Source organism: Opisthocomus hoazin, chromosome Z (assembly GCF_030867145.1).
Source record: "Opisthocomus hoazin isolate bOpiHoa1 chromosome Z, bOpiHoa1.hap1, whole genome shotgun sequence".
Taxonomy (NCBI): domain Eukaryota; kingdom Metazoa; phylum Chordata; class Aves; order Opisthocomiformes; family Opisthocomidae; genus Opisthocomus; species Opisthocomus hoazin.
In genome coordinates this window covers 33,615,369-33,722,855 of record NC_134454.1, presented here as the reverse complement: position 1 = coordinate 33,722,855, position 107,487 = coordinate 33,615,369, and the positions used below count along the sequence as shown (strand labels likewise).

Below are 107,487 nucleotides of genomic sequence, written 5' to 3'. Positions count from 1 at the left end.
CAAAGAGTTTACAGTCCCTGCTGTTGCTTTCACCAAGTTTTGCTTTGATACTTTTAAATGGAGCATTTGAAAAGAGAGTAGAAGGCATTAAATCTTTTTTTGACTGCAGAGATTTATTTCAGGGTTTTGCAAAGATCCCCTCTCCACCTCACACCCTGAGTGACCCTGTTCTCAGCTGCCCCCTGCTTGAACCCTCTGACCCTGAGCTTCCCCAGAAACCCTGGGACTGCAGCAGATGCCCAGCTCACGGACGTACAGCAGAGCTGCACATGCCACCCTTCTCCTCTACTTCTCCTCCTCCAAGCCTTGTCTCCATCGCTTGTAGTTGCTAGGAATTTCCTGCTCTGTACAGGGAGCATACTTACTCCAAGAGCAAATCTGCTATTTCTTCTACCTGGAGTTGTCTTGTACTTCCAGCAATGTAATGCCAATAAATCTTTGGCATAACAAAGCCTAAGCTCCTGACTCAGTAGGAAGCAGAATAGGGAAGTCCTGCTGCCTTTTATTCTTAAACTTCATCCCAGGGAGCATGGGTATTTGTTCTGCTGAATGAGCAGCATGAGGAGGGCTGCAATTTGAGGAGGAGCACTGCGCGCAATCCCTGCTTGACTGACTGACCAGAAGGGCATCTGGAAACCACTTGCCCCGAGTCACAAGTTGTGCATTGCTCCAGGCTTCCCGGGAATGTGCGAAAATCCGAAGGTGCATTCCTGTTTTGAAGATGAGCGAATTTTTGTGTCACACAGCTGTCTAGCACTAATGGGAGTCACAGGCCGAGCTACCTAGGTGTACAGGCAGTGGTGTGAACCACTTCATGTAAAGCTCTTGAACTTATGTTAGCCCTTTCCTAACACTGAGAACTTGATTTTGACCTCAACAATTAAGTCATCATTGCCTACAGGACCTGTGTATTTTGGGGGAGTAACTTGTTTCTGGAGTTCACAAAAGTTACGTGTGTTACTGTGTGAATGACTTTATGGACGTCTTCTTGTTAGGTATTAGGTCTCTGCAAAATATAGTCTTTCACTTACTGCAATAAATAAAAGCTTGGCTGAATCACACTAGGGATGAAGAACAGCTCACTGTTCAAAAGACAAAAGGATCATTAGTGTCCAGAAGTGTTTGGCTGAGAATGTTTCCTTTAATGCAACAAATATAAGAGCTATACTAGCAAAGTTCATGAAGGTGTAATAAATCATGGTATTTTAAAGTCTTTCTTGGCACATTCTACAGACTATTATTCAAAATTAAGAGACTATGGATGATACCAGTCTTTTACATTTTCTAAGCATTTTGCCTGAGGATTTTTCAGATTTCTCACACAATAGCTAGCTTCACTTACTCAGTGCTTATGGGACCGCGTAAACTCACCTTATGTGAGCTGCAAGAAGATTTGCTGCCATGCACCTATGTTTACCCTCAGCTGGGAAGAACTCAAGGTGAGGAGTGGATTTCACTTCGCTCATCCATCTGTTCATAATCCTCAAATGTGCCTTGAATAAGAAAGATTGATTCTTGGCATTCACATAAAGGTAATCCCTCTTTCTTGTCCTTGCAACCTGGTATTTCCAAACACATACATTTTTTACTGTGTGGTAGAAAGTAGAATGCACTGCTGGAATGATGGATCTCTGACCATAAAGCAGGTGGCTCAAAATGGTACCCAGAAGATTTTGTCTGAAAAGGAGGTGGATTTCTGGTCTTTTTCAGACTATGAATCTTCTCCTGTAGATGCCAGCTGAATGGAAAGAGGCATGGAGACACTTCTGTTTCCAGTGATTCAAGCACTGCACCACCTGAGTCAGGAGTCATTTCTATGACCAAGAGGTTATGTCAAACCCCTGGCTTAAGACGTTCTTCCCAACTAGCAACAGCTCCATGGCTTTCAGCAGAAAACAGTCTGGACAGGCCAGATTTTTAAAACCCCTACTTTAAGTAGTTTCAGTATGTGGCAGCAAGCGAGTGCAATTCAGCAGTAAGGCTTCCAGTATATGAAGTTGAACAGCCTTGTACCCTGACCTACTTCTTGCTGCTCAACCTCAAGGTTTTACAACTTCATGACAGTTTTTCCTGAGAAGGAAAAAAACAAATAGTTTCAATGTATCCAAGTAGGCTGTAGGTGCTAAAGACCAAACTTCTTTTTGAGTATTTTAATAATATGATTTTTCTAACTCCACCTTCCTGTAGGGCAAATGCTTCTGCAGCTCCTGTTAACCTTTACAGGGTGTGTGGACCTACCTGAAAGAAAGAAAAAGTCTTTGTTTTCAGCCTTCATGCACAGCTGGTGAGAGACTGAATTTTGGCTCAAGGTCTTCTATGACGAGGTTCCAGGACAATTTGAATAAATCAGTCTCAGGATGTATGCTTACAGTTTTCCTATTGCCTTTTATTCTTTGAAATATTTGAATGGTGTATGTTCCTCTTCATTACCTATACTAAATAATAATTTAAAAAATCACATTTTTTAAAAATTACCATCATTCAACTGCTTTTAAGCTCAAACACTCAGTTGCAGGTCAGTTTCCTAACTCCTACGGGGAAAAAATTAGTGCCTATTTTAATCACTCACTGTTAAATTTCCAATTGTTAATTCAATCCCCAAAACAGTGGATACCTTCCTCTCTTCTACTGTTGAATAGTAGTAGTAGGCAAAACCATATAGCACAGCCTGTTTCTAATTACAGTCTCACGTTTCCTCCTAATGAACAAAAAATCTCCATTTTGTGCATTGCCTGTTAACCTCTGGAAAGGTCAGTGCCTTACTCCTGTAATGCAGCTAACTTTTTTTCCCCCCCATTTAACACAGTTATAGCTTTCTGGAAGGCAAGGTGCTTCTTGCCCAGGCTGATGCAGAATCAGACTGGCCCTTTTCATTCAACTTGTATATTTGAAGGCTCAGAGAAAACTAATTAAGTCTGACCTTAAGTGTAATAGCTGCCACAGATGCTGCCTTGGCTACTCAGCCTTTGAGGGCAAAACTGATAACTGATAAAAACATGTTTTCCATAAAAACATCTACATACTCTTGGCTTGAAGATTTTAAGTCATGGTAGGGCAAGGACTTAAATCCAGGTATTGATAGCCCTGAAAAACCTAACATCCGTTACTTCCATCAACAAGATCATGGGAATCAGCAACCCATATTCTTCTGGCTGCCAGGCAGCTTCTTTCTGTCATGGGCCAAAAAACCCAGTTTTGTGTCAAGAAATTTCAACCAATTTATTTCATTGCCAATTAATGAGCTTCTAGTTATTGATTCTAGTATCAAGAAATAAAAACAAGTAAAGAAAAACTTAGAGAAACATCTCAGCTTTGCTCCTGACACCTCTCATCCTCGTTTTTTGCTCTCTTTGCCACACTCACTCACCCCCTTCAGTGACGCAGTGGGTGGCACAGGGCACTGGGGACTGGGGTGATGCATTGTCGTTCCTTTACTTTTGCTCTTTTCATTTCTCCTTCCACTGCCCCAGCATGGTGTCCTCCACAGGCCGGTGTCCCCTCAGAGCTGTATGCCCTCGCAAGCCTGATCCCTGCTCCTGCTCAGGTGGCTCTTTGCTCTGGCCTGCCTGGGAGGACTTTTGCTCCTGAAAGCAGAGAACAAAAACCGAAATCTGATGTGGCCCCACACTTGTTTTATGGCACAGCTCAATAGTCAGAACTAGCTCTACTTCTGGTTCCTCTCAGCGCTGAGGAGGTCACCATCAGGGCGAGCACGTCTCCAAAGAGTTGCCATGGAAATTACCAGACCTCCCTCTGCACTTTTGACACCTTCTTCGTACTAAAAGAAGTAAGAACTGGGCATCCAGAAATCTTTGAAAACCACAGTCCGAGTCAGCCGACTTCTACCAGTTGCTCAAAAAAGCAGATGCGACATCATGGAAGATGTGCTCATCTGTTAAAAATACAGGGTTAGACTTCTATCAGGTTTAAAGCAGCTTTAGTTCATGAGGTCAAGGGGTCTGTTCCCCCACTTCACTGCCATTAAACTAATAGCTTTCTACTTGTTTTTCTTTGCAGCCCTTACTCTGCCCGCCCTGTGAAGGCAGCACAAACGAACTACAAAAACATTTGCAAACAAATGCTGCAAATATTATGCATGGGTTTGTAAACACAAGCAGGGATTCAAGCCTAAATGGCAACAGATAGCAGCAGGCAACCAGGCCTTCAATTATTAACTAACGAGGCTGAGCTGACCCCAAGCCTTTCCTCCGTGCTTGTGTGAGGCAGAGAGGGGGCATTTCACCCAGGGTACGGCATCACCTCCAGGAAAGCAATGCTGTGGGAGCCAGCCAGCAGAGCACTTGCAAGGGCACAGCCGCTGGGTTTCTGAATTACTTGCGCTTTGCTCCCGTGGAGGTGGGCAAAGCCTTGAGACATCTCCATCACCCTGGCTCTCCTCACTCTCCCTCTGTGAGGAACTGGATCCAAACCTACACGTCTGTTCCCATCTGAGATGCCCTGGAGTGTCCTCTTACCATATTCCAGAAAGACACAGAAGGGTTTCCCACAGCTCCACTGTGTACCCAATGCCTGTGGGCTGGGTCTCAGATACCCCACATTGCCCCAGGTGGATCGAGGAACGAGATGGTGGGGTGAATCCCATCCTTACGGCCTGGTTTCCAGGCTGGAGGTGAGCCCCTGCCTTTAGCATCCCTGAGACAATGCTGAAGTTCAGGAGAAGCAAACTACACAGACCACCCCAGCAAAAAACCGTGTTCCGCTGAGGGAAAAGGGGTGCCTAGAAAAAAGAGGAGCCAGCTCTGCTACCTGGTATCCCTGCCTCTTCCCATCCCAGCTTGCGTTTGCACTCCTGCATTCATGCTAAGGAGGGTGGACACCAAAATCTCCCTCTACCACATGACCTCTGCTTCTTTCTCAGTGTGGCCCTGCCCCAAAAAGCTGTATCAGAGATAACTAATCCCTATCAGCATCAGGGGAGGTTTGTGGGAACTAGGTGAAAGAGGGGGCACAGAGGCCCTGGGGATCAGAAGAAAGCAGAGCCTGTCTCCAAAGGTCTTGTGAGAAGTCTGCATCCAGACTCCTCTACATTCCTTCTTTTTCCCTGTTTTCTTTATTTTATTTTACTTTATTTTTAGCTTACTTCATACGTACAAACTTAAACTGAAATGGAAGTAACAGAAGAAACAAGAGACCTGGCTTCACTTCTGGCACTAGGGATTGGAGGCCCTCCAGCATCTCGAAGGTAGGTGTACAACAGAAGGCTAGCTTTGATAGGAAGGTTTTGCTTGCTGCAAACCTAACATTTAGGATTTTTTTTATTTTATTTTTTTCCCAGGCTCCCTGTCCATAAGTTCTGTTCAGACATGGGGATCAGAGACAAGCCACAGAGGAAAGAGATATGTTTGTCACCTGACTACATCAGGTCTGTCTGTGACAAAGGGTGGCTGCAGAGCCACAGTGGAGATGCAGCCAGTGTTGGAGTTGAGTGTTGGAGCGGAGAGCAAGTTTACAGAGGAGGTGTGTAAGCCAGAAAAATGAATGTGCCTGTGGTAACACACACAAGAAGTGGATTCCTAGACTGCTTATTAATTAAACCTAGAGACTGGGAAGATTATTGTAACAGGAACTACGTTTAATGAGGGAGATGAGTGCTCTGGGGCAAGAGCATATCACCCAGTGCCTAACACTGTTCCTCTATTTTCACATGTCTGGAATGAATTTCTTCCTATATACACACAACTATGATTTTTTTTGTCCTGCACATTCATCACTGGACAACCCCACTGACTTTAATGGAGTGTCACCTGAAATGAATTTGCCTGTCCGTTAGAAGAATGTATTGTGCGTGGGTCCTGCATACATTATTCAAATGGAAGCACTAAGAAAACAGCATGAAATATATTCATCAGCTTGACTGCTGGAGGTGTTGCACACCTGCAGGTCCCATTTAAGGCCAGTGGAAAGCGGAGGCTGAGAGGCATTTCCTCTTTTGCATTCTGAGGACTGAATAATTTATCGGGAGGTTACTGAAGGTCTTTCACGGTGCAATCAAATCATTATAAGCAAAAAGCTACAAAATCAAATTCAGAACAATGAAAGCATCAGTTCATTAATGGAACAGTTCCAGCCATCTGGCATTCATATGTTCTGCACTGGGGCTGTTATTGCACAGACATAAATGACCCAAGCTTACCTTCAAGCAAGAGCTTTCATTAACTAAATATATCCAAATTCTTTACTGTTCAGCTAATATTACAGGTCCTATCCTGTGTTTTGGAAGTGGCTTTTTTTCAGTTTTGTTCGGTGAATGCTTCTGTCCCACACCACTTCTCCTTTGGGGACATGCATGTTCCCCATCCCACTGCAGACACAGCACCTCTTGGAAAAGCTTCAGCGGTTCGTGGTGTCAAAGCTCTGGAAGAAAGAGAGGGGGCAAACTATATTTCAGAGAAAATAACAACCCATAGACACCAACGATAGATGCAATTCTAAGGCAGGACTGAGTTTTTCACTTGTCAGTATTTAATGTTTTCAACTGATAGATCCAGCAACTCTTCAAGGATCTGACATTTAAACAGACCAAACAGATGTGCAAAGTTATATACATACAGTACAAAGGCATCCATCAGACTTTTTCCAAGAGTTTTTTTTTGTTTTAATCCTGTAAAGGAGTATGGCATTCATTTCATTGGTGGAAAAATATCATTCAGTTCCAGGTGAAAGGTCACAGGTAGGATAAATCGTGCGTTTTATACGTTGTCCGTCAGCTAACTCTGTTGGGGCGGGATTTTACATTCGCTGGACCCGGCAGCAAGAGCCCAAGGGGAGGGTGCTGAAGAGGTGTGTCAGAGCAGTGCACCCATCAGCTGCCACTGTGCTTGCTGGGGTTAAAACTCTTTCTTGCCTCCCTGCATCCTCATGAGAAGGGGGACTTCGGTCCTTTCATGGCAGACTGCAGCTCTATGCTTGATGAAGAGACAAATCAGCACAGCACTCACCGCCCAGTCTTCCCTCAACACCCTACAAAAAAATGCTGTATCTCAGAGAACTTGAAAAACAAATGCTGACCGAGTAGCAGTGTCCCAGCAGCTACTTGGGCTTTTAGGCATCTTGTGCAAGTGCACAGCTTCCCCGAAACAGCGTCGGTGACCCAGCCCCAGGCTTCAGCCCAGGAGCACGTCGGAGCCAAAGGACAGATGAACGTGGAGGCTGGTCAACACTGCCACTCTCCCACAGGAGACACACATCCCCAGCCTCCTCTCGCTGCTTTCCCTGTGTGGAACCTCCAGCCATCCCTGTCCCTGTCCTTACCCCAAAACTCATAGCTCGCCCTCGCTGCCTCCCCTCCCCAGGGGTGGTGAAGCTGTGACAGTCATCTTCCCAGCCTCCCCCCTAAAAGGCAGGCTCCTGCCCCCATGCCCCCCTGAAACAAGCACTGCATGCTTCACACAGCCACCAGATCTTGTGTGCTCCAGTGCCTGGTGCTACGTGGGTCATAGAGTTAACAGTAAAGCTGAGGCTTTTAGTCCTGCATGAGTTATTACTGGATTTGCCAGTGATCCATTGAACTCCCTTGCATCTCTGACAATAACTTGCCTGAAGCATCTTACAAACCCTGGTGCAACCGTCTCAAGGCAACCTGGTCAGTGCAAGTGCCAGGACAAACCCAAAGCCCCTTTCACAAAGAGCCGAAGCGCTATAGTCCCTTGGACAGGTGCTGCTCTCCTTTCTGGCATTAGGCTACTCTGAACAGCCTGACCTGAGCCAGATCTCGCCACGGAGGCTACAGGGAGCAACCATCTCCTCTGCTTTTGTGGGTACATCCCCAACCCTTGTAATGCTCAGGCACCCGTGGGCAGCCACTTCTCCTTCAATCACGGCCTTGCAGTTCTGCTGTTGGGGGCTGGGCAAGGGTAGAAATCCGTGAAAAGCCAAAGTCTGGCTTACAGGAGCGCTACAGTCCTGTCAGCTTTTCAGCAGCCAGCTACACTGCAGAAAGATTAGGACAAGCTCAGGTCCGAGCAGCACGGGGCTGAGCCAGGGACAGAGAGACTCTGCGTGGAAAAAGCTGCCTTCTGCCTTGGGAGCTTTCCAGGTTTCTGAGGAGTTCGTGATTTGTAGGACGTCTCGCGCTGCTGCTGTACATACATAGCAGGAGGCCGGAGGAGACTGAACGAGGGCACAGGCATTGCAACGGAACAAAGATGTCGTGGCTTTACAGATGGGGCTGCTTTCTTTCTGTGGGACTTCTGGTGTGTCTGAGGTTGCTCTGGAGAACAGCATGTTTTCCGACTGTGGGTAATGTTGTTATTTGCTCGGATTCCTCTGCATCCTGTTCATAGCAGATCCCCTATGTGTGAGCACGGGGTTTCAGATAGTTCGTATGCAGCAAGCAAGCAAAAAGTCAAACTCCAGAGAGTACTTAATTCTGCAAGAATTGCTAGAGCTGTTGTTCATAACACAACATGTGCTTTAGCCACGCAGTACGGAGGTGGTATTTTAGGAAACTGGAACATGCTTAAAAGCTGATCATTAAAAAGTGTACACTTAAAATATTTTTCAAGCTCTCTAATTATTCTTATCTCAGATAAAGCCAAAGCTTACGCTTCTTTTTCCCCACTAAGATACTATTAATTGTGGTCTTGTCTAACGCTTCTTTCAAAGCATCCACTGCACTGAAAGACACCACATTTCCAATCAGAAATGAAATTATGCCATGTTAAAAAAACAGCACAGTATGCTGCATAGAGAAGTGGCAGGGTGAAGAGACATCTTAACTGTAAATTCCCTGAATTTTTACTTTTTAATTAAAAACACAAAAGGTACTTTCCAGGCCCAGACTGAAGAGGAATTAGATGTCTAACTTTTCTGGGTCTGTATGACTAATCTTGCAGACACTCAGCTGAAACTGTATGAACACTGAGAATTAAACATAAATGTATAGATGTGTGTACATGTTAAGCATACTTATTTTAATCGATTCACAAAATTGAGCACATGGAACTGATGCGGTTTGTTCTGGAAACAGACTTTTTTCCAGACTGAAGGATGTGAAGACTACTTCCCTATCTAATGCGATTCAGTACATCTGTGTGTGATTACATAAACACGTTTCAGACCGCGGAGCAGCACAGCCAAGTCTCATAGAAGTTACATTCATTAAACTTTGCTGGACCACGTGATCTCCCCTGGACCTTCAATATCTGCCTGTTTCTAAGATTTACTGAAGGTTTCCTATATTTTCTAGTTAGAGCAAGTGGGGAGGACTGAGAATTAATTATATCAGCCTTGAATAAACGACAAGTCACTGTTTTAGGACTGAGCAAGCATGTCTGAAGTCACTAACAGAAATGAAAGTGACTGAAAAAACATTGGTGCTGTAACTACGTCACTTCACTGAAGGTGGACTCAGAAATATTTCTTTTTTTCATGTGTCATCATTTCACCTTCATATAATTCCATCTCATGTGCAGATCAGCCTTTCCCCCTGAGCTAGAGGACTGCTATTTTGCTTCAAGCGTCAGTAGCTAGAGTCACTACTGAGAAGGTCCTAACCAGAAAGTCTGAGTAACCATAGCAGATGAGACGTTTTTACGGGGGCTGGGCAGTGGTAATTCCCAATTCGCAGATGCAGTAGCTCTTCCCACCAAGCGTCCTCATACCTGCACCTTCCCACTGAAACACATTCCTGCATGCTTGGGGTGGTAAGTCTCACCATGGAGATGTAAGTCCTGTCAGCTCATCCTTTGCTTGAAGCTTTAATTATTTTTAAGTTAATTTTGGTTGTCACAGTGGTATCTGGGCAACCGGCTGAGCATGGGACAGGAATTGTGGACATGTGCAGACAGTTCCTGCTGCAAAAAGCTGAGTAAAATCCAGTTCGTAGTGAACAGGATATGTGCAGTTTGAGCACACTCTTTCAAGCCTGCAGTTGTTGTCCACGCTGGATGCAGCCTGTGCATAAATGGGAAACCATTAAGGCCTGTCACAGTACTTAGTGTATGAGTGCTAAACCAGTTACTAGAGCTTTCAGCGTAACATGCCTCTTGGTCACCCCTTGCAAACATTTGGTAGCTTGCTTTGAAAATAGCTAGAAGGTAAAATCAAACAATTTCCAAAGTTAATGGCCTGCTGGATACTTCACAAGAGTTTTCAGCACGTTAAAGCATAGTCTCTGTGCTAAATCACAGTGCTGAGTACAGAAACAAAGTCCAGTGTTGCGTGGGGACAAAACATCCGTGTTCTTGGAATGCATGTACACACATAAACATTTTCTGTACACATGCAAAAAAAGCATTTGACAGCTTCCCAAAAGGAAAGAGCCCCTAACCAGCCATGACAGCAAGAGGTCTGCTCATGCTGAGGCCGAAATCCTTTCTAATAATGATGCCTGGTGATACAGCAGACACCGTCAGCAGCTGTGGAACCTGGTGTCATCACTGTGTTGATGGTACATGTGCAAAGATTTGAGTTGGTGAGAACGATCTCCGCTGCTTTCTGGTTCCTCGGGAAACACGAGGACTACGCTAGATGGGCTTGGTCTTTCATTACGGGCTGTTGTGCTGCTGGCGGCGTCGCTGGCTTGCGTAGCTGTAAGCAATCTTTCTGGATATCTCTCTACAGGGGTGTAGGAACACCGAGACGGTTCAGCCACCGAACTCCAAGCGCTGCGCAGCGCCCGCCGTCTTTTCACTCGACGCAGGCGAAAGCGGCCTCTAGATGCTACTGCAATCCAACTAAATCGGACTATTTCACAGTGCAAACCGACCGGGGGAAGAAGAAGTAATCTGAACCTGTTTTTTTATAATGAAGTAACCCTCCCCTACGCCTGGAGAAGCACCCGTTGTGCAGCCCTGCCCTGTTCCGACCGTCAGGGCTGGGTGAAGCCACAGACTGACCCTTCCCGCAGCTGGGGGTCCCCACCGCGGCTCCGAACACTCTTTCTCAGGCGGGGAAATTCGGTCTCTCCACAAACACCCGAGCGACCCCCGGCCCCGAGACCCCGCGACCCCGGGTATCCCCCCCTTCCCCACCGAGCGCCGCACCCGGGAGCCAAGCGGGGGGAGCCGGCGGGGCGGGGCGGGACGGGGCGGGACGGGGCGCACCTGGGCCCCGTCCCGGCGGAGGCGGGCGGAATGGGGGCGGAGGGACCCTGTCCCTCCCTCCCTCCCTCTCCCTCCCTCCATTCCCCCCCCCTCCGCCTCTCCCCTCCCTCCCGCCCTCCGTGCGCGCCGCCGCCGGCGCCGCGCTCCCTCCAGCCGCGCAGCAGGTAAGCGGAGTGGGGGGGGAGGCAGCAGCCCCGCCGTCTATCCCGCCCCCGGAGAAGGTGCCCGCTTCCCGCTCCCCGGGGGGGTCTTCGCGTCCGCGGTGCCTTTCCCCCCCCCCGTGTGTTCTGGGTGTTTCCCGCGGGGCTCCCGAAGCCGGCGCTGGCTTTGGCGGGCGGTGCGAGGGGGTGCGGGCGGGGGGCTCGTCGGGGGTGGGCTTTGCCGGGCTGCTGTTTCTGCTGAACTAACACCTCCGGGGCTGGCCTGGGAGAAGTAATGGACACTTGTTTGATTAAGGGACGCTAACAGTGCTGCCATTGTTCGCTTACTGTCCTGATTTTTTTCTTTCTTTTTCCTTTTTTTTTTTTAATTTTTCCGTGAAGTCTCTTTGGATTTATTTATACCAAATTAAGGCAGTGGAAAAAGTCCTAGCAACTAAAAAAAAAAAAAAAAAAAAAATGGTTGCCACCTCTCTCTCCTGACTTCCTCAGTCCTTCGGACGAAGAGCCTGCTGAAGTCAGTCGGATGGGAGCCGTGCCCGTGTTGCGTGGTCTTCACAAAGGTAAAGGAGAGGGAGAGGATGGATGGCAAGCAGAAGGGTACCGACTGGCAGGGAAGGACCGGGCGGGTGGGGAGTAGGAGGGAAGCTTTAGGACAAAAGCCGTTAGCAAGCTGAAGTGAGGAGAGGTGGAACCAGAGGGACCAGGTTTCTTTCTCTCCCTCCTTTCTGCATGCTCTTTTTAAATAGCTCCACTACGGGATACCCCCTTCTTCTCCCCCCTCCCCATGCTTCTTCCTATGGAAACGTCTGCGAAAAGTTTTCTGCATAACCCTTTATCAGAAGAATGTTGGAATGTCTAAACTTTTTTTTCCTGCTGGATTTCTCTGTGAAACAAGCTTGCACTTTTCTGATTTCGATTGTTTGTGAATAGACTAGAAGCTGCTCAAATCCATTCTTTCTTGGGTTTGTTTTTTTTTTTCCTTCTTTGCTGCAGTTTTTTTGAAGATTAAAGGCAAAATAGCTTGCGGGAGGCTCTGTAGGCAACCTGTGTTCCCAGAGCATTGGGGAATTGCAGTAGCTGCAGCTTTTTACAACTACTAAAACCGCTGTAACTCTTATCTTTTCAAAGAAAGTCTCTTGCATGCTGGGTCAGGTTTGGTGTGTTGTGCCATTTGGTCCAAAATGAGTCACTCTCAGGTCCGAGAGTCATGTTTCAATTTGGCAGCCAGGACTGCGTGCCATGCAGCCTCTTGCTCTTGTACGAGGATGGGGTACACTGTAGCAGTAAAATAACGTGTTCTGGCGATTTCAGCTGCAGACCGAAGCGGTACTCTGGGCTCACAGGCGTAAGTGAAGTTCTGCCCTACAGCTCTCTAGTACTGGCTGTAGGCGTGCCGGACGTTTCTGCTTAACTGATATGTGCTCAGACTTACAAAGCAGCTTGATAGGCCTGTGGTTTACTGTTGGTTTTATTAAATATTAACTACTCAAAATCAAATGCTGTCTTTCTCCGGAAAAGATTGACACTGCCTCATCCTGTGCGGTTGGACGTGAACCACGATTCTTCTGGCTTTTCAGCTGTGAATAACTAAGGAAATGCTATTTTGGAATATTGGGAAACACTGTTGCATGCTAGATATGGCCTTGTCCTTATCACTCCCTATTACAGGTTGCACTAATGAGACCCATGGCTGCTATAAACCTTGTTCTGAGAAGTTAACCAGAAACGATACTGGTTGGAGAGAGGAAAATACTGACTGGTGTCTGCTTTCTTTTCCTCTTCAAAAAAAATGTTGAGGGTGGGAAGGTTAAGCAGCTTTTGAGACAAAACACGTGGGAAATGCAAAACTGAAGTAAAGCCACACTGTATACCCAGCTTTAATATGTGAACTTCACGTGTGACTAGAAGACAGTCTTACCACTGGATGCAAAGATACTTATGGCTGCATGGTTTTCATTAGTAAATCTGGAAAACTGTAACTAAAATATAATTCCTCCTCTCCTAAGAAATGGGAGACAATAAAAATCTGTCTTTAACTTGGGCTTGTAGCAAGTGTCCCACAGTGAAGCCATGTGGGGAATCCAGGAGCGTGTGTTGAAGAAAGTGTTTTGCTCTGGAGCTGAAACTTGGGTAGGACTTACACAACGTTGGCTTTTACATTTCTGTGACAAGCCATTAATAACACCTTCGTGAACAGCTAGTCATTTGTCAGTAGCCTCTCCATATTGAGCTTGCTTTGTGCAATTTTCAGAGATTTAAACCGAAAGGCAAGCATTTCTTCTGAGTCGCTTTTGTCTTTGGGAGACCACCACCATCTCACCTTGGGGTACCCGGCAGTTTTCTGCATTAGCTCTGGGAGGTGAGCTGCCTTCTCCAGACGTCTGAAGAGCTGGCTTTGAGCTCCTCTACGTGGTGACCTGCCAGCACTTGCTGAGCACTGTTACCGTGCCGTTTGCTGTGTATGTGGCTCCTTTATTGTATGGGCGCAGGGGAAAACCGTGCGCAGCTCTGTCGCCAACATGGCTGGATGGGGACCTCGCACTGATGTTGCTCATTGTCCAAGGACACCTAGAAGAATTTGAGAGTGGGAGCAGGTTGCACTGTGAGGCCGTTGTCCTTTTCGTTATCATTTCCCCCCTTTCATAAAGAAAAGTGCATGTGATTTAAAGGGCACCTAAATTCATCTAAATGAGTTATTTGAACTGCAACTGCTACAGGTAATGCTAGGGAAAAGAAGCATACAATTGTTTTACTGAAAGGAGGATAGAGTAAAGAATATTGGATCCCTTCAGCACCTTTAGTTTGTGGATAAGTTCTTTATATGTAGTGTATTTCACTGCTTCTTCCTTCACAATTGGTTATATATATTTTTTTAAGAGTTTAGTAATATGAAAAGAAAAGGAAACAAACTTTTAAAAAAGTAAAGAGTGTGGTTGTAAAAAAAAAGATTAACAAACCCACAGGAGTTATCAAAAGGCAATGCTAATAGCTGAAAAAAATTATTTGCACTCTTTTTTTTTTTTTTTTTTTTTTCCTCCTTCCTCTGTCCTTTTCTTTAAGGTTGCTTTCCCTGCAGGTGAGGTCCCCATTTGAAGTCTTAAGATTTAGTGATAACTTAAAGCACTGCCTACTGTTCTACAGAAAGATCTGATCATGAGGGACTTGAGGTGGTAATGGCTTGAACTGGTAGTGATTATGTAGCATCCCTAGTGTGGTTTTGACTTTGCTTTTCCGTGCATCGCGAGGTGATACTGTAGAAATGTGATGCTTCTCCATGGTGCAGCGTTAGGACTGAACTTACGCATTTCATGTTTTCCATGAGTTGCCCTCAGAGCTAACTCAGAAGCTTAAGTCTTCATCCATGGCCCATAGATGTCAATCGTAAAATCTATATCGGCATTTAACGGATTCGGATGAGGCACAAGGCTGATATGTTGCTTTGACAGAAATACAAAATTATTCCCAGGGCAGAGAAAAGTTCTTTCAAGGGAATAAGAGCTGCTGTTCTGCTTACATTTCAGGGGACTTGAATTTTGGTTTTCTTCATTTATCTTTCAAGCTTAGTTGCTTGAAAACAAGTAGAAGCATTGGCTGTGCATTCTTGCACCTGCATTGCCGTACTGAAGCAAATGACAGTGAATGTGTGAAACAGGTCTGATGCCTTGTTTTGATTTTTAATGAAGCTAGAGGAGAATTCAAAGTGCCTGCCTTTGTATATCCGGATCATTCCTTGTCTCATCCGTTGCTGTTTCTTTTCTGCCGGACACTCTTCCCTCACACCCTGCACACCTGGCTTGCAAAGTCTTGGTCACTGTTTGGCTGAAGGTTGCACTCTAGGATCAATTTTCATTTTTTAATGGCTGTTGCCTCTTATTCTTGAGAGTGTAGTTTCTATTTGTGCAATATTTAGCACCCTTTAGTGCCAGTTTGGGTAGTATACATGTGATGCTGTCCCCGATGGCAACTCCACGATCAGTACATTTCCCTAATGAGCTCTTGAGAAAGACCTTTTCAGCTGGTTAAGGCATTGAATTTCTGTATAGAGGAACAATAGCCTTGCTAGGTTCGATGCAAAGCCTCCAGAACTTCCTGACAGGCACAGCCTGGAGTAGTTTGTTAAACACATTTTTTTTCACTCCTGCATCTACTTCCTACTGGATCTGGCTCCTTCTTGACCCACATAATGTAGGCGGTTACGTTAGCACATAGAAATGGGTGAGCGCTGGTACATTTACCCCAGGGTAAAGAAGCATTTCTTCTTGAAAAGAAGGCAAACCTTCTTCCTCTGCTTCCGGCAGACAAAAACAGCCACAGACTTGTGTGGCTGCCGTGGTCCAAGGAGTCTGGGCAAGGCACGCGTGCCCCTGCCAGGAGCACTGCCGGGGGGGCAAAACCGCAGCCCTTCTTCTCCAGCCACTCCTGGGGTGAGCAGCCTGAGTGGTGTCCTGCGCTGGGGCGTGTGGAGAGTGTTTTGCTTTCCAAATGCCTCGAAGATTATTGCTGGTGGAGCTGGATGATGACCTGGCTGTTGTTCCTGCTGGTGAATAGGGAGGTTGCCCTCAGCTGCGGATTGCAAGGTGGTCTGATGCTGAGGTGGTGTTAAATAGCGTGGATTGGTGGCACGAGAAATGCTTCCAGTTGCAAAAGTGGGAAGGCTGCATCTCTTTTACAAGGAAACATGATTGGGAGGCACAGGTACTGTATTGATGAGAAATGTATTAGACTTTTGTGCCAACTGGATTATTTTTATTTTAAATTACTTTAACTTGAGAGGTATTGAAACTGCTTATTTTTTTTGGCTTCCATGTGGCATACTCTAGATAAAATTGGACATGCTTTCACCTTCTGTTTAAAAATACAAAGGTGCCAAGTATGTGAGCCTAATATTATCTTTCTGCTTTCGCTTCTGACTGTGAATAACAGGCAAACATCTCCTGAAGTGGATTTTTGAAACTGCTGGAAAAAGTGCTGATGAGTTTGATAGTTGTATATGATGAACTTCAACTCTCTGTAATATGCCAGCGTGAGGCCTACACACCATTTAGCCTTTTCTTTAGGAATTTACATGCCACAGTGACCTTCTGAATAGGGTGAATTTCACAGGCACTCTCTAGACAGTAATCCATTTCTTTGCCAGCTAGAAAATGTATTACATACTGCAGTGCTTGCAGGAGCAAGCAAAAAAGCATTGGATTGACATCAAAGGCAAGATCTTTCTGTACAAAATGCTGGAGATTTTTAAGAGTGGTAAAAGTCTGGCAAAGGAAATGCATACTGTTTTTCACTGTAAGCCCCTTTCCCTCCCTCCTCCCCCTCTTCTTAGGCTTTGTATGTCAAATACGAAATGGTGCCAGTACATTATTTATGGTAGCAGTTTGCAGAGACTTTTCTTAGAAGTTCTTTGGCCATTTGGGGATGATTGTTTTCAGCCTGGATAGAAAAAATTATGTATAACTAGAGCAGCATCCTTTTTTTTTATTGTGAAGAACTTAGCTGCAGCTTTGTTTAAACAAAAAAGTATAAAGTGTTGGATGAGTCTTGAGTGCTTACTGCATGGAGAAATTTGTACCTTTTCTGGATGTGTGGGTGATTATTTAAGAGCACTGAGCTTAACATGAACTCTGGCAAAGACTTACTGGTATCTGAAAACACAAGGGAAATGCTGTACAGTTCACGTCTATTTGTTAGGTGGTTATACTTCAGGTTGGTGTTTACAGGAAAGCAGAAAGACTGCTAACCTCTCCGGAGGAAATAGCTCCATACCTTGCAAGCATTGTTATTGCTGTTCTGTCTGCTGTAGTAGAGCATTGGTAAAGGGTTCATAGCCACTGGATTTCACTAAATGTTTAGTCATAGATAGCACAACCTGCTTTTAACACGTTGCGGACATCAGACCTGTAGGACGGTGTCCTGAAGCCTTTGAGCTGCCACTGGTGCAGGGGCGATGGAACTGGGGCAGCATTACATAGCTGCAGTGCATGAAAGGCAGTGTGCCTTCTCCTTCCCCTTCCCCATCCAGGCTGTGGGTATCACCGGAGTGCTGGTGCAGCAGAAAGCTGAAGTTTGCTTGCTGCTCATTTCGGAACCAGCTTTGCTGGCAGCGAGCAAGGTGGAAGGGCTGATTGTGGCCCCGGGGTTGGTGCCGGTCGGTTGGTCACTGTCCCTTCAGCTCGCAGCACAGCAGCCCGGCGGGTAGTGAGCACCCACGCTCTCCTACTGCTTTGAGGCAAGGAGAAGCAAAGTGTCGAGTAGCCGTGCCAACTACAGCTGCTGGACCTTGACTGGCTGTCTGAAGGCAGGAAACCTCGGTGGAGGACTGCTAGTTAACATCTCAAGTCAACAGCTGTGTTGGGAGGAGGTAACTTTGTCCCTAGAAGAAGTTGCATTGCCCTGGGAGGGACTGTGAAGGTAGTTATTGTGGTCAAAACACAATATTCCTTCGGTTCCTGTGCCTGCATCAGGTGCTTACTGACTTTCTTGGTGGGATTTGTTTTCTTGTGGTAAGCATGTTTTTTTCTGATCCCTTACTGTGCAGCTGTGATGTAACTTCTTGGGTCCTAACACCTTTAAGATTTTCTTGTTATTTTACTGACCATTTTCACAGTTACTTGTAACCAACTATAAAATGGCGGTGGGGGTGAGGCGGAAGCACTGTGTGTGTTTGCTTTTCTATCCAGACATTTCTGAGCACCTTCATTGACACTCTCTCTAGAAGAGGTAAATTACACACTTCTTGCGTAGGTGCTGCTGTTCCCGTGCACATTGTGACAGGTATCACAGAATCACAGAATAGTAGGGGTTGGAAGGCACCTCTGTGGGTCATCAAGTCCAACCCTCCTGCCGAAGCAGGGTCACGTACAGCAGGCTGCATAGGACCTTGTCCAGGCGGGTCTTGAATATCTCCAGAGAAGGAGACTCCACAACCTCCCTGGGCAGCCCGTTCCAGTGCTCCGTCACCCTCAGAGGGAAGAAATTCTTCCTCATGTTCAGCTGGAACTTCCTGTGCTTCAGTTTGTGCCCATTGCCCCTTGTCCTATCACTGGGCACTGCTGAAAAGAGCTTGGCCCCATCCTCCTGACACCCACCCTTCAGATATCTGTAAGTATATATTAGGTCCCCTCTCAGCCTTCTCTTCTTCAGGCTGAACAAGCCCAGCTCCCTCAGCCTCTCCTCATAGGAGAGGTGTTCCAGTCCCCTCACCATCTTTGTAGCCATCCGCTGGACTCTCTCCAGTAGCTCTTCATCTTTCTTCAGCTGGGGAGCCCAGAACTGGACACAGTACTCCAGCTGAGGCCTCACTAGGGCAGTGTAGAGGGGGAGGAGAACCTCCCTCGACCTGCTGGCCACACTCCTCCTAATGCACCCCAGAATGCCATTGGCCTTCTTGGCAGCCAGGGCACACTGCTGGCTCATGGTTAACCTGTCATCCACCAGGACACCCAGGTCCCTCTCCGCAAAGCTGCTCTCCAGCAGGTTCGCCCCAAGCCTGTACTGATGCATGGGGTTGTTCCTCCCCAGGTGCAGGACCCTGCATTTGCCTTTGTTGAACCTCATCAGGTTCCTCTCTACCCAACTTTCCAGCCTATCCAGGTCACGCTGAATGGCAGCACAGCCTTCCGGTGTATCTACCCACACCTCCCAGTTTGGTGTCATCAGCAAACTTGCTGAGGGTACATTCTAACTTTTCATCCAGGTCGATGATGAAGAAGTTAAACAAGGCTGGGCCCAGTACTGACCCCTAGGGACCAGCCTCCAACTAGACTCAGCACCGCTGATGACAACCCTCTGAGTTCTGCCATTCAGCCAGTTCTCAATCCACCTCACCGACCACTCATCCAGCCCACACTTCCTCAGCTTCCCTAGGAGGATATCATGGGAGACTGTGTCGGAAGCCTTGCTGAAGTCAAGGTAGACAACATCCACGGCTCTCCCTTCGTCTACCCAGCCAGTCATGTCATCGTAGAAAGCTATCAGATTGGTCAGGCATGATTTCCCCTTGGTGAATCCATGCTGACTACTCCTGATAACCTTCTTTTCCTTCACTTGCTTGCTGATGACCTCCACTTGCCTGTTGATGGTATGTCTTCATTGACTCCCTGTAGAAATTGGGTCAGTAGTTTTACAAGGTATGTACGGTCCTGAGGTGACCTACAGTGGAAAGGTGTTGCTGTGATGTGGTAATGAAGCTGTAGTGTAGGATGTAAAGGAGCAATTGGGCTACTTTGCCTCAGGTTGTGCTTATAGGATTAAACTTTGTAGTACATTTCTATAGTTACCTGATAGTTTTGAACATATAAAACCAATTATTGAAGCACAAAAACTTTTGGGAAATTGGTAGGGGAACATGTGATAGACCAGAATAGATTCAGACTGATGACAATAAGCCTGTAAATCCTGATGGAGAGTGCTGCACAGTAAGTTCTGTAATAATACTGTGTTGCATGTCGTTGACTATTGCGCTTGGAAGATGTCTTTGCAAATGTGTACACAGCTCTGCAGAAGCATCCGATTTGTAAATTATCGGTACAGGAGAATAACTTGAATGTTCCTTGGGTCCGCACCAAGAATGTCCCTGGTCACTGCTGTCTTGTCAGGAGGAACCAGCCAAGGTATTAAGAGCATGTTGTCCTATATGCTGCGGTAACACCTAGGACCTACAAGGAGTCACATTTAAGCATGTGTTTACCATCCACATAATCATTAGATTCAGCTGAGGAGCAAAGCCTTGGCTTTTGGTGAAGGGTTCTTTTGGGGCGTTCAGCTGTTTCTGTCCACATGTCCCCCCACTTACTGCTGCCGTCTTGAAGACACAAAGCCAGTGCTACAACAGAGTCACTACTCTCTTATTCCTTTTGTCAAGGAAATGGGATGAACCAATTGTTTCCTGAGATGTTGCGGTGGGGTAACCAACTTCGTGCAAATTGATGTCTGGATAGGTATCCAGTGTTCAAGGAATGACGTCTTGAATGTGACATGTTGTACTTGAAAGACATCATTATAAATGCCTGTTGAGTTTAGTGGTCTTTCCTTTTGCTTGCTGTCCCTCCCAAAATGTGGCAGACATGGAGAACAATGCTGTGGAGATAAGCCAGCGTACCTCTGACCTTCCCCGAGCACAGTTTCTGTGCAGGGCTTTGAGAGCTGTCCTGATGTGGCTGGCAACGCATCAGGTTCATTTTGCTCCTCCTAAAGCTTTTCACAGAACTGATGAAAACTTCACCTCAGAGCAGTGCATGTCTTCATATGGAAACCTTGCAAACTGGAGAAGAATTTTCTGAATTCACCTGTTCGCTCCCCTAGTCTTTCAGCTGTTTGTTTACAGCAGTTGCAGTGTCTGATTTCAAATACCTCACACAAGTGAGACTGGAAGGTGATTGAGACTTCAGGATATTACTGTGATCAAAGCAATTCTGGTAATTAGTGAATAGACTTTAAAAAGGTCTCTAGAATTATACCAATTTTGCAAACAGTTGATAGGAATGGCATAGCTTGGTGCCTGGTTCTCCAGGAGGTACAGTACGTTTCTGTTCCCTGTCTTGTGTTGCTAAAGTTTCACACACAAAAGCATCCTAAGAGGCTCAGCCTAGAAAAAAAATGCAGGGAGAGATGTGTAAGCTGATGACAACCTGATGACAGGAGGGAATTACATGATTGTAGAACACATAAATGCCTTAAAACTAATATGCCTGAACAAACACTTCTGCCGTGGCCCTGCGTATTTCCATACTCGGCATTTCCTCCATGAAGTTTCTTATGAACAGAAGCCAGTTGCCCAGATTTTAATGACAAAGTTCTGGTTGAGAGACTTGTTTACTGCTTTTTCAGTTCTCCTCTCTAAATTTTTCTTAATACATCATGAAGACTCTGTGAAGGGACTCTTGGTATGATTATTGTGAGAAAGCAGTTGCTTTGTCCTTCAGCAGAGTGGCTCAAAACTGTGGGAGAGGCTTTGGCATTGAAGTCACACGCTGCGCCTTTGTGCTTCAGCATCGGCACCCATGTGGAAAAGGAGGGAGGGAAAATATTGACTTTCTTTGGAGCTACCAAGATGAGATGACGTTTCTTGGTCGGTAGCAAACTCGAAAGTGAAGCTACTATGCATCTGCCTCCCGTAATTGTCCCAGAAGTCATCTTGTGCCTCATTAGGTCCCCCTGCCCATTCCGCTTGTGGTTTGATTAACTTCCCCCCTGGGACCCTGCAGTGGGGACTCTCGCTGGTATAAGCTGCGTCTCCACTAGAGGGGGATGCCAGTATAGCTATTCTGGAAAACTTTGAGGATTTGGTGAGTTAAATTTGCTTTACTCTTCCCAGCTGACAGTGTTGCCCATTGGGTTAAGTGGAGCATCCCTGGAAGGAAGCTGCTGCGGGACCGAAGGCAGACGGGACCCAGCAGTGGCCTTACGCAGTGGCTGACCGAGTAGCAGGCTTTGGGTTTCTCCAAAACGGTGTCAGTTCTGCCAGCGCGCCGTGACGCATGTTTGTATAAGGTTGGCCAACCAAGGAGAGGCTGCTAAGCAGTGGGGGAGACCAAAAATCAGACCCAGCATGCCGAAGTGGGCTTTGTCAGGGGTCAGAGGAGCTCTGCATGGGCCTTTAGCTTTAGTGTCGGGGACACAGCTGGTGGGTTGCAATTGTGGGATGCCTGAAAAATCTGGTTTGTGGGTGGGTTTCAGTGCATTCTCCTTTTGCAGCCGGATCCCTTGGATTTCTTAGTTTATTTGTCTAGTTGCAAAAAAAGAGTCTTGGTGGTTCCCAAGTAATTCTTTATGGCTTATGCTTTTGTTACAAACTGTCTTAAGGAGGCTTTGAAGTGTGTGTGCATTTAGTGTTTGTACCGTCCTAGTGTGCAGTGAGTTCCAAGGGGAGAGTTTGAGGCAAACTACTGTTTGGTTTTGCTTTTCTTTTTTATTTAAGAATAATCCATTGCCATTCAGTTCCATTTTTCTCGATAGGATTGCTTTTTCTCCTTTCTTGCTCTTTAAAGATGTGCAAAAGGAGTGCATCTGAAAAGAGGTGAGGCAGACTAGATAGTGCTTGGACACTAACTTTTGTGTCATCGTGTAGGTGTTAGTTTTTTTTGTTCTGTTTTTACATTGACTGCATTCTGCCTCCTAGCTTCCTATTATCCTCTTGAGTTCTCATTCTGACTGAAATACTTGTTGTTTCTGTTGGGCAGTATCTATACCAAGGACCTAGTTGGAGGAGCTGAGTAATCACTGAAGTATGGTTTGAATTTACAACAACCTACTCTAATTCATGTGACCTCCTGTATGCACTAAAAGCTTGTCTGCTAAACACAGCTCCGAGTTAATGCAAGTCAATTCTTAAAGCAAATTAGTCAAGCTGCGTGCTAATCCTCTGTGTTTACCTGCTAATTCAGATAGGCAGCAGCCGAAGTTGCATTAAACTTCAGTTGATAATTGAGAGGGGAAGGGTCGGAGGGAAAGGTGATGAAATCTTGGTGTTTTCTTCATCTGTCTCCTTTCAGGGCATATTTCAGAACTGGTTTGTGTTTATAAATCTTGAATTCATGGAATGATCAGCATGAGCTACCTGAGGCAAAACCCAGTACTCTGCGGCAGCTCTCTACTAAGCATCCCTGACAGCTACTGCTGCTCCCAGGATATTTTGGGGAGTGCATTACTTCTTGATCATCCCTAAGAGTTGTTCCTCAAAAACCCAACTGGTTGAGTTGGGATGCTGTAGACAGTGGGGAATATGGTGCAGACTGTGAGGATAAGGAAGCTCTTTTGATCTCTGCCAAGAAACTAGTAACCAGCCACGATTTTACACCATGAACTCACAAGTTCTGGGTGTATTGTCCCGAGCACACCAGAGACTTGCATGGTGGGCAAGAAGTAATTACCTTTCATTTGTCAACATTAGGATTTTTGTTCTCTTGAGCTACTGGGTTTGCTCACCCTCCATCGTGGCAAGATCAAAGGTAAGATCTTATTTCTGGGTCACTGCTGTCCATCAGATAAGTTTGTTTGTGGCCTTGGGAAAAAGCAGTGATGTGAGAATAGGGAATTTAAACCCAGTCATTAAGATAATTCTTTCTTATTGTCACTTCTAAATTCTTTCAGACTTCATTCATCTGAACTATGCAAATTACAACACTGCAGAAATTGCCTGGAGAACAGTCAGTTCTCCATCGCTGTGGATGTTACAACGATGTTTCTGAAGCAGCACGACTTATTTCTGGTTTGAGGGGTCGATAAACACTTACTGTGTCTGCACTGGTGCTAGCCTGAACCATGTTAAACTGATGCCTTGCAGTCTTTAATGTACTTTTTTTTTTTTTTGGGGGGGGGTGACAAGTTTCCATTTCAGATAAACTTAACTAAGCTCCTGTTTGCACACCATTGGTCAGCATCCATGCAGATCTATATTAGGATGGTACATTTGTAATTTGGGGTTTGGGGTTTGGCATGCTTAATTGTGGAAAAAGCTTCCTTGGCTTCAGCATTTCCAGATTATTGTATTTTGTGGTGGTTCTTTCTGCCTGAAAGACTGAACATCTGTTTCATGGATTCGGGGGGAAAATGAAATATTTGCTTTAACACTGGCCCCCCTCAAAGCTGTGTAGAGAATTGTGACGTTCTCTTATCATCCAAATGTTTTTTATTTAGTGAAAAGGATGTTGCCTGAACATATATACAAAAATTTGTTTCAGAAGAATGCCAGCATACTACTACTTCTATGAATTCTAAAAAAAAGGTGGATCATATCAGTTAGGGTTACCAACTGGAGTCTCCATTGCTGATCCGTGGAAGTATTGAATTGTATCACTTATTTCCAAGGAGAATTGACTATTAAATGTCTGTTTGTAAGTTGTTGAGAAGATAAGTTCTTGCTGTGTTTCCTGCTGAGGAGCGATAGCTGGAGAAAAGCATCCTGATATCTTATATGGTGATTTATACCTTGATATAAGTGACTTTGCCTACTGTTGTCTTCTTTAGCGATACTGATTAGTAAGCAAAATAGTGATGAGAATGCACTTGGGGTTAAATTCTCTCAACTACCTGTGTAAGGCAATGCCTCCTTCTTGGTTCTGTCTTGTGAAAACTGCTTCTTGCAATCCCAGTGTTCAGACTAATTTTAATGAGCAGCTCTTTGCTTGTTTTATTGTTTATAATGGAGGAGGACAACAGCATGCACCATACTTGCTGCTTTTGCACACACACACGCACACACAATATTGGCAACACTTAATGATGCATCTTAAATGATGAGCTATCCATGGTGACTTTGAACTTTCTCCCTGTTAGTTGACTTCAAATTTAAAGTCTGTCAGAAATAAACTATTTTAAGAGTTTCAGAAACTGTTTTGAAATGGCTTGTTTTGGAAGTATTCAGTACTTTAGAAGTCATTACCATGACTGTGCAGATTATGAAAAAGTCATACGACAGCAGCTTCCTTGTGGTTGTGGTATGAGAGACCATCCACATTGTAGTTACTTGTTTACATAAGCCTGAGGAGATTGGTGCTATCTTCCAGCAGTCAGTGCCTAGCTGTATTTTTCCTCTTTATTTTCTGGTGATGCTTTCTTTAAGCTTAGAGTCCTGAGATAATGTTGAAATTAGATGATGACATGAATTACTACTCTGGAGTCTTCCTAGATCACATTCCTTTTACTTGAAACACAGAAATTAGAAATTAACTTTCAGAGATATCTTATTGTTCCAGCACTCATTAATTCAGAAAACACAGTGGAGCTGCTGCTGCAGGTTAATACAGATGCTTAAATGCAATTTGTGTGTATGTGTGTTTGGTTGTTTTATGACATGCCAACCTGATCATTCTGTTGAAGAAGCTCCTAATACATCTGAAGAAACATGCATATGCCAGGTAGCCCTACTCGCATTAAGGTAGATGCTCACTGGTTCCCCGAAGTCAGAGTGGGAAGGGGTCCTCCAACCAGGCTTGCTGACTGGCAAAGCAAAAATCATCTGTAAGCAATTCTTAACAAGCAAGCATTAGTGGAGGTCAGTAGAAGAAGCTGCATTCCTGATAACTAATGATTGTAATAGGTCTAGAGATTCTGGATGGTAGCGGGAAGGCAACTTGACATGTTGGCTTTAAAGGCGTAGTTGCAGGAAAATGAGAAAGCTGAAGAAGCCATCCAGAATTTTTTTGATTTTTCAAACAAAGCTCAGAAGAAGCTTTTCAGAGAAGTTGGAGGTTTCAAAAAAAGATGAAGTCTTCATTTTGGATTTAAAAAACAACAGGAAAATGATGCCCAAGAGATAGGTGTGGAATAGATACAATTTGGAAATAATCAGGAAAGGAGGTTGAGCAAGTGAGAGAATTGCACTGAATGGTGCAAACTGACCTAGGTCAGGGAAATACAGGAAGGATTCTTAAATAGGACAACTATGCAAACTAAATGGAAGTTTTGTCCAATGGTAAATATGATTTCAAATGCCTCAATGTGTAGCAGAGAGAAAAAGTATCTTGTGTTTAATGGAGGAAATGAGCATGATTCAGTTGTAGACAGCATAATGGTGGCATTTTTAGTAGAAATGTTGAGATATGAATAGAAAACAATAAATGCCTCTTGATTTTACTTTTTTATTTTATTTTTAATCTCTTCTGAACAATATGCAGAGAAACCTTGTGTGCTGCTGCATGCCTTGTCAATTAGCCTGCTGCTGATGTAAGTCCGACTTGTACGAGAATTAACATAATTTAGAGCGTGTTTGTGATTTCACATGTTACAATGGCAGATACTATGAGTTTGTCCTTTCAAAATGTGTTTCCCATTTATTAGTAAAATGTGACATTTTTCTTCTGATAGCAGAAGTCAGTGTAGTAAAGATACAAATCCCCTAGAATATCCTGAGGGAAAGGAGTTAATTGTTTTGGACACAGAAAACTAGAAAGTCTAAGAAAAATCTTTTATATTTTTAATCAGATACAGCAATGTTTAGTTTCCTGCCTTCAAGAAGGGATGTTTATGTGCCTTAGAAAAGACCTTTTAAGTGAACATTTTGCTACAAGTGACACAGAGGAGGGAAGATGTTTGTTATTTTCCCTTCAAGATGTTCTTGGCCATTTCCATTAATCATACAATCATGGAATGGCTTGGGTTGGAAGGGACCTTACAGATCATCTAGTTCCAACCCTCCTGCCATGGGCAGGGATGTCTTCCACCAGACCAGGTTGCTCAGAACTCCATCCAGCCTGTCCTTGAACACTGCCAGGGAGGGGGCACTCTGAAATAATCCGAAGTGTCACCATGGGACAAAGGAGAATGCATTCTGCTTCCATCAATGCTGTAACTTCGTCTCCTCAAATACTTTTGAGTAACCAACAACAGGAAAAGGTGTGGGTATGTGTTGCAGAAAGAGTGGTGTCAGGGCGCTCTGACTTCAGCAAGGTTGGACCTGTAGCGAATGCTTGGGGAAGTGGGAGTCTGCCTGCCTTCCTTGCCTGCCATTGACGTCCTCATCAAAATGCATTTGAACTTCATGAGCACAGGATCAGATTCTTGGTTTGCCAGAAGAAACAAAAAAAAGCCCAAAATCAAACACACAAGGCCCCCCCCCCCAAAAAAAAAAAAAAAAAAACCACAACCAAACAAAACCCTAAGATAAAAACAGTTCCAGATAGAAAGAACAGCTTGTAATTTTGGGAACAATCTACTCACTGAAGATCCTTTGCAATGGCTGCAGTAAAGCATCTGAAGGTCCCTTCCGAGTGTAAACATCAGAGTAGGTAAAGGAGAAAGGCAGACACGCATAGGCTTAATACAGATGCTTGAACTGTCTGCCCTTTGGTGGAACCCAGTGCATAACTGTGGTCAGCCTGCTTTTGTCGTCCTTAAAAGGGGTATGAGGTTAAATAGTGGCATATGGAAAAGATTTCCCTGTAAGATAAATGCTTCAGGGTTGTGTACTATGTACTGAATTTTTTTGCACTAAAAATCTGTGAATAGAGGGGTTTTCTTCTTTTGTGTATTCAGACTGATCGTCTGCTTTTTGGGGGGCGGTGGGCAGGGGTCTGATCTTGCCTTGTTGGGATGACAGGGAAGATGTTTCTCCTGACCCATGTGTTCTCTGTGAGAGCAGATGATTTGTTGGAGGGAGTGCCGCTGGACAGTGGTACTGTTTTATTATTGTAAACAAGTTCACTGTGTGATAACTGAAGAAGGTGGCAGATTGTCTCCTTAATCTTGCGGTGGGGAAGGAGGGAGAATTTCATGCAACACTACCTCTGCAGAGTTCATGAAACTGTGTATCTTGGGTAAGGAGTGTCCACCGGACACATCTTTGCTGAACTCCTTGCAGACGGTATTCTGTCATGAGAAGATTTAGCAGCAGTCTTGTAGTACTCATATTATTAATTATGGAGGCCAGAACAATGATCTTCCCCTGATTAGCCACAGAGCTCCTATTCAAAAAGGTTTGACTGATGTAATTTTTTTTTTTTGAAGCACAGGCTGAGCTGTGCATGCAAATGACGTAGATTTCAGATCCTCTGTTGATTATTGTATTGTGAAAGAATCCTACTGAATGCAAGGGCAATTTTTTAATTTGTGTTGAAATAATTTTCTTGGTAGCCTCAGATTACTGCTGAAAACTTCATCTTTTTCCCTTACATAGGGAAGGCCAACAGCAGCTGTGCTGTGCTTCTGAAAGTGAAGACTGAGACAGTGGAAACTGTAAGTCTCTTCTAGCTGCAGGAAGTTGCAAACTTGCCTGGAGCAGCTTTAAAACCTCTTTGAGGTGTACAGATGGGGGTTGGCTGAAGGCAGAAGGGAAAGTAGGAAAGATAAGTTCTTTTTTTCTTTTTGCTTTAGTTAGTATGCTTTTGGACTTCTGTATTTTTATTTGATCTTATTAATTTAGGTCTCTTATTTCTTATTCCTGGTTGGTTTCGTTTTTTTTTTTTTTTTTTGTAAGATGCTTTTCAGGTGGCTGGGCAGGTTGAGGTTAAATTTTCCAAGGTGTTGTTTGTTATTATTTTTGTTTTGTTTTGGCTCAAGTAAAAGATAGATGCTCTGCCCAGCTGTAGCTTTTGTCAGTAAAGCAATCTGTAAGGTGATACACAGCTAAACATGCTGCTGCCCTGCTTTTGATGCTGTTAGTGGCTTGGAGTTGGTTGAGTTACGTATTATGCAGAATGTGTGTTTTGGTTGACAAAATGCAATCAAATCAGGCATTGTATAAATGTAAAAGCAGATGTATTGCTTATGTGGGATCTTAGCTATAATAAAATCCATGATTCTTTGGTGTATGACATTGAATCACTTCCAAGACAATTTTTTAGGCCATTGTCACCCTGAAGTTGGAGCAGCAATAGTGTAGACAGTACCTGCTTTGACATGTTCAGTGGCTGGATTAGATCTGAACTTGGGAAAAATTTTGTCCTTCTCCTTTTTTGGTTGTTGAAGTCACAAGTGCTCAGGCTGGGGTGGGGGTGGGGCGGGCGGGACGGGTCACCAAACCTGAGAAAAGCCAGAAAGCAGATAGTGTGCATGGGGTAAAAGGAGGATGTTTTACAGCAGCCGAAAAAGCGGATCTCCACTCTTGTGATCTAATCTGTTGGGGTATTTGTGTTCTTTACCTTGGTCTCTCCAGAGGTTTTGAGGCAGGTCAGGCAGCGTGTTGGAGATGAGATGGCAGGTAGTGATCGTGCTTGCTCCCCAGGGGTCTTGCTGGGGGCTGCTCTCTCTCGACGCTTCACGGGGAGGCTGCCTCAGCTGACCCCATGGCTAACCCCTTTGCAGATGTTTGTAAGCCTTTGCTGACACACAGGATGTCCTCCCAACTGCAGCTCTGCTAGCAGTCCTGCAGCTCCACGTGTTGGGATGCGGGCCCCAGCTTGTTGGATGGAATATTACAAAATCTCATAGAGCTACCATATAGCCAAACACTGATTGCAAGAGAGAAGGGTTAGTACCAACTGATTCTGGTTTTCAGGCCAGCCAGCTCAATTGTGCATTGTAGTTGCCAGGTTTTTTTATTATTAACAAGTCATTTGTTTATGACAGTGAAACATTTAAAATACTGCGTTATTTTTCTTGAATGTCTCCCTCCCTTCCCCCTTCCCTCCCTTTTGTGCCTTAATGATGTTTTGTTTAGCCAGTTTCTGTGTTGGTCATCTGTTGTGTCAGGTTGGAAAAATATCCTTTTTTCTCCCCCCTCACCCCAAATAATTGCTCTGGAAATCTTTGTGCTCAAACAGTGCATTACTTCACCAATAACGGAAGTTCTCTGAGCCGAAATTATCTGGACAGAAATTGATGCTGTTGGATTAACCCACTCAGCCCATGAAATATCAAGTCTGATCTCTTAAATGATAGCTGCAAAGAACTGCCGTTTAATGTCAGAGTGAATTAACCATTGATTACCACAAACAAATTACTAGGTCATATCTTCACAGGGACAGGGATTTGATGGAAAAATATTTCAGGATATGGATTGATTTCCATTTGCCATTTGGGTAAATGTTTGTGCTGTGTTTTGAGGGTGAGGTATTATTTACATAAGCATCATTTACTCTGTGGAGTTAGTGCCTGTCTTGGTGCATGTGAAGAATGATTTTTTGCCCCTATGTGATGTCCTAGCATCACATAGCATGGAAAATTCACCTCGTTTCCTGTGAGGATCTCAATTTCTTCTGCAGAAGTGAATGGGTAGTAGCTCAGTTTCCCAGTTTCTTCAGTCTTTCATGGATGTTTCTTCTCAGACTGAAAATTCTGGCCAGTTTCTTAGGGTTGGTTGTAACTTTTGTAATACCCACTCTTGGTAGGAAAGGGCAGAAACCATCAAGGGTGTTTTACTCTGGTTTTGGGCATGGGGGGGTGTTGCAGTATTTGAAAGGTAGATATTTCCTCTTATTGTGTCTGAACCTTTCCATGTTAGCAATTTCCAATAAAATCTGTTTTTCTAGACAGGGAAGTTGGACTCAAGAAATGTCTGGCTTTACCGGCAGAGGCTGTTTCCAGGGGGGTGATGGCACAGCCAAACACAGGAATCGGAGCGACTTTGTCCCTTTCCTCTGGCACTCCCTTTCAAGACTTCCATGACCCCTCAGTAAAACCTCACAAATCCATTTTTACAGTGAATTTATTCATTCTTATGAAGAGCTTCCAAATGGGCGAGATGCTATAGCTCCATAGCTCTTTAAAGCAGTCTGACCAGTGACTAGAAGCAACAGACGGGAAGGCTTGGCGAGGAAGCATGTTTGTATAACTGGTCTTCTCTGGGACAATGGAAGGTAGTGTTGTGTGCACTGTAGTAATAGGTTTAACTTGTGCAATTTGTTGGTAGTTGGTCTGAAGGCATGCTGAATAGCAGCAACCACTTCCTTCTACAAGGATGTATATGACCAGTGGTACAACCAAGTCAGTGCTCACATCAGTCCCTGTGACGTCAGAAATAGGTCTTCCATGCTACTATTGACAAAATAATTCCCCACTCCAGCAGTATAATTTCAGATTGACTGCTATTAAAGCTGTTTAATCAGTACCATATCCTAGTTCTATTCCAATACTTATTACTACAGTAATAGATGGTGGATGCGAGAACATCCTTTATCCTGCTTTCTGGAGAGGGGTGTCAGGTGAAACAGCCAGGCTGACACGAACCAAGCTGCAGAACTTGTACAGTATAGTGTGTGTACGCAAATACACACACTGTCAACAACGTTTTACGGGGGTGGTGGTTGTGTGCTAGCTTCCAAACTGTATTGATGTATCTGCTGAGGGAAGAGAAGGGGAGGTCTTTTCTGAGACATCCGAAGTTTGATGGGGAGATGGGAGGGAAAGAGTATCATTAAGCAGAAAAGGACTTGTTGCTGTTCTTCAGAAGGACTTTAAGGCATGAGTACAACAATGGGCCACACCACCTATCTGGAAATCTCCGCTTTTATTTGTCTTCTGCTCCTTTTGCCCAATACTGAATCGCAGCTGTTAACTTACTGAAGCTCTTTTAATTGCTGAGCAAGTTAACATAGGGTGCAGGATGTTGTCTTCATTTGCAGGCAAAACACACCCTGAAACAGAGAGAGAAGGCAGAACTGGGAGGAAATACAGATTGTCGAGATCATAACCACTTAATTTAGTTCAGCTTCTCCTATGCTTTGGTGGGTCATCCAGTAAAGTTTCACATGCCTTATGCAGCTCATTCTGCAAATTTATTTGTCATAGCACCATGTACCAAACTCACTTCAAGATTCAGCTGTCTGCTCCCTGATACAAAACCACACGTTTGCTGAAACACCACTCCAGACATGCAATGCAACGAAGGAGGAGTAAAGTCCTGAGGCAACGGGACAGGGAGCTAGCATGTCGCTTTTCCCTGCATTTTAACCAGCAGTGGACTGGTGAATGCAAAAACAAAACTGGAGTGCTGTGTTTATGCAAAGGCTTCGTGAAATTAACTTTCACAGAAGTCAATGCCGACATCATAGTTTGGATCGACTTGAAAGATTTTCAGGGAGACCGAGAGCTGCTTATCTGCGTTTCTGTGGTATGGCTTGCCCTTTGCCAGTCTACTGAGACTCTCGTTTCGTAGTTGCATATGCCTCTGCTCACTTACAAAATCATGTTGACACATCCTGGGGCCACCTTAGGATTTTTTTTATTAATTGCTTTAAAGTATATGTCAAGAGAAGTTTCAGTGTTTGAAGAGTCACTTAAATAATTTTTTCAGAACAGTTTTGAGCTAATGAATTGCATTTATGTAAGTGAATCTGTACATTCTGTACATCTACTGTTCAAAGTGATAACATTGGTGGTGGTGAAGGCTTTACCTAAAAAAATCCACAGACTCAAAAGAGGTAATATCTTTCTGTTAGGAAGAAGATCTAATGCTCTGTACCTTGCAAAAGAAAATCGAAATTTTTACAGTCGTTCCTAGCAATCACTATAGTAAAGGAAGGAATAACAGGAAGGCCTCTTCTCTTTTCTTAGCAGCGTGAAATTTAAACCAATTTCACTGCCTTTCGTGTTTATTTTCTTATATGCTAGAAAGTGTATGTGGAGTTGTTCTTTTATTAACCAAGTCGTTACTAGAGAGTGGAAAAACACTTCCGTGAGTCTATAGTAGGTAATTAAAAGTTCATGTTATCACCATCCCTTTAACAAGTGGTAAAATTAAATTGTAAACAGGTCAAGTCATTGCTGTTGCTCTTCCCTGAATGGCATTCATTTGCCTTTTTGCTTTGTAAGGCTGCCGTGGTGCAGTCATGCTTTTATCTGTGTTGAACAAACTAATGCTGACAAGCAGTTGTTGTTTGGTGACGGAGGCTGCTGGAGGTGAGTGATGCCAGATGATTACTTTTGTGTGGCAAGACTTCAGATGCGGCATGAAATTTGGAATGTCTCTGAAGGGACATCTGGAAGTGGGACCCTTATGTGAGATCTTTCTTCTTACTTTCTTGCCTTTTTACATGTTGTTCAAATATTGGGATGTTTTTTCCTTGATGGGTTTACAGGTCCTATCCATCTGGCATCAATTAACACTTAAAACTGTCCTCCAAGAAACCACAAGTTAGGCTTCTATTCACTAGAGGTGTGCAGGGGGGGAAGTATGTTTACCTAAATCACATTTAAGAGCTTCAAGGCCATATGAAATTAGAATTTTCAGAGTCATGTAATCCAGAAATATGAAGTCTGTGAAGTCAAGCTGTGGTACCAAAAGATGCTCCATAGGGGTGCAGGAAACCAAAGCTGAAAGACGGCAACAATGCAGGAGACCTGAAATTGTTGACACAGGAGACAGTCAGATTGTGAAAACCCAATTTGCCTTTCAGTCCCAGCACCTTAGTCTAGCGGAGGCACTGTATATTTGCAGGCCCAGATGAGATACGCAGTGATGTAGAAGTTGTTGGTATTGCTGTGTCGCTTCTAAATTGCAGATCGCTTGTAGTGTGCAAGAAACTAGGGAGGAATAAGGGTAATAATATTTGTCATTGTAATGGATTTTCCGGAAGCAGTTCCTTCAAGGTGATGTTTTTGTGATAAATGATTGCATTTCTCCTAACTACTCCAAGTAATGACAAAACTGCATAGTTCCTCTTTTCTGTGGTCTCGGACAGCTGATCCAGAAATCATGATGCTTAATCATAGCATGTCGGAGAGCAGTATGTTTTGTCTGGTGAGGATGCGTTCCTGCTCCGCATGTTAGATATGCACTATTCTGCCGAACATCAGCTGATTTTTTTTCCTCAGTTAACCGAAAATTCAATGTGTTACCGTAAATGACTTTCCAAATGTTGTAGTTTATGGTGAAACATCATTTCTTAGAGATGAGTCACCTTCACAGAGGATAAGAAATTCTATAATCTTCATTTTACTAATTTTAGATACAGCTCCAATGTGTTACCCCGGTTCGCAGTTCTCTAGATGCACTCAGTAAAGACAGCAACATCTGTCAAGAGAAGAGTACATAGAGTGGTATTTGCCTGTGACATCTCCAGTTCCAGTGCTTGGGAATGATATGTGTGAATCTGCTTCAAAATTTGGTATTTTTTTTCAATGCTTTGTAGTGCAGCAAGCCATCAAAATCTCATTAGTAAGAAGCCACTCCTGTGCTTTTGTGTTTCAAACTCTTCTTAACAGAGATTACATTTTCTGTCATAATGCCCTTTAGCGAAGTTCATTTGAGGATCCTGTTCCCTTTATTTGCAGTTCTTGAAAAACACAGGGCTGCACTCTAAACTCACACAGGTATTAAGTTAGGAGCCACCTTTGTTCACTTGAATGGACTCAGCCTGCTTTTGCACCGCTGTGAAAACACAGTCCCATCTGCACTTTTGCTGAAGAAGACGAGGTTGGTAGGGAGCAGGGGAGAGTCCTTTTGTACAATCCAAACTATTTTCAGCTGAAATGCTTTTAGTTGGCAGAAAGTCTTAACCATTGTGTACATTGTGCTCAGGAGGTTGAGTAACAAGGTGTATGCAGAAAAGCCTTCATTTTCCTAGCCAAATGGAGAAATCAGTGCAATACAAGAGAGAATATGCAGCTAGGTGCAGAAGGGGAGATGTGAAATGGTCACAGCCTTAGGAATTTTTTACTAATCCTGTGTTTTCTATTTCTTGGTGAGAAATGACTACAGGCATATTTCTCTTCTCATTTGCGTTAAAGTGCTTGTTGGATTTTATGAGGTTGAGCTCTTTCTGACATTTGTCTTCTACCTGGAGTACACAGAGCTAGCTAAAGGCTAAAGAGGCTTCAGATTTTTTTTTCTTGGTTTTTCTCTTCTGCTCTGTGATGCTTCCTAGTAAAAATGATAATTTTCTCTCCTTTTTATATGTGGCAAACAGGATTTTAAGCATACCTCTGGTTTTGGTCTAGATGTTCTTCCCTAAAGTCTACTTCATCTGTAATCTTTTCCCCATATTCACTATCCAAGACCGGCAGCATTTCAGGATGAAGAGAATAAATCATAAAAGAAACCAACAATGAGCTGTAGTGAAGTAGGTGCGGTGACACTGCTGCTCTTAAGCGTGTTTGGAGAAGAACAAAAACAAAGGTCTTACAAGATCTTATTTAGGTTACGCTTGTGACAGCTCACAAGACAGCGATGAAGTGTGCTGGTTGGGAATCTTCAGGCTGTTGATGGAGCCTTACTGAAAATCATTCTCTTCTTTGTCAAATAGCAAAGCTTTCCTAAGTCAGAAAAGCAGTAGTTTCAAGTTGACGTTATCTGTTTCCTTCATCTGTCATGCACAGTGAAAAAATCAGTGAATTTCAGAAAACAGGCAGAACTCCGTTTTTAAAAAGAAAACAGTAAGCCTGAAGAATGTGTAGCTTGGTTCTTTGACTTCCAGTGAAGGCTTTCTTGGAGGAATGCTGTATCTCCCTTTCTCTGTCCTCTCCCTGAGTATAGTAGTAGAAATCTGGAGCAAGGAGTGGAAAGAATGAAAGGTTACTAGCAAGAAATGAGTAGGAAAGAATAGGGGTCACTGGAAAGCTATATAAAGATGGAAAAAGTGATCCAAGAGCTTGGAAGATGAGACAGCTACATGTGATGTAAGGCATGCGGAGATGTGTTGAAATGTGAAGCAGGCGTTTCAAGATGATGCTTTTTAAGAAGGAGGAGTAATTTCCACAGTGGCGTGCAAAGGCTCAGTTTAAATGAACAACACACGCACAAAAAAAGACATAACTGACTTGGAAAAGCATGTGGAGTGCAACTTTCCTACAGCACTTATCTGTTCTTTCTTGGCTTGGTAAGTTAATGTTGCCTTTGAAAAAGTGAACTGGAGGCCAGGAAAGTTACTGGCATTGTCTGTATGACTACACCACGGTCTTAGTTTGAAAAATACCAGTTAGGTTTGGGCTCATTTTTGGTGTATTTTTTTGGACGTTGAATAGACTTAGCACGAGTAGTTTTCTGCCCTGACTTACAGAATAGGAAGTGGGAGATACAGAGAGCAATAGGTGTCTCTGCAAAATCCTTTCTGTGGTGGTTGATTTGTGGCTTGTATTGTATATATCTGGCCTGATTGGGGAAAAAACTGCAGTAATCTGTCCAGAACAGTTTTCTCCCATTTTGTTTGGTTTTCTTTGCACAAAAGAATAAAAACATATGCAGAAGCTGATCTAACCTTGATGAACGTGATAGTTATGGAAATAACGTCATTCTGTTGGACCATCAGGTCAAACCTTGCATGACAATTCGGAATATTCACTTACAGCAAATCTGTACCTATCTGTCAAAAAAAGTAAGTGTGGTTAAAATAAATCAAGGATAAGGATGTTGTAATGTTTTGGGTTTTTTTTAATACAGAAGAAAAGTTCATGTGATAACCGAACTGTAAAACAATAGTTGCTGAGGAAATAAAAGTATCCTAAATTCCAGCAAGTAATTCTGCGAGTAGTCTTCTGAGGCTTTTTTTTTCCTTTTGGTGTGGGGAAAACAAAAAATGTTAACACAATTCCAGTGCTCTGGGGGTGACCTTCTTTCCTCTCAAATGTGTACCTGGTCTATGCGTTAGCCTTCTTGCTGTATTGTTTGTATGAATTCTAGTGTGTGTGGTCGAGTGAATTGTCTTGCTGTTCTGGACCAAATTCCAACGTGCCTTTTGAAACTTCTCCTGCAAATCTGTTGTGAATAGTCATGTAAGCAAGTTAGGTTGTGCAAACTCACAGGCTGGTTTTGCAGCAGCCGAAGGGCTTGGGTGTTGACTGCATACCCAGTTCTCTTGTTATTCTCAGAAATTTTTTTTCCTTCCTACTAGGAGCAAATGCCAGCATGACTAGGGTCTGAGGAAGTGCTTCTGTGTTCCTACCAAGGGTTTGCGAGTGCAAAGAAAGGGTGCAAGGACAGCAGGGACATTTTGAGCTACCATGGATATCCCCACTGATTTGGTGCCGTCCTCCATGGTGTCCCACCCTGAGGTGACTGAGGTGAGTAGACCACAATGAAACTGGCAGCTGAACTGATTGAAACCCTTTCTTATTTCCTCATGGAATCCTAGCTTTTTCTCTTGTCTCGCTTCTGAGTAATAGAGGGATTTTTGCCTGAAATACTGTGTTAAAGATATCAGCATTTGCTAAGAATGGTGTTATCCTTTGACACATGACACTGATGTGTTATACTACAATTTGTAGATGACAAAATATGGCAAAATACGGTCTTTATTGACTTCATGTAGGTGGTCCCTGCACTATGGTTTGATTTTTACTGTGCCTAATGAATACAAAATATAACGTCGTAATGTGTTTCAGTTGGAATAATACCACAGGAAATTTCAGGTTCAGTGTTCTTATCAGAAAAGCTAAAGTTTTAAGCCAAAAGCAGCAATAAAATTAATAATATTAATTAAAATTACTAACACACTGATTTTGCTTTCGTGAATCAAAGTGTGTGTTTCAGACTTGGTTTTTCTAAATACTTGAGTGATTTCTTCAGCTCGATGTACTGAACACCAAGTACTTGTGTTTTCTGGTGAAGTAAATATTGCAAACAGAAAAGGAGATGTTAATAACAGTCGAGAGTTCATCTCAGAAAAGCATTTTCAAAGTCCTTTTGACTTCATAGACACCCAAGTGTTACAACTTAAAACTTTTAAGGACATATATTTTACTGAAGAAGGCACAACGTTTGATCAAGGTAGACATCAGAAAATTGGAGAGGTAATGTTTAGTCTGCTTTTTTTGTTGTTTGCTGGAGATTCTTTCGCTCTGGAGACTGCATCTCCTATCAATATGCACTGAGAAGTACAGTAGTTCAGAGATCCCTGGACCCTGTGGAGTTACAAAAAACATGTCCACTAATGGGCAGTGATGTGAAATGAGGTGAATCCGAAATCTGCTTTGGAGAAACTTCTTTGTGTTCCTCTTCCTCTTGTGTTTCAAATGAAGAACTAGTATGTTTTAAAAATGTTTTAGTTGCTTTTCAAGCTTCTGTCCCTGTTAGGGTCAGAGAAGGATTTTACATCTATACAGCAAAACAAAACACCTGGGAGGAGGTGGATGCTGTATGCTTGCATCCCCTGACTGCCTGTCTGCTGCTGGACTCTTCTCCGTTTCCGAAGAAAAGCTCCCCCAGGCCATCTCCTCACGTGCTCTGAAAGGCACTTGCACCCCTGTTTCCATGGGCTCTCTCTTCCGAGCCTTCTTTACGCATGAGAAATTTGTGTATCTAAGGATTCCTGTTCAGGATAAATGCCTTCTCAAAGGGAAAATCAGGTCAACTGTGGTGCAAGAATGAGTGGAAGAAAAGCTATCACTTGGCGTAGTCACCACTCTGTTGTACTGAGGGGTGAATAAACGTATGTGCCCTGTGTCTGCAGGGAGTTTCTGCTGAATAAATCCTGCCTTGGACTTGCATCCCTAAACCGAAGGCTAGAGATAAATGGATTATTGTGGTCATTGACTGGTAATCCAGACATCTCTCCCTCCACACTTGGGTTTTAGAGGCTATGCTTCAATGAGATTTGACTTTGGAGCTGAGAAAAACTGGCAACAGGAAGCAAAGACTGGTGTCTCAGTATGGGAAATCATGGTAGAAAATACCGTTCCCTCAACTTCCTGTTGTAAAAGTGGACCAAATTTGATATCTGTATGGGCAGACTTACATGCATGAATGAATTCCCATGGATTTCAGTAAACCATTGTGGAGCTGATGGTTGATAAAGGCTTCAATTCTATGTAAAGGAGTAATAGCTCCAAACAATGAGCTGGGGGCCATGTGCATGTTTGAGGGTAAGAAGAGATTTGTTAACAGGCAAGGACATAATGACATATAGCTGAAGAGACAAAACTATTAGATAGAAGTATTGAAGTAAAGCACTTTTCAGACTGAGATTGCATGGGCTTGCCTTTCACATGTGTGTTGACATACAAATGAATTTTGGATGTAGTTTAGAAAACTACATTTATTAAATTTTTTTTTTTTTCTGGAGGACATTATTTCACCTTTTAAAACCGAGCAGATGCCACAGCATGCTGCAGAAGACATTTAGAGAATAATGCTTTAAGGAAGCGGGTTTTTTTAGACTTGGAAATAGCCTTGCATGCCTTCTGCATGAGCTAGATGGTATCTCAGTTACAAAAAGAAGTGTTTTGCTACTGCACTTTAAATTTTCTCTATCTTTAATCTTTTCTTATCTTTTATCTTTAAACTTTCCTTTAGTATTTCCAGATACTTGATTTCCTTCACATTTGGTCAATTTAGTCTTAGAAATAAGTATTATCTATTTTGTATACACATATGTGTATGTATGTGTGTACATCTTAGTAGTAAATATTCCTCTGTCTATTATCAGTCCTTGAACTGCACAGGGCAAACAAGAATAGACTCTTATTGACCACAGGGGGAGAATCCCAGAGACTTTAGCAGCACCTTTTGCAATCTGAAGCCCACCCTGACAAGTTTTTGCTTCAACTTGAATCCTGCAGATGGTTGCAGTGGCACCACAATGAGGGAAGTTCCTGATAATTTAATTGCAGCTGGTATCTTTCTCGATATTTGCCTTCTGAGTCAGCTAACAAAAGATTCACATTTTGGAAAAGTTTTTGGAAGTCAGTTCTTGACAGTAGGTGTGAAGTTGTTGTTACTGTTTTAAAAGATTCTTATTACTAGTGTGTCAACATAGAAACTGCTTTTGGTGCTCTCTAGAAGAAGCTACTGAAGCAACACATGTTCCACAGTCATGTCTCTTCATACCGTCCCTATGCACTGACCTGTCTGAAGGTTCTTTACCCCCCAGCATCCCATTACTAGATATATGGACTGGTGATTAAGAGCACAGATTTAAGGCATCTTTGTCATGTTTGAATGTGAAGGATAAGTAAAGTTTCAGGGTGGTTTAACTATCCATAGCTGAAATCTGGAATAGAAAATAGTTCTGGGACACCATTCACAATATGTCAAAGAAGCAAATGAAGAGAAAAAGTTCCAGAATATGCTTTGAGTTTCTGGCAGCGGGGTTTAATTGTAAGGCAGAATGTAGTGATTTCGAATTAGAAAAGCCATTCTCCTCCTAAAGAGAGAGAAACAAAATGTAACAGAACTTTTTGATTTTTAAGTTCGGAACATTTTGTGGTACATGTGATGACTTCATACCTCAGCTATGTATAAGCAAAATTGTGTCATAGAAACCTGATTAGTCTGGTAATGCAGTAAGTGGAAAGTTAAATAATTCTGTAAGAAGCGTTTAGCATCCCAGAGGGCTTTGCTATCTGCAGAAGGGAAACATAACAAGTGGTGATCTAAACTAATTAATGTACTCTGTGGAGTGATTAGTATCTTCTCTCTTTGTGAATGGCATGAGATGAATTCTGCAGTAACAGCTTTGAAGAAGAAATGATTTGAGCTCCAGTTGCTGAATGAACCAGGGACTTCCAACAGTGCTTCAGAAATGCTTAAAACAAGAAAACAACAAAAATACATCATTCTTTCTTTGCTTTTGCCAGTAGTGGATCCTACCAGCCAAATACTAGAAGTAATTGAGTACATTTAAATAACTGCCTTGCAGCTCTTCCAAAGAGAAATCCAAAGCAGTTTCCATTATAGCGGCCTTTCATGGCTGTGTGGTTACCAGAGCCAAAAAACAATTCTTCCACTCTGTGCCATTGAATACTTCTCTGTTTTCTTTTCTTTTTGTTTGAATTAGAGTGGAAGAGATTTAAACTATCCTTGCCACAGAATGGTCATCCTCAGTAGTTTTTTCCTCTTTGTAATGATGCTTGAGAACTCAGTCCTGTGGGGTGGCACAGCTGTCATCACCCCTTTCCCCAGCAAAGCCCAAAACAATTTGCATTTTCGATTTGGTGCCCAAAGTTCTACAGCCAACAAATGTGCCTATTTTTTTGTCCTCTTCTAGGCAAGTGAACAAATTAATGTCTTTACCAAAACAGACCTCTGGTGGTGGTAAAGAAGGTAAATGAGAGAACAAAAGGAAATGGTGAGACTGGAAGAAACTGCTTGTGATTAGAGGTATCTCCACCTAGTTACAGGCATCACAGGGAAAACTTAAAATACCAGTGTGCTGCTTTTTTTTTTTTTTTTAATCCTTATACTAGATGAGATTACCAGGGGTTCAAAGTAGACCAGTACTGCCTTATAGGCAGCTGCTCAGTACTGTGTGAAAAAGTTACTGATAGAGAATCCATTGTTGCCAGAGCCCTGAGGAAGATTTTTCTGTATACTGTTAATATATTTCACAAAATCAGTGCATCAAAGCAAGAGAAACCCAAACTGTCTGATGTAAATTTTAAGATAAAAAGTTATATTCCATGGTAAACACAGGAAAGTCTTCTTATTTCCATTTGGAAATCTCAATTTCCAGCCCAAAATGAAATTTGCTATGCTCATTAACGTAATTTTGAAGGAGTGTTTTCCTTGTAGGCTAAACTCTCCCAAGTGCTCACTTTGCTGGTTTGCTTGGTGAGCAGTGGTGGAAGGTGTGTCCCAGAGATGGAAGCAGCCCCAGTAGGCTAAAGCATTTTTTCAGCATAAAAGGACCAGTATTTTAGCTGCTGGAGACAGAATTAATTCCCAGCTTGGCTCACTGAGCACCAAACTGGGCCCAAAGGACACATGTTGCAATTCATTATGCATGGAAACCTGGGATGTTAGAGTTACAGTTTAGGTCCCGTGTCATGTCCCTCCCCCCCCCCGCCTCATTTCTTCCAACCTGGTGGCTTCTAAAGAGACGCAAACTGGAAACTCTATGCTGCATACCTCTCCAGAAAGCTCTTCCCAGGGCTGGGGTCTTTGGGTCTGTCCTGTGCTGCACTTGTCCTGCACAGCAGCCTGCATGGACTCACAACAGGTTGGATGTCTGGCTATGATGCTGAAGTTGAGGATAAGCCAGATAGGCAACTGAGAGTGAACAGTGTGAGATAGTCAAGAAGCTTTGTCTGCGTCATGACACAGACCTTTTTTGAAGGCATAAAAGGGTGGCATATTTCAGTCACTACATTAGCGATTGGAATATAATTGCCTTCCTGTGTCTCCCACAAAGCTGGGAGGTGTTGAGCCTATACCTATGTTTGGCTACTGTTTGTGAAGCTCAGCTTTCACATCATGAAAGCTCCCTCAGAGGAGAATGGAGCTTGAAGAGCTTTTAAGAAACCCATTCTGTACTCTGTAAGGGATATTTTGGCTCAGCTACCCAATTTGGGCTCAACATGTCCAATCACGTCCCTCCTCGTGGCAAAGCCAATTACCTTATTTTTGCAATACCTCCGCATTGTAGTGGTGGCTTCCCTCTGAGAGGAGCTTGGAAGGCAGAGACAGGGTGGCAGAGAAGTGCTGTGTGGTCTGGGAATAAATCTTTATTAATCAAAGTGTTTAAGCCATCCTAGTAATGTGAGGGGGGATGTGTTGATGTAGAACTATGCCCCAATTCAAATGGGCTTCATTTCCTCCTCAACTGGAAAACACTCATCAGAACATGTAGCTAGTGCTTGCGAGGAATGCAGCTCATCTGAAAATGCTGGATGTGTGGAAAAGGAGCAATATAGCAGTGTCTGAATTACTGGGTAGGCTGCTGGAGGGATGGGTTCACTCGCTGTCTTTTCCTTGGATATTTTTTTTCCAATTCTAGCTTTTTAATTTCCTAAATATCTCTTTATTTGCAGAATTCTACGGTGAAAGAGACTTTATGTGCATATGCACATGTATGCACGCTTCCTTTCTGCAGCAGTAGAAAGTGCAAGAAGTTGAAACCACAGCTGGCGGTCTGCGGACCTGTTGAGCCAGCTCAGTATGCTCCTGACCATCACTGCTCTTCACTACTGCTCTTGTGTTTGAATAGTGATTTGCATGGCTCCTGATTTATCTACCCTGAAAAGCTGTAGGGCTGATCTGAGGTATTTCAGACCTGCTAGTTAGTGATGCTGGCATCTTCCAGAAGAAAGTAATTTTTAGTTAGCTGGACTTCCTGCTCTCACCCATTCCTTTTTTAGCCCACGGAACCTGTTTTTGAACTTGCTTTTGTAGTAGTCGACAGTGAATAAGCACAAAGGAAGGTCAACACCCTCCCTGGTTTTAAAGTCAGTCTGTGGAGATTGTAATCATAGTTTCCAACAGGATCTGTGTCACTTGTGAATTATACCTCCCAGCAGTAAAATTGCTTCTTTTTCCGGTGTTGCTGATGACTGGGTCTCTTTAGCGCACTGAGTGTCTAGATATGTTGGGTTACACTTTTCAGGTATAAACTGTAGGATACAGAGAACTTCTCAGTTCATTTTGTAGTAGCTGGGACATCTGTTAACTCCCTAGCTCCATAGTAATACAGTCTACTACAAAAGCATCCTAAAAATTATTGGATATGCTAGCTATTGCTACAGGACCCATAAGTAACTTTATGCTTTATTGTGTTATAGCAGAGTTAAAGGCATCCCCTTACAAAGAGATTCCTTTCCTCGCGTCTTGTCAGCTATGTGAAGGGTAAAATGAGTCTAGTGAAATGAAGAAGTGGCCTGCTGTACTGAACCACCAAGTTTTTAAGTCTGCCAAACAGTTACTTTGGGAGATCCAATTCTGCAAAAGGAACATAAGGATCTGTTGTATCTTGGTGGTAGGGTTTCATAATTTCATTGTGCAGATGAAATTATGTCTGTACGTAAGGCATAGTAGGCATAGGGATATAATGAATCAGGACCCTTGTCTTGAGACTTTTTGATTGTTTTGACTTAAATTTTGGCTCAATGTCTCCACTACTTCTACTTTAAAGGAAACATTGTCTTTTCCCCTTTATTTTTAAACCTCGTGTTTCTTTTGCATTCTGCACTTTGAACAATAGTTTGTGCTTTTCGTTAAGTAATAGAGAAATTTTTGTTGCAAATGGGAATTTTTTCTCATCTGTTACAACTTTACTTTCATAAAACCCATGGTTTTGCAATTGTGGATTAAGAAAGTATTTATATTTTGATTCAATTATTTCTATACTTACTTGCTTATGCTTATATTAAAGATATTCTTAATTGACACCCTTATCTGACTATTTTGAAGTTGGTGATTCCCCCAAGTTTTTCAGCTCTAGCCTTCCTGGTATGTTGGTAAACTTTAGACTATTCAGCTAAACTGAAAGCACTGCTACTGCTTTTCCATTTGCTGCTGCACTAAAGCTAGAGCTTTACGACACCTATTGCTGTTTTAGAGTCCTAGTCTACCATTCCTAATTCTGCATTTCCTCTGAAATGTTTTCTGGATTTCTGGGCAGCACTGAGAATTATAAATACTGGTTATGGGATCCAAGTGTAGCTACTTCAGAATTAAAAGCTCATCCTGTATAGAATGAGTCTCCTCTGAGTCTCGCAAACTTCAAGGAGACTGCGTGAAAGTTGCATGACTTCTGAAAAATTGAGGTCTCTGGCTTGTAGTTGGCATTTCATTGTATGCAGAATTGTTGCATTTCCAGACTTTCTTGCCAAATAAATTGCTTTTCATGTCCTCTCTGTGTTCTGGGCAAGAAAACAGCAGCATTTTGAGGTTTATTCAGTAAAGGGAAAAAAAGAGCAGACTGTTTGGAGAGTTAAGGGTTAAAATATTTTAAAGAGTTTTCTTGGATGTGGAATAATTTTGGTGGCTTCCAAGTTTTAAAAGTTCTGTAAAACTCAGACCATAGTATTCTAAGAATGCTCAGCTCTGTTTTTTGAGAAATGAAGGCATCCATGCCTGCTGGGGGGGGTGGTCCTTCTTTCTCTTTTTTCATTTTTTTGTCAGGTGGACTGAGGAAGTCTGCAACCTCTTGGATTGCAGTGGATTTTGTAAAGTATCATTTGCCCCTTGTGCTAACTAATGATTTGTTTAGACAGTATCAATCAGCGGTATTTGAAAACTTGTTGGTGTTTGTTTTCCACCCTAAGCATCTCTCCTTGTGCAGCCGTCACCAGGTGGGCTGCCACTCACCACCGAGCTGGCAGGATCCAGAGCTCCCCTCTCACCTTCCTGCTCCAGGCAGCCAGTGCCTTCTCCACGTCGGTCTCCTCTCCAAGAGGGGAAGCAGGTAGTAGGCTGCTCACCCAACAGCATCCCGTGGGCAAGCTGCTCCATGCCTTGGATCCAAATCCTCACCTCACTCTTCAAGCTGTGGTGGAGAGGTGGGGCTGCAGCAAGACGAATCAAGCACAAAACACTGGAAAGTTGCTTACATGTGCTCTTCTTCCCTGTCTCCCCACTGCCACCCCAGTGGCATGGTCCAATACCATCAAAGGAGAGGAGCCAAGAGGACAAGTATAGCAAATAGTAGCTGGAAAGGCCAGTGCCAAGGTGACGTTCTGGCCATGGGATGACTAGGTGTTGACTGTAGAAGCAGAGTGAATTTTATTTATTTATGAAGTTCTGGTGCCACATTTGCTGGTCTGTATGTACTGTGTTATGGTTATAACTACATCTCGTGATTTTAAGAGATGTAACTCCATGTACTCAGGATTTTCTTCTGCTTTGGTTCTGGATAACTGTTTTGAGTATTAAATCAACCTCACGTGGTTAGAGGCAGCTTTGCTTTTAGTCTGCCGTTACTCCATTTGGCTTGATCTGTCTTGTTGGTTTATAATTCAGCCATTTTCTTTTTCAACACAGATGTGTCCTAGAGGCTTAGTTAACATGGGCAATTTGCAGTTGAGTTTGTTTTAAACTTCTGTTGAGATATACTAAATGGATGAGGTAAATCTTGGGGCACTGCACATCTGGCTTACCCCAGCAATGAAACACAGTGAGTAAAACTGCAGGAAATTAAAATATAAACTTCCCTGCCCCTTTTTGCTGCAGGGGCAGGAGAGGGGATGGGTCTGCCTGCTTGCATATGCCATTACGGAATGTTAACACTTTCGGTACTCAGAGATACATTATATTTCCCTCCTGCTTGTGCTTTTCCAGTTAGATAGCAGCATCATGGGTAAATGTGATACCTTGGAATTTGTATCTTTGTGACCTAGGAGGTCAAAACCTTCCTGTAAGATATACACTGGCATCTGAGAAACCTGATCGTCTGGAAATGCCCTGATTGAACTTTTGTCAGCAAACTTGCTCTTCTTCTGTTTGTCTTTCCCTTGGGACTGAAAAGATTGCTTTTAAAGAATATCCCAGGTTTTGGATTAGCATGCCCTAAAAACAAAACTTCTCCAAAATCCCTTATGCTCTTATCCCAGCGCATTTGTTCCTGTGTCTTCAAAACGAGAGAAGCAGCCAGCGAGCCTCATGCAGTTCCTCTGGGATTACTCCAGTTTTGTCATGCTTTTAAATTTAACAAGTCTGACTCTGTAGCATTTGACATACTCTTATGTGCATTGCATACATGCAGCCCTGGCTGGGCATTTTGTGAAGACGACAAATGTACAGCACTTATCAGTGCATGTTACAGTGACCTTTTTTTATCCTATTTTGTTTCAGATTTCATATGAATAGGCCGGGGAGGATATTACAAAATCGAGGGATAATTCACATTCTAAGACCATGTGCAAAACAAAGGGACAAAAAAAAGTTATCTACACATTTTTAATTTCTGAATTAAAAATATACTTTCTGCCAGGTGTGTAGCTGGCCTCTCTCCACAGGAGCAACAGTGGTGCAGGAGTCAGTAAGCGTGGGCAGCAGCCATCTGAAAGAAAAATTTAGATCAATTAATCTGTAGACAAAGAGAGAATTTATTCAGAATCGCAGAAGTCCATTAGATCCTAGAGTCCTGACTTCCTCTGTAATTCAGACTACAAGACTGCATCCAGATATTCCTACAAAGAGGAAAAAAACCAGGGCATTCACGTAATTAATGCAGATGTTGGCAAGCTTTTGTAAGGGCCACTAGTTCATTCATATGACTTCCTCTCTCCCTCAAGGGTTCTTATACTTGACCTGTTATTACCACATAGTCTTTAACCAAAGAATTAAAGCCAGATGTCTTGTAGCTAGGTCTCCCTTTGTTAAGTATCCCTTATAAATAACTTTTTCTGTGCAACAGAGAGATCCTACATGAGAACTTTTTAAAATTCTTAAATAATTAAGGCTGAAAGGTTTCTAACCTAAGAGTTGATGTATCCTAGAGGAACAATAAAAGTTTTATAGTCACTGAGCTGAGAAATACTATTTACTCTAGCTTTTTATTATCCTGGGTCTGCAGATGTTTCTGATTGATGTTTAGGTTGGAGGTAAAATCATTCTAAAAAGATCTTTCCCTTTAACATAAATCTGAATGCCATGTAATGCATCTGGGGATATAGGTGGAAATTTTTGTATGTTGCTTTATTGGAATTAGCTTAATTGTGTTGACAAACAGAGGGAAATGAAAGGAAACAAATAGCTTTGGGTAACTCTAAGGAAATATTTCTCAGATATTATTTTCACTCAAATCCATTTAATAATTCTGTTTCCCAATTCTGTACCCTTTGGGTTTCAACATGAAGGTTAGGTTTGCTGTAGAACGGCTGGAGCTGTCCAAAACATGGATTTTTGTCTGCATGTTTTAACGGAAGAAATTCTCATCTTTTAGTGTTGTTTATCTGTTCTTTGTTTGGGTTTGTTACCTGGTTTCTTGCTAAAACTGCTCCTCTTATTGTGAAAACTCAAGTTCAGTCAGCAGAGTTTCGCAGCCATAAAAGCAGGGTGTCAGAGCCAGATCTCCTGGGTCTCTTCAGAAAGAGACTTTTTTTGACGTGAGTTTCTTAGGGTTTGGTGCTTTTTAACATTTACTTTTACATCCTCTTTGATAAGCCATGCTAAACAAGAAACTAGTATGTTATTTAGAGGGGTTTCTTTTTCCAAGGCTTGCCCTTTGGGAATTGCACCTGAGTAACTGATTATAACTGAGGAGGGAAACTCATTAAGCACTTTCTTGTTAGCCAGCAGTTCTGTACAAAGCTTCTGCATTCTGGTGGAGTATGAGGTTTCTTTGTTGCACCCATAGCTGTGCTCAGTTTAGTTCTCTGCAAGGAAAGTTAATCATGTATTCCCTGACATAGCCATAACAATGCTTAACGCAAGAAATAAGGTTTGATGCTTTCAACACTACTTAAGTCAAACATTGCTTTTTCTGATTTCTTGCCTCACTCTTTCTATGTCAAATTGGAATAAGCCCATTCAGATGAGTTATACTTAGAAGCATGGTGCATTTCAAACCTTGTTTAGAAACATGGCTGGTGGAAAAAGTAGAAAGTTCATAGGAATACAGTGGCATGCTTCTTGTATTGTTTATAAACGCACTTCATGCTTTGTAGACAAACACAGCCCCTGGCCCTGGCAATTCACAGTCTTAGAGTGTATTGGCAATGTTAATCTAGGGTGTTCTTCACAGTTCTTAAGAAAGAATAAGAAGGAACGCCACTGATGGAGACCTGAATGAGTCAAAACCTTCTGGGAAATGTAATCCACTTTTCCTCCTCTTTGAGGAGTTCTTCTTTTAACATTGCTACAGCCAAACAATGATTTTATGCACTGATAATGCAAATAAGGTGTCCTGTAACAGACTTAACTTTTCTTAATTATGAACTGCATGCCCTTCTCTCTAAGCAGACTTTCCAGCAGGTCTGCTTGGCCAGAAGCTTGTTTGCTGTTCAGTTTATAACTGCGTCAGAAATCATGCTAGCTTTCAGAGCAGATGGAAGCATTTCTGGTTGTTTCTAATCTGGTTGCTGTTACTAGACTCCTCAGAGTAATTGCGAGTTGTGGAATGCCATTTGGTCTGAAAAAATAAAATCTGATCTGAAGCGTGTTCCCTTCCTGACCCCTGCCCGCTTTCTGTGCATGTCTTGTCCATGGAGGCAATCATATGTTTTCAGTTCTGATGTCATTGGTTTTTTTCCCTCTTGTTTTTTTTCCCCTTTTCTTTCAGTCCACAGCCATGAGCGAACAACAGTGCTACTACAATGAAACCATTGCCTTCTTTTATAACCGAAGTGGAAAATATCTAGCCACTGAATGGAACACTGTCAGCAAGCTTGTAATGGGACTGGGGATTACCGTCTGCATCTTCATAATGCTGGCCAACCTCTTGGTTATGGTGGCTATTTATGTCAACCGCCGATTCCACTTTCCTATTTATTACTTAATGGCCAACTTAGCTGCTGCGGACTTTTTTGCAGGGCTGGCCTACTTTTACCTAATGTTCAACACAGGACCCAACACTAGAAGATTGACTGTAAGCACCTGGCTTCTCCGTCAGGGTCTCATTGACACTAGCCTGACAGCCTCTGTAGCCAATTTGTTGGCCATTGCTATTGAACGGCACATTACAGTTTTCCGAATGCAGCTACACACTCGAATGAGCAACCGGCGAGTGGTGGTCGTAATTGTTGTTATCTGGACTATGGCCATCGTCATGGGCGCCATACCAAGTGTCGGATGGAACTGTATTTGTGATATCACTCACTGCTCCAACATGGCACCACTCTATAGTGACTCCTACCTGGTCTTCTGGGCTATTTTCAACCTGGTCACTTTTGTGGTCATGGTGGTCCTATATGCTCATATCTTTGGGTACGTCCGCCAAAGGACTATGAGAATGTCCAGACACAGTTCTGGACCTCGCAGAAATCGGGACACCATGATGAGCCTCCTGAAGACTGTGGTCATTGTGCTTGGTAAGTGCTTACTTTGCCTCCACTGTTCTCCCTGCTCTGTTTCTTGCCAGGTTATTTTAGTAATGCATGTCCAGCTTATGGGAGGTTGGCAGCATTTGGAAGACACTAGCAGAGGTGGGGGCAATAAGAACCCCCAGTATTCATTACTGTGTTGGGACTGTCAATCTTATTTATGGAAGTGGGGATCAGAGACTTGGTCACTCAGCTCTGTGACAGAAAAGTGATGAAAATCCAGGACCTCCAGGTGTAAGGTGGTGGGTTTTGCAGCAATGCATGTTTAAAACCTGTTGTAGCAGCCTATGCTGTGCAGCATTCGCCCTTTTGCCTTTGAAGGTGCCAGGTGGCTGCAACCTTAAAATAGTGCGGGGAAAGCTCAGTCCTACACTGAAGTACCTCTTGCCTCTTTTTTTCCCCATCCAAAGAGTGTGGTGTGTGTTCAGGCACTACTCCCGTGTCTGAAGAACAATAAGAGGTTGCAGGCTATTGATGAAAAGATTTTGCGTGTTAAGCACGGCTGCATGTACAGTTCATTCAAGTCTATGATGTCTGGTATCTTGACATTTTGCGACTGAGCATCAGCCAGGTTGCGACTGCAGAAGGGTAGCATGTGAGGCACTGGTGTACTTCAGCACACTGCTCAGGAGGTGCCTAACCTTCAGGGCTTGGAAAATGGGGAGACATGAGGCAAGATCCTGACACACTTTGGAGTCAGAAGGTTCCTGTCTTTTTGTGGATGAATGTATTTCGTTTTTGTCTGGGGCTCTCAGTTTCTTACACAAAAGCACAGCCGGGATACTGGGTACCGTTCTCTGGTGAAGTTCTTTGCCGTTCGTTCTACTCTTTGTTGCTACAGATAAGTGAGCTGCAAGCAGGCATGGGTGGTGCCGGTTGTCTCCTTGTCCCAACCTGTGTTCCCACCCATGAGGTTCTCCCACACAGTACACAGGTCTCTTGGGATCCTAGTACCCTATTGCATTGTGAAGTTGCCCTAGTAGTCCATAAATGCAACTGTACACAGTCTGCAAAACCCAAAACTGAGCCTGAGTTCTTGCTTTGACATCCTGATTTCCATGGCTTTACACTGTGACTTGTGCTTTCTAGCAGTTAGTGTCTGCACAAACACGGCAGAATAGTTGCAGAGATTTGATGTGAGTCACTGTGTCAACTTATATGCTAGTTTAAGAATGTACATGTTGTGCTGTGACCTAGTGATAGCTATGCAACCAGACCGTGACCTGTATAGTTGACTAACCTGTTCAGCCATTGATAAGTTGTATTTCTACATGTCCTACTCTTCAGGGAAAGCGTCTCTGAGTTTTGCGAGGAAGACTGTAGTTGTGAGTTAAACCTCTCCTGACTGCCTGTTGGTTTGGAAATCTGTCTCTCCCCATCTCCGTGACTCTCCCCACCACCATGATTCTCCTCAGAGAAGGCAAGATGGGGTTAAGAACACAAAGAAAATTCAGGTTTTGCAGTAATCTTTGTAGGAAATACATCCTTGTTTTGCTTCCTGAATGAATTGCTGTTCATACAGCAGTGGAATATTTCCCATAAAGTGAAAGACTGGCTCAGACCTTTTAAAAAAAAAAAAAAAAATGGGTGGGATACAGTAAGTGCTTATAGAAGTGCAATGCAGAGTTGTAGGAATAAATAAGTAATCACTGAATAAATAGCACGTGGTAGCTAATGTCAGGCAGGTTTGGGTCTAGAGGTATGTATCCAGCTGGAAGAGTAGGTAGTGACTGCACCCTTCTCCGTTCACCTATGAGCAGAGGTCACAGGGAAGACGCAAAAGCCACCCACTGTAGTCGTAGCAGTAGAGAAGTACAAGGAACATAAAGTAGCATTCCCCACCCCATTAGTACCTTATTTTTTTGCAGATACTGTTCTGGGAACAGTGGCCAAACTCTAGAGGTTAAGCAGCATTAGCAAAATTAAAGGTGACACAAGTTTAGCTGCTCACGTAGTTCAGTAATAACTGTGATTCCTCATTGGGGCTATTTGGAGTAAGATTTTTCAGGACTGTAGGTAGCACGTGTTAAAGCTTTCTTAAATTGAAACTGGACCTTATTTCTTGGTATTGGTGCAGTTAAATTCATTCTGTGTTGTGCACAGACTACTTCAGCACCTCTTCTAATCTGCATAAAACTTCATTTACAGAGAGAGATAATATATTATTTTATTAAATCTATTTGAAGAAAATAAAGGCACGCCCAGGCTGTGACACTCTTCATCCCATATTTGGATCTCCTATTTCAGTATTATTTTGAAATAGTGGTTTGTTTTTATTCAAAGCAGTGTGGTTTCTTTTGTTGGAGGAGGTCAATCGTAGGGCTGTACACCTCCTTACCACCTGTGAGACACAGCTGCAAGATAAAGATGGCTGGGAAACAACCGTGAGTTTGTTTTGGGTTTGTTTTTGTAATAAATAAATAAATCGCCTGAAGCCAAGAATCAAGCCTGGGGGCAACCACAGAGACTTTTGGGAGTTTAAATGTTTGTGCTTTAGGGTGTTAAGCAGACTGATAGATGAACCATGAGAAACATCCATTAGTTGCCGTCAGCTGATGAGTCATCCCGTATTATTGAATTAGCACTTCCAGTGGAGGATTGTTTTCTGGTTCTAGAGGAAAAAAGAGAAGTGAAGCATCACTTCCAAGCACTGGCTAGGTGATGTCTTGCTTTGGAGTAGATGATGTGGTCAGCCTCTTGATCAGATGGGTGTCCTGGTGCTCTGATGCTGCTTGTAGTCTGCTTGAAAGTCAGGCTTAAAATTTTCACAAGGAAGAGAGTAAAGTGTTATGCTTGCTGAGTGCCTTCTTGGGAAGGTTGTCAATGCATAGTGCTGTGAGTTTGTCTGCTTCAGCTTTGGGAAAGGCAGAAAAAGTTGGTGTCATAGGCTGCATGGAGCAATTTGCTGAATGTTTATCTCGTGCTGTCTAACTTTTTCTGCATCAGTGATCGTCAATAACAAAGGAAAAGACCCTCTGCCTTTCTTAATAGTGCAGATCAGAGTAATACATTGCTGTCTGAGGCAGAAACCAGCTTTTTGCTGGAAGTGGAGAGGGGCAGGGAAGCATTCCTTTTTATTCTTAAGATCCCGCTCCCGCCTCTCCTGCCCCACAGCCGAGTTGGGGAAGGGAGCTGGTGTGTGTCAGCCCACTTACCCAGGAGAAGGCAATTAGTTCTGGAGGAGAGGGAGGGTGCCTTGGGAACCATGGAAAAACAGAGCTGGAAGTCTGAGTAAACCTGTGAGCGTTGGCAGTGGGAGGCAAACCAGTCCTCGTCTTAGGATCTTTGTTAAAATGTTGCTCAGCTGTAACCAACCCCCTTGTGATTTGGGCAGCAATGGACTGTTCGTTTGACTTTTAAACTCCCATAAACGGGTCTTCCTGAAGTTGTCCTGCTGGCTGTACTCCCAGGCAAAGCCTTTCTGCTGCAAGATGATCATCTTTTCCCCCGTTCCCATCCATGCTGCATTTTGAGGGGCAGGAGGGGGAGGGATTTAACACAAGAGCTGCTTGTTTGTTAGCTGCCCACCACGGCCTGCCCTCCTAGCGCCTTGCTGCCCTGCTCCAGGAGGAGAAGAGCATCCCCGAAGGGGCTGCCATCCTCCCGGCCCGGTGGTGATGCGGTCAGCATGTGCGGGGTGGACGCCAGCTGCCTCAGACAAGAGGGTGATTGTGTGGGGTGGACACTCAGCGCGCTGGCTGGAGCAGTCGGGATCTGGCACACTGCGTCATCCCACAGAGCGGGTGGGATGCTGGATCCTAGGAACAAGTCAAAAGCAGAGAACAGATTTTTTTTTTTTTTTCATGCCCTTTTGTGTTTTTTTTTTTTTCTTGAGTAAAATATTTTGAACAGAAGGAAGTGATTTCATAGTTGAGCCCTTTTTTCTTTTAACAAGGCTGCTTTTGAAATCTTTCGAAAGTAACAAGGAACACAAAGCTCTTTCACTAGAGCATGCCTTTCCTTCGTGCTGGGGCTGAGGCAGGACTATCTGTGCACTGCACATAGCTGTGAAATCGGGTCTGGTTTGGCTTGCAGCTCAGTGACGCTTCGCCTTTCACCACCACCCTGTGTTATGCTGAAATGAGCAGTCAGTGGAACAGGCAGAAACCTGGCAGATACAACAGCTGAAAGTTGGCATTCTCTCTTCCACTCTCCACATATTCCTATCTTATTTTTAAGGACAAAGCAAAACTGTTTTTCTAGTGGAGGTCGTAGTTAGACTCTGAATGCAGTTGGCTGGGCCAAAGGCAGGTTTGGCCCAAAAATGGATGACAACATCTAACTGTTTTAAGAAATGGCGAAAGCACCAGAAAAGGATTTCGGAGCTCAGGGCCGGAAAAACTAGCTCTGCTCTGGACTTCCATGGCCTGGAATAAGTCATGAAAGGCTAGGGTGTTGTAGGGGTTCTTATATACCTGTGTTTGTAGGTAGCCACCAGCTTGGGTCGTTACTGTTAGAAAGTTAGCCTGTATATTCTCCTACCTAAATGCTGATTAAACACCCATCCTTCATTTTTTCAGTCCATGTTTTTACGATGTGGATAACTTTTCCTTATACCTCCGTACATGTCTTTGGGCATTCTTCTCTATTTAGACATTAGACTGTGAGATCATGATACTGAGGTTTTATGACTGAATTTTAAATAGCAGCAACCCTTCTTATGTGTATTTCATCAATCCTGCCAATTAGCCTTTGGTGTTGGGTGAGTTCTCAGTGGTGTTTGGCCAAAATTAGGCATGCCTGTTGAGCTGAGCGCCATGGCTAGCCCCCAGGACGTAGGGAGAGCAAACAATGAATTTGTGATTGCTTACCCTTTAAGTTCCTGGGAACTAAGACGACACTGAGTCCTTTCCTGGCTGTAAGACCATCCACTTTGGAGGAATGTAGTTTATACTCTAGGATCTGGAAACTAATGTGGGCACAGATAAAAAAGCAAAGGTTCTTTTTGTATAAACTGTTTTGATTTAAAGGAGCCTCACTGTGTTTGAAGACAGTCCCTTACTTATTATAACAGAGCAATAAATGCAAGAAAAACATCTGGAAGTTCAGCATAAACATCTGGAAGGATGGAACTGCTCAACAACAGCTTTTTTCCTGCTTTCTTTTTCTCCCACAGTTATGAATTGCAGAAGAGACTTAATTTTGTACTTTTGTTCCTCTTTCACAGCTAGGTACCAAACAGGGACGGAAAGCAGCAAATAGCTATGGTAACATACGTGAGTGTCAACATATGCTGCAGCCAGACAGTTCAAGCAAATGAAGTGCATTATTGATAACTTTAACCTTTCTGGGTGATTGATTGATGTGCAGCACTTCATTCCAAGATCAAAAACATGAAGTTCTGCTGAGACACATTTTTTAAAAGGTGTTTTCAATATCCACACTGTCTCTTCTGGCATGCATTCTGCATCTTTTCCCTCTTCCTCCTCTCATGCACTAAAAGCACTTGATTTTCAGCAGAAAATAAAAAGACTGAAATAGTGCTACAACAGGAATGACAGCACTGTATGTTTACCCAGAGGCACATCTTTATTTCCATACCTCTTGTGCGTGTCAAGTGGTTAACTGCCATGGCCTGTCTTCATCAGTCCCGAAAGCATAAGGCTTTGACCTACCTAAGCCTTGTTAACTGTATTTCACCAGTTACCAAGTAAGTGGTCCCGGGCTGAGATGATGATGATCTTTTCAAGACAGAGCTTGGTTATGGTGTCACTTGCACTTCAGCAGACCTTCTGTGCCCATGGAAGGTTATTCTGGTGGGCCAAAGCAAATATCGGCCCTGGTAGTGCAATGCAACTGATAAGAGGATCTTTTGGAGAGGTCAGGGTTTAACTCAGAATGCTGTGTCTGGAAGACGACAACTTCATCTATTCATCTGAGTCCTGCTGGCTTGAAGAGATCTGAGCTCTCCAGCAGCATTTTCTCTGAGATGACTGAAAATGAGAATGTCGTCTTAGCTTGGAGATGTCTTTCCACCAGGTAGCAGTGGCCACATTTGGAGAAGAGCAGCATCTAGCTGGTCTTTCTCCTTGATGTTACTACATTTTCCTTAGAGAGCTGGGCTGGGCAGTGAGATCAGGCTGGTGTTCATATGAGAGCAGCACACTTCACAGCTTCTTCTCTGGAAGTGGGGGAGCATGAAGCCATAAATACCGGGTTACCCTGTGGCCAGCACAGGGGGCTTGTGCAGAGTCACCAACCCTGCCTGACCCCTACATCACAGTAATGCCACTTGTGTGTTGATTTAGTCCTGATGCAAAAACAGGGCAATAAACGCTGGAACTGGTGCTGGCAATAGAAGTCTGACCATCAATGACTTTCTGTTCTAGCACACAGGGTGCAGTTCTGTGCAGTCCCAATGTTTTTAGATAAGTATATTTTAAAAGTGCATAAACTGTGAATGTGATCCACAGTCGAGTAAACTGGGAAACTGTGGCTGATAACTGTAGTCTAAATGCAGCACTTCTCACAGAGTTTATTAGATTAATTCTTATTACCATTGTGTAGAGAAGGAAGGTTTATAATAAGCACTTTCAGAGCTGCAGTGTGATGGCAATACTTTCAAGCTGTATCAGCAAATATTTGCATGAAGTGAAATCTTCAATTATTCTGTAAGATTTTTTTTTTTCATAGTACACCTTTTCCTACAGGATTTTTGATGGCTTGGGTTTCTTTCTTTTTCATTAGTGGAAATCCTTTAGAGTAGTTGTGATTGCTCCTCAGAAGCTGCTTTGGAGGAAAATAACACATACAGTTGGGGGGGGTAGGAGGGGTGGTGTGGCTTCTAGGACTTGCTGTTGCTGCTTATGAAGTATTGTCTTTTTTTTTTCTCCTGTGCATCTTAATAACGTTATGGTATTGACTTATAAATAAAAAATGTACACTCAGCTTGCGAGTAGGTACAGTAGAATAGAAGTCTACATATTATTGCTTATATTTGTTAGATTTGATTGTGAAATCATTCAGATTTAATAACAAAAAAATAGAATTTTCATGTTGTCTGTTATCCATAATGAGAGGACTAGTATTTTTATGTTCGTAATGGAAATGTCCATATTCTTATTTTCTAGATAAATATACTTGATTTCTATATTAGACAGATCTAGCACTGTTTTATGAAAGAAAGACAATTTTTTGCAAAGAACTATTAAAAATCAGTTACACTTCATCAGCAAAATCTAATTCTGCTTTCAGTTAAAATAGGCATGAAAACTTTCTAGGGATCTAAGCTGTAATCTGTATGCAATTATGCAGTGATTGGAGTGTGTCTTAAATTTAAGACCCTTTGGACTTGCATAGGATGTTTCTTACTTGCTTTTTTTTTTTCAAGGAGTAAAAGCAGCACCATGTGTGCTCTCTGACAATCTGTCTCTCTAAATCTCACTCACAGATCATATTTATTGTCGTTTATAGTCCTGCAAATGAATTCCAGTTGATCTTTTTGAATTTTGTCTAGTAGCCCCAACCCAGATCTCTTCCCAGTACGGCTTAGCTGGCAAGGATATTGAAAGGAAAAAGAATAAGGAAGCACAGTATCTGGAAATTAGACTGTGGTCAGTTTGTTTCTGTGGTAAACTTCATAAGTAGCTTTTTTTTTCTAAACAAGCCTGTGCAAGCTCTTCTTGCTGAAGCAGAATTATTGGTGCCTTGGATAAAGGCAGCTATTTCTCTGAACCCAAGCCTCATTGGGTGTGTTGGGAGTCTTGTTCTACATATTTTCCTTAATTTCTTCACTGTTGCTCCCCATTAAGTCTATTGCATCCCCAACTAAAGCTGATATATCCCTACTATCTGTCCTTTCTCTAAAGTATTCTAGGTATCCCTGTGCAATTCGTTGCTTCACCCTGAGGAAACCATTTGGAAGTTTCCCCCTTCTTTTCCCCCTTCAGTTAAGAATAAATTTGTTTGGTTATGTTTTTTGTTTAGGATCCTTTGAGACTATGCTTTCAGGAACTTCCATCACTTCCCAAGGCAGAAATATGGTTTCATTTTGTTTTTGAAGGGGGAAAATCCCTCTAGTAAATCCATTCCTTTACATATGATGGAAATGAGGCCTTGTTTAACAAAAGTCTTTCCGCTGACTTCAGTATAATTTATTATCTTTTCAGGGAAGAAATAAATCTGAACAGCAAAGGAAAGCTCTCTGTGTTCTTCCAAGGATGGCCAGAGAGGGATAAACCTGGAGTAGTTCTTGGTTTATACTCACATTCAGCTTTTGAGTTAAACAAAAAAAAAAAAAATTGCTTGCATAGGTTGCCTTTTGTTTCCAAAAGGCTTCTAAACATGAATTACAGTCTTAAAAGTAGGTATTCTTCTGAACAAGGCCAAGGGAATTTATTTTTCTTTATGAATAATAAGGTTTGGAAATCACACCCTTACCCCCAAGCAACAGAATCCAACCTTTTCTGTTGGATCCAGGTGGAATAACAAACTGCTGGCTAAGGAGTGAAATTCACTTAGTGAAAATCCATAAAGCTAAAGCAAAATTAATTGGTACCGTATCTTGCTCTGCCATCTGACTCCACTTAGCAGTGCTACATTCACGAGTGTGTACTCATCAACCTAGGCTTCTCCAAAATACTGGAGACTGGGACACGCTGTGGGACATTCACTCTAACCCAGAGGTCTTGGTGAACTTTCAGAAAAGCTGAAGACCCAGAGTAGAAATTGTTATGAAAAAATAAGGTTGAAAACCAGCCTGTGCAGCAAGACTTACATGTGAAATGTCAGCATATGACCAAGAGCTACTGATCTAGGGCTTTTTGAGCTGGATATTTTGGAACTGAAGATGGGAATCCATCCTTTAGAAGAGGCAACAATACTGCTTTTACAAAATGGCTGCTTGCAAGATAAAATTTTTGTCTTCTAGAAAGCATATAGTTGCCAAGGAAGTTTGGTTCTAAATGTTTTGCTTAATTTCTTCAGTGACTCTCTGGATTAAATTTCTTGCATCCTCCGCTAAAACTGATACATCCTTGGTAACTGTTAAAGCAAAGTATTTGCAATCTGGAAGTTCTGGGGTAATGTCTATGCTCAGCCACTGGCTTATGTTTTCAACTTTGAGATGTATTTCAGCAAAAACCACTCATGCTCAGTTTGAGAAACTACGTGAACAAAAATGCCAGCTGTTAGCCTGTTGCATTGCAAAATTGCGTTCAGTGGGGCATTGAACAATCATTTGTTCCCACCAGCGGAAAACATTGAGAACAAGAGACTGTTTTGTGGGAGAGGAGAAGTGGTGCTCCTTGTGCATTGCTTCGTTGCACATGAGCAGTGTAAGTATTCTGGCTCGTCTGTTTTTCTGGGGTGATCCCTGAAGACAGAAGAGTACAATTTGAAACACCAAATTATTTTTGTCTTTATAGTTTCAGTGAAACTATGGCTCTTAACATCAAAACATAAAGTTATTGCCAGTGGAAGAGCTTGCTGAGACATCTGGAGGTACAGCAGCCGGTCTGTGTGGTGGGAAACGGTCAGCTGTGAGTGATAGCCTTCAGACAACAGCCTCCCTCCTTCTTGTGCCTCCCTCCTTCTAGTCTTACCATCAAAACCGTGTTCAAGGACAAAGTGAATTTTTGCATTTATTTAATAAAGATATTTTGAACCTGAAAGGAAAATGTGAGTCTGAGCTCTTCTGGTTCTGGCTTTATTAGCAGAACAGCTTCCTCTTTTCCTGTTTCAGACAGCTGGGGATGCTGTTGCTGAGCTCACAAGTTGGATGCTGTTTTTCTTTTTTCTTTCAGACAAAGGTCTTTTTTAAAAAAAAAACAAAATGTCAGCCCTCCCATGAGTAAGTTTCTGTCACACACTCGTTTGATGCCCTTCATTAAAGCTGAAAGCAGCAACAGCAACAGAAAATCCTGGTGCTCTCTGCAGTTCACATTCAGGAAATCTTTGTGCCATGCTTCCGTTTTTGCTCAACCTAAAAGTCTCTAAAGTTCATTTTTCCTTGTATCCACATGAAGAAACAGTGATAATTATGTTGAAGTGTGCTTCTTGTGTATGTGGCAGGTCCACTGGCAGACACGTATCCTTTCCCATCAGTGCCTGAGAGCAGATGAAAGGACTCTGATCCTGTATGGAAGGTCATGAGACTTCAGAAGCTATGGCATCATTTGTTAAGTCTGAGGCATTTCTTTTCTGTCCTCGAGTGTTGTCCATCAGTATGTGCTGCTTAATCGAGTACTGGAGCAACACAAACTACCATAAGTGAAAATACTTGGTTTCCAGGCCCACTGGTGAACAAGAGGTGTTCCAACACCCAGGGATGAGTGCTTTGAAGTTTGTGGGCAGGGAGACCTTAAGTTCTGCATCTGGGAAAGTGAGAACTTAGTCCATAAAACTGTCCCAGTTGTACCTGCCACAGTGCTGGCTGACTGCTGCTGCGGGCTGATGTTGGGAGAGCAGCCTCTCTGTGTTGCAGTAGGTTAAAACAGGAACTCCTTGATGTTAGAACTAAAAGCCTTTGAGTTTAGGGTTTGTTTCTTTAATAAAAAAGGTTCAGATGAGTTTGAGGGGAGTGAGACAGCACACGTGGCATTGTTTGTGTTGGAGTGAGAGCTATCTGCTTGGGTCTTTCTGCTTTAAGAAGGTACTTGGTATCTGAGTACAAATTTGCTAATATAACCATAGATACGGAAGGGCAGTTAAGATTTTTGTAATATCTTCCTTTGTGAAAGAAGTCATCATCTCCTGAAGAAGAGGGATTTAATTTACCTGTTTCAAGCAGGAAAAGCTGCCAAGCTCCTACATTTATCTTCTTTTCATGGAAATAACTTCCTCTGACCCTGGACTCAGTGCCTTCCTTGTTCTCCTAAAAGCAGTTCTGGGAGCTGTTTCCCATCTTCTGATATTGATGTAACCTTAGGAAGAACTTGTTCTGACATATGACATCGATAATTCTCATCTCCCCTTGTTTGAAGTTGCTTTTAAGTGCCCACTTTTTACTTTTCTGGCAGTATGAGTAAGGTAGAGATGAATTTTCCAAGTAGAAGCTGTATGTAAAGAGAGGAAGGAAAAAAGCTGTGCAAGTCTATTGCATGTTTTTAGAATGGCTGCTGCTTTCTTCTGTTAAACAAATTGAAATTGAAAACTGTAGTTCATAAAAGGAAAACTGAAGGAAACTTTCAAATATATTAAATGGGTTTAGGTATGTAACTGGATTTCCTTGATATGTAGGATGTTTTTAAAGTTCCTTATTTTTGTTAATTATCAAAATAAAGTTATTTAGTGGCATATTTTCTGCTATAACCGCATCCAGCTTACAAAAGAGATAAGGGTGCAGTGGAAACTGTGCTCGACTTGTAGCGGTTGTACTAACACCCCAAAACAGGCTGGGGTACCGCTCCAGGGACCCGGCATCACCTGCCCCTCTCCTGTGTGACACTCTGCCCCTCACAGCCACCCTGCTTCTGTGCTGATGCTATTGCACATGTGTTTTGTTTTTTCCTCCCACTGAGAGGAAGAACTTCTACATAATTGCGGGGTGGGGGTGAGGGGGGGAAGTTTCATTTGAAAGCTTGACTATAGGAGGAAGAGGCTGTTTTTTTATTTATGTCTTCAGCTGGCATGTGAAGTGAGGAGGGAAAAGTTTGGAGAAAACAGTATTAAAAAGTCAGTCATGTTATGCAGGTAAATGAGCAACTGGTGCTACAAGGTCTACTTTTGGTGTACATGGGTTACAATTAAGAATTTACTGGCATAGCCATGAGTTTCGGTGTGTACTTTAAGCAATGAGGTGTCTACCTTGAGCTTACAACCATTTAACGGGGAAACACATTTCTTTCAACATATAGTTAAGAAATTGTCAGTTTTAAGTGACACGTGAAACAGCCCCTTGCTCTGAGTTAATTGGCAAAGGGGCTACAAAGTCACTTAATCCCAGGCTGTGAAGAGCTTCATGCATGGGGAAGGACACAGGCTGAAGGAGCAAAGTCACGTCTTCTCTGCAAATAGAAATGCATAACAACTCTGTTCTGCTCATACCATGCTGTAGAAAGCTGGGTGGGAGTGATGTGTGGGTGTTTCTAACCCCTGCTTGCACAGGTCAAAACAGAAATTTATGATAGAAAAATTGTTCTGTATTGAGCTGGCAGACCTGCAAAGTGTGTCTGCTAGTGTTTGATGTTCAAGGTCATGTCAGCAGGGCACACCATGTTCTGGTTCCTCCTCTGGAGGTGAATAGGGGAATGGAGTTCAGTGCTGATCAGTTCATTTTCCAGAACACCCCTTGCCATGCATGCATGCAAGTGAAAAAAAAAGTAAATATTGCATAAAAGCCAAAGAATATGAAGGCTGGGACTGCCCTTCCATCCTATAAAAAGTAGTCTGGTTTTGGTTTGCAATGGGTGACTTCTGAAGTAATATCAATGCAAAGAGATACTTAGCTCTTTAATTTATGAATCAAAAGCCTTTGCTCTGTCTGGGTTTTCTACCGATATTACCCAGTCTCCTCTCTCCAGCAGCTCTCTTGTTTACGTCCTGCTGCACACAGAAGCAAATGCTATGCTTTTCTTGGAGTTCTCATTTGAACCACCTTTTGAGCTTTCCAGAAACACGTTAATAGATTGCAACTTTAAAACTTTGTCCTTTCTGCTCCCTGGAGGAGTGGTGGAGTGTGTCTGAGGAGACCATAAGCTATTCTTTTACCTTAAGGTGAAAGGTTAACATAGTGTCTTGTAGCCCTGCTGGCATCCTCAGGTGTTTCAGTCTCATCCTCCATGTGAGACTGAGAAATTTCTATCTTGCTTTCTGCCTGTGAAGGAGATGGAGAGATCATGGTCTGCATTTTAGATAGTTCAGAGTTAAGCCTCTATTTTTGTACCTACTGCTTCCCTTCAAGCAGATGTGGCGTGTTTTTATATAATTTCAGAATAGCAAAGGGCTTGCTTGGTCAGCTACTCTTCTGCATCAGGCTCTCGAGTATATGCCATAGTAAAGGCACAGTCTCCACCTGGTAACTGCACTAACCGCAGATGAGACTTTAAGTTACCTCAGTTGCAGAGGTGAGTTGAAAACAGGAAGAGAGGTTTGCATTGAGATGGATACACCTTTCAGGACCATGGAATATACTTTCTGAAGAAGGTCTTCAGCCTGACTTGCCAGAAGTCACCTGAAATAGAGGTTGTGCTGCCAGAAAGCACACGGAAGCCGGTGGGTTACTGAAGGGGTTTCCTATCTTAACATGCAGGATGGATGTGGTGGGATGGTACGCAAGCTTTAAAGGCTAATAAAAAAAAAAAAAAAAAAAAAATGACTGACAGTAACAGGAAGGAAAGCCTTGTATTCAGGCAAGATGAACAGGTAAATTGGTTGCATTTTGATTTGTGTTGTATTTTGTTTCAGAGGTTGACTACCTATGAGGCTAATTTGAAGCATGCAGCTGCAAAGTGTTGATTTTTTTTTTTCTCTGTGTGTCAGGTCATACCAAGCGGCATTTAGGAAACTGAAGAGTCATTTCCCAAGAAAACGCGCTGACTAAAATTCTTGTTCTGAAGCTGCCAAGTCAGTAATTCATGTTAGAGAAAAGGAGATAACTCTTAACTCTTAGTTGATAGTAGAAGACATACAGTGGCTTGGTTAATGAGGCTAATACACTGTATATGTTGTGAAATACAGAATAAATTGGCATTTCTGATAATGCTTGGCATAGTTTCTGGAATTTGTGTGCATGCTCCATGAAGATTTACTAAATATTTCAACAACACATCTTTTGGAAGTATCTTTTGTACTATACAGCAGTGGAATGTATTCATTATTCCTGAAAGAGATCACAATTTTTTTAACGCTATTTCAATATACGTGCTTGTTACATAACATAACAAACTGGGAAATGAAGCAAACTGGCTTTTCGCTTGCTCTGCTTTTGTTGTAGTGCCAGCATATAGGCTGATCTGCAGGATATAGCTCAGAAAACATGAAGTTTCTTCCTTTTTCATGCACACTACGGGCTTAATGAGATTGCTGTTGAAAAAGGCTGTGAGCCCCAGGTGAGGAGAGAAGATGCAGACTCCCCAAGAGAGCTGTTAATGCGGCAGCTGGCTCTGGTCCCCCCTCTCTAGATTTTGGCAGGGGCTCTTGCCCACGCTGTTACCATCCCTGGGGACGGTGCTCACCTCCGCACCACAGGGGCAGGAGGTGCACGAAATGACCACCTGCCAAAACTCCCTCCCCTGCTCGGCCCCTCGACATCACTCTGCATGTCCCTGTTGTGCCTTTTTGCGTTTTGCCTGTTTCCCAGAACACCGTTGCCCCATGTAGAAGCAGTGTTGTTGGACGTTGGTGTAGGCGTGCTGAGGCATCATCGCTTGCTGCTTGCTTTCTGCCTGATGCTCAGCCTTGTGGACAGGCTTTGCCTTCCAGTTGCATTTTGGATTTACTCTCCTTCAACAAGGAGCGAGTAATGTCAGAGTGTGTTACAGCTTACTGTTCTGCCTACTGGTCTCACACAAAAAAAAAAAAAAAAAAGGTAAAGGTAATACGTATTGGTTAATAGCCTATATGGCTGCTGTAGACCAGGGAGGTTAAAAATGGTCCTTCACTGAGGATAATCAGCACCTAATCCTTGGCTGTATAGCCAGTGTTCTGCATGAGATGGGTTGTGATGGTTTCTGTCTTTCCAGTGGAAATGTTTGGCTTGGTTCAGTCTAGAGTGAGGAGGGGTCAATTTCAGTAAACAAATAAAGCAAACTAATTAACTGGAAATAATTAATCTAGCATTTTTCAGATGAACACTTTGACTTTTAGTCTATTAATCCATCAAATACAGCATTCACCATTCTGCTGTGTGGTGGTGTTAAAGAGCTTTCAGATATGCAGCGCTGCCCTTGCCTGCCCCACCAAGTAAGCGTGAGAGGTGTGTATAAAGCCGTGCGCACTCGAGAAATGCAGCCTTTTAAAAGCACATTCCAGAGAACGCAGTAGTGATTGATGCTGTTTCTCATGAGATTTTCCTTTTAATTTTTTTTCATTCTTCACACACCCTCCATCTCCGCTCCCTCTGTTCCCATCTCTCCACTCCCTTTCTTTATTTATAACTTTATCTCTGTGGCCTTGCCCCCGTTCAGCTGGCAGGCAGCAGCAGCACCTCCGAGAGCCAGCCCCGCCGCCGGCACGGTATGCGGGAGCGCAGGCTGTGGGAGGATGCTGCAAGGCCATCTCAGCCCGACCACCCCGTCCCGCCATGCCAGTGGCCCTGTCTCGGGTGCCTCTGGGCCGGACCGGGCTGCCAGGCTCTCCTGGCTCGTGGTGTGGCAGAGACAAGCGATTCCAGGCCTATTTCCAGAAAGCAAAGTGTAGCCACCTTCCTGCAAACTGTAGTCATAGGCATAAATACTCAGCACGTAGAGATTTACTCCTGGAAGAGCAATTTTTTTTTTTTCACCTGAGTTTTTGGAACCAGACTGTGAAATGAAAGAAGCATTTGTTGCATTTTTACTTTGCCAGCAGCGATACCATGTTTTTTCCAGTGTGCATTAAAAACAGATGTATTTAAAACATCAGACTAGATCTAGTCACACTGTTTGTTATTTATAACATGCATGGAGTATTTAACCTCTTACATTTCTTTTATGGATATGGACCTTGATTTTACAAGGAAACACAATTTAATAAACAGGGAGGTCTTAATTATGCTTTTGCTGAATTATTTGAGGTTTTTTCTAGTTTTTGAAGTGTTTTAGGTTTTTTTGGTTTTGCTGAAGGCAACAGTTTCATACCCTGCAGCCCATCTGCAAGTTGCTTTCATTCAGAAGAAATTCTGAATTCCCAAGGAAATTTGAGTTGCTAAGAATTATAAATAAATAAATAAATAAATAAATAAAAACTCGTTAGTTTTGGATATGGAACTTTAACGTTTTTCCCTTGGAATGTTTAGAGTATAGTAAAATGAAATACTCACCATTGAGGCCTCTTGTTGCTTTATCTCTCTGACCAAAGGAGAGAACTACTGTGTACCTTGCCTGCAGAGCTGGGTAGGCAGGTGTTTGCTTCCCAGCTTCGCTGGCTGGGCAGGTCTGAGGGAGCAGGGCACAAGGGTGCAACAGAGCCCACTGCCCTTGGCTGCTGGCCTTCACAGGTCATTTTACTGTTGCTGCTGAGATTTTGGAGGTCTGGGTCCCGTAGAGCCCACAGACACCAAGCAGGACTGGGGCAGGTCCTCCTGCACAGCAGTGGTTAGAGGTGAAGATGATATATTTTTCTCCAAACTCCCCCAAATTTTGCTTGTTCTAAGAAGACTGTAACTCCTCCTCAGTGCTCTGGGAAACTTGATACCAAAAAGATACTTTTTTTAAAAATTACTCTATTTTAATCTGATTGCCACATACTTCCAGTTCCGAAACTCAGGACCTGACTGAGCATCGAGAATTGAAAAAGTGGATTGCACAGAGATAATGACAAGTCAGGGCTTGATCCAGAAAGAAATTGTTTGAGTATTTCCCTTCGTGAGGGATGTTCAGCCATAGACGTAGCAGTTTTCCAGGATACAGCACATATGAGAGTGCCTCAGATTTCTAGCATCTTCTCCATTTAAAACGAATGTAGAGAGCTGGATCCAGAGCTGGCTGAAGCAAAAGTTCTGCATTTGGCTGTGTTAATACCAGGATTTCACTGCCAGCCTTGGTGAAATCTCAGCAGGACATGAATCAGATTTTAAAACATGGTCTTGACCTTAAAAAATGATGATGAAATGTATTTATAGTCTGTGTGATCCATTCATAAGCTCTGTACCTTACACACCTCACTTTAAAACAATATGCTTTTCTCCCAGAAGTTTTAAGAGTTGTCTCCTGCATCAACAAACTGACTGTCAAGAGTTACCCTTGGCTTATACAGTAGAGGAAATCTTGCAAAGATGTCTCCATTGCATCTTGCACTGCTGATTGCAGATCTCCCAAAAAATAACAAAAATTGCTAAAGATAATATTATATTTGCCAGAGGTTTTATTAGAGACACTTTGACATCCTTCTTTTCATTTGCAGTTAAAGTTCACTGCCTCCTTTTGCTGCTGTTGCTTTCAAACAGGAAAGTAAAATGTCTGTGGGATGCAGCAGTTGCACTGAGCTTCTCTTCAGACATATGTAAGAAAGCAGAAATCACAACAAACAAAAAAAGTCCGCACAAGCAGAAGTCTTCTGATACTGTTTTAAAGAGTTAAGTTTTATTGTTGTTAAGAAGGTACAGTGCATAGAAAGGGCACTAGTATCCTGATATAACTGCCCGTAAAGCTGCACGTGTGTGATTTTGCAGGCAGCATTTTGCAACACGGTGGAGTTCTGCGTGTGCTGAAATCTGTCATAAGAAGAGATGTATGTCGCCAGGTCTTGAAACCATCTCCTCCACTTCCATGACATGGACTGGCCACTTTCAAAAAAACAAAAAAAAAGTCCACATGCCTGGAAGCTTGAAAGTTTATTTTCTTTGTTTAAACACCTCTATCTTTCATGCCCCAGGAAAATAAAACGCAAAGTGCTTGGAAAAGACAGGCACGTTGCCAGCATTTTAAAGAGCTGTGAGAGAAGAGTTGCTAGGCTAGCAATACGTTTGGAAACTTCCTGAAACAGCATGAGAGATATCAATAACAGAAACATCTGGAAATACTTTATTATTTGGTAGCTCACTTCCTGTATGAACTGTTCTTTAATTTAGATGGAGAGTACTTCTATTAGATTATTTTCATCGTTTGAGACTAAAGGGTGTGTATGCGTATTGCAATTTATGCCCTTGGTGTGAGGTTTTTCCAGGAGATCCCTCCTTGCTGTGACCACAGCTGCCCTCTTTGTGGCAGTGTCAGCTCTGGCTCCAGAACTTGCTTAGAGTTCATGAGCTCTGAAGAGCTGATAAACGTGCCTTTGGTCTGCACGTGATGCATTGGCAGGAACTGCCTCCAGTCGTGTCCCATCCCTGAGTTACTACAGATGTGTGAGAAAGAAACCCATTGGCTTAGGTGGTGGGTCTGCAGTGGGAAGATGACCCCTCAAGTTCTGGTCATAGCAGCTGCTGCTGAACCCCAACAGATGGCTGGGGTAGAGAGTTTTGGTTGGGGCTTGGATCTGCATCCAGTGAAGGAGGCTTTTGGCTCAGTGATAATGCCATGATGCCAGAGAGCGTTATGAAAGGTGGGCATGACTCTCGCTGGGGAGCCACTGTGAGCTGCTTGGCCCTTTTCTCTGTGCCACAGTGGCATTAAATAATTTCTAGCCCTGTGATAACAATATGTTTTTGAAAAGCCACGTAGTGCTAAATGAGCCAGAGAGAGACATCATTACCGTTCCTTAATTCTCACTCCTTCTCCCTACCTAGCGTGTTACAGATTGCTTGAAGTATGAATGTTCCCAGAAAAATTACCTAAGAATTGTGGCAAGGAAGGGTTTTGTCAGCAAGTTTGTGCTGCTGGCTATTCCGCACAGGAAGGAGACAGCTCGTGCTCTTGTGATGCTGGCGTAATGGGACAACTTTCCATAGTGTCACGAAATTCAGAAAGCACGTCTAGGGAGAAGGATGGAGAGGTGGCAGGTCACGTATGGCCAACTTCTGCTGTAAACAGCTTTTGGGGTTGTCTCTTTTCATCTGTTCTACACGTCTTGCTAGAACATTTCTGGGGAAAATACTAAGTTTTAAGTTGCATCTGTAAACTTTTACATGCATCTGTTGCAGTGATGTGCAGCACTTTTACAGGCATTGGTATACTTTCCTCTGCCTTTCCCATTCACTGTGCTCATGTGGTCATCTCACTGCCTGTCTCGAAGCCTCCTGACAGTGTCTACTGTATTTTGCAGACAAACTAATTACCTTGCTTTTTGATGTGTTTGTTCTTGCTTGCACCCTACACCATCTACTGTGAATGACTGAATTCCCTGTTCCAAATGCTTGCATTGCAGCAACATTCAAGCTCATACCTGCTGCTAGCAGCAGTGTTTGACAGCAACAACTGGACCCTGGAGATCTCTGCATTACCCTCTCCCGTCAACCACAAACTCCTGCCCAAAGTGACCCTGATGAATACAGGTATTATTCTGTCATGCAGAATAAGGAAGAGAAGATGAGGAACATCCAGGCTGTGGATCAGCTACAGCAACCTTTTTTTTTCTTTTATGAATGTAATGTATAGCCAACTGCAGTAACATGTAGGGCATCGACACCAGTGAACAGTCACAGCGATGGGCAGCAGTAGCAAGCTTTAATCTCAAGGTAGCTTCCATGACCAATTCAGATAAAAAACAAGAGCTGGCACTGTCAGAGAGACAGTGATGCTGTTTATGACTTGCTGGGGCAAAACTCTCTTGATTTGGGGAGGGGAAGAGGGGAAGCAGGGTCCAGCAGCGCTCCTGTGCCTTCCCGTTCTCGCTTATTCCCTTCCCCAGGCACGCATAGTCCAGGTTTTGCAAAACCACTGTGGTTTCGGCACTGCTGTGGGCTTCTCCAGCTGTGGGTCAGGCAGGAGGAGAGCAAACTCCACACGTAAGCTGTGTCAGTAGAGGAGGAGGGCAGCTCAGTCGCAACTGGGATCAATATCTTGTGCACTGGAGCACAGAGCTCACCAACCCCAGCAGGTCAGATGGGATCCCAGCACCTCGGCCGGCTTCAGACAGAAGATCAGCAAAACGCTGATGAAATTGGCAGGGAGTGAAGACTCTGTCCTGCCCATACCATGTCACCTGCCCTGCACCCATAAGCTATGTTCAGCCTTGCAGTGTACGCCACCGCTGCATCCTTAAAATCATTAGAGCTGGTGAAGCTTGCATGTGCCTTCTCTGATAAATGCTGTTTGAGGAAGGAGTGCCGTTAATGATAAATATGAAGTGAGGGTTTTCAGAAAAATACGTGCTGGAAAGACTGTGAAATCATCAAACTTGCAGTAGGTCAGTCTGGAAAACCTGCCTGGTCGTTACTCTGTTCCCAGGCCTGTATTCTCATGTGCATAGATAGAGCATTAAAGAACACAGTTCCAATATCAGGGTTCGGGTGTCAGGACAGCAGAGAGACCACTGCCAGTAAAAACGCTTGTGGCATCACCAGGTGACTAAGGAAGCTGAGTGCTGATTAATTTTGCGAGAGGAACAAGTAGACTCATCCCTTGTTGCTTGCTTCTCTAAGAAGGTACCAGAGACAGAAAATCTGTGCTCTTCTCCTCCCCTCGAGGTTTGCAGAACTAGTAAGAACTCAGCAGATCTGAAGCTTGTGCTGGTTGGTTTGGCTCTTTATTGTTTGAGACACAGCTGTGATCAGTCCACAGGCTACAAAGCCTGCCTGTTAGAGACAAGCAGCTGGAGGCATGGGCTTTTCCTGCAGTACTGAAATGGCCTTTCTGCATTCATCCCGAATTTTGCTAGCCTGGCTTTGTTATGGCCACTGCTCTGAGCGCTGCAGAAAAATGGTGAGAAGCTAGCAAGTATCACCAGGAGCTTTATATGAAGTCCAGCAAAGGCTGATTGGACTTTCCATCGGGGCTCCCCCTTTATACACCTCCTCTGCACACTGCTACTATGTTGGAGTCTACCTCAGTGTTACCTCAATATTCCTTTCATTGCAGAAACATTTTAAAAGAAAAGTAGTTCAGCTCTGACTGGCTTCCTTCAGTGTGTTGCTGAACAGTTAGGGGATTTTATTCCTTTCTGAAGAAGAAGAAAAGCTGTGTTTCATTTAGAGCAGCAGAGGTACTTCTTGGAAGCAATTACTTTGCTGAGTAGAAGGATTTTACAAGCAATTTGCTTACAATGTACAAATTGCTTTTTTGCCTTTTTTTTTTTAATCCAAAAGTTCCTCAGTGGAGGGCCTTTTGCCTCAAAGGTCTCAGTTTATCTCTTGCAGCTTCCCGTTTGCTTTAGGTGCAAACCCACAAATACCTGCTAAAAAAACAGCTGCAGAAATCTTGTGAATTCATGTATCAGTGTGTTTGTCCCAGAATGATCTGACTTAAATTACTGTGAGCAGTGCTGAATTATAACATCTGAATGATCCTGCAGGCAGTGTTTTGGGTGTGTGTCGGAGGAAATGTACTCAGTGTAAGCCCTTTAATTAGCTGGGGTTGCAATAAAACATTTTCTGTGTCCCCAGGTTCCACCTCCTGGACATGTGCTGGTACGGCTGAGCAATGCCAGTGGGCACAGCCTGTCTGCTTGGTGCTGCAGGTTTTTTTAACATGGAGCAATTCAGAAGCTGGCAGCAGGAATTTGAGGCGGTGTTTTTTTTAAACATCACGGCCCTGTTTCACCGCTTCTGCTAGTCCATCAGTTTGCTCCCTCCTTCCCATAGCTGAACTGCAGACCTGTGCAGTTGCTGACAGTAATCCAGCTGGAAATTCCCTTTATGGTTTGGTAGCAGTCTTGGTGCTTCACCTCCTCTTTCGTTGGGGAAAAACAGCTGGTGTGATGCTAGTTAGGTTTTCCATTTTGCAACCTGTATCCGCGATGACAGCCCTGTATTGTTTAACACAGAAGGATGCAGTACAGTAGATAGCTGCAGTGTACCTAGACCTTCTTTTGAGGACTGATAACCTTGCAGAAACTTCTTGTGGTTTTCCACAGCCTTTTGGTTTTCATTTAGAGGCCTAGTTTCAATGCAGCAGTACAATTTGTGACTGTTTTTACAACTGCTTCCGGAAGTCAATGGAGTTACAATTTCTTTGACGTCTGGCTGTCTGCTTATACTCTGTCCGCTTTCTTCGAGGAGACAGCTCAGCCCTGCACCTAGAACCTGTTCCCATGGAGCAATCAGAGCAGTGTGCCATGCAGAGGTGGCCAGTGGGCACAGTGTGCGGGTTCAGTTGGAGGGGATTAGACGGATCTAAGGGCCATTCAGAGCATGCAGAACAAATTAGACTTGCTTTTTGGATGCCACTGCTTTGTCATTCTCTGCATGCAGTCTCAGGCTTTCCAAGTGTGAAGCAAATGCTTTCATGGGTATCTTCTGCCTCTGGGAGTCATTGGTGTGGCCTGCACTGTACGTAGATGATCAACCTGTTATTAGTGGTTATTTTAAAAAGGAAAGTACTGCCCTGCCATACATGATGGTGATGTGAGTTATTGCCAGATCAGCTCAGTCGGTATCTCAGGAATTGTTTAAAATGCCTTCTGTATTTTCAAAATGGTTAGACATTTTCTTTTTCAACTGCTGATGGTTTTACATTGAATGGCATGTAAATATCCCTTACCCCTTGAGGACTGAAGTCCTTGGCAAGCAGTGAGTGCTGAAAGAGAAGACTTTTCAAGTTCTTCCCCTGAGAAGCAGCACACTGCCAGCAGGTCAGTGGGGAGGGCTTGCCTGAGCACAGCCTCGAGCTCTGCCCTCACGGCAGCTTGCCTTCTCTGTCTCGCTGTGAGGGAGATGCTGGCTTCGCCCTCAGTCTGAGGACAGGTGACAGTAGACAATAATTGCCGTCACCTTTGGCAGTCTCATTAGAGAGGCCAAGAGTTCAGTGGGAGCAGAGACAGCTCTTTCATGCCCAGCAGCAGAAGACCCAGCTCAAAGCCAAGCTGCAGTCAAGGCATGCTACAGAGAAAGCAACAATGTTAACGCCTCTTCCTTCCTTGCTTGGTAGATAGGAGCTGGATTTAAATGACCTTTGTCTGGCACATCTCATGAACACCTCTGAAAGAGATGAAGGTGGCTGGGAATCAGCCCAGTTTCGGCGCTGGAAGTATTTCAGTATTCTGCTGCCATACAATTGCTCTTTCATGAGTAAATGGGAGTAAGTGAACTGAAAGAGAAGACAGTGCTGGGGGGCGAGGGGGGTCCTTCATTATTATTATTCCTATTTACCATGGCCAAAATCTGCAGTCTCTGAGGGGGGCACTGGAGCAAACTGTGTGCCAGAGGTCAAAGGAGTCACATCCCCAGAAACATGCAGATTGAGCAACCTTCAAAGTGGTATGATCGTGCTTTTTTTTGTGGTTTCAGCATCTATTTATATAGAAATCTTTAAGCCACAGTGACGCAGGATGTGGTGCTAACGCAGTAGCTGAAAGGCAAGTGCTACTCTTGGACACTTTTAGGTGCCATACTTTGCTTAGCAGGGGTAAAGTTTAGAATGGGAGAGCAGACTGCCAAAGGTAGAGCACTGTTCCTGAAAACCGGCTGAAACACCAGGATCAGTTCAGTATGTCAGATCAAACTCACATCTCTGATAAATGGACAAAATGTAGGGACACTGGGCCACAGCAAGAGGACATGACTCGTCTAACCCAGAAGCAGTTTTAATGGCTAACCCTTTAGGTGGATGAGACTAGGGTTCCCTCATTTGTAGTGACGAGGGTGTCTAATGCATTCTGGATTTTTCCCTTGCTTTGGTTTTTGCTTGCTTGTCCTGACCTAATGAGATAAAACAGAACTGTGCAAAGCATCACTTCCACAATAGCCGCGTTCCCAGGATTTTCCACAGCTCTGTATTGGTGAGAGAAAGGGCTAGCTGAAGACACACCTTTTTTTTCCCCAGTATACTGCGTGGCTTGGCAATGTGATTCTTGAAGCTATGAGTTGAAATAAAGGCTAAATTTTATCAGTGCTGTCTCCTGTGCTTGCCTGAAGACTTTAAATCAACATAGCTTCTGTAATTGTAAATACAAAGGAAATCACAAAGAAGCTGCCACTGGAATCCAGATATTTACTACCAGCAATGAAACATTTCCAGACTTGTTCACTGTATTTCCCATTGTAAGTATGGGAAGTACTGTCGTTACCGCAGTAAAATTATATGCTGCAGGATGGTAAACACCCTTCTGACAGGGAAAAATGTACCTACTGTACACTGTTGCAGAGCTTCTTTCTACATGATAGTATTCTTAATGAATCCAGAGACTGGCTTCATGTAAGTTGATAAAACACTACTCTTTCATTCTCCCTGACACCTAAGACATAAGTTACAGTGTAATGGCATCTTGTCCAGACAGGGAAAATTAGGTGTTCCAAGGGAATTCAGAGGCATCTGTGAGAGCCCAGGGGTACCTGCATCCCTTTAAACCATGTCTCATCTTCTGTGTAGAAATACAGACCAAATGCTGTATATTCTGCCCAAGTTATCAGCCTCACCTAGACAGGTTTAAACGAGCACATAGAGAATTAATGCTAAAACCTGGAATTAACCCTTCTAATAAGCTATCAGTATATACTTACCACAAGCAAAATTTGGGTGGTTGTTCACTCAGTGCCTTGCTTGTGAAGTGCAATGCCATGTCTGTCTGCTATCCCTCTGTTTTATCGCTTCTGTGTGTAGACACCTCGCTGGTAGTCTGATAGCCCAAGCAACGTCCGTACAGCCTGGACACTGCTTGGGTGGTGAGGTGTACAGGTGACTTACTGTAGGATGGTAGCTCCTGTACAGTCTGTCCAAGGCTGCTTCTGCTTTAAGGCAGTATTTTGATTTGTTAACATTTAGATGAGGAGTAGAATGTCTTTTTGGGGAGGAGGCTATCCTAGCATATCTAAAAGACAAACTGATTTTCCAAGAAGATGTTTTCTGGCGTGACATCCCCTTAACCAAGCAGGCTTTTCCCCTGTTGTACACTTCATGCCAGACCTCATGCTCTTCATTTTCCCAGAGGAGCACAGCTGTTATGGTGGATTCTGCTGCTTAAAACTGTTTTGTGTAACTGGTCTTAATGAAGTTCACTCAAGGGATGTCTACCACAGCTTAACCAGCTAGCGATAATCAGACAAATTGCAGTACGGCTATGTAAAAATAAAAGCACACACAGTTTTCTTGCAGCTGAGATAGAGATGGTATATAATACAGTAATTTTAAGTATCTCTATCATTTTTGTAACACTTTCTCCTATCCACAGTCTGGTACTATCATGGGAGAAACGAATTTTGTTCCTATTAAGGAATCAGAGAGAGGCTAATATTTTTCTTCTAATATTATTAGTTTCATCTTATGTAAGAATCAAAGCAGTCCTTTACATATTAAATTGCATCCACCCATGCTTCATTTGGAAACTTGTGTTGCAACTGGAGCTTATCCAAACACAGTTCCAGTAACACTTAATGTCCTTAACAACAAAAGAAAATACAATTAAACAATCTTTTGTACGAAAGTTGTTTGAAATCTGCTAAACAAACTGTATTGTTTCAGTAGAGCATTGTGACCATCCCTGGGAAAGCACCAGAGTACCGCAGGGGGTATATGGATTTCCAAAGAAAAAGTGGGCGAAAGAGGGTTTTTTCAACATGGCCGTGAATGTTTTTTCTGTGATTGAAAACTGCAGGTACTAGAGAAGCGGTGAAGCACCCAGGTCCCAAGCATGCTAAATATACCTTGTGGAGACAGGCAGAACAAAGTCCGGTTTGTGAGCCCTGCCTGCAGGGTGCCAGCTGCCCGCTCCTGCCTCAGATGTCCTCTTGTGATGAGCCTTCATGTAAGCGTAGGCACGTTCGCATTTCCACCAAAGCTGATCATCTCCAGCTGCCCCACATCCAGGACCTGAAAACTTCACCCAGACCCCTAGGGCAGCATCCCCTTGCCATTCAGGGATGGGTCTGTTCCCCACCCAGTGCCCCAAGTCATGAACATGAGTAATCAGCGCCCACAAAGAGGATCCTGGCTGAGTTTGGACTAGGGGATGCAAGTAGCTTGCCAGGTATCGAATGAAAGGCAGTTTCTTGCTTCTAATCTTCCCCAGGCATCTGGTGCCTCAGGTTTTTTGTCCTGTGTCACTGTGACCAAAGGAGACCAGTACTATGAGTCTCAGGAGCCTCTTATCAGCTGGGCTTTTGTACTCCTTTTGCAGCCAAGCTACGGCCACCACCACTGATTTGGGAGCATTTGTGTCCTTAATAGAGCATAAAGGCTTGTCTAGAATGCCTGAAAGTTGAAAGAGACACCAAAATTTCCTCTGTGTGTCAGGTTTTTGGCAGCAGCGAAACTCCACTGGGACTACTGTTTGTCTTTACACAGAGATGAATACTCAGATTGCTTTGGCAACAGCCAGGTTTTTATTCAGAGATTAGCTTCCCATATCTTTATGAATTTAGAAATCAGCTGGAATCCTGACCATTGGCGTTTAATGACTTCCTGTTTTTGTCTGAAATACTTTTCATAGATAAAAGGCTTACTTTCTTCTTTTGCAGGAGACTGGTGGGAGCACCGTTTCTCTCCTGCAGTCACTAGATCAGTGATACATTCTATTTTTCATTAACAACCTGTTGATTTGAGGGATTCAAATGGATGCAGAAAAAATGCCATGGGCTTGAGCTTTTGCTTTTCGTTTCAGAAAGCAGTTTGCACATGCCATCTTTGCACGGTGTTCTTTAAAACAACGACAAGCGTACGTTTGAAACGAGAAGGTATTTGAACACCTTTGGTTTGCAGGTGTCTGCTGAAAAACAGTCCTGGTCTCCTGCATTTGCATTAGCAGTTGATTTCTCCTGCAGAGTGTCAGCCAAGGAATACTTTATGCCAGCTGGATCATCTAGCTGGAGACCAGTCAAGTCATTTTGCAGGACTGCAAACAGCAGACAGAGAATGACACCAAGTGTTAACCTGGGCTAGGGTTTAACAAGCACCCATGAAAAAAACAGGTCAGTTCTGATGACTTGCTGCTGCCCTTGTGTCATATTCTCTTCAGTTTGTTTTGTTTTGTCATCAGTCCTCCCCACGCTTTTCTGTCTACTGCTGTTTCAAATTCCCAAAACCTTCAGGTGCTACAGAGATACACCAGGGCTTGGAGACCCATGCAATGTCTGCAATATCTACAGCTGGTGCCAGGCTCTGTAGGAACGCCACCCAGGGTCCTGGTGGGAAGATCCCCAGCAGACAGGACCTCCAGAAGGAAAGCCAGGAGGCCGAGTGTCAGCATAGCCTGCCTCCAGCACTTGGCAGCAAGCACTCAGGGGCAGCAGACATAGAGTGCTGCAGAGAGCAAGATCATAAGGACTTCCACGGCTGCCATTTACACGTTCTACTTACCTGCTCTTCATTACCACTGGTCTGGGCTTGCAAACTGAAGCAGAAAGAGAAGACCAGAGGTGTCAGCCACCGTGAGAAACAGGAAGGCATGATGGCTGTAGGTGGAGCCTCACTGACCACAGGCGTTTTCCGTCTGAGCATCTCCGTGCTCAGAGATGGTGATCATGCAGCTTAGTGGTGCCAGTAGGGTTGCTGTCTACTGGTGTTGTCAGCACCCTGTGAAACACCGCGGTGGGTCAGGTGTATCTGCAGTTGGCCCTGCATGCAGCGTAAGTGTGTCTGGTTTAAAAGGGGGGCTTTGACCTAAAAATTTCACTGAGGAATTTGTGAGAGTGAGTATTTAAAAGATAAATTGTCAGGAGCAATGCGGTGATGTGAGCATTGGAGGAGAACAGGGAGAGCAGAGACCAGCATGTAACAAAGGAGTCTGTATGCCAGCAGGAGTATAATTTGTGGTCAAGACAGCATGTCCGTTTAGGAAGAGTTTTTTATTTTATTTTTCTGAAAAGAAAGAAGGTGATGAGGATTAAAGAGATGAACAGGTGAAACATTAAATACTAAGGCCCAGAATGAGGTGATGCTAACGTACACTGGAACTTCACTATGTGTGGGCAAGGCTTGCTGCTCCTCCCAGCCCATCTAGAGCACAGGCAGAGCTCCAAGGAAGCTTCCATGTTAAGTCATTACCATGTTTTATACTGGATAAATGCTTCAGGAAGGAAGCAGCCAGGTTCCACAGAGAGGAGGTGATTTGTTGACGAAGATAACCATGCTTTAAACACTGAATTAACTCTGTGCGCAGGAGTTCAAAGATGAAGACAGATGTTTGAAGCAGACACATACTGTATTCCTCCTGGGAAGGGAAAGTAAGTTTTGGAGCAAGACATTATTTCTGTGTTCCTACATGATCCAGCTGTTATTTTGCGCAAAGTCTGACCAAACTCAACAGCTCAAAATCCCAGAACAGGATTTAGGAGGAGGTTGGCACGTGCATGCGCATATAGCTGTGGAAAAGGTAGAAAATCAGGGAATGGGTGCAGTACTAGCAGAAATGGTTTATTTAAAAATCCGTTTGCAGACCATGGGTGCAGTAGACTGAAAAAGCTGGCAAACCTGTCAACTTTTCATGTGGAGTTCAGATACTTGGAAGAGCCGAGATCAGGATTTTGTCTATAACCTGCACGTGCAGAGCTGTTCAGCTCACAGGAGACTGCAATAGGGGTCCCCAGGGATGGGGTGCATATAGTGTTGTGAAAGACAAGCTGATGGCTCATACCACCCGTCTCCTCCCATAAGCCTTCTGGTTGCTTATTTTCTCTTATTTGCTTGGATCCTCTTGCTCCAAATCATCTCATGAGAAGTATATGTGAGATACTGTGGCATTTGTACGAATGTAGATTTTATCTACCTTTGCTTTGTTTCCCCTTTCCTATTTTACGCTGCTGGAGATATCCCCCCTTCCTTTCGCACACAGTCCCACCAGAGAGATGTTTGGCTTGAAACCCAAAGGGACCATTGCATCCAAGTCTCCCAGACACATCAGAGAAAGCAGCATTTTGCATGTAATCAGAAACTGCAGAAGGAGTATGCTAGGAATCTCTCAGTCATTAAAAATTCATACGGCTTAATTAAATAAATGAAGGGGTTTTGATAGCAGCCTTTTCAACAGGACCGTGCTTACTGGCACACTGCATACTGCTCTTCCCTGCCTGGAGTTGTTTTCAAGGACTGTCTTTCACTGTGGTCCTTCCTGAGCCTTTTGGAGTCTGTGGAAGGAGAGGCAAGCCTTTCATATCAGAAGTTCTTCAGAATTTGCCAAATTTAGCATAGGATTGTTTTACATTTGTTAATCTGGTCCATATGTGGTAGTCACATTCTATTTTTTCACATAAAACTTCCATGGGTGAAAGCAAACCTTACCCCAATACTTTGTAGTTTCCAGCAGACACTACAAATAACAGCAACAACTGTGCTTTCATCCACCAAGAACTGTAAGCTGTATTGTAGTAATGTTGTGGCAAAATTGTGGAAAATGATGTCAGACTAGAACTAGAAGGATTACTCCTACACTCTGTATGTTTACAGCGTGATGAATGATCTGCATGGATCTTTTGTATTTATAATACTTCAGCATTCATTTTGGATTTCATTCTTTAATATGTATATCTGCGGAAAACAATACATAGCTATACATAAGCGCTATTTCATGCAGTACTTAGCTCTATTCATGCTATGTGCAAGATAACATGCAGTGTGAGAAGGAGGGTTATTGATACAGTTTACAGATGGCTAGGGCATGAAGAAGTGCAGTTGTGTTGCAGCTGATGAGCTTGCTCCTCAGCTAGCGTAGCAAGTGGCTTTCCCTGCTGAGAGTGGAATTGTATCAGGACGTGGAAAATTCCAGGCATTTCTGTAGCCCTTTTTGGCTATGGCTTTGTTAAATAAAACAAATTGTCTCCCTGTAGCATTGCTTTCAACCTGCCAAAAATGCAGCTAGACCCTGCTCCATGCTGGTAACTGGTAGTGGTGCTGTGTCCTTTCCTCTCTCGGTCACCATTGTCCTAGTGAAGAGGTGGTGTAGCCGCTCTGAGAACAGGAGGGGATTTGGAGAGGACAGCGGGTGGACAAGGGGAGGTGAGGACCAGCGGCAGAATGTAAATGTCCCTGCAGTTCAGCTGGAGTGGGTCTTTTGTGTCTTTGATACGGTAGTGCATTGTCCTGTTTCTGCAGTCTTAACAAAGCTGCAAACACCAGTGAGATCTTTTTTCCACCGTCTGTCCTCTCACTCCCTAGAAGAGGCCCTTGCCATATTTTTCCCATCCATACAAATTTCTCTGTATGAGGAATTTGCAGGGTGAGTGTAAGGCCATGCCAGAAAACAGTGAAGTCAGGGTCAACACCCAAGACGAGTGGAAGAGGGCAAACGAAAGGGACACAGTATGGTTAAGCAGGAGAAAAGGGGTGTTTCAGAGTAGGTGTGCATTGTGAAGAGCTGCATCCCACTGGAGCATCAGAGGGACAGCGGTGTGTGAATTCGCAGGAGGAGAAGCGCTTTGCTTATTTTGCTGTTGCGTGTTAGAGGAAAATACATGTTCATGGAATAAACGCAGACTTACGCTGTCCAAGGCAAAAGAAAAAAAAAAAGTGCTGTTTAGGAAATGTTTTGCCTGTTAAACTGAGAAGTTTCATGAGTAGCCATCCAGTCTGGTTGCTGGGAGGTGGCTGTGTGTGGGTCCTCGGCATCCGTGGGTGTTGGAGGCTGAATCGCATCCTTGACACACTGCCCAACCCTGGGGCAGCACGAGGACACCACGGCCCCAGGGACCAGTCAGGAGGGGGACAGTGGGCAAGCCCCGGGGGGCTCATCCATACCACCCCCTGCCAGGGCTGGCCCTGAGCAGTCCCATGGGGCTGGGTGCCAGAATGCCTCCAGCATGGTGTTTGTGAACTTGTTACATCCTCCCCAGAGCGAAGCCTAACACAAAAATATACTGCAGTTGATCAGTGTCTGGCTAAAAGAAGGCTTGCTTTCCATCTGCAGCAGCAGTAAAACAATTTAATTTGCAGCCCTAGGATAAAACTGAACAAAATGCTCTTGCCATGCAAATGTGTAGAGGGACGGTCGTTTGAAGTCACTTCTCTGAGTCTGAGTTTGGATTTGTGTGGTGTCTGCCTTTCAACTCTTTGAAAAACAAGAGAAAGCTCTGCAAGACAAACAGACAATGTTTTTCCTCCCTCTTGAACTTCTTTTACTCTAGCTATGTAAGATCCTCTGGGTATGTCTGCTTCTGAGAAGGGGGGGCTCTTACATGCATTTGTTCTTACCAAGATTTTGTAAATACAGGCATCAATGTAAGAAAGTCTCCACCAGTAGAGAAAAAAGGCATCCCAAATGGTCAACGCTTAATGAAAAACTAAACCAGCAGGCATCCTTGACTGCAGTAGCACAGAGGTGTTCTGTCATTCAAGTACAGACTTAAATTAAAATTACTGTGTTTTAAGAGGGTGTTTCTATCATATCCTTTTTCCTAATTTATGTTTCTGTACTGTCTGCAGTTTGTTGTGTTGATTTTGCAGACGTTCCTGAGAGGACCAAGGACCTAGTAATGAGTGACTGGTTCATCAGTGTTTATTCTCATGTAGCTTGTTTCTTTTCAGCTGCTGGTTTTTGGAGTTGTTTTCTCTTTCGTTTTCGTAGTCACTCATTTTTGTGTGATCTATCATGGTTGGTATCATATTCATTGAAGGGCAACGAGGCTGGTGAAGGGTCTAGAGAACAAGTCCTATGACGAGCAGCTGAGGGAGCTGGAGCTGTTTAGTCTGGAGAAGAGGAGGCTGAGGGGAGACCTTATTGCTCTCTACAACTGCCTGAAAGGAGGTTGTAGTGAAGTGGGTGTTGGTCGCTTTTCCCACCTAACTAGCAATAGGATAAGAGGCAATGGCCTCAAGTTGCTTCTGGGGAGGTTTAGATTGGATATTAGGAAAAATTTCTTTACTGAAAGAGTGGTCAGACATTGGAACAGGCTGCGCAGGGAAGTGGTGGAGTCACCATCCCTGGAGGTGTTCAAAAAATACGTGGATGCGGGACTTCGGGACATGGTTTAGTAGGCATGGTGGTGTTGGGTGGATGGTTGGACTTGATGATCTTAGAGGTCTTTTCCAACCTATGATTCTGTGATTCTATGATTCTGTATGCCTACTGCCCACAACAGTTTTTACTCTCTTGCAATCAAATCTTGCTGTGATGCCATGCCATGTGTACCCAGGAGTTTCTGAGCATGCAACTACCATGGAAATACAATCCCTACCGGCGCACCAGACAAGGGTTCAAGACAGATGTGATGTAGTCATATCGTTGTCATTGGAAAGTCCCCAATGGACTTCTGCTGCAGTGCAGCAAGACAAACTATGCACGAAGCATTGGAGTTTCAGTCTTGGGTGAGAGGCATCACACAGCAACAGAAAATCAGATTAGTGTCATGACTGCTTTGTTGTAACACAGATTTCCTGCTGTAAAATGTGCTTCTCAGTCTATAGTGACCCTTCCCTGCATTATACCTAACTCAGACATGCCCTTACCCTGAGTGATGCTTTCCAGTATTTTCCAGGGTACTGACAGTTAAATAACGTGTGAGGGAACCCGAGGCATTGTTTGTGTCACCATTTGCAAGCACTTAATTTAATAAGCCATAGGAGCCATTAGCATGGTGGGAAGTTTTGCTAGGAAAATCCCAGGGGCTAAAGTAAAACAAAACCCACTAAACTCAATGGGGCTGGCTTCCATGGCTTTTACTCCCAATAATGAATGAGCTGTCTGTTCAGAAGCTTGAAGCCAGCCCTGTTTGCACAAGGGTGCAGTCCTGGATGCTGCGTGTTCCGCTGCTGCCACTGCTGCTGCGCAGATGAAACAGGTTGGAAAGTCATCCGGTCTGCAGCAGAGGACCAGGGCAGCGGGAAGCCCACATTACCCATGTGGGTCTGGAACTGGGCAGCGTGGGTTTCTTCTCCTCTCGACAGCCTGGCTGCCAGCGTGTCGTTGACCCAGCTCCAGGCCTGGTGTGAGCAGCAGGGTGGCAACTTGCAGAATAATGACTTCCATTCTCTTCCAGAGCTGAGCAGGAAGGCAACCTTTTGTTTTTATCTTTTTTTAGTGTAGCATGAGCTGCACGAACCTTTTAGTTGCTTGCTTAACTGCAGTCTGCTTTTTCTTGAGTTCAATTATGTCAAGCCTCAGCATATAGGTTATTGGACCTATCTGAGATACTGAGGAGCCAGGAGAGGCTCAGAAACTCCATCTGAGACCAGTGTTCAGTGCAGTGGGCTGCTCGTGCACTTTAGTCAAAGATTATGGGGCTTTCTCAGGGGCAAATGCCTACCTGCCTCACCATACTGCTTCTTGTTGTTGCTGCTTTTAGCATACCCAAAAGTGATACCAACAGAATGTTCTGTTTGACATGTTTAGTTTCTCAATAACATATTAAAAAAAAAAGCAAAGATTGTTGGAAAATAAGAAGCTTTCAGTTGCGACTTTGAACAACACAGTGAGAGCTTTCCTGTCAGCTCCATTGTTCCCACATTGGACTTGCCTGCTACAGGCCTAGTGAGGATACTGTCATCATCCTTTGTCCTTGACAGTAGATCCCATGACTTGCAGTGTTCCCGTCTCTGATGTTGTTCTCCCAAGGCAGCCTGTAATGAAGAAAATACATGCTCAAACTGGAACAAAGTCCACCATTGCCCCACTAACTAGGAGGTTGAACACAACATGCACAGTTTCAGCAGTGAGTGGTTAAATTTGAAAGATTGGCTTGGTTTCTGCAGAAACCAGCTCAGCAGAGCTGCTCCATGCAGAGGGTAGCCTCTGTACCAACGCAGACAATCCTGCAAATGAAGTGATGCTGTTTTCTCTTCTGGGAACAGGTACAAGGAAGGGATAAAAGCCTGTAGTCCTTTGTATGGGTTTCAAGTACTCTTTTCCAGGACTGCTGGAATCTGAAAGTGCTCCAGACAAAAGCTGTGGAGCAGATTCTCGTGTTTGATGCCACCTCAATGTGGGAGAGTTTCATCTCTATGCTGTAAAAGTGCTGCCAGCCCCTAACAAAGTTATTTGGCTGAAGACATCGGTGCTTTGTGCTGGCAGCTGGCAGTTCGTCTCCCAGCTTCTTTCTCTTTGTGAGCTTTGTTGGTCAGCAAAATGATAGGCATTGAGTGGCACTATGGCACCATGAGTTGCAAGTGAGCTCAGTTTAAGGGATGCTTTTTGGTACATAGCAAGCCTGTGTGTGGTTACCTGGTTGGCAGCCAGTGTCTATAGCCTGGCACACCCTGCATGTTTGCAAAGCACTGCAGAAAATATTCTTCAGTTTGATCTAGTCGGGTTTGGTATCCAAACGGAAAAGTGTCTGCACAGCTGAGAGCCACCACTGCCCAAGCTGGAAATAGCTGGCACCTTGTTGGCAGGCATGGCAAAAAGGCTACGTGCTGTGGAGACTGGCTCTAGTCAGCTGCTAGACCTGCAAAGACCATCACTGCAGAAAAAAAAGGAGGCAGTATGTTAATAAATAAATACATCAGTGACAGGAGAACCTGTTTGAAAAAGTGCTAACCGGGTAGTGCTGGGAAGCACTTATTGCTGCTGCCTGTGCTAAGCCTGCCTGCTGATAATAAGACCTTGGTTTCCACCTCAGTCAGGCATGTCAGCCTGGAAGATCTCAGAAGCACTGTCTGCATTCTGACATGATCAGTGCGTAAGGGCTTTCCCAGTGGTGCTTATATTTAAAACCTCTTTAACCTTGCAAGGAGTTAGCATCTTCATTTAACTCAGTACTCCAAATAAAGTGTAGGGCACTTGATTTCATTTCTGCATTGAATGCTGAATTTTTTTCTGGGCTTTATTCCCCTCAGAGCTTCGCAAAGCGGAGAAAGGAGGGGGAAGCATTTTAATCAGGGTAAGGCTCTTTGGCATTTACGCTATTGAAGCCTGAGGAGCCTCTGAACTTCTGTTGAATAGAGCCCTAAGAAAAGAAGTAGATGGATGGATGAAAAGAAGTAGAAGGATGGCATTTCAGTGCAAGAAGGATGTGTGTTTAGGACTTTCCATTACATAATGAGGCTGAAATGGATTAACAAGACCCAGGCTTTCTTTTTCTTGAGAATTGCTGCCTGCACCACTCTGTTTCTATTACTGATGCTTCAGTCACAGCACTCACAGAAAGGTTTTCTTTGTTGTTATTAGTTTGAGAACTAAATTGCAGCATTGTTTCTTCTGATCAAGAGATTGATTAGTCAGAGGTCTCTAGCTGAAGGGAAAAAATGTTCCTCATTATCAACTTTAAATGCAAATGTATTTGCCAAGCAGAGTTTCAGATGGTGGGGTGGGGAGGGGAATGCCTTGCTCTTTTGATGTGCTGCCCATAACCATTTACAGACCTTTGAAAGACATCCTTCTCATCAGGTCAGTAAAGAAGCAGTGTGGGAACGATACTCTTGAAAGAGAAAAATAACCGTTGCCGCTTCCAGTCAGATGGTTCTCATAGTGTTTTGACGAGTAATCATGCATTGGTATATTTGTGGCTTTTGTTGTGTTTTGTCCACTCTTTCTCTTCCTAGGTGCTTTCATAATCTGCTGGACCCCAGGGTTAGTCTTGCTGCTTCTCGATGTTTGCTGTCCCCAGTGCAACGTCCTGGCCTATGAAAAATTCTTCCTGCTCCTGGCGGAGTTCAACTCTGCCATGAACCCCATCATCTACTCCTACCGGGACAAGGAGATGAGCGCGACCTTCAAGCAGATCCTCTGCTGCCAGCGCAGCGAGAGCGCTAACGGCCCCACCGAAGGCTCAGACCGGTCAGCATCCTCGCTCAACCACACCATCTTGGCTGGCGTCCACAGCAACGACCACTCAGTGGTGTGAAGACGCAGCCGGCCGCGTGGCCGATGAAGAACAGCAGGCTACGCTGCGGGGCGGGCTGGGGGCACAGCCCTGGGAAAGGTAACCCACTCGCAAGGTTTTCTCAAACACTAATAGGCTACAAGTGCTTCTCTTCCAGGGAGCCCAACACACCAGCGTGGTCCACCCTGTCCGCAGGACTGGCTGTGCTGTAAGGCCTTTGATTTCTACTTTCAAAAAGAAGAAGGCAGATGCCTTGTGGCGGAGGTCATCGGTAGCCCACGGAAAGCCTCACTGAGACTTCGTCAGACTTCACTGCATCTTGATGCCAGTCTGAATCAACTCTGATTAACTAAGCTTATACCTGCTTCACTGCATTTACATGTAGCCACTTAGTCTTTTTAAAAAGGGAGTAAAGGGGATAAAAGTATGCCTATCATTTAATAGACATGTAATATTTATCACCATCAGCATGCTTGTGATGAACATTTTCTGTGCAGGGAGTAAAACTGTGCTCTAGTCTTCATGTCCTTAGCCACACTGCCATAACTACAGTAAAAACAGAAGTATTTTTTTCTAATACAGGCAACAGGAAGATGATGGAAACTGACTCTTCTTACTTTCATTATGGGTGTTAGAGAGCATGCATGTTCTGTCTGTATGCAGATTGTTTTAATTATGAGAAAAAAAAGCTCGTTGTAAAGTCTGCAGGAAAGTAGAAAAGCATAGACTGTACTCCAGTGTTTGTTTAGATAATGAAATAAACAGTACTCTAGTCACAAGGTATTTAACGTTCTTCTTTGAAGTGCGGTATGAAATGTGTAACATGTGAGGGGTCCTAAGTTTTTCATGGACAAGTTCTTAAAGGAGGACATATCCCTAAGGCTCTTAAAGGGCTACAGTCAGGTTGGTAGATTAAAAAAAAAAAAGATGTATTTATGGCATTGGAATGCTTTTCTTGTTCGTGGCAGAAAGCAAATGAATTTTTAACACGAAGAAAATGTATGCATTTTTATGGAACCTTTCTTAGATTTCTTAGTTGAAAACAAAACACCGGCATTTTTGCACTGAGAAGCATTTGTAGGGTATCTTTTGAATGATGTACCCTTAATTTCAAAAGCAGTGGGCTACTAAAAGTCAAGGTACAATTCTATTCTGTAAAGTCAAGACAACATATGTAGTAGTCTATTGCAAATGGCTGAACCGTGCTACGTATAATAGCCGAACATGCAAATTGTTATGAATAGGTAAGCTAGCAGATGGATTTTTTCGTATATGGCTGTTTCAAAGAGAAATGCCACTCATTTGAATCTCAGTTACTGACAATCAGTGACATTAGTCAAAAATCCTTGAGGGGGGTAAGTGTGAGCAAAGATGGGATCTTGCTGATAAAAAACTTGGGACCATTCTCTGGGAAACTTTGTGTTCTCCTAGTGATGTAGAATATATCAACAGTAAATTCCTGGGGCCATTTTCCTCATTGTAATTTGCCTCTATAACAAAAGCACAGAAATCAACAACAACAAAAAAGTCAGAGGTGTACCCGTCAATATAACATACTGGAATGTAACATGAGGGACAATGTTCTCTCATTTGAGCAGGAAAGAAATGGAGGGGAGAGGGTCAGCCCGGCAAAACGCAGAGTTTTTAGCATATCTTGCTGGAACAAATGCTTGGATTTTACGCTTCCAAGCATAAAATTGCTTGGAAAAGGCAGCTCCTTTCCAAGAGAGGGAAGAGCAGTAAGTGAGCTAAAACCTGCCCCCACTGAATAAATGCCACTGCTTTCAGTAAAACTGAAATTCGCCTTGTGCCATCAAGCGAAATTTGTGTGGACACTGTGGAAGATGGAGTTGGCAGAGGGGATAAATACAACATTATCTTCTGGTTGACCAAGGTATTGCATGTCGCACTTGCTTTGGACAAAACAGCTCCTTTTTCTGACTGTTTGAAAGCAAATGAATATAAAGGTTGATTTGTACTGAGAAAGAGAAGAATGGGCTGTGTGAAATTTTTGATTTTAAACATCTGCTTGCTAAACCATAATTTTTTCTTAGTGCCCGCATGACGTTTGAGCTAGTGCAGGTAAACAGAAGAAAGGAGAGGACAAGGGTGCCTTCAAAGATGGGGGACATCTGACTGAAAAACAGTTTCCTTTTCTCAAGAGTTCTCAGATTTGCTTTCTTCCCTAGATCCAGGGAGAGCACTTTTTCATGTCCCCAACTTCCTCACAGAAGAAGGACATCATAGACACTTTATTTTTTTGGGGGGGTTGTCCTTTCCAAGTGACTTTATACTGCTGTTTGCGTGCTCTTTATTGAATCTCTCCTGGATAGGGTGGGAAGTAGCAGCAAATCCTTCACCCGAGTGTACAGTGCTGAAAGCGTGGTGGTTTTGGAGAAGCCATGGGTGAATAATTTTAAACCAGGAGTGCGACCGTTCATGACATGCAGATGACTGCAGAGGCCTCTTGTGAAGATGGATGCCCAAGTGGGAGGCTTTTCTTTTCTCATTCTAATTGCGACAGGTGGCACTTGCTGCCCAGGTACATCCATCAGCCCTTCTCCAAAGAGGCACTTCACAGTTCCAGAAGCTGGACCTTTCGAATTCCTTACAGCAGTTAAATTTCAGTCGTGGGGTAGATTAGTCCAGGAGCACTTCTGGCAGCAGGTGGCTTTTTCCTCTAAAAGGTGAAGCGCAATGCTTTACATCAAAGGCAACAGGATGCAAACCTTGCTTGTACGATTCCACTGGAGGAACTCGCAGAGCATGTGCTAATGTTTAAAAAATTAATTACTGCTTTGTTTTGTTGACATGGTCTCCCTATATCCTTGAGAAATCTGATCTGTGGATTGAGTGTTTCTTTGCAAGCTAATGAAATTAAAGCTGCTGTGAGCAAAGAGAATAAAAACAAGAGCTTGGAATAGAAAGATTCATTTACTCTCTTCTTTAGAGTGGTTCCCATGCCGTTTGGTTTCCTCTAAGATTTTTTTTAGCTTTTCCTTCTCTTTTCAGATTTTCTAGCTTAATTGTACAGTTGTAGAACTCACTTCTGCTATGTGAAAACACAGTGCAAAGTACTTAGGGAAAAGAATTGCTCCACTTATTTTTACTTATCTCAAATCCTTCAAAAGGTTTTAGAAAACTTCTTAAAATACCAACGATCCTCCCACAGTCATTAAAATTCTTCTGTTGCTGGCTGCCTCTGCTTCAAGTAAAGCCTCTTGAAGTTCAAATGCAATCGTGTTTGTTTCAGCAATTGTAGCGGTGGGGAGTTGTGTATTAAAAGGAATATGATTGATGAAATGATTTGCAGGTCAAACAAAATGTGTTTTTCCTACTTCATTTTTTCAGTGGCAGCACAAGACTGAAAACTAACTGAAAAGACTGCTTTTGAATGAAGGATTCCTAAGCAAAATTTTAACTCCCTGTTAATATCACATTTAGAGAGGCTAGGTCCACACACATTGGTCCACAGAGCTGTTCATCACAGCATTTACATGAAAAGTTGAAAATATATTCTGTTTGACACACATTGCATTTCTTGTCAGCCCCTTTTTTGCTCCATGTTCTCTGAGATCTCTTGGTAGCTTCAGGCTGGCTGCTAACTGGGGTGCTTAAAGCTGGGCAGATAGCTGGCACAAGGAGAAAGGGCAGACCAGTTAAGAGCTTTTTCAGTGATTCCTAAAACCAAGCACACATATCTGTCCATAGTGCACCAGTAACTGCGATTCTTAAACAGTTGCCCCAGGGTGCACCATTGTTTTTTTAACTCTGACTTTCCCAACGAGCCACAGCTGTGACACTGCTTAAACAAGCTGGCAGTGAAGGCTTGGTGTATGTCACTGGGTGAAAAAGAAAGGGCAGCCATGCTGTGTTCATGGTGCAAATAAGCCTGGGTAACCTGGGTGTCAAAAAGGAAAGGACATACTTTTATATCCAGTATCTCGGTTCTGCTTCCCCTCCAAAGTAACTTTTCAGTAGCAGCATATATTTCTCCCGGCATTGCACTGAGGTGAAACTTCACAGGTTGCTCTGAGGAGTATGTGTTTTGGTCTGTACCTCTGCGGTGGTCAGAGGAGGTTGGCCATGGCCAGTCTGAGTCCCAGGAGCAATCTGTCATGAGAAACTCAAGTGGGCTGTTCTTCTGAAGCAGATTTTTGTAGCTTCTTCTGACCTCTGCGTTGCCGCAGAAGTATGCTACCAGATACTAGGCTTAACTACTGTAAAACCAGCTGGGCTTCCTTTCTGCAGCGCTGCCAACACCAGGTCTGTCCTCACTGCAGTAGGTGTCCACGGACTAAAACCATGCTTCTTTTTCTGTGAAAGGAATAAAAGCCACCCAGCAGATTGTTCTCCCCAGGTGGGATTGAAGAGTATACCACCAGCTGGAGAGGCTTTGGTGCAAACCAAAGAGAGACCCATAGTCTCTCTTACAATTACTGTGAATCAGGGTGATGCAAAGCAGAGCTGGCAAAGCAGAGCTGGCAAAGGTGATTCTCCAGGGCATCATCTACACCCTGTGCCAAGCCATGACCCCATCCCTGTCGTACCTATCATTCCTTTGAGTCCCTCCTGACCATGAGACAGGATAGAGCTGGCAGAGGTCAGCCTTAGCGGACTGGCTCTTTTTCCACCTGTTGCAGAAGTGACATAACCCAAATACAGGCTTTTCATTTGTGGTCCTCTTAAGGGCTTTTCCATTGAGCCATTTGCAAGTCTACCTGTCATGTCCTTTCCAATGAGTCCTTGCCATTAGCAAACAGTCTGTGCTGTATGCTGATGTCTGTATGAAGGGGCTTTGCAAGCGCAACCTCATTTGTTCAGTCGAATTGCCCAGGCTCTACTGTTTGACTGGAAGGGCCACTTCCAATAGACAGATGGCTTAAACAATATTAAATCTCACACTTCACCAGCCATGACTCCTCAAGAAAAGGTGCCCTTTTCTTTCCTCACATTTACTTCACTTAGAGGGTTTTCCAAGAAGTTGTTCACCCAGCTCCAGTTTTCTAAGTCTATCAATGAGAAAAAAAGAGGTTGGTATTAAAGGATATTAAACTATGCTGCTGTCTTCTGTGGTGTATGGAAATCCAACCCGCTGACAAGCTGACAGCGTTTTAACAAGGGCCTTTATGAAACGTTCCTGTTTGCCTGTGATAAACTGATAACCAGAAGTGTACGTAGGAGACTCAGGAATCTGTTCATTTGTTTTCCTGTTTCAACAAAACCATGTTTATAACTCAGAAGTATGGAGAGAGCCAATGAGGTTTGGCAAACAATTTTGCTATTAAGTGCACTTACTGTAAATGTTTAGAGTTTGTATCTAGTACAATAAAGTATTTAGCATGTGTAATATGGAGTGTGCGAGAAATACCCTTTGTTGAGAGAGCTGGTATTTTGGATGTGAAGGGGAATTACTCAAAAAGCGTGTCTGTGTGGAGGCATAGCATAGGAGTGAAACACGACGACAGTGAAGGGGCGGGTTACTTCAAGTAAATCACTTAATAATCTGTTCTGTTCCTGTTTCCTGCCTGCCCACCTTCCTTTCAAGTCCACATTTGCACCTTTTATCCTGAGGCCTCCTCTTATTGCTTCCTATAAAGGTTTTCCTGCACAGAGAAAACAAATCTGCAGTTTCTTTTCCCTCTTCCTTTCTTTGCTTTCTCCGTCTCCCTTCTCCCTCTTCCCTTCTCCCTTCCCCTTCCTTTCGTTTTTTGCTGTGTATGCACATGATTATCCTAAAATGCATCCCCAGTTTTGATTTAACCATAGACAGTCATACAATGACTAAAGCAAAGCTGCTTGGCTTATATATGGAAATAAATGTGTTCACACACAAACTGGCAAAGCCATAGGAAGGAGGAAGAACTCAAAGTATTATTTCAATGCTATTAGAGCATAGCTGGTTTAAGACTCTATTTTTATGCTAACTCCTATTTCGCATTTTGAAGAAAAATGGTCTTGGGTAAAGGATTGATTTACCCTCTGCCTTTTGTTAAAGAGGCTAATCACTTATATACTAAGAGAAACTGAGCAAAATAACAGAAAATAAAGTTGGTGTTCCTAAGGCAAAATTGCAGTGCTAACCACTTGGGGCATTATTAAGTACAAAAACATAAAAAAGGAAGAGTTTTATTTTTTCGTCTCCCCAAATCGTGGTGATTCATGACTAATGCCCTGGTGCTGGCCTTTCCATGACATGGCATCTGTAATATAAAGCAGCCCCATAGAGCTTGATTGCTGGACATAACACGCAGAAAGCCAAAATACACAACTGCTAAATGAATCTTGCCTCATGAAAATGCACTGTAATGCCTCTTGGATATTTTGTTCTAAGCCCTGGATCACCATTTGCTGGCAAAGTCAGCAAATGTTTATATGGCGATCCGTTAACATTAAATTCGCAACATGTGCAGCGACACAGGACGCAGCCTTAGCGCGCAGGAGGCACACGCAGAGCAGGAGCTGGGAGAGCCAGCACATTTGGGGTGATGATGCCCAGAGCCTGCGGCACACTCCCCGGCATTGCATGGACCAACCATCCCCACATCCTGCTGTGTGCCTTTCGAGATCCAGGTGCGGCTGGAAGGACAGGACTGCTGCAGATGAGCAGGCCCCGGCAGGAGCAGATGCGAATGAGCCCATCCCACTTCTGTCTGAAGCCTTCCTCCTCTTACCTGCTTAGCCTTCATGTGCTTAGGGATCTGCTGCTCCATCCTCTAGTTGCTGCATGCTCAACATCTTGCCGGACTTTCTTGTCACCCCTCCAAAGAGACCTTCCAATTCCTCATTTGCGTTGCGTTTCTCTGTGTCTCCTCCAGGTAGCCTAAACCATCTCTGAATCAAGCTGCAATGTAAACACCACGTGCTTTCTGACACAGATATGGTTTCTTCGTTGTTCCCTGGGGGATGAGGTGGGAAATAAATAAATACAATACATAGAGAACAAGAGAGTGAAAAACTGCAGAGAGGGAGGGACATCACAGGAGAGAACCCCCTACCTTATGTGCAGGATTTGGTTTATGATCCTTTCAAAGCCTTTCCGGCAAGTTCAGGAAAGGATTTTTGGCTTTGGGTTTTTTTTTTTTTCTCTTGGAAAGAATTATGGCCTTTCCATGGCATTACTTTTTGGTTTTTGTTCTCATGGAAGATTTTGTTGTTTTAGGTGTATTTCATTTATTAAGAGCTCAAAAGGCCAACTGAAACAAGGAGAAGCCTTCCGATTTCCCACCCACACTCCACACAAAATTAAACTATTTTTATATAAATGGTGTTTTACCACTGAAAAACTGAAGGATGCTTCAAGGACTGACACAGGTTATTTTTTTTTACTTCTCTGTTTTTCCAAGGTTCACGATATCTGGATATTTTAATGCTTGTTTTGCCACAGATTTTGAAGTTTGTACATTTTTCTTGTCCTCAAGTGTCTCTTTGCAATCCTGCTTTTTCGAAATATGTAAACACTCCTTAGTTCAAGGGAGTTACACAAAAATGTGCCTGGTTTGAGCTAGTCCAGCTGCTATTGCCTTTCATACCCCTTTCCTGTTTGCTCACAGTGAGGTCTGATTTTGAGGCACAACTAGATGCTAGTAAGTGACAATTATTTTGTTTAGGAATTCTTGTGTCAGGGCAGATGCCAATATCATACATATGTCCCTACAGCTAATGCAGTATGTTGTAGTCAAACTGGCTGCCTCTGTGTTGTTTCTTAAAGAGGGACACAGGAAGACAGACTTTCCTGAGCTGGACTGGTTTGAAAAAGATGACTGACTTTTCTTTTATTTTTGAAACATCATTCCTACATCTTTGCATGAACATGCTTAGGGGTGAGCTGTTGTTTAGTCTTCAGATCATCTGTCCTTCCTCCTGCTGTCCGTGGCCCTGCTGCCCCCAGCAGCTTAGCATCACTAGAAGCAATTGTAGGACAAGGAGCACTCAATCTGGGACAGGAGCAGGGACCGAAGGAGGAGAACCTTTGTTCAGAAATGGTTCAGCTCTGTCCAGCACAGTCTTGCACTGACCCACTGGTGTCAGCAATGCCCTGTGGGCTCCTGGATCCCAAGCTTGGCAGTGCCGACCACTAATTTTGGAGGTGGCCAACACAGTGGGGACGAGGAAGAGGAAGAAGAAGAGGAGAAAGAAGGTTCCAAACCCATGCCTGAGGAAGTGAAGTGTGAAATCATGCTCCTGTGGAAATCTGCAGAAGTCTGGTTCCTGGCATTGCTGTTACTCGTCACTCTTTTCCTCTTCCCACGTCACTTATTTGACGTCGGATGTCCAGGTGAGGACATCCCTCTGGGGGCTTAAAATACCCGGCACATGGGGCCCCAGCAGCAAACTGAGACTTTTCGGGTTGCTGGCCAACGGATTGTGCGCTCACAAGCAGGGGCGGTGGCGGCACTGGTTTGGGAAACAGCAATATGGCATACCTGTGCCTTCATTCCTCCTCAGCCAGGAGAGAGAGAGAGAGAGAGATGACATCATGTTTTGGGGGAGGAAAGGTTGTTCTGAGATCCCGAGTGCAGGTGGGCCGGGGAGGGAGAGCAGCCTTTCGGAAAAATTACTGAAAGAGTGGTCAGGCATTGAAACAGGCTGCCCAGGGAAGTGGTGGAATCACCATCCCTGGAGGTTTTTCAAAAAATGTGTAGTTATGGCACTTCAGAACGTGTTCTAGCAGGCACAGTGGTGTAGGACTTGATGATCTTAGAGGTCTTTTCCAACCTATAATTCTATAATACTAAGATTGTGCTGGGAAAGGAGCGGCTGGGCTGGGGTGTCTGGGCACAATCACATCCAGCTCACACAGACCCAAGGCAGCAGGGGACTGCGCTGGAAATGGTGGGTGCTGGTGGCTCAGAATCACCGGCCTTCCTTGCAGATTATCATTCCTCAAAAACATAGCTTGGGGCTTAAAAAAAAAAAGAAAAAAAATTACAATTTTTCTATAAAGTGGAAATCCTTTTTCTCAGTGCACGTGTTAAAAGCATGAGCCACCCACACCTGATCTATCCAAGGGAGTGCACAGGGAAGTAAAGCAGGAACTGGGGCCCTTGACTGTCAGACTTCTTCTTCTCATCAGCTGGACACATGCTTAGTGTCTGTGCTGGGATGTCTATTTTGGTCTGGGAGCACCAGACGCGTTCAATGACTTATTGTAAGTGCACAAATAAAACACAGTTGTGACACAGGCAACAATTTTGCTGAGATGAACGCCATGAAAACCTGCAGAATTCAAAGACTTTCACTTAAAAAGGTGTATTTTTTTATGATTATTTCATATTTCTTTGCAGAAAACTGACAGACACTGGGCAGTGTTACTTTATTTTTTCTAAGCAGAACACGCCCTGAATGTAAGTGCTTCAAAATCCTGGAAAAGCAGAAAGAGCGAATGTAAATGGAGAAATTACAATTTTTTTTTATCGCCATCCATAGATGAGAGTTTTCTTTTAAAAAAAATCCAAAAACATGTAAACCTAGCTGCTATAAAAGGATTGCTGTCTCTGAAAACTGCCCTCGCCAGCTTCTGGATGTGACCGGCGCCCAGTGAGCTCAGGGAAGGGGATGTGGCTGAGGAGATTTTGTTTACCCTCCCGAGTTTCTGCCCTACCATGGCTGCAGCAGTGCAGAGGGAGGCAGGGATTCAAGGGGCTGCGGAGGGGAGAGGGGACTCCCATGTCTCTCTGCAGGAAGAAGTCAGCCTGGGCAGGCAGCCGTGCCAGGGCAGCCTTGCCAGGAGCAGCAGCCATAGGTGAGCCACATTTCAAGAGGGACATCGCAAAAAATGTTTGCAGGTAGTGATACAAAATGAAGCTGGGCTGGACTACCCTCTTCCCTGCCTTCAGTATTTCGTGAGGTGAAATCTCTGTTGGGATACCACTAGATTGGGATGGGAGGAATGGTATGGCTATAATGAACCTGTAAAGTGGATTATAATGATTGCAGACCTGGCCCAGAGAGCAAGGGTAAAAATTTTCTCTGAGCCAAGACTTTAAGGGTTGTTGTCAGGGGATGTCAATCACAGTGCTCCACAATAAACTCAGGATGGGCTCCTTGGCACTGGCTTTAACTCGCGCTCCATGGCTATAGCGCAGCCAGGAAGGACATGTCAAAGAATGTATATGGCCTTGTCGATATGAGAGGGTCCTGCCAGGAGTGCGGAAAAAATGACAGCCTGATGGGCCCTCTGCCTCTTCAGTGGCTCCCAGCCAGTGGGCATTTCTGGCTTGCGTTACCTGTCCAGGAGATTGAGCTGTGGCAGCAGAATCCATCCTGCAGCAGATACTACCAGAAGGATGCGTGCATCCCACACATTATGGCAGGATTTGGGGTTTTCTGTCTCTCCAGCATTTGAATAGGCTTTTGGAAGTTTCCTGCAGCACAGCTGCAGCCAAGCTGGACATTTTATTAGTGAGCAGACACCAAGTAGTGGCGTAAGAAAAACCATCTAAGTTATCTATGCAAAATTCAAGTTCCTGGTTTTTCTACCCATTTTCCAGTGCACAGTAGTATAAAAAAAAGCCTTTGTAGCACAAATGTTTTTTTTTTTTAATGTTAGTGCCCTGTCCCTTTACTTGTAAGGCTAGTGTCTCCCCAAAGTATTGCGTAGTTGAAGATTTTTAAAGATTTGGTAGAATATTTTTGATGAAAGTCAAAAGGACTTTTCTTCCTAAGTGCCCTAAGTCACTCACAAATGTGGCTGCATTCAGTTTGCTGAGTACAATAGAAGAGCTACAACTCCTCTTGCACCGATATAGCGCTAGTGCCAGTCCAGGTTATTCTGGTTGTGGAACTAAACCTGCGCTAGTAAAAGGCACCTTTGTTCCAGTGCCTTGTATTACTGTGTGAAGGTGCAGCCGTTGAAGGAAAAACATCACATCCAGTCCAGCATGCACCAGTGAAATTTTTCTCGTGGAGGCCATGGACTCCTAAGTAGCTCAGACACTTTTGAAAGTACTACTCTTCATCCAAATAAAGTAATAGAGCAGCCAGTATTCAGAGTAAGTGGCTTTGCTAGTAATATTGCTTAAAGCAACCTCCCACATGCCTTCACCTTTAGTGAGTAACTCCATAACTGAAAAGTCTGGAGATGGTCCAAACAAAACAATGTGCTTTTCATTATGAGTGGAAAAAAATTACACAGTGTATAAATTTACTATGAAGCCATGTTGTTTGCTATGAACTAACAGTGACATACGTGTGATTTTAATAAAGAAAACTATGATTTCATTAGTTAACACCGTGTGCAAGTCAAGCATGCAATGAAAAACAAAGCGGATCCAGTCATTCATCAAAGAATGGTTCATCAATAAAGCTACATGAGCCTTTGCAATCACACTGCCGCACTGGGTGGGCTTCTGCCTCCTCCTTCCTCCCTAACCGTCCCCAGCCCATTCGCGGCTGGATTTGAGAGGGGCTGTGGCTGTGGTCCCAGTGTGTGCTCCTCTCCCTCGTGCATGGGCACTGAGTCACCACATGATACAATGCAGCAGTCCAGTCACTGCACCGTGCTGCGCCTTCCCTTCTGGTCATGCCTCTAACCCAGAGACCCAGGACAATAGTCAACAAATGCAAGGAATATTCAAAAGAGAGAGGAAATACAACCAACTGAGTAAAATAATTGTGCTAAGATTCTGGAGACAGATAGAAATTATGCCTGGCTCTGCCACAGGCTGTATAGGCAATTTCCTCTCAGTATCTATATTTTTCATTTCAGTAAGAGGTGATATGTTTATTCTCTCTACTCCCTTTGCATTGTGAATTTCACAGTATGGGGAATGCCTCTTTGCAATGTGTTTTTGCAATAAAGGAACATCTCCATGGGAGAGCATTTCCACCAGGAAATGAGCCCATTTCTGGTGCAGGACTCAGAGTCCCTTAGTTGAGCAACTCAGTCACCCAGCTGACTCACTGTCAACTCAGGCATGAGCTGGTTAGTAATGTACTTACCTCATTCTTTGGAGAAGAATCTGGACAGGAAAGCAAAAACAGGGAATTACATCAGCATGCAGTTGGACACCAGAAATTAGTAATGAAGGAAGAAGGCAAAATATATGTTCAGTGATGACAAACCAAGAGGAGAAATGTAGAAAGTCTCCTTCTCTGGAGATATTCAAGACCCGCCTGGACAAGGTCCTGTGCAGCCTGCTGCAGGTGACCCTGCTTCGGCAGGAGGGTTGGACTAGATGACCCACAGAGGTCCCTTCCAACCCCTACCATTCTGTGATTCTGTGATTCTGTGATTCTGTGAAAAAGGTAAGTGTAATGGATTAAATGTAAAGCTGAGAAACTCCTTGCAGTTAAGTTGTGCTGGATCACAGCCAGAAAACTAATGTGACTGCAAGGCTTGATTCTCTGCAGGACTGGAAATTAGGAAGGACCTGCTGAAAAGTAGGATGCTGTGTCCAGCAGGAAATGGCTGTATTTCCTGAAAGTCTGGAAGGCTTGAGTTAGTCAGCAGGTTTATCATTTAAGCAAACCCAGATCCTTTACAGCTGCTGAGGAGGGTTGTGAAAAATCAGTGGGGCCGTGTGGACCTGTGAAGTGCTATTAAAGGTGAGCCTGTGGTGCTTGGGAGGAGAGAGGAGGGAATGGGCTCTGCCTGAAAAACAAGAAGCAGAGCCATTCAGCTCCAAAATATGTCTACAGCACAGAGCAGCATTTGTTAGAGCAGACTGACTTGACAACAAGAGATCCATTATGGGTGGTCTTGGCTGGAACCTACGGCATCAAACTCACTAACGGGTGAGATGGCTGTTGGATGGGAGCATGAATCCATAACAACCTATGAAAAAACATAACCTGGCTTTTCCCTGGCCATTTTCCACAGCTTTCTCTCCTGAGTTTGTGATCCTTTCATGCATGATAATTCCCCAGGAGCAACTAAGAGACTTCATTCATAAATACCGAGATAAAATGTTTAATCTGGGGAGAAGGGCTCCACTGACCATGTCTAACTGGCTCTCTGTGAGCCAGTGTCCAGCTCACTGGGGCTGGTTTCCATTGGACTTTGTGCAGGATGGAGCTCAAGCCATCCAGCTGCCAGCCCTTCTGTTTCCTGTTGTGTTCAGTTTAGTTGGGCTTATTCCTTTCCTCCCCTTTGTTACGGCTGGAAATGTGCTCCTGTTTCACCTCACTGGAGCAAAGGCCATGGCCATAGCCATGTTTTGCTGAAACAATCTGCCTGACACTCTCTAACTGAATTTTGTTGTAATAATGAAGTTTAGCCAAGCTGAAGGAAGGTAGTACAGTGGCTCAAAATCAGCCTCATAGCAGTGCTAATGTCTCTGTGTAGAGACAGAGAGAAGTAGCATGGATTTTCCCCTGCCAGTCCAAGTATAACTGAATGGGAATATGGCATCTGAGAGTGACAAGGTTGGTGATATTGGAAGAGATTTTCTTGTAGAATAACTGAAGTTACAGAGTGCGAATGGTCTCAGGGCACATGCAAGCGTTCTCATTTAAGTAATTTTGAAAAATTATTGAGTTCAGGGGTCTTCTGCCTTCTCCCAGGTTGTAAAGGTGATAGAAAGGAAGTCCGGCTGACTTCAGAGAGTTTTGAGTGGAAACGTCCCTGCCGTGGAAGAAAGAGTGAGTGTCGCTGATGGTCCCAGGGACTGAAGCCAGCACAGAGCTTCCCACATGGCCCACCAGTACGCCTCAGGGTGGAATGTTCAGGATGCTGGGGATGCCAATACCCACTCTATGCTCAGACATCTTCTTGGAGGCAGAAAAGAAAGTGCCACACCAGGGGTTTAGATGGAATGCACGATGCCAACCATTTGTGTCCATTTCAGAATCACAGAATCACAGAATCACAGAATAGTAGGGGTTGGAAGGGACCTCTGTGGGTCATCTAGTCCAACCCCCCTGCCGAAGCAGGGTCACCTACAGTAGGCTGCACGGGACCTTGTCCAGGCGGGTCTTGAATATCTCCAGAGAAGGAGACTCTACAACCTCCCTGGGCAGCCTGTTCCAGTGCTCCATCACCCTCAGAGAGAAGAAGTTCCTCCTCATGTTCAGACGGAACTTCCTGTGCCTCAGTTTGTGCCCATTGCCCCTTGTCCTGTCACTGGGCACCACTGAAAAGAGCTTGGCCCCATCCTCCTGACACCCACCCTTCAGATATTTGTAGGCATTTATAAGGTCCCCTCGCAGCCTTCTCTTCTTCAGGCTGAACAAGCCCAGTTCCCTCAACCTCTCCTCGTAGTGGAGATGCTCCAGTCCCCTCACCATCCTTGTAGCCCTCCGCTGGACTCTCTCCAGTAGCTCTTCATCCTTCTTGAACTGGGGAGCCCAGAACTGGACACAGTACTCCAGATGAGGCCTCACCAGGGCAGTGTAGAGGGGAAGGAGAACCTCCCTCGACCTGCTGGCCACACTCTTCTTGATGCACCCCAGGATCCCATTGGCTTTCTTGGCAGCCAGGGCACACTGCTGGCTCATGGTTAACCTGTCATCCACCAGGACACCCAGGTCCCTCTCCGCACAGCTGCTCTCCAGCAGGTCCACCCCAAGCCTGTACTGGTGCATGAGGTTGTTCCTCCCCAGGTGCAGGACCCTGCACTTGCCCTTGTTGAACCTCATCAGGTTCCTCTCTGCCCAACTTTCCAGCCTATCCAGCTCACGCTGAATGGCAGCACAGCCTGCTGGTGTATCTACCACACCTCCCAGTTTGGTGTCATCAGCAAACTTGCTGAGGGTACATTCTAACTCTTCATCCAGGTCGTTGATGAAGAAGTTAAACAAGACTGGGCCCAGTACTGACCCCTGAGGGACACCACTTGTCACCAGCCTCCAACTAGACTCAGCGCCGCTGATGACAACCCTCTGAGTTCTGCCATTCAGCCAGTTCTCTATCCACTTCACCGACCACTCATCCAGCCCACACTTCCTCAGCTTCCCCAGGAGGATATCATGGGAGACTGTGTCGAAAGCCTTGCTGAAGTCAAGGTAGACAACATCTGTGGCTCTCCCTTCGTCTACCCAGCCAGTCATGTCATCGTAGAAAGCTATCAGATTGGTCAGGCATGATTTCCCCTTGGTGAATCCATGCTGACTACTCCTGATAACCTTCTTTTCTTCCACTTGCTTCATGATGGCCTCCAGGATAAGCTGCTCCATCACCTTTCCCGGGATGGAGGTGAGGCTGACCGGCCTGTAGTTCCCTGGGTCCTCCTTCTTGCCCTTTTTGAAGATTGGAGTGACATTGGCCTTTCTCCAGTCCTCGGGCACCTCTCCTGTCCTCCAGGACCTCTCAAAGATGATGGAGAGTGGCTCAGCAATGACATCCGCCAGCTCCCTCAGCACTCGTGGGTGCATTCCATCGGCGCCCATGGATTTGTGGACGTCCAGATCGCTTAAGCGATCCCTCACACAGTCCTCCTCGACCAAGGGAAAGTCGTTCTCTTTGTAGGCTTCATCTCTTACCTCCGGGGCCTGGGATTCCTGAGGGCCAGTCTTAGCACTGAAGACTGAAGCAAAGAAGGCATTCATTAGCTCTGCCTTCTCCGCATCCTCCGTCACCAGGACACCCGCCTCATTCAGCAGCGGCCCCACGTTGTCCCTAGCCTTCCTTTTGCTGCTGATGTAGTTGAAGAAGCCCTTCTTGTTGTTTTTGACATCCCTTGCCAGCTTCAATTCCAGGTGAGCCTTGGCCTTCCTCGTCGCATCCCTGCATGCTCTCACTACGTTTCTGTACTCTTCCCAAGTGGCCTGTCCCTCTTTCCACATTCCATGCACCTTTCTCTTCTGCCTGATCTCCGCTAGAAGCTCCTTGTTTAACCATGCAGGTCTCCTGCCTCCTTTGCTAAATTTCTTTCTCAGGGGGATGCATTGCTCCTGTGCATGGAAGAAGTGTTGTTTAAAAAGCGACCAGCACTCATGGACCCCCCTGCCTTCGAGAGCCCTGGCCCACGGGATTCCTCCCAGTAGCTCCTTGAAGAGGGCAAAGTCAGCCCTCCTGAGGTCCAGGGTTTTGATCCTGCTTATCGCCCTGCTTCCTCCACGCAGGATCCTGAACTCGACCATTTCATGGTCACTGCAGCCAAGTCTACCTCCAACCTTCACGTCCTCCACCAGTCCCTCCTTGTTTGTTAACACGAGGTCCAGAAGCGCGCCTTTCCTTGTTGGTTCCTCCACCACTTGCATCAGAAAGTTATCATCGATGCTCTGTAGGAACCTCCTGGATTGCGCCTGCCTAGCTGTATGGTCTTCCCAGCTGATGTCAGGGTGGTTGAAGTCCCCCATGAGAACCAGGGCCTGTGACTGTGAGGCTGCTTGCAGCTGCCTGTAGAAGGCCTCATCAACCTCCTCCTCCTGGTCAGGTGGCCTATAGTATACACCCACCGTAATGCCACCCGTGTGAGCCTGTCCCTTAATTCTAACCCACAAGCTTTCAACTCCTTCTTCACTTGCCCCCAGGCCAAGCTCAATGCATTCCAGTTGCTCCCTCACATATAGAGCAACTCCCCCACCTCTCCTTGTTGGTCTGTCTTTCCTAAAGAGTCTGTAGCCATCTATGACAGCATGCCAGTCATGCGAGTTGTCCCACCACGTTTCTGTGATGGCGACCAAGTCGTAGCCGTCCTGCTGTATAATGGCTTCCAGCTCCTCTTGTTTATTGCCCATGCTACGTGCATTGGTGTAAACACACTTGAGCTGGACTGTCAATCTCACCCCTGGCCTTGGCACAGAAGAGTGTTTTTCCATTAGAGCAAACAAATAGTCTACAGACAGGCCAGTGAATGTTCTTTGGAAGGAAAGAGCATTCCTTTTTCATGAAGTCTCCATCAGGTTTGCTGCAGTGTTCAATACACTGCTGGGAACTACTTCTGCAATAAGCTCATAAACTTTTTTGCACAGACTTGCAGGTGGCATACCCTAGAAAAATCAGTTGTTGCAGGTTAAGGCTTTAAATTCCTACTAAAATATATCATTTAATCTGTTTTCAGAACCACAGGAGATGAAATACAAAAAGTGGTGCTACTGCTATCTATACAAGCATAATCCTGTCTTCTTTCTCTGTAAATACCAGAAGATCATACTGCAATCAGAAAAGCAATTCCAGGTATATGTCTGTAAGACCAGGATCAAAATCCAGGCACTGCTTCTACGCTTTTTCAGGTGGGAGCTAAACCTGCCTTTGATAATATGTAGTCCCTGAAAACTCATGAGAATAAAAACAAAGACTAAAGTCCATATTATTTAGGCTGGATATAAGGAAGAAATTCTTTACAATGAGGGTGGTGAAACACTGGAACGGGTTGCCCAGAGAGGTATTGGAGGCCCCATCCCTGGAAACATTCAAGACCAGGTTGAACAGGGCTCTGAGCAACCTGATCTAGTTAGCGGTGTCACTGCTCGCTGCGGGGGGGTTGGACTAGATGACCTCTAGGGGTCCCTTCTGACCCAAAACTTTCTATGATTCTATGATTCTATGATTAATATTCAGGTCAGGGGCAAAATTTCCCTGTGATGAAGACTGGTATTAAGTCTCTGAGCTGTCTCCACAACAGCAAGTGATCAGGCCATTGAAAGCTGCAAGTGTGGCTGTGGGACACTGATAATACTTGGGTGAGCATTGGCTTTGAACCTGGATTTCCTACTGTCGTTATCGTTATCCTCATAACACCATGCTTTTGCTTTTTGTTAAGGTAAATGTCGTGTTCCTAGTTTGGAATCATACTGATGCAATGGCTAAGATTTCCAAAGAAAAGCTTTCCACACTATTTTGAACATCTCAGACAGAATTAGTGCTAATTGTGGGGAAAAATTAAATGTTTCTCACAGTGAGAATCCTAAACTGACACTGCAAATGTGTTTCAGAGAAACATTCCCACCCAACTTCACCAACTCCTACAAACCTGCCTCTACAATTTGTAGGCCATTCATGTCGTATGTGTTTTGGAGAATTTTCGAAGTCAGGAGTAAGAATATTTCCTAGTTGTCAAAAAACTGGTTCTCTGAATTCAGAGAATGATCCACATCCAGTAGGGGAAATGCATGTTCCCTGGCCCATTATCCTCCACTGAGAAGAAAGTGTGAATGTTTGGAGACCCAGCAATATGATGGCTACCTTGGCAAGAGACAGAGGCATTGTTCGTGCTATCAAAGGTAGGTTTCAGAGTAAGCGGAACATCTTGCTTTTCCTGCAGTGTCTTTTAAACATTGTCCACATTTAAAAACTTGTGTTCCTGGAAGCTAGCTGCTGAAATGCATTTACCTTTCAATTTTTCAAAGTTGTTTCACTATCCATTGTTGTCCTCAAAATTAATAAAAAAGAGCTGAGGATATAACTAATTACCATTTAGTTTGATGTTTCCTGGTTTTACCTGCTACCTAGCTGGGTATGTAGCTACCATAAATTTTACACTGGTAAGCAAAGTGATTTTCTTTAGGTTATTTCTTTCTCAGCCAAAAAGTTGACAACCAAACGAAAAATGAAAAAGAGGACAACCAGAAATATAGGTGCAGTGTTTGGCTTGGAAGTCCCTTCCTAACCTGTTCAAAAAATGCCTTCAGTTTGGCTCTGAGGTCGGTTGTTTTCAGGAGGTGTTTACTAAGTTTGTACATCTGCTGAGGGCCGCCTCACTCCCTCATGCAAAAATCCTCGTTCTGTTGTGATGTTTATAATAAACAGAGGTCATAGGATGGTGAAGAGAGTAGAAATCTTAGGGAATGTATAGAGGGCTAACTGAGGGATGCTTTTGGCATATGCCCAGAAAGGATGATCTTAAAGAGCTGGGGAATGCTTACAGCTCCAGGAAAAAAGACGGGGCTGCCTTTAGAAAATGCCTAGCGTTTTTGACCTCCAAGGATTATTTCTAGAAGCTGCAAGGCGGGACTTAGTATGTCACCAGCCCTTACAAATTCCAGAAAGTGCTTCTCCCATCTCCAGCTGCAGCAGGAGGGCTGAGGAGCCAGAGCTGCTCTGTGACCGTTCGCCGTTAGCAAACTCTGACACAACAAACAGCAAACAGAAATAACGTAGTTGAATGAGGGTTGACTGCTAGAGGTCTTTCCAGAAATGATCTAACATACACAGACATATTAGGGGTGCTGACTGCATTTCCTATTATTTTGTGAATGAGCAATTGTAGCTGATGTGGGAAGACTAAAAATGAGCTGAATGATGACTCTAGGAACAGGATGGCATGATGACATTCGAAGTACGGAGAGTTGTTAACAGCAGGAAGGGAGAAATTGTTGGGAAAAGGAAGTTAAGGGGCTGTAAAGAGGAAATGGAAACTGAAAGCAGAGCCTGCATAGACAGAGGGTGTTCTGTCTGTCTGACCCAGGGAGTGGTGTCACTACAAAGTGGTTTGAGAACTATTGCCTCAGATATTCCAACCCAGTGCGCACTCTGTTTGCACCCAGGTAAATGTCTCTCTCATGCAGTTATTTAAAACAACTTCCTCATGGTGCTAGAAATGTCTTTTTCCATAGCTCTTGGCACTACCCTGTCTCTGAAATTGATGCGAAGATTCATGGTGGCTTCAGAAAGAGAAGAGTTCACAGAATCACAGAATCACAGAATGGTAGGGATTGGAAGGGACCTCTGTGGGTCATCTAGTCCAAACCCCCTGCCGAAGCAGGGTCACCTACAGCAGGCTGCACAGGACCTTGTCCAGGCGGGTCTTGAATATCTCCAGAGAAGGAGACTCCACAACCTCCCTGGGCAGCCTGTTCCAGTGCTCCGTCACCCTCAGAGGGAAGAAATTCTTCCTCATGTTCAGATGGAACTTCCTGTGCTTCAGTTTGTGCCTGTTGCCCCTTGTCCTGTCACTGGGCACCACTGAAAAGAGCTTGGCCCCATCCTCCTGACACCCACCCTTCAGATATTTATGAGCATTTCTAAGCCCCCCTTGCAGCCTTCTCTTCTTCAGGCTGAACAAGCCCAGCTCCCTCAGCCTTTCCTCATAGGACAGATGCTCCTGTCCCCTCACCATCCTCGTAGCCCTCCACTGGACTCTTTCCAGTAGCTCCTCATGAGTTAGCCCAGCAATGGACAGTTCTCAAACTACCATCCTTAATGCTCTGATTAGCTGTAGCCAGTGACATGCTGTGACTCAGTAGGCTTCAGTGGTAGTCACAAGAGCTAGGATTTCACGTCTGTAAACCGAAACAGCAGCAGAAGTATTGCTGCTGGTCCATTCCCTCTCAGTTTGCCAAAGAGGAGCTGATGTCCCCCCAAAATCCTACTCAGAGCTTGTCTTTCACTGGAAGGTGAGCAGATGGGTACAAGCAGCTTCAGCAGGAGGGAATTAACCATTGTCAAAGACAAACAGCTCCACAGTTTGCTGAAAACCATCATTCATCTTCCTGCTTCAGGCGCATCTTCTGTGCTTCTCTGCTTTGTGTGCACCACTCCTAAATCTTAGCGATCTCTGAGAAAATCCTGTCCTGCTGGTTGTCTGTCAGTGCTGATCCTTTGGCAGCGTACAAGGTTTTGACAGAGCTCCTTGAGCTCAAACAATATGTTGAGAACAATACCACGTTGGTAACCTCAGCTGATATGATAACTCACCTTAAAGTGTTGTTATGTGTTAGTGTGTAACACTGTTAACAAACCCCTACACCTAGAGAATTTAAGAAGTATTATGGGATCATTGCCTAGGGGAACTGATCCAAGCAGCACATTATTTTGCAAAGGCTAAAGAAAGGAAAAAAGCCAACAAATGGAAGAAAAAAGAAGCAGCCGATACAGATTGTGCCATCAGTTTCACTTTTCATGAACTGAGGGTTGGACTAGATGACCCACAGAAGTCCCTTCCAACCTTGAACATTCTGTGATTCTGTGAATAATTGGGGCGTATGACTCGTTCACTGTATTTTCTAATGTTTTATGACACAGCCATCCATTTCAGAACACCAGTTCCCAAGGTTTGGATGGCAAAAACTTTTGGTGGCTAAAAGGTGATTAAAACCAGCAGCAGCTGGGGAGAAGAAAGACTCATACACTGGTGTGGGTGACCCAGAAGCAGCATTTCTAGGAGGTATGTGAGCCGCTGTTCACAGGTGTCCTGATGTCCCTGTGGATGGAAGCAGTGGAGATGTGATGCAGTTGGTTGGACGCTGTGTCCCCAAGGTCTGATCCTTCTGCCCAAGGAGGGGGCCCCAGGAGCACACTGGCCAGACCCCCCTTTCTCTGGTTTTGCAGTGCCAGGGTCTGCGGCAAGGCTATGCCAGGTGGCTGTGGCCACACCAGTCTGCGCGGTGCAGGATGAACAAGAGAGTTTAAGGGTGTAAGGCCAAAGAACCAACTCTTTCAGGAAGCCCTAAGCACAAAGACTGACATGCAAAAGCATGGAAACAGCGTGTCAGCTATGTTTCCCTAGAAGCAATGCCAGTTTCCACTACAGGCAAGGAAAACAGCAACACCAGTACAAAGACTTTTTTTTTCTTCTTCTTCTTTATAAGTGTCATTCATTGGCTGCTATGGGATGGAAATAGCTTTTAACTCCTGTGCTGACACAACCCAAACACCAGTGGTCAGGAAATACTTGTAATCCCAACTGAAACCTGAGCTACCGGCAGACTGAAGAGGAGGAAAGACAGGCAGGCATCTGTCCTGAGGCACCTGAGAGGGAAAAAGAAACATCAGTGCAGCAATAAGAGAATTTCTGAAATAATAGAATAGAGTAAGAAAATTCTCTTCCTCTGAGAAGTCCTTGCACCCTAGAGTATCTCGAAGAAATATACAGATCATGTCCCTGAATGCCAGACCCTGGGACGGTAATCACTGCAGACCTTGGAAGGAACAGACTAAACCCTGTGTGTCGGTGCAGGAGGATCTCTTCATCCACAGCTGTCATCTCTCTGTGGTGAAAAGGGAATCTGGAAATCCATTAACATTGCACATCTTAGCTCTGTGTCCAGAACAGGCAGATTAATCATCTAGTCTATCTTCTAAATTATCTTGAAGTGAATCAAAACACGTGCTTCTGAGGAAACTGTGCAAAGCACCGTAGGCGTGTGAGCTGTGCTGTAAGAAGCTGTCCCAGGATTTGGGGCTGCTCACCTTAACAAGTGTCTTCCTGCAGCCGGAAAATCCATATTCATCAATGCGATGGCCAAGGCATAATTGGAAATTCTTATGGGATGTTTTCTTGCAAGATGGGGTGTTATTAAGTGACCTTTTCTTCCGTAGAAGTCTAGAGGTGATCTGGAAAAATCTAACTGCCTGGAAAAAACTCAAGGCAGCTAAAAGGTAGCTTGACCATTGCAGATGCAAAGTGTCCACCTTAAAAATGGAGGACAATTCCTCATTTTCCACCAGCAGGAGATGCTGATTGCTTCGGCTCTGTTGCCACATAACAGGATACCTCCCTCTCCACCTCACCTTCTTCTCTTCTCTCTTTGACCATACTCCTCATCTCCCAAGCACTTCCTGACTCGGTGATATTCTGCTAACCAGTTCTGCTTCCTATTACAGTATCTGCTTTGATCAATGCCCCTCCAAGTTTCTTTCCATTAGAAAATTTCTTCCATTTCTGGGTCACATCATCTGCAAGAGCAGGACCTGAAGATGAAACAATACCCAATATTCCTATCTTTCAGGACTTCCACTTAAGGTATACCTCTCTCTCTATCTTAAGCTCACCTCTCAGTCTTGTGAAAGAGGCTCTCAACTGTAGCTCTGGATGTCCCAAGAAGAATTCCTCAGGAACATCCAGTCTCAACACCAGTTTGTGTCCAAGTTCCAGGAGAAGAGCAGAGGAGTTTGCATGATCTAGGAAGAAACACATCTGCAGAAGGTTGACTTCTGGTGACAGCTCTCAACAAGTTAGCTGCACTTGTCTATGTGAAAACATGCTTACATTGCTATCAAGCTCTCTTCTCTCTCTCCCAGCTCTTATTTCCCCCACCTGTTGCGTGTTGATGAGAGGCATAAACATCTTCTCTCCTCCACACTTCTGCAGCACATACCACCATGAGGTCCTAACTTTACAGAGTGCCCCTGGGCACCACCAAG

At 44.0% G+C, this 107,487-nt stretch overlaps 1 protein-coding gene across 6 annotated transcripts; it reads left to right on the top strand.

Moving 5' to 3' along the window:
- The first annotated feature begins 11,168 nt into the window (after positions 1-11,168).
- On the top strand, positions 11,169-89,900 carry LPAR1 (lysophosphatidic acid receptor 1). Of its 6 annotated transcripts, XM_075411260.1 has the most exons (6): positions 11,169-11,230; positions 11,609-11,787; positions 27,837-27,895; positions 36,427-36,595; positions 48,469-49,216; positions 84,238-89,900. In XM_075411260.1, exons 4-6 carry the CDS (start codon positions 36,536-36,538, stop codon positions 84,537-84,539), a joined length of 1,110 nt encoding a protein of 369 aa, XP_075267375.1. In that variant the 5' UTR covers positions 11,169-11,230; positions 11,609-11,787; positions 27,837-27,895; positions 36,427-36,535; the 3' UTR covers positions 84,540-89,900. The 6 variants fall into 6 exon arrangements, with proteins under 6 accessions (XP_075267375.1, XP_075267372.1, XP_075267377.1 ...); XM_075411257.1 differs by lacking the exon at positions 27,837-27,895; XM_075411258.1 differs by lacking the exons at positions 11,169-11,230; positions 27,837-27,895 and adding an exon at positions 11,243-11,287.
- The last annotated feature ends 17,587 nt before the right edge of the window (positions 89,901-107,487 follow it).

What these genes read in the sequence shown, in the direction of transcription:
- LPAR1 (XM_075411257.1), top strand. Translation starts at nt 36,536, where the DNA reads ATGGATATCCCCACTGATTTGGTGCCGTCCTCCATGGTGTCCCACCCT. An exon ending in CCCACCCTGAGGTGACTGAG is followed by an intron (nt 36,596 to 48,468) that starts GTGAGTAGACCA and finishes CTTTTCTTTCAG; the next exon opens with TCCACAGCCATGAGCGAACA. An exon ending in GACTGTGGTCATTGTGCTTG is followed by an intron (nt 49,217 to 84,237) that starts GTAAGTGCTTAC and finishes TTCTCTTCCTAG; the next exon opens with GTGCTTTCATAATCTGCTGG.